At 35.7% G+C, this 121,896-nt stretch overlaps 7 protein-coding genes across 12 annotated transcripts; 2 read left to right on the forward strand and 5 right to left on the reverse strand.

Annotated features, from left to right (window-relative positions):
• Nucleotides 1-61,793: 61,793 nt before the first annotated feature.
• Nucleotides 61,794-67,976, reverse strand: mdu (mitotic spindle positioning protein meduse). Its single transcript, XM_076120522.1, has 2 exons — nucleotides 67,784-67,976; nucleotides 61,794-64,835 (listed from the first exon to the last, which is right to left on the reverse strand). The coding sequence occupies exons 1-2, from the start codon at nucleotides 67,790-67,792 to the stop codon at nucleotides 63,933-63,935; spliced, it is 912 nt and encodes a 303-aa protein (XP_075976637.1). The 5' UTR covers nucleotides 67,793-67,976; the 3' UTR covers nucleotides 61,794-63,932.
• Nucleotides 67,977-69,062: 1,086 nt separating this feature from the next.
• LOC142976868 (uncharacterized) lies at nucleotides 69,063-71,200 on the reverse strand. Its single transcript, XM_076120429.1, has one exon. It carries the CDS (start codon nucleotides 70,930-70,932, stop codon nucleotides 69,484-69,486), a length of 1,449 nt encoding a protein of 482 aa, XP_075976544.1. The 5' UTR covers nucleotides 70,933-71,200; the 3' UTR covers nucleotides 69,063-69,483.
• A 157-nt stretch (nucleotides 71,201-71,357) lies between these two features.
• LOC142976869 (uncharacterized) lies at nucleotides 71,358-73,140 on the forward strand. The gene has a single exon (XM_076120430.1). The coding sequence runs from the start codon at nucleotides 71,457-71,459 to the stop codon at nucleotides 72,879-72,881; it is 1,425 nt and encodes a 474-aa protein (XP_075976545.1). The 5' UTR covers nucleotides 71,358-71,456; the 3' UTR covers nucleotides 72,882-73,140.
• Nucleotides 73,141-73,258: 118 nt separating this feature from the next.
• On the reverse strand, nucleotides 73,259-80,150 carry smg (sterile alpha motif domain containing protein 4 smaug). The gene is made up of 6 exons (XM_076120428.1): nucleotides 79,654-80,150; nucleotides 77,814-78,021; nucleotides 76,950-77,593; nucleotides 75,836-76,042; nucleotides 74,897-75,140; nucleotides 73,259-74,754 (listed from the first exon to the last, which is right to left on the reverse strand). Exons 1-6 carry the CDS (start codon nucleotides 79,901-79,903, stop codon nucleotides 74,496-74,498), a joined length of 1,812 nt encoding a protein of 603 aa, XP_075976543.1. The 5' UTR covers nucleotides 79,904-80,150; the 3' UTR covers nucleotides 73,259-74,495.
• A 98-nt stretch (nucleotides 80,151-80,248) lies between these two features.
• On the forward strand, nucleotides 80,249-100,320 carry LOC142976870 (uncharacterized). Of its 4 annotated transcripts, none has more exons than XM_076120432.1 (3): nucleotides 80,249-80,831; nucleotides 81,610-81,739; nucleotides 90,144-90,999. In XM_076120432.1, the coding sequence occupies exon 3, from the start codon at nucleotides 90,186-90,188 to the stop codon at nucleotides 90,783-90,785; it is 600 nt and encodes a 199-aa protein (XP_075976547.1). In that variant the 5' UTR covers nucleotides 80,249-80,831; nucleotides 81,610-81,739; nucleotides 90,144-90,185; the 3' UTR covers nucleotides 90,786-90,999. The 4 variants fall into 4 exon arrangements, with proteins under 4 accessions (XP_075976547.1, XP_075976548.1, XP_075976550.1 ...); XM_076120433.1 differs by having other exon boundaries at nucleotides 80,249-80,736; XM_076120435.1 differs by lacking the exon at nucleotides 90,144-90,999 and adding an exon at nucleotides 99,501-100,320 and having other exon boundaries at nucleotides 80,254-80,831.
• Nucleotides 100,321-101,037: 717 nt separating this feature from the next.
• tko (30S ribosomal protein S12 technical knockout) lies at nucleotides 101,038-109,664 on the reverse strand. Of its 2 annotated transcripts, none has more exons than XM_076120680.1 (5): nucleotides 109,530-109,664; nucleotides 109,385-109,454; nucleotides 102,720-102,889; nucleotides 102,003-102,166; nucleotides 101,038-101,166 (listed from the first exon to the last, which is right to left on the reverse strand). In XM_076120680.1, the coding sequence occupies exons 2-5, from the start codon at nucleotides 109,452-109,454 to the stop codon at nucleotides 101,085-101,087; spliced, it is 486 nt and encodes a 161-aa protein (XP_075976795.1). In that variant the 5' UTR covers nucleotides 109,530-109,664; the 3' UTR covers nucleotides 101,038-101,084. The 2 variants fall into 2 exon arrangements, with proteins under 2 accessions (XP_075976795.1, XP_075976796.1); XM_076120681.1 differs by having other exon boundaries at nucleotides 109,632-109,658.
• Nucleotides 109,665-110,254: 590 nt separating this feature from the next.
• On the reverse strand, nucleotides 110,255-118,923 carry LOC142977296 (C-type lectin domain family 4 member M-like). 2 transcript variants are annotated; one of them, XM_076121109.1, is made up of 7 exons: nucleotides 118,811-118,923; nucleotides 114,815-114,890; nucleotides 114,544-114,608; nucleotides 113,498-113,619; nucleotides 112,424-112,556; nucleotides 111,459-111,519; nucleotides 110,255-111,229 (listed from the first exon to the last, which is right to left on the reverse strand). In XM_076121109.1, the coding sequence occupies exons 2-7, from the start codon at nucleotides 114,817-114,819 to the stop codon at nucleotides 111,118-111,120; spliced, it is 498 nt and encodes a 165-aa protein (XP_075977224.1). In that variant the 5' UTR covers nucleotides 114,820-114,890; nucleotides 118,811-118,923; the 3' UTR covers nucleotides 110,255-111,117. The 2 variants fall into 2 exon arrangements, with proteins under 2 accessions (XP_075977224.1, XP_075977225.1); XM_076121110.1 differs by having other exon boundaries at nucleotides 114,815-114,885; nucleotides 118,811-118,881.
• Nucleotides 118,924-121,896: the final 2,973 nt, after the last annotated feature.

A 121,896-nucleotide genomic window follows, 5' to 3' on the forward strand; every position in this document is an offset into this window, starting at 1 on the left:
ACAATCAAGGTCTCTCAAAGCTAATTTAGAAGAAAAACTAAAGAAGTGAGTTGCAGAACATCCTGAAACTAAAGCGAAGTGAAACTGAGTACAATTCATTATTTCGTATATAAGGATTTTGGCCAAAATTTACTGTCATTACCCTAACACTTAGCATAAGACCGCTAATAATATAGGTACGCTATAATTCTTAAGGCTTAGTTCTATAAGCAGAGATAACTAAAATCCTTTCCGAAACCTTGAATTGAAACCCAAAATTAGAACAAACAATTTTCACAACATACTTGAATATGGCTAAACATATGTAAATATCATTGTAACATCTACACAAGGTCCACGACACAGGTGTGTAAACAAACTCGCACGCACGCGTGACTCACCGACTGCCGACGACCGACCACCGACCACCGACCATAGCGCGACTTGCGACGTGGGACGAGCGCCTTGTCATATGCGCAGGCGCCGACCACCAACCACGTTGCACTACATCCGATTGAAGCACTTTCTCTTATTATAATTATTATCACTTCCTGATTTTGAAGGTTTAATTGATTTTATTTATTGACTTCCATATACGTTTACTACTACAATAATAACCGCATCCGCAGTGAAGTACCTACAAATTAAAGAGTTGTGTCGCGCCGCAACTGTTGCTTCAAGAAGTCTTCACATTCAATTTCCTCGCAGAACATAATATACATATTTTAAGTTCAAATCCCGCGAGATATTCATGCGGACATTATATTAATCTTAGCTTAGTCTTCTTGCTAATATGTTAGAGATGCAGCTGAGAAGTTTGCATGGAGCGACTGCGATAAAGAATAACCAAATGAAATGTGTAGAAGAAGTATTGAACACACAACTGAAATATAAAGCATTGATCCCAGTAATCCGTCTTAGAATTTACCTGGTCGGTCTTTGGGCCACAGTCTGCAAATGCCTTCGAACGGCTCAAAGTGCGGACGTAACAACAGTATGTCACATTACACATTAATCTAATTGAAACAATTAATAGGCTTACATATTTTATACTTAAACCAATTATGTAGTTAATTTCTTAAGTGGCAGTGCCGTTGCACGGAATTTTGCGCAATTACAGTTTTTGTTACAATTTCCAGCGGCGATGGTTAAATACGATGAATAATGTTGGTAAAATAAGTTCCGTGTAATAATTGCTTTACATATATTTTGAAGGATTAGCTACTACTAGCAGACCATATTGTAGTTTTATTGTTGTTTATAATAATAATTAAAAGTGTTCAAAACCTCGGACAGTACAATGCAAGACACATGTGCGCTGTGTATCAGACGGACGCGAGAGACTTAGAACGGCATGATTAGAAAACGAGAAAAGGTTAAAGGCTTACGCCCTGTAGTGGGTAGAAGCAGCTGAGATTCTGAAAGAGTTGCAAAATAATTACATCTACAAAAGACACAGATTTTATATTATTAGAAAATATATCTAGTGTATGAATAATTTGCAATCGCAATAATACCATGCTAATCTTTAATAAGATTTACAATTGCATTTGCATTTTAAATAGAAACCATTCCTTCACAAGCAATTACTTTCTAATCCTCGAGATGATCGGCAAGATTAGCTGTAACAGTTCAATCTCATTCACTCATTCATTCGAGATGCATTTAAGATAAGTGTATAGTAAATACCTTTGGCCTATTGAGTACTGCATCTTCATTCAGTGTCACGTGGGCGGAGGTCGATGCCTGTATAATTAGGCAAATAAACTGCTCATAAAAAGACTCGGTTTTTTTATGCAAAATAGCTAGACATGTTTTTGCAAGCGTTTCTTCTTCAATAGTTTGGTAAAAACGTTGGTTTCCTTGATCGTCGTTTAGATAACTTGAAAAATGCTGGTCATATTCTTATTGCCTTATTACTTAGCACGAGTTTGATTCAGGAGAGGAGGTAAAATATGTATTGTATTTATTAGATCTTTTCGTGTTTCTTTCTACTATACATTTTTAAACCTATACTTACTTAAAAAAATACTTTATACCGCGTTTCCAGGAATTTTATAGGATTTAAGGAAAGTACAAGAGGCACAAAAAACGTTTATTGCTAAAAATGAACAGTTTCCAGTCAGCCTTGATAGTAGAAGAGTTGCAAAAAAGAAAAGAATAGTTTATTTCAATTTAGTTTTTACAAACCAACACCACGATTTCTGCTCCATTCATGCAACAGCTGTACAGTCGGCACCAAAACTAAGAATCATTGTTAAAACCAACAGCGTTCTAAAGTTGTTTATATAAATAAATAGATAAGTTGTCTGAAATTAATTCCTGTTTTGTGAAATAAACACGATGAATTTACTATCAACTATCCATAGTTTGACATATAAAATTTACTGCAAAAATAATTCCTACGGAGCTACGGGCTGATCAGATTTTCTCACAAAATTCCTCCATAGCTAGCCGGTTATCGGTACTCATAGTGGTAGAGAATCGCGCTTCAGTATACGACTGTGTTAACACGTCTCTGTACTACGAAATTGCCGGGATACGAAATCCTTGCCGTTCGATTACATTTAGTGGCTTTTGTGATTGTCTGTATTAACAACAGTACAGTGAGTCGATGTTATCGGCGCATACGATTGCGCGTGCGACTCGTCACGCCTCGTTTTTGCATGTCTTCTGTTACACAGGGTTGCCGACTAATAGTCGTGATAATTAGACGTCGAGCTGTCTCCAACTCACCAGTGACAATTAAACAGGATATTGATTAATTAGTCATTGTATTATTCTCAATTTGACCGTGATTTATGATCGATAGACAATAGCGATAGTTAACTTTCGATATTATGATCAAGTAGAATGTTTTGATTTGCTTGAATATCCTTTTTTAACGATTTATTCGACTGTCTTTACCAGTTTATAGCGACTTAATACTCACCAGTGTTTTGTCACTCGTTAATCCGATTATTCTAGTCTACCTAAAACCGGCATCGTAAGGTGTATAAAAACACGTGCCTTTAATCCATCTTGATATGTTTGTTACTGATGCAACGTGTAATTAAATATTGTGGATTGCACAAATAATTGTCCCTTGTGGCAATCGAACCCATAACCTCCCGACGCAATGGTAGCAGCGAGGCGACCTAAACCACTGCGCCACGGAGGCAGACATCGATAATGAAATTGTTGAACAAGTGTTCTACAGTAGATGTATATCACTAATAGTATGTCTGTCTGTCGGTGCCGCTCGCTCCTCGCACGGAACTAACGCGATGCGCACGCGCCGCGGCGTCAATTACAGGCCCACGCCGACATATGCGCGGGCTATGCATGCACTCACCGGCCTGACATTCCGGACACCTATCTATTTAATGAACTATTTTATGTTGGAGATTTAATTAAGACTTTTGATTTCATCGATCACATATTTACTCGACTAATGGTAGGTATAGAGTTTGGGTTGTAAGCGTCAATTTATAAAGCTTTTATTATAAGTATCATTAACAAAGCGTAATCACGAGTTAAACGTATTTCATAAAGTTAACGAAGGAAAGCTTGGTGGTGTACCACAAGGATATATTTTGGTACCCACACAATTCTCACGGCAAGAAATCTCTTTATTATTTTGCCTCTAGGTACTTGATCTATTTTGAGCACAATATCTTGGATTTTAAACCAAAATAAACAAACCTTCTAAGTACGTAAGCTGTCTACGTCTATAGGATTAAGGGCACACGTGACGTCAGCACGGCGCCGATGCTACGGGATTTGCGCCAGACTTGCTACAGACAGTATAAAGCATTACTCTTTATAGTTGCACATTGGACAGTCTACGTGTAATACTTGTGTATCTTTGGCTTTGATAAGTTATATTGTAAAACAATAATAGTCAAGGGATCAATGCACGATGACTTGTTTAGACGGCGAAGAAAAAAATCGTGATGAAACCTTGCATGCCAAGATCTTTAGCTTTAAAACAATTAAAACTCCCTACCCAACAGTGGGACAGCAATCGGTATTTATTTATAGTATTTCAATCTTCTATCAGGCTTTATTTAATTGTTCTAACAATATTTTGCATATTTCGTTCTTATTTCTTGATTAGCATTTATTTCTGGTTAAGCATTTAATGTACATTAGTTATAGATTAATTTTAATCAGGGGTTTAATAGAGTTCCAATAATTGTGAGATTAACAGAAACATTAACTTTTAAGTACATGATATCACGGACATTATCAACAACTATCTTGTCGTTCTAAGAAATTAATCAACTATATCATAATTGGTTTATTCGATACCAAGAATAATCGTTTCATTTTTATTTCTGTTTGATATACTTAAACGTATATATTTACTGACTCTAGTTGCTTTAGCCAAGCTTATTTGCCCTTAACTTAAGATTACAGATTTAGATAAAAAAATTGAACCAAATAATTCGTACCTACTTAATAAATGTCCTGCTATATTATTTTTGTCCTTTTTAAATTTAATTATTTATTCAAAAAAACAAGACAAGCTTACAGTTGGACACCAAATTGCTCAATATTTATACTAAATTATACAATATCAATTATACTATGTCATAAAATACAGATAATTATCACTCTATTCAAATAAATTGATTAACAATTTGTTTAACACGATCCAGATCACACTTAACCATTTCTCAGATTTACAGATACATCATTACATAAATACCAAGAAAAAACTACATATAAAACCCATCAAGATTTCGACACAAAACTATGTTATAACTTTCCTTCGGTCTCCTTCCAGGCTATTTACTCTCAAGTATTGATAACTCTGTAACTATCGCAGGTAATCGTTTATAACAAACTGTAGACATCGTGTTATCTATACTAATATTATAAAGCTGAAGAGTTTGTTTGTTTGTTTGTTTGTTTGTTTGTTTGAACGCGCTAATCTCAGGAACTACTGATCCGATCTGAAAAATTCTTTCAGTGTTAGATAGCCCATTTATCGAGGAAGGTTATGGGCTATATAACATCACGCTACGACCAATAGGAGCGGAGTAGCAACGAGAAATGTTACAAAAACGGGAAAAATTATGACGCATTCTTTCTTATGTGACGCAAGCGAAGTTGCGCGGGTCAGCTAGTCTGAGATATAGATCAGCGGCAATCCGTCGAGATCGCCTCGTAATACTGCATTTAGGCAAATTGTACCGCGTAGGGTACCAATAACCGATTAGTAGATGTAATGGGATGTAGTGGATGTGAAATATGAATTATTGAGATTGAGATGTCAATAATAATTTAACTATAATGTCTAACAAGTTTGGTGCGTAGTAATTGACTGGTATTAACTTAGAAACGTACCTTTTAATAATCTGATGAATCGAATGAAAATGAGATGAATAAAGGTTCTTAAAACACGTATAAATAATGTAGACCTAAGAACAGTTGCGATACGAATACCTGCATATTACAGTACGAATTTCTATAACAAACTCATCATTTACAACAATGACGACAGTGGGTGATTTTTACCTACATTTAAGAGAATATAATTTCTACTTTCTTTCAGTGAGTCCAATACTACTACTATTATATACTACTTTACCTTGCCTAGTATAAATAAGAATATCGTACTGATGACAGTACTTACGTACAGTTGGAACTTGAAGTCCTGTTACAGTAATGCGCTCCTCGATGTCGCCATTATATAAAATATTATCATCTCATTCCAGTAAGTGGATCACAACTAGGTCTGTAACTCTCTCGACAATTGGTACCCAGTATCTGTAGTATTAGTATCCAATCGATGTTCAGATAACTTTATAATTTATACAATCTGCATTTACCCTATTTTGTGCCCAAAGTAACTTAAAAGATACAAAATTATTAAATTTTTCCATATTATATGATTGTCGACCAGAACTCGGCGAAGTCAATGCGTAAAATCAGTTGCCTAGCTAAGGTCCACTTTGGTTCAGGGTGTGAAACACATAGGATATTGGAGCAGGTGTACCATGGTTGTAAAGAGCACATCTCATCTCTCTATCCCATCCAGTTAATAGGCCAAAACCTATTTACACATAATATCCTGACAAAATCTGAAGCCGGTCTGAGCTCGCAATTACTTCTCCGTTGGCTATAAAGCTAACAGCCACCGTCGAGGCTGATTATAATCAGATTATTATCGTGCGGTTCTTTTTCCTCATAAATTGCTACTTATCTACCTGTTAACTGGCTGCTAAGTTGGCATAAACGTGCTGATTAAGACGTCAAGCTCGACCGCGTCCACGACCGATACAATTAGTGCGGCGCGACAAGACGCGGCGAGACGCGACGCGGGCCGACCGCTCGTTTACGACACGTGGGAACTAGGTGACGATACACAATAACAACTAGTTGACGAAGAAAACAAATACGAAGCTCTCACTGTAATCATTGCCTAAAGGGAGATGCACTGAATAGAGCAACCATAGCACGAATGGAAGAAATTAAAACAGGAAGAAAACAACATCAGTGGACACAGAGTGAATAACATACTTACTATATGCAGATATAGCTAAATATACAACAAACATAATTTGCAAAACAAACACAATACACAAAAATAATGTGCTTATTTCAAAATGAGTCTATCCAAAAGGCCGTAGCTCAGCATATGCCACAGTCCACTTTTCACCTCACCACGTGTTGCGTCTGACGGACTTACGGCCTAGGCCTACACTTCCTCAAAGACTCGAACAGAAGGATAGTATTAGGTTAAGTTTACTTCAGTTTCTTAATCAATAGTCTAATTACCTCTTAATTAAGCAACTTGAGATATATCTACAAGCTCAGATAGATTTTCAAACAATCTAATTCCGCAAAAACTCTCAACACACTTTTCCTCTAGATTCTTATCATTGTGTCATAATTACTAGGAAGCCACTAATTGTAGCAAGGAAGTGAAACAATAGCAAAGTTATTTATATTTAACGTGGTTACATAATAGAGGACGTCCGACGGTCACAGGTCTGACGTTCATCTCATTATTTGTGGGAAAGTGAAAACGAATGCTTGAAACCAAACACGCACTGGATACGCAACAGTACATCCATCATTATAATGCTGCTCTGTTTAGTATGTCATTTATTTTGTTGGTTAAAAATTGTGACTGTTTGTTTGTTGGTCTGTTGAAAGGTGAAATCTACAGATTTTCTATTAGGTATTATTTTTTAAAGACAACTCCCGCACTACGAATTGCCCTTGCGTAGGGGACTTTTACAAACATACAAACAAATTACAACCAGACCCGAAACAATTATTTGTGGATCGCTCAAATATTTTTTTCGTGTGGGAATCGAATCCACGAAATCCCGACGCAATGGCAGCGACGTGGCGACCTAAACAACTGCGCCACGGAGGCACTACACTGCGCTGGAGGCAGAACTGTTTATAATGTTATTTTTGTTGGTTGACAGTTTGGACCGTATAAGAAGTGGTACCTATATGTTTCGTAGACATCAGTTAATCTGTATTTAAGATAACGACATAAATAGATACACGATTGTCCTCTAATCTAAACTGATCTATCTAAATCGGAACCGACATGACTATAAATACGACATTAAATCTCTCCGTTTGTCTATCTAATACGCTGAATTGTCTAAAGTCTGAAACATTTCTCGATTCCTAGGTTGATCGTTGATATACCGGGGAAAGGCGTCTTGCAGATGTTTTATATTAAAAAGCCAATGCAAGCAATGCCAAACAAACAACTAGTGTAAAAAGGTAGTTCTTTTGAAATAAGTCGGATTCTCAAATGTGTACGTTTCACATATAATAGTTTGCGTGAACTTTACACTTTTTGCTTCAGTTTCGTCAAATCATGTGTTGTAATGTAAATAATGATGATAAAAGCGAATGTGCTCTATTACCTAACAGTTACAATCATTGTAGTTGAGGCAAATTGTTGACTATGATGAATGTGCTTCACTTGTTATCTAATGGTCGAGTAAGTCATTTTTTAAGTTTTAACAAAGACAAGTGGTAGTTTATGTATTCAATAGCGTTTTAACTCATATAAAAAACGCTATTGAAAAGATAAACTATCGCTAAATGTAACTCAGAAACCGGGCATAAGTGTTGCTCTTCTGTCGCTAGCTTTTTATAAACAACGAAAACAAAGTACGACGTAAAAGTACAATAATCATGTTTTTATTGTATTTAAGTGGATTATGTAAAGATACTTAAATGTTCTTAAGTTATTGGAAAGTGTTTTAGTAAGTGTTTTGTGTGTAGCATACTAGAGAATTTTATATATAAATATATGTTGGTACAGCTTTGCCCAAAACCCACTTAAGTCTTTGATGAGGTAAAAGAAGAGAATAGAATTGATTTTCTTTTGTGAAACGCCATAAGTATACCTACTTCAATTTTTGAGTAGGTATAATGAACTAAGATATGCTGAATCATTCAATTATTTCTACTTTTTCGTATAATATATTACTAGTCATCAAATTCCGCCAGCGAAATTTTATTTACTTAACTAAACATTTTAATAAAATAGAAAAAAGTAGCGGAACGTGGCTTATTAATAAGACACAATGTCCTGAATATGTTACTTATACTTACATTGTTTTCAAATGATCTGCTGTTTGTATATTACAAGATATACAAGTAATTAAGTAAATCTGACTTAAGATTCTAACTGTTGCGTTTAATTTTCAAGAGTATCATAATTTATTTCCATAAATTTGAGCTACTAGCTGACCCGCGCAACTTCGCTTGCGTCACATGAGAGAGAATGGGTAAAATTTTCCCTCGTTTTCGTAACATTTTTTACTGGTACTCTGCTCCTATTGGTCGTAGCGTAATGATATATAGCCTATAACCTTCCTCAATAAATAGGCTATCAGACACTCAAAGAATTTTTCAAATCGGACTTGTAGTTCCTGAGATTAGCGCGTTCAAACAAACAAACTCTTCAGCTCTATAATACTAGTATAGATTCCTAGCTAAAGATCGCGTGCTATCATAGCTTCCCGTGATTGAAGCCGCAGCAGTGAGTGAGTCGTCATAATGGAGCTGATCGCGGCTGTTCTCAGTACTTTCGCCTATTGTTACACACAGGGCCTTCTGCCTCCGTCACGCTACTGCGTTTTAAAGTGGTACTACTTAATATTAAAAATTGAAAGATTAGATAGTCAGTATAATATAAAATCCAAACTTTCTTACTGTTATGAAGTATAAGTTAATAGGCTGAATTAAGTAAAATAATTTTTTGTACAAAGCTTATTTTATCTTTTAAACGAGGTGTCTTTTATTTTAAGTAGCCGGTAGAAACTAAATATGCAATTCATGTAAAACATCATTGTTTCTCTGTCTTAATCTTATCGACTCCGATTCACTATTTGTACCGACTTTAATTTCAGATTTACTATAACTTGGCTATCGAAGGTATTCAAATATATTAAAATAACTAAGTTATACAAGAGCCGTAAACTAAGAGAAAATATACAAACGTCTTAGAGGCTCATAAAGCAATAAAACATAACTACATACATTTAGCGTAAGACAGTTTATGTTATATTTGCAACATTGTCCGAGTTGCATGTAGTATCGGAGAAAGTGCATAAAAGCTTCTAGCACACATATCAACACGTAAAATGGATCAACACTGGCGCGAGCAGTCTCGTACCCTTCGTAAAGAAAAATCCCTATTTCGATGTATGTTAATAATTACCCTAACTCCCCATCGACCGCTTGTTAATAAGTTTCCATCAATTAGTGGTCATTCTTATTACTTGGCAGCTGTGCGGTAAATTATTTCTATCAATTTAAACAATTATAAATGTCAATATTTGATTCAAATACATAAATGATTTGATTTTGTATTGCTTATGGGCCTGCGTTAAACAAATTGAAAACCAGTTGATGCAAGTTGGTGGTACGGATTTGCTTCCTCGTCGATACGTGTGCAACCAGGCTGTGCATGAAAGTTGTTTGTAATAAGCTTCCGAACGATTTGTTCGCCTCACTTGCATCTGATGTCGACGTTGCATTCCATTGCATGTGAAAGTAAACCATCGATATATTTTATACTGATTGGAAATTCACTCATTATTGAGAAATGCGGAAGCATTTTGCGAAAAATATATTAACTGGTTTTGTACCAAGTAGCTAGGTATTCCATGAACCATTACTTCATTTTGAGTCTGTGACCAATGCTATTATAACTAGACGTGTATTCGGAACTTATACTTAACTGGAAGATATTTTGTTCATTTTATTAAACTCATTTATGATACATACATAAAATCTCGCCTACTTCCCATAAGGACAGGCAGAGACCAGAGAACACCACTTGGTACGATCCTTACAAACTTCCTTTGCTTCATTCACATCCATATATTTTGACATAGAGGACCGCCAGTTGCGAGCACTACGCACCTGACCTTTTTGCAAAAAAACAGCGATATGATCTGTGTATGGGCTAGGGTCAACTAGGGTGTCCCCTCCCGTTGTTATATACATTCCTGATACATTTTATTATGAAAGGAAATCTTTCAGTGCCGACTGCGAACAAAGTCGCGTGCACTAGTAAATAAGAACATATAGTAATAAGCCCTTTCTCCGTCCATATAACGAATCACCAACATTACTGGGTGGCGAGTAATTATACAGTTAACGATGACTTACGCACAATTAGATGCGCATACGCACCGAGCACCGACTCCAAGCACTGAGCACTGCGCAATGAGTGCTACTTGCTAATATACACCCACTAATTACTTCACCGAGAAGTTAAGTTAAAGCTTTTCGTATTTGGAGAGGCTTAAGTACCACTTGTAAAATGTCGTAGATATGTGAATTTTCCACGACTCTCAACATTTTTACGGCAGTTTTTTTATTTGTTTTAAAAGATTACATAATATCACGTCTATTTCCCATAGGGGTGAGCAGAGACCAAATGTCACTTGGTACGATACTTGCAAACTTCCTTTGCTTCATATTTCATACAGGACCGCTGGTTACGAGTAAGTACTACGAACCTGACGTTTGAAAATAATGTTTTATGGTAAAAAAATGGTTAAATAAAAATTTTTAGATTATGCGGTAAAGAGATTACGTTTTTTTATTAGTTCACCCCTTTATATTTTCAGAAGGCAAGGGTTTCCCTTTTCCCTTGCCTAGCAGTAAGGCTGCAATGGGCAATTTTTTTATTGACACAAAAAAACGATACAAAGAAAACGAGGACCTTTTGAAAGAAGCACCACTAAGTATCAAAACTATAAATGGTTGAGACTCGAGTTAAAATGTAATAGCGACTGTACCTATACTATAAAGACATGAGCACCTACGTAAGTACAGTAGGTACGGCGTTACGTATATGCCATAATAAGCCTACGACCTTTCAACTTTCCCATGAGATCGACACAATGAGCCGTGCGTAAATCATGTTATTATTAAAGGTCACAAAATACTTATACCACTATAATATAAGTAGAATACTATCACAGAACACATGATTACTGTTCCGTGTAATGTGAGTAACAATGAGAGGCGACCTTTGTAATAATTGTAGTAAAATACTAGTTGTTACGTAACCGGTGGCTTGCCGCAAACTCGCCGGTAGCGCCCGGGTGTATTGATGTTGGAGTTAGTATGTGGACTGGCTTCATAATTCTGTCTTTTGCTAGCTTAGCTAGTTATAATTCTTGGAAAATAATTAATATTTATATTGTGAGATTCTACTAGGTCCCTAAAAAACGATGAATGATTAGCAGTTAAACAAAAAATAAACACTTTTAAGGTGTACCTAGCTCGATTCTCTACTTCTATCGACTACCGGCAAGCTATCGAGTAATTTTACACGAAAATCCATTAAGCGCCTCTACCGGGCTCTGTAAGAATTATTTTGGGACACACGAATTAAAGGTGGGTACTTAATACCCAAACAAAAAACTCTTTTATAGCATATGAAGTCATAATATTTTGTAAGTTTCAGGCATTACAAAAAAGATAAAACAAACTAAACCTCTATGTAATCTGACCGGCTAAACTTACATAACACTTGTAATAGATGTACCAGTTCACTGTCCACATGTAACATGTAATTGTCAAGATGATGTAAAAGTAATCATCTGTAGATGATACCTCGTGAGACGTTTCTATCGCTAATGATCAAACGATTGAGGTGAATTGACCGGCTTTGTGTCAATTGGTAGTTTATTGTTAAATGTACTTAAAATACATTTAACAATAAACTGACACAGTAGGTAACATGGATCATATAATCAATATGTAATAATGTATTTTCGTGCAATAGTTTTACTCGAACACGAGTTATAATTAATGGATCGAGCCATCACTTAGACTTAGAGTAAAATCACGAGTTACGGCTCGGTCGAGTGAAACAAGTTAGTATGGAGCATTAGGCCAGCTAAGCTAATACTTCAGTTATACCAAAAAGTCCTTAAGCTATCGCGGTATGTTATACACCTAATACAAAATTTCTAACTGCTTAAACTTGCACCGAAACCTAATCATTTTAAGGTAAAATGCGTGTTCGCCCAAATTCCCTTATTCCATTAATTATATTATAAACGCGAAAGTTTAAAAGGCTTAAATGAGATAAGAGTTTTAAGGTATACGATACTCTATGTGCTGCCCGATTATTATACAATACATTGTTTTTACATAATTTATAGTCTTCACGTACCTTTCAAATAGCATTTATGATAAAAAAATGTGGTTATACTTTGCGGAACGGCTCATTGCAGAAATAATTTCAGTTAATTTCAAGGTAATTGTTACACAAATATTATTTAGCCTGTCTGTAACAGATGTCAGTGAGAGCAGAGAAAGTGTATCAAAATGTATGTTTATTTGTTTGTAGTCTCAGTGGTTCCTAGACCATATATAATCGATGTCGGCGCGTGCGCAACGTCACAATTCATTTGTCAAGAAGCAAGAGATATCGATGTGAAAGTATAAAATGGCCGCGCAAGGATATATTGAAATATTTCAAATACAATTGTTAATTTTATGACCGATTCGCAAAATTATCCGTAACGAATGACGCTGTAAAGTGTTATAGAAACTGCGTTGTTACGATGTGTTCGTGTATTAAATTTAACTAGATTTGATCTGCGACTGTTACTAATCAAGTTACACTGAAAATACTGCTTTTTACACAAACATAATCCACGCACAATCTTTATGAATATCGTCATTTTTTAGCCCGAACAAAAAAAGTCCATTTACTCGAATAACAGGGGTGGTAACATATTATGTATGTTTGTATGTGCCTAAATCTTGTACCCTACAATATAATTTCACCAATATTGCTATAGTAGTTTAACCGTAAAAGCTCAACAAACAGGCACGTAGATATATTGACGGCTGTTGCGGTATTTATTCGCAAACAATATAACGTTTATCGCAGCTATAACATTTTATATATTGGACATATAAATGCACAGTTAGTGTGATTGTGCACAGTTCATCTGCAATCTGCAAGCGTATTGCGAATGTGTGTTGTTTCCTCAATTAAGACTGAGTGAAGGCTAATGAAAAAAGTGTTTTTTGATTAATTTGTCTAGACTAGAGTTATTAGTATTATGAGTTGTAAATGTGTTTGGAAGATATATTTTGAACTCAAAGATCTTAAAACATTACATTTTTATCCCATCAACGTGGCATTGCTGGGTAAGAGTCTCCTCTCAGAATGACGGAGGTGTTAGGCCTCGAGTCCACCACACTGGCCAAGCGCATGCCTTCAAGAGGTGTGTGTAGATGTAGTGTTTTATAACCTCTTCGAGGAAATTAAAAGATTTTTTGTTATATTTTCAGTATTATCTCATTGCAGCCAGAGTTTATGGGGAGAGTAGCAAAGTATGTCTTCCACTTGGCACTCGACAGAATATTTTATTAGAAGCTTTAACAAATCATGAGAAAATAGTATAATGAAGGTTTTTTTTCAGTGAGGCGATTTTCTGAAGAATCTGATCAGCGCTTCTCAGTCTCTTTTTGCAGTACATTTTAAAATGTACGAATTCAATACTCGATATTACCGTATGTAAAGAATGGCGCTACAGTAGAAGCTATTTAATAAACGAATGATTAAACTTAATACCACATCGTTACTCACTGGTACAGATACAATGAACTATGTGGGTACAAATAGTGTTGCTCTGGTATTTGGTGGCTGACACGCGGTTACCTGCGCATTAACATCACAATACTGTGACGTCACACCATCACTGCCTATTAACTATTACTATTGTAGTTGTATAGTAAGTAGCAACTAGTGTACTTATTATAATTGAGTACTACAATGTTGTCTTCGAATTTAATATTCATAATGTTTAATTTCGAAAAAAAGGCGAAGAATAGCTAAGAAAAAAATAATCATCAAAATTGCTCCACCCAGTAAAACGTTATGAGGTAACAAACAGAAAAAAGAAACGAATTGAGAACCTTTTCCTTTTTTTGGAGTCGGATAGAAATAGCACGGAGCTGAAGCAGTATTAGTACTTCTTAACAAGGCTCTCGGGTTTTAAGGATTTCTTCTCTTCTGACTTATTTTTTAACTAAAAATTAAGTAGATACAAGTAAAAATGTAGTTTAGCAAAACTCTTTTAAAACTATGGAGCCTTACTAAAGACCGATATCTAAAATTAAGTAGGTAATCGGTCACAATTATTCATGAAGTGTATATTGTTACAACAGCGCAGCAGTATGAACATAAGTAAACAAAATTGTCTACCCATAGACCTTTTACGTATTCCCTCACTTTGTTTATATTGTGTGTGAAGCTTTGACAAATTAAAGAATATTGTGTAGCAAGGTCCGACACACTGTGTCTGATCTTTTGTGTCGTATCGTGTCTACCGTGTGTCTGTGTGTGTCGGACACAATGAGCAGTGAATAATTCACACTTGTTTTAGAACATTTGAAAGGGTTTTATGTTTGTTGTGTTTTTTAGTTTTTGAGGTATGATGGTATGTTGTTAGACCAGGTGGTTTGGTATAGGGTTAATTTATTCGTAAATACCAACACGTTTATATCAGTTAGTTGGGTAGTGTGATGAGTGACACTCTAACATTCTCTTCTATATTATGAATGTCGATCGATGGATCTATAAAAATGATAAATCGATTCAACAATTCATTTATATTTATTATGTTTTTATTTATTTTTAGTTAAGTTAATAATTTCACGGTGTAACAGACAACGTTCCCATTATGGTTAGCTAAAATTTAATACCTAATGATGAAAATAGAAAATGTTTTACTCATTTAGTTTGTGGTGTTTGCAGTTATTCCTATACTTACTTACTAGCGGCAGTAAAGTAGGAAGAAATGTCTCAATAACATCACGGCACTAATTAAACAACTCCAAGTAGTTAGCATGCAGCGAGAGTCAAGTTGACGACATAAACTGTCCCACGTGACGACGGCGTGACGACGTGACGACGTCTCAGTACGTGTCGAGGGTATAAAGTATAACATTTACATAGCTGCACGATACTCTTAGAAAAGGATGACATAATGACTATGTTTGATAAATGACTGAGCTTTGGAAAGAAAAAGGGACAGTTGTAGCGCGATGTCAACTGGGTACTGTGGTGTTGGGTTTGTATCGGTTATCCGACGTTAGTTCCTTTTAAAATATGCTAGAGGAGCTGATCATTTTTTCTAAACAGTTTTTCTTGATAGCAGGTTCGATATTGGTAGGAAATCTTCCCGGAAGGAGTACTAGGACATTTGTGGCTGAGACAATAGACATCGTTTTCCATTAATACATTGAAGCAAATCTTCTTTGTTTATTTTTTAATTGACTCTTGAAGTCTTGTCTCTACTCTCTACTAGCTTTAAAGTAAGTTAACGCTTGAGTTCCAAAACATCACTATCCATGGTAGACAAGATTGACAGGCGCTCATAGATTTTTATTTGTGTCAAAATCTATGTGAGCCCAGTGTCATTAGTGCTTTTATCTGTAGCTTGTATATTGATAACCATATCATAGTTTAATCAAAACATTTCCTACTCTAATCTAATCAGGAAAAACATCCGTTTCCAAACTAATAACAAGTGACCACTTTACCCTTTGACAGTTAAAAGCAGATTATTCGCGACAAATCGTGTTGAATCCACAATGGGAATTCGATTAAGGGCGTATCACACTCGGTCGGTGCGTGTCGGATCGTTTCGGTACAGATTCGACACTGTTTGTTCTTCTCGGCCTCGTCGCCGAGAATTATCAACAGTTTTCTAATTGTGTAAAGTTCGCGACGTTTACTTGTTTTGTTGCGAAATAGTGTAAATGAACTGTTAATTTGTGGAGAGGTTGGTGCACTTGTTTATGGAGTTTAGAAGGTTGAGTAAATATAGACTGGTTTGTTTGTAGTAGTCTTATGAACAAGAGTAGCCATAATGAGTACATTATATTATTATATTCCAACAAATTCTCATACCAGTTAACGAAACTGTATGTTTTCAATATATTTTCTTAACATTATATTTTCATATCAGTCATTTAATCGATATCTGTATACTTAATGCATATTAAAAAGGATATGAATTAGAATGCCTTAAGACATAATACTGATAAAATATCAAAAAGAAAAGCTCAAAGCTCATGCTTTGTTTATCAGTTGTACCGACAGGAAATCTTATTTACTTCTCTTCCTTGAGCGAAAGAAAATCTTCTGAAATTGTGTCCCCCTTTATAAGTGGACAAATAGTTATCAGTTCCTATACCGGTGGATACGAGTAACAGTTGCAAAGTAAATAATAAATAATCAGTTAAATGAACACGAGGTGCATCGTGCTATTAATAATGCATTTATTTAATTAACATTTCAAGGTCAAGGCTTCATCGTGGACAGATTGTTAATTAAGTTTTACTTGTATTCATTATTTATTTACTTTAGTTACCATATAAAGAAAATAAACGTAGATTTTTTATTTAACTGTTTATATTATACAGGGATTAACGTGGTAATTAATTATTAACCTTACTTGAAGTTACTGTCAAGTTACATAAGCCTTTGTCGGTTAACGTGATGATTCAATATTTAAAATCAATTAAAAACAGGCAAAATTTCCTACGCCTCAGCAGATTTTGATAATAGCCAAAACATTGTGATTAAAAAACTGTAACAGAACAATAATTGATGAGTACGTAGTCGTAAATCTTGTCAAAATGCTCTTGTCAAATGTCATATTATAAGTAAATGAAATAAATAAATATCATTTGACAACTTATAAACGGGCATTTGATAAATAAAATTAAGCATAGCTTATATTAAGCGAAATGAAGAAAGGCTATGCCACTTGTGTAGAAATGAGCTGACAAAAATAATTGTGTATTCTTTTGTTATGGTTTAAAGTCAATTTAGTATTGGAGTCTTAAAACATGACCATGAGCTTCAAAACAATTGAAAATGACAACTTCGCTCTATAAAATAGGGTTGCCATCTCTAAAATTTGGAAAACCGGACAAGAACGTGAAAACCCCGGATTTTAGAGTCCGAAAGCCGGACATGTCATCAAGAAGAGCAACTTTTTTTATTTATTGATTTTTTAAAACCCGGTTTACAAATGAAACCTTCCCCGGACGCTCCCCGGATGCCCGCTAAACTCTAGGACAAATCCGGGGAAACCCGGACGGATGGCAACCCTATATAAAAGCATGAAAGCCCTCAAATCAAATATAGTCATCCTTGCCATTATGATATTAATAAAATAAACAAACACATATTGTGTCGGAATAACGTGCGGCCATCACGGACGATATTGTGCAGGTCATCAAATAACATCACACCGTAGACCCATCACTCTTTTATACCAGGGGAGCTCAACCTACCACAAAGACACTGAAAAATACTGACATTTTACGAGCAATGCGATCATTTCAAATGCTACTCATTCTAGGTCTCGCTCAAAAGTTTATGTAATAAGATTTGAAACTATACTCATGATTTAAGATGTTTCAGTTCTTTGCCGGTTTAATCGGAGAGTCTTAACACTAATTAGTTTTATTTATGGACTATTAAAATGTTTGGAATGTATGATAAAAATGAAAATAATGTTAAAAATATCATATTAGTCGTTTTGGTTTATTGGATATTAATTGATTAAGCAATTAATATGCTAATTAACATTGAAAATGCACGATAGCGCATTTTAATAAAAACATTAAATAAACATCACAGCATGTCTGCCTGTGTCTCCAAATGGAAAATTTGTGGACACAGACATAATGCTTTGATGTTTTTGTAACTTTATGAATGAATTACTTCCTTTTATATGATTACTAGCTGACCCGCGCAACTTCGCTTGCGTCACTTAAGAGAATGAGTCAAAATTTTCCCCGTTTTTGTAACATTTTTCGTTGCTACTCCACTCCTAATGACTGTAGCGTGATGTTAAATAGCCTATAGCCTTCCTCGATAACTGGGCTATCTAATCTAACACTGAAATAATTTTTCAAATCGGACCAGTAGTTCCTGAGATTAGCGCGTTCAAACAAACAAACAATCAAACAAACAAACAAACTTTTCAGCTTTATATTATTAGTATAGAAGTATAGATAATACAACGAAGTCGCGCTAAGGCATATCTGCCATCAAAACAGTTGCCATGACAACGGAATTTTGTTAATTCAATGTCATTATCCATACTAATATTATAAATGCGAAAGTAACTCTGTCTGTCTGTCTGTCTGTCTGTCTGTCTGTCTGTCTGTCTGCTACTCAATCACGCCTAAACTACTGAACCAATTTGCATGAAATTTGGTATGGAGATATTTTGATACCCGAGAAAGGACATAGGCTACTTTTTACCCCGGGAAAATGACGCATTTCCCGGGAAAATTCAAGTGGCGAACGAAGTAGCGAATAATCAATATTATAATGACATTAAAATAACAAAATTCCGTTGTCATAGCAACTGTTTTAATGGCGGATATGCCTTAGTGCGACTTCGTTATATTAAGAGGTAAACAGTTTTGAGAATATTTTTCGTGAAAAAAAAGCATATTCTATATCATCACGCTACGACCAATAGGAGCAGAGTAACAGTAAAAAGTGTTACAAAAACGTGGAAAATTCCCATCCCACACGGGACACAACTTTGTGTGATGAGCACGAGTATTTGTTCTGAGCTTGAATGTCAATTTATCTATATAAGTATGTATTTAGAAGTATATAAGTATGTTTATCACTTATTTGGTTACCATAGTACAAGCTCTGCTTAGTTTGGAATCAAATGACCGTGTGTGAGTTGTCCCACGATATTTATTTATTTATTTATTCTCTCTTATGTGACGCAAGCGAAGTTGCGCGGGTCAGCTAGTAATATTAATAATTCGCGACTCCGGTGGCGAAACCTGAATTTTCCCGGGAAATTCGTCATTTTCCCGGGGTAAAAAGTAGCCTATGTCCTTTCTCGGGTATCAAAATATCTCCATACCAAATTTCATGCAAATTGGTTCAGTAGTTTAGGCGTGATTGAGTAGCAGACAGACAGACAGACAGACAGACAGAGTTACTTTCGCATTTATAATATTAGTATGGATTTTTCAAAACTTAAGTCCGGTATACTTCAGTTCTCAATTCTAAAGCTTTTGTTACGACAAACTGTTGTGCCCCCCTGTGATATAGGCTATCTGGCCGGCAATATGGCAGCAGTAACGGTGGTCGTAATAGTGGTAATGTGTGCGAAGTGGGTCGTGGGCTCGGCGGGCTCGGCCTCGCGCTGACCTTATACCTGTCACGTCACTCTCGCGCCGAGGGTTCAGCCGAGGGGAGTTATGAGGGAAAAGGCTTTGCTTTATTTCGTGATTTAACCTGCTTATTTCATATATGCTTACATAGAAAAGAGACCTATCTCTGCCTATATCTTCTTAAAGGCAGAAGTGCATTCCAATAGGATAGGTTAGGTCTGTAGGATAGGTCGTCTGTCTAAACTACGATGTGTAAACTATGATTTGACATTGGCTCGAATCCAGACTGATTCGTAACCTTCAAATCCAAATTAGCGTTTTAAAAGTCTGCAACTTAAGAGCCACATAGTTTAGACATTTTATTTGAAAAAATACTGTGGCAGGCAACAATGTATTGTAATCTACAAGACTTTGTTGACTGCTACAGTTTTTTTTTCTCCTTTATTATAATGAAGCCAGGGCTGAGATTAACAGTATATCTGTAATCAAATATTTTACATGTGTACAACTAGCCTCAAGTGATAAGTACTTGACAAGTAGCAATCGTGTAAACACTTCAGAATTACAAGTAAACAAGTTCATACGTTTCAAAATTACTATAGGTACATTTCTCCTTTTAATATCAAAAGGCATTTTCTGTCAGAATTTTCCGTTTTTATTCACGTGATCAATAATATAAGCTTTCCGAGTATGGTTAGTCTATGTTTAACAGTTATATATGTATATTGAGATAAACAAACATCGTGACGTGCGTATATTCTGAGCCGAGCTGCGGGTGGATGAACTAATTCAATAATCTTCTACAGATGTAGATAAAGGTGTAAAGTAAATTGTAAACTGTAGCGTCAGGAAAAACATGCTAGATACAGGCAATTGATAAGTGTTTTTTGCTTTAATAACTTTCAAGGAGGTTCTATTGGCATAATTTTAACAAATATATCTATCTATTATTCGTTTTATAAATTATATTGTCAGCATGTGAAATTACTAGCTTCCGAGGTGCTGACGAAAATGGGCTAATAGAAAATCGTGGCAGCAGTTGTCAGATCCCGAAAAGAAAAGCAGGTCTTTGATTCTTCAACTTTAGCAATAAGAATAATTTCATGAGATACAATTCTTAAAATCTATTTATTTAGATAGATATAATAATGTTTTTTCTGTGGCCAGTACTTTGTGGTGTGAACCAAGTAATAGCTTATGTAAATACGCTTATCCGCAGATTGAATACGTTTGCATCCACGATCACTTTGAGATGACATTCAGTTTTAAATTGCTTCGGATTATGCTAAACTTTTGTATCTACTTGAAAATTTACTGTAACTGTTGCCTTCCCACGCAAAAGGTTAAGGGTTCAACTTGAAGCTAAATCAATTACTCTCTGACTTTTCGAATATCATGTGTGTTTTTAAAATCATTATTATATTGGAAGAAAATACATAATAATCTAATACAAAATCAAATGACATCTCTATAAATATCTTATTATGTACAATCTCCTACAAAACTAGACAGTCTACTTCTCTTCTAAACCCTAACCTAAACGGTGTACTGAATTCGTGCGGAATACCGCATACTTACTGTAAATCAATTGTGATGACGCATTGACAGGAAATGCAATTTTTCAGGATACACCTTATTAAAACACTTTAAGTAAAGTTACAGCGAGTAATTAGATTACACACTAAATGAACTTTTACTTCATTTCTTGTAATAACTAAACTACAATATTAATAAAGAGTATAGTTTAATTTTGGTGTTTTATGATGATTATACAAACACTGCCGCGACGAGTCAACGTTAATAAGGTAAATGTATAATTTCCTGCAGTTACAGTACTTGAGTGTACTTATGTTATAACTAGATGCGGTGCATCGTCTGCATTCAGATTTAGAGCAAATCCTTCTTACACTAATATGTAAATTGGACTAACTTCCACTTTCAGTCAAATTACGACTAATGCCGTGCTTCCAAACTTCATTCCAAAACCGTTTAGTGGTATGAATAAGTTAAATTTAAGATTCGTGTAGTATTTAGTAACGACTGGACTTAGCACGCTTCAGTAACGCGATTTTCGAGACTGCGTATATCGACTATTTACAACCAGTTAGGTATAGACTAATCTCGTACAAACTTAGTACCTCAAGCGGATGACGTTACAACGAATTTTCAAAAAAGTATCATACATTATTAATGTTTAACTCTCGGCATTCGAAAATACTGAACATAGAAATCGCTCTATTGCATTGATTTGGCTCGACTTTCTAAGAAAAGTCATGTTTAAAAAATGTACCTACCTACTACCTTACTACCTACGTAAATATTTCGTCAGGTAAGCAATCAACGCATATATTTTACAATGCGTGTTAACAAGTTTAAACGATGATTACACCTCCAACACAAACAGCTATCAGTCACAATTATACCCACAGTAACCGCCACTCATCGACCACGACTACCATTATTGACCACCACTGACCACTGATGACCACACAATCAGTGGCGATGATTCGCGATAATTACCACAACTCATCACTTTGTTTACACCGTTATTTACAGACGTGTGAAGTAAGAGTGATTATATACACGGTGGCTCAGTGGAAAATATGAGACACTATGGTACAAACTTGTCTATTTGCTCATTGCTAATTGCTTTTGTTGAACACTCATATGGTGCTTTCATTCGAAAATGGTTTTCGTTAGATTACTAAAAAAATGTCTTTATACTTTGAATAGTATTTATTCAGTTTTTACCTCATAATCTAAATAATATGAAAATTATACAGCTAGGTCAAACTGCTAGGTTAACAGCTAGGTTAACGTGTTTTCGAACTACATTACAAACCGAAAACTGGAGCATTTTTTAAAAATGTTGTTTAGATTTTTATAGTTAGTACTCTCACAGATATAAGTACTAATGAATATTATAATAAGGTTTACAACGTATTTTTCTCTGCACTATAAGCTAATATAAACATATTTTGAAAATTAGGTTATGATTAATCATTTATTTATTTATTATTCTGTATTTTGGTACATACATCATACATTTACACATATTCCTGCACAACGATTTTATGGTTATGGAAATGTTTATTTTAGATTAAGACTAATGAGACTATAAGTATACAGGGCCTCTTAGACACACCTCCGAAATTAAATCTCTGTTGGCAAATAAAACTAAGTGATGCTGCGAATTCTCAATAATAATAGTTGTTGAAATCAATGACTTGTTTGATTATAATGATTGATGATAGAGCCACAGCAGTCATTATAGGAGCGTCGATATTTGATCTAGTACTGTTATACTCGTAGAAGTGCATATGAGAAACTAATTACGGTCAGATAACTGCAATATGTCTGTATTAGGAGACGTGCCGGTATAATGAACGAATGGGAATCAATTTTGAATACGGTGTCTAGGTTTTATATTCTAAGTGTTATATTTTCATACAAAAGTTAAATTTACTTATTATACTTACTAAGTTAAGTTAGATAGGCAGTCGCTCCATGTAAAATACTGGCATTCAGCTGCATCCGATGAGACTGGAAGCCGACTCCAACATTATTTGGAAAAAAAGCTAAGCTGATACTAAGTTAATTGGAAGGAAAAACTTATCGTCAAGAAATAAAGGATCAAAGGTTTGTTTTTAGGCTTTTGCTTAACTTTACAACTTTCAAAATAAACCAATACATGCAACATTCCAAATTAAAGGTAGTCTAATCACCGATAGACACACGGACAGACAATCATATTGAAAAAAAGACTATAACAGTAACTTAGTTTTCACGAAAAAATTGTATCCCATTTAAAAAAAACCGTCTCCGATCTCCGTTACAATAACAGCGATTACTAAGCTACCGTGGATCGAAAGCAAGTATTTCTTAAAATAAGACCGACATAATGCATAATGTTCCTAAAATAGAACATCTTAGTAAGATCGTATCTCCAAAAATCCGAACAACAAGTAAAGTAAACGACGTGAACAATAGAGATTTACAAGTGAATAGAGTCGGCGGGTGATAACGTCGCGCCGCCGGTAACGCTAATTGATTACTATGTTCCGCTACACTTGATGATCGGTACAAGGTACAAGCGATAGCGGGAGAACAATATTGTATTGTTAAAGTTTTTAAGCTATCGCAGCTTGTACTCTTGTGTAAATACTAACACATATATTATTAACAACTACGGTATCGAAACCTTAAAATAGGCATCGCGTTTCAGAAATGAAATATGATCATTATTTATAAAGTATGTTTCCTTTTAGTTAAGTTCTTTGTTCAATTTGTGATATTTCAAAGGAAACTTTTCTCCCAAAGATTTGTTTTAAGTATTTTATTACAAAAACGAAGGCAAATGATGAGGAATCAGACCAATATCTTATAAACAAGTATGCTAATACTCAAGCAAAACTTATAATTGAAACTTATACCTGAGATATAACTTGGCATGCTAACCTAATAAGGCTATTGAGGCACCAATAGCCAGTTGCGCTCACCGGTCGGTATACGATATGTGGGTTAAGCAAACCTTGGCACGGTCATTCCATAGATGGGTGACCAATAGTGGTATTTGAACTGGGGGCCTCCGCGCTTCGGAGGGCAGGTAAAATGTCGTTTGTTGTCAATTAAGATAACAGTCGTTAAGCCACGTCAAGGGTCTTCGGGTGGCTTGAACAAATTTGACACTAGGTTGACCACACCATACGATAAGAAGAAGAACTCACTACCAGCTTATGCCTTGCGTCTAACAAGTCAATCAGCATCTCAGCTATGCGTGGAAAATGTTATGTATGTGAGACGCAGTTCCGAACTAAAATACAGTGCGTAGCACAAACTAACTCGCGGGAAAAACGTGCGTACACGCTCCTAAAGCTCTATTCGAGTCTACCAATTATTTGCGTGGTATACATTGCTTAGGATGTACGAATTTCGTACTGATGGGTAAAATATAAGTTAAGTAAGCTGGTTAATAGATGTTCAGCCTTAGTATTTGATCTGTTTTCATGTTTCAGACTCACGGAGAGATGTATGTTAATATCGAATGAGCTTAGCCTAAGTTGTTAACTACGATAGCTGGCTTTATGAAGATATAGTTTAGGGTTTGTATCACGAGAGTAGTGAACGCGTTACCGCAAAATGCATACCTATGCGACCAACTTTATCAAAACACACATAACGGTTTGTAACTAAATACTGTGGCAGGCAATTGGTTAGCCTTCAAAGGGCAAAACCCTGCCAATGTTGGTCCCTAACCTCTTAATAAAATGACCTGTGTGTGCGTAAATTCTCTCGTAAGAAGAATGTGTGTGTGTTTGTCTGTTTGTGTGTGTCAGTGCGTGGCACGGTGTATCAGCCGAGATCTCGTTACGGTACTACGCGTACGATATGGGAATAACCTCTGCTATGCTGTTACCCGCTCTTATGAGAATTCTCGACAACTACCACGCTTTTGTTAGGCGGGTCAACGGATAAGTTATGTTTGGGAGAATGATAACTAAATCATACTCATTGTTTAAGTCTGACTTTATTAATTTTTTATAGCAGTAACGCGATTCTCTACTGTCGGTACTTTCGACTATCGAGAATTTGACATTTAAAATGTACTTCAAAAACAGTTCCTTTGGCACCCGCTAGAGACGCTGATCATATTTCCATACAAAGATTTTCTATAGCTAGCCGGTTTTTGATAGTTGATAGTGAAAGGGAATTGCGTTACTGTTTTATTTTAGCCCAAACACGTAATCGTTCAATAAGATTATTTAAGTGCATGAAAGGTGATTGACATACATTAAGTACCTGATTAGCGATAATCATTCAAACTGATACTAATACTGAAAATACGACCATAAACTTTTCGAACTACGGTACCGACCCCACAACCTTACGACACAGGGTAGTGACGTGGCGACCACCTTAACCAAAGCACTACGGAGGCCGTTTTGGTCACTCTTGCAAAATTAAAAAGATTTAGCGTTATATGCTTGTGAGCGTGACATCCTTTAATCTACCGTTCATATATTCTTGCTTCCTACATTACTATACAAGTGCCTTTACAAAGCAAAACCCTTCAAAAACCACAAGTGTACTTCCATTGACATTGTTCATACATCGAGCCAGTATCACGGACTCCACATGACTCAGTGGAGGGCTCGATATCTATTGATAACGCTGATAACGCTGATAACACTGATAGCGCTATCAACGACTGAACTTGTGCCTTTAATTGGATTCTATATCGCAGTGCAAATATTTTACAATAATATTTGTTTTAGCTTTGTTGGCAGTTGGCAGGTGATAGATAAAACTAATGCTGAATACACATTGAAATGTGTGTAGCGAGTTGATATTGGAAGCAATTCTACCGACGATAGGATACAGGGTTTAAATAACTGAAAATTAAAAAAAAATTGGTTATTTGGCTACGCCATTGCCAATGAGAGCGCAGTCACCTTGTTTTCATAAGAAAAAACCAACAGGCCTACGTTTTTCGATAGGCATTATTTCGTTAGTCTGAAGTTTCGATAACTATCATGTTTCTTCTAGATAGATTTAATAATTTCCGACTGTCGCGGGCTACAGTAGTTTTAGAAGATTCAAATTTATTTCAAATGAAACGCAGAGATAAATGATTTCGTGGTAAGAGTTAACCGAGATGTTGGGCGAAGATTCGTTTTCATTGAATTATAGTAGACGCCCTGGCTTTACTTCTTTCTATCTCAACAATAAACATCACTTTCCACATCCTAAAAACCGACAGTACTACATTAAGCAACAACAGACTGTTTATTTCTTTGTAAATATCTATAAATAAACAACACATCACTTGTATCGTGAGCCTGCAGCACATTGCATCAGTCGCGCGCAACATCATCATCGTATCGGCTAATTGATCTAACACTACCATTACTAATCCGTTTATCGACAACTAAGAGATATTATTGAACAAGACATGCATAAAAACTTAATATGTAATGTCTAGAAGATATATAGAAGGTTTAAGGTTTGAATTTGAACTTAAAACTTTTTATGCAATTATAAGTAGCATAGATATCGCCAAAGTGTAGTTACTAAACTAATATTGTATAAGTAAGTTGTCAGTTTCATTGAAACCGGCCAATGATGCAGGAATTTGTTTATAGTGTTCAAGTGTGTGGATAATACACAGGTACACTCTCTATTCCTTCACTCTCATAACTCGGTGGGACGGAAAACCGACACGAACAGTGAGATGTCAGTCAGGACAGTTCTCTCTAAGGCACGGAGGTCTTCGACCTCAACTTCCTAACTCCGGGCGATTTCTAAGAATTTCTGAACAGAAAATCTCAGAAAAGACTTTTTGGCCCGACCCGAGATCTCTTGCACGGCAGTCGCATACACTACCGACCGCGCCACAAAGGCAGTCATTCGTCAAATCGTCTAGATATGTACCTACCTACTGAGTCAGGACTTATCGCCTAATCATAAAGAGGAAAACCAATGGCAAGATTGTTACAAAACTAGCTTCTAATCTCTCCATTCTATTTTCCTTAAGCGTATAAGCGGTCTTCTCTTGTCAAGTTTCCAAATTAAAAGAAAACAATTCATACCAAAAAATACGTTTACTCCTTTTGTAAGTTACAAAACACAATGTAATAAAACAGTCTGTTATAAATAGTAATATTACTTAACAATTTCGTGAGCGGTCGTGCAGTCTATCAGTCTAGCAATAGACCAGACCCAAGTCTCGCCTTAGATTCGCGCCGCTAATTACTGCCGTATCGTTTTGTTATTAATTAACCTCTTGCGTCAAAAGTCTTGCAACATTTACGTTTTTTAGCGCAGCATAGTAATTACAGTTTAAGACTGCTAACAGAAGATTTCGTTAATAGAGTGCTTTCAAATACAGTTTTTATAAGTTGATGGCAGCTGCAATGCAATGTGATCTTTTCTTTTGTTTAATTTGATTGGCTTTAACTTATTGACAGTCATTTATTGATACCTTGAGTAAAGCCTCCGGGCGGCTTAAGTAACTTTTGAGATTAAATTGACTACTGATAAAAAGAAAGAAAAAACAGAAATGTCAATATTTGACATAAATGAATATACCATTTGACGAAATAGCCCTTGAAGGTAAGCTTGATGGCAACCCAACTAGCACACAAGCGCTATAACAAGCTGCACAATGGCCGGTTAAAGGATTTTTATAACGCCTTAGGCTCCTTAGTAAGAAGTATAGTGGTTCTATAAGCGGCTACAGATCTCTTGTAGCGTCAAATAGGCCCATACTGTCCAGCTTATAGCTCGACATTGGATCTACAGTGGTCGTAAATAGTAATTATAATAGTACGTAGTATAGTAGTAATACAGGAGCGCTAAAATAAGATGAAGGTGGTATAATCGCGCTACAAGAGCTTTTTCGCAGCTTCGTGGCGCTTACCAGCTGTTGTACAGAGGTGGTTAGCGCCACGAGCGTTCGAAAAAGCTCTTGCAGCGCGATTATACCACCTTTACCTTATTTTAGCGCTACTGTGTAACAGTTATAAATGCTAACGCTCTAAATTAGTAATATAGTCGGTTTATTATGGTGTAAACTAAATATATTTTTTTAAAATGAATCATCAGTGACAAATGAGGAGACATTTTATTTTTACGGATTGGATTATTAAAATAACAAGTAGTCTATCGCTTTTATTTCTTTGTGTACGTGATATGAAAGTGCGAGTTCCAGTTTGCTGTCAATATATATGTATATTATCGTCAATATTTTCATGCGCCCTCAAAATATTCAGTTTTAAGTGCAAAAATTATATAGATATGTGGATTTGGAAATTGTATTTTGAACATAAATAAGACTTTGAGGGTTACAGATAATTTAATTAGGGTTATAGGTAATAAAAAATGATTTTAATTATGTTAACGTTACCAGGCTATAGATTTATATGATCTTCAAAAGATCGTAATAACCTCAAAAAATATGTTTACCAAATGCTATAATGGCGTCTCGATCAAGCAGCTCTCAGAGTTGGTTACATCTGCTCTAGCGCCTTAAGCTGTACAAAGGCTCTAGTGTTTGCTGTTGTAGACCTCAAGGTTTTGCAGTTGTGGCATAGGAGTGCTTCAATATAACTGTTTTGGTCGCACACCAGCATTTTACTCGTACTTTTAGGGGTCAGTCGTTGAATATTAAAATAGTTTGAAAATCTTTTTTATTTTATTTTATTTTATTTTATTTTATTTTATTTTATTTTATTTTATTTTATTTTATTTTATTTTATTTTATTTTATTTTATTTTATTTTATTTTATTTTATTTTATTTTATTTTATTTTATTTTATTTTATTTTATTTTATTTTATTTTATTTTATTTTATTTTATTTTATTTTATTTTATTTTATTTTATTTTATTTTATTTTATTTTATTTTATTTTATTTTATTTTATTTTATTTTATTTTATTTTATTTTATTTTATTTTATTTTATTTTATTTTATTTTATTTTATTTTATTTTATTTTATTTTATTTTATTTTATTTTATTTTATTACATAGATTATTATTTAGACAGACTGAACCACCACTGCACCTATGTAAATATATTATGATAATAATTTTAAGCTTTAGTATAAAGGTATATTACTCGGTTATAGCGCTTTAGGTGCTTAACATAATTCTGTAATCCCCATGGCTGTAAAAATGTTTCGAATGATACCTTATACATCTATTTGCCGTACAGAAGCCATATAAATATCTGATATAAAGCTCAAGGCGCTATTAAAGACCTACGCAACTCTTTTATAGATGAGTAATACACTAGCCCTAAAAAAATCTGTTATAGAACCTAAGGCATTACAAAAAGCTTATTTACGCTCTTGAGCGCTATAAGCGCAACGCATAACTCCGTTTAAACTCCTTTATCTCCTAAAGTCCCCTTATACAGTTAACGGTGTTATAGAAGATTCTATTAACTCAGTTATACTTCCCTAGGCTGTCTAGCGATGCAATTACATGCTCATATATCACTATAAGTCATTAGTTTCCTACTAAACGGCTACTGTCCCGCCTAGCTGTTAAAGGGTTTTTTAAATAGCTAGTATACAACTTATAGAGAATTGTACAGCATTTGAACGACTCTTATGCAACTATCAGGCTGTATAACGACTGTATAAGCAGCTTGTGTGCTAGTTGGGAATATATAAAGTATGACGAAAAAATCCGCTTAAAATACATTAATTTATAATCAATACTTACTGATAAGACATTTATGCTTCTATACTGCTAAAATTGCTTCATTCTTTTTCATCATAACAACCCAGCTTATTTGGTTGAAATTTGGCAAGATTATAGATTATATCCCAAAGAAGGACATCGGTTACAATTTACAACTACATATAATATTACGCAGGATCCCTAGAATCACAAGCTATGTCAAAGGCCTTCGGGTGGCTTGAACAATTTTGACACTAGGTTGACCACTAACTATACGATAAGAAGACGATAATAAAGCCGATTATTCAAATGAAATAGTAATTAAGGACAAATCCTATGATTTCTATGAACTATGTTTGTAATCGTTAGTAAGTAGTATTGAGTATCGATGCAGACCGTGACCTATTTGTGTGCGATGATCGTGACATTATCTATCTTTCTTTATCTATGCCTTATTTATTTGATAATGTTACATTTCAACATATTTTGGTTTTTGTTCATATTTAAGTGTTGATTTTAGAGTGTTTACTTCTTTTGTTCATATTTTTATCACAATATGATTACGATTTTTAGGACTTGGTATAATTGGGAAATCCAAATGTAAGTCGTCAATTTATCTTGCTATTGGATCGGAAATAAATAGCTAAGTTTCATATGATTACACGACTCTTCCATTAACTTCATCACACACACAATCATAAAGCTTTTAAGAATATTTTTATAATAGACTACAAACATCTCGAAAACTCTTTTTTATCATTTCTCATGAAATTCTAAAATTATAACAACTAATAGTTATACGACGACCTACATTCCCGAAAGAAAATTACCATTAATAAAAACAATAATTTTAAGGTTCGACCATGTGAAGACACAGCTGATATACTTTACAAACACTAAATATGGTTTCATTTCCAATGACACACATACATATACGCGAAGAATATATGTGTCAGTATTAGACGTGTGTTTGTGTGTGTGTGTGTGTGTGTGCGTGTGTGTGTGTGTGTGTGTGTGTGTGTGTGTGTGTGTGTTTGTTATTTTGTTTTATCGTTCAGGATTAATGCGGTATTATTGATACGTGGAATTAGAAACGTGTTTGTGTAGTGTGATTCAGTAAGTGTTTGTGAATGATATCTCTTTGGAAATAATATTACAGTAGAGTGTCCATCAAATAATGTACTCAAGATGTACACCACGCCCATATGCATCCACACAATATTGAACTCTTGGCAAAAAAGTCAGTTAAATGTCCGTCTAAATTATTGTCTCAATAGCACTCAGGGATAAAGTCTATAAAATTACTTTATTAACTGGAGAGAGACCACCACCAAAGTTGCTGACATACAAACGCTAAGTACACGCAAAGCCACGTTAAAGTTAAGAACGGATAACGAAGTGAAGTCTTCATGAAGTCCTTGTAATCCCCGCATGAGCTAAAATATAATCCCCAAAGCAAAAAAAAACGTAGGAATTGAGATACAGTGTGTTCGTATCTGCAATCTGCCTACCTTACGGTAGAGGGTGTGTACTCTGCCTCTTGCAAAAAACCATAGTATTTCTACCTAACAACCGGTACAAGTGTGAAAGTCCGGTATTAGCATAAGGAGCAGGAATGCGTTGTTATCAAACGACGTCAATGCGTTATCAGCACTCCGAGTTATCGACAATTAACGGCCAATCAACACTCGATACACAAGTATTTACACCACGGGTCTTAAACACGAAATACCCGCAGAAATATATAGAAAAAAGGTAACTACATGAATACAAGTTTTATGCTGTAAAGATTTTTACAAACAAATAAACAACGAACAAATAGCATAAGGACACTCAAAGTCTATATGTGCTTCATTTGGGAGTGAAACTAATATTCCCTCTGGATAATGGGCTACTAGAAGCTTCACTTATGTACCTAATGTACCTAAAGTATGAGATTTTAGATATCAAAAGATTGTTCTGATTTCAGTGTGCAAATCTTTAAAGTTATTTATATCCGAATTCCTTTATTATCTAGTTAAAAATGTATAATAAATGTATTTATTTAACAATAGCCAGTATATCTATAAAGGTGCATCTTATTTATCTGTATCTTAGTGCAAAAACCAATAGAATAAATAAGTATTATTCATGCTTGTGGTAGTGAACGAGATGACGTGAGACATGACTGCACTTTATACTGTGAATAAGAAAACTTAGCCCGTATAGTAAACAATATGACGCGCCTTACAAATCACTCTCGCGTCATTCAGAGGAAAATCCTTCTGGCGGACTGCGGTGATGAAGTAATAACATGTTTTATTGTTGAAGGTTATGTTTGATTCATATTATGAAATACTAGCGACTTTCGACTTCATCTGGGTATGGGCGGTTAAAAAACAAATTGGCAATTTAAAAATCTGATCAGGGCCTGTTAAGGGCGCAGTATGAATTATTTCTGCAGTAGGTACATTTTAAGTGTCAAGCTCTCGATACTCTATAGTATCTACTACTATAGATTATGAAGAATCTTGCTACTGAATAGCTTGTTAAAATTCTACCTCGTATCTATTTCATTCTAGGTTCGGACAATCAAAGCTTAAAAGTACATTAATTGTTACCAACAATCACCAAGGAAACAAAACCAAAAAATGTTTTTTCTGTCCCACATAATCAAGCACATAACTCTCTTATAAATACACACACATATGTAAACATGACCCTACATAATATAAAGGTAAATCACATCTAGTACAATAGCGGAAGGAATGCCCGCGTCCACCAGTCCGCCGGCGGCGGCGGCGACGCGGGGCTGCGTTTGCGCAGGTGTCCCGACTATTATCTATACATTCCTTCATTCACTTTCAACACAGCAGTAGCGGCTAGTTGCATACACCAGGCGGTATACAATCAGTTAAGTCAACGTAGATGGGTGGTCGCTTTGGTTCCTTATTAACCTCGACAAGTTGATATAATTGACAGCCTCCGTGGCGCAGTGGTTAAGGTGGTCACCACGCCACTACCAGTGCGTCGAGAGATCGTGGGTTTGATCCGCACACGGAGAAAATGTTTGTGCGATCCACGAATAGTTGCTGTGGGTCTGGCTGTACTTTGTGTCCATTGTTTGTAAACTGCTTTGTAATAAAAATTTGAAAAAACCTAGATTATCTTTGGTTCTGGCTCTTGATGTATCTTCATGAGAATTTGTTCAGCTTGCGGGATCAAAGCTACGCCACTAACATTTCGTAAAATCAACCCTTTATTACTCAAATAGTGCAGACGTGCGAGTGAAGCCACATCAGCTGACAACTAGTATCAAGAGATTTTTTTTAAAGCAACATCCGCACTAAAATTTGCCCTTGTGTTGCGGGAACACAGTTGTCCACTTTGTCTTAGCTTCTTTTATTTCCATTTTATGTTAACATAAAAAAACGAGTAGAATTGAAAACCTCCTCTTTTTTAAAAGTCGGTTAAAAATAAAGAACATATCTGCTACACGCTATGGCTTCATTACTTCGACCTGTTCTCGGGTCCATTTAAGGAGAGATAATAGTGCGTCGGATCGTATGAAGCGGTTAAATCCTTAAACAGTATAATAAGCGATACTTTTCTAGGTCGATTTTCACAATGTTATAGCAGGTTTGTGGTGTGATTTAAAAGAGAGGTAGGATTTTTGACCTTATGTAATAGTCACCTGAATACTAAGGGTCTTCGTTGTGCCCATTATGTCACATTCAAAAAGATCTTCCGAAAAGTATATAATTAATTAGCAAGTTATTTTGGGTGAAACAGTTAAGTATAAATGTTGATGAAGCTCTCAAAATTATGTCCCTGACTCGTAAGTCGTAAGTATTTTTTTTATTGTATGGTTAAAAAATCCATAAAATTATGCTTTTTCCCATCGGCGCTGCGGACAAGTGTTCTTTGGTAGTATACCTATATGTCCTATATCTACCAAGTAGATAGATATGGGCAGGTATATTGTACTACTAAAGAACACCTCACATCCCAAAATATTTTTTGTTTCATTCACAATTCTACATAACCGCCCGTTATGAATGCGACAGATAAGTTCTGTTTGTGCCTTTCTAGGGACATTCTCTCTAGGCATTTCTGTTTCAGTGACTCTATACTCTCCCTATTTATTTCAATATACTGTCCTTAGTGTTTTGCTATCCTTACCTTACTAAAACAACATACTCAGCCCCCATACAGTCCGCATTACTCCACAGAGGGATACATTCCGTAGAGAGTAAAGCCTTCGCCGACAAGCTTCCATACACGGAGCCCTGAGATGCCTCACTATGGAATAATACACGTATGGACAAGTATGTGATTCTATTAGTCTTGTCTCGTCTAAGGAGTAAAATTGAAAGTTTATTAAAGACTATTTGTTAGGCAACAATTTGTTCGAATCAAAGGGATGGACCTTAATTTTATAAATATGTAGAATACTGTTAATAAGGTGTTTGGATGGGAATAAAGCAATAGAAGTTTTTTTTATTTCTAAGTCCTTTTATTATTTATTTGTCCACCCTTTATCAACTCTTCTCTCTCTTTCCTCTTTTAAACACCTTCACAATAATCTCTACATCACCCCAAGGTAGACTGGCAGAAAATGCCCTGGCATTAAGTCCGCCTTTATACAGCTTTGTATAATAAGTTTTAAAATAATAACCTGTAAATAAGTTTGAAGTGATCGTAAAAACTGACGTTCTCTTGTTTCTTTTTTATTTTTTATTTTTCTAAGCTTTTAAACACCCAGTCGCCTATCGACTACTTGAAACAACTGTAGCCCAATAACTTAAGAGAAAACAAAATTCAATCTGTCAGTAAAATTATGATTTGAATTCAGTGGCAGAAAAAACAGTTGATAAACATTTTGGCGCCACGCAAGCATGTATCATTGGAGATGACCTAAACATACTCGTACATTCACAATGATGATGTTCGACATGTGATAACGATAGCAGAGAACTGATATAAAATCAACAATATTTATGCATCGCCAGATAATATTGCTTCGTAGAAAATACAATATCTCTTTTGTTTCTTATGATTTTCTTTCCCATGATTTTGCAAAATTTTCTCTATCTCTAATGACCTTCAAAACTATCTTGCTATGTTTTCCATGAGCCTGCAATTACAGGCTACTATCACAGTTAACGCGTACTTTATAATGTACTCTAAAACACGACAAAGGGTTGTTACTTTCTTATCAACATGAGAAAAAACACAAATGAAATTAACATTCGTAACAAAAGTAAAATAAACGAATTTACATATTATTATAAATAGTAACTTTTAATACATATAACGTCACAAGATTGCTTACAACAAATGAACAGGTTTGCGCGTAACTGATATAGCTCGTAAAGTTTTACAGCTGTGTCCGATTGATATTGACCAGAATGGCCACTAGGACCAGACATAGTGCTGGGTTATTTATTTTAATAATATTACGATCAGTGCTATATCTGTACTTCTACTAACACTATTAATATGTGGGCTTCTTGTTTTGAATAGCAAGACATTATGAAGTTTGCTTCACGTAAACACTTACTATGTCCAGAAATTTATATCAATCAATTTATTGTTGCTCATCGCGATTTGACCATGCATAGTTTTTCCACAAGTAAAATTTATGAAATCTCTTTGTTAACACTTACAACTGTCGCATTAAAAAATAATGTATTTAATTCATTGAATGTATATTTCGAGGCGCCCGTAGCCAGTTGCGCTCACTGGTCGGTAAACGATCTGCGGGTTAAGCAAACCTTGGCGCGGTCATTCCAGAGATGGGTGACCGCATAGTGGTATTTGAACTGGGCGTCTCCGTGCTTCGGAGGGCACGTAAAAAGTAGGTCCCGGTTGTTGTCAATTAAGATAACAGTCGTTAAGCCACGTCAAAGGCCTTTCGAGCGGCTTGAACAACTTTGACACTAGGTTGACCACTAACCGTACGATTAGTAGTAGTATTGAATGTATATTATTCTCTGTATTACAAGATATGTAACGGACATAATATAGAAAGCAGATCGCGACGCCACAGAAGCATATTATACAAACAAACAGCATGCAGCCTTGCGTCCGTCAAGGTCTTATAAACAGTATTCACGGGCACATAACTAAATATTCATAACATATCATAACGTATTATATTTGTAAACAAGACGTGTTGTTGCGATGTGTGCGGAACTTGGAAGTAAATGTACAGGATATCACGTATTACAGCACTTAGCTGATGACCTCACAAGTAATGTTTTATTGTTCGAATTATTTTGTTTAATTCGTTTAACAGTCGTATTTTCTAGAGATTGTTTCATTACGGGCTTTAAGTTAAATGGAAGTTCGCGTACCTACATAGGTTGTTTTCGCTTGCAGTGGGTTTTCAACAGTATATTATAATATATTCAATAACGGTATATTCAACATCACTGTCAATTTCTAATAACTGGAGGAACGCGGAAATCTTCCAATAGCCGTAGGCAGAGACTACTAATTACATAATCTATGAAAGAACAGACTTCAAGCAATCAATCCAAACAACTAAATTGTTAGTACACAAACAATCAAGATAACTATGAACTAACAAGTAACATCCAGGATAAGACAGCCCTTGCCTCTTGCGTCTCTTACCCAACTCACCGCAACAATGGCCAATTATGAGCTATCGACCATCTACTAACATTACAAGCATCAACTACATTGTTCAAACAGCCTTCTGTTTCTCCTGTGATTTAAATTGCTTAATTTAATATGATTTTCTATCAATAAATATTGTAAGGAAGACTACACAGCTCTGTACTCAATTCCCAACTAGCACACAAGCGCTATAACAAGCTGTACAATGGCCGGTTAAAGGATTTTTATAACGCCTTAGGCTCCTTAGTAAGAAGTATAGTGGTTCTATAAGCGGCTACAGAGCTCTTGTAGCGTCAAATAGGCCCATACTGTCCAGCTTATAGCTCGACATTGGATCTACAGTGGTCGTAAATAGTAATTATAATAGTACGTAGTATAGTAGTAATACAGGAGCGCTAAAATAAGATGAAGGTGGTATAATCGCGCTACAAGAGCTTTTTCGCAGCTTCGTGGCGCTTACCAGCTGTTGTACAAAGGTGGTTAGCGCCACGAGCGTTCGAAAAAGCTCTTGCAGCGCGATTATACCACCTTTACCTTATTTTAGCGCTACTGTGTAACGGTTATAAATGCTAACGCTCTAAATTAGTAATATAGTCGGTTTATTATGGTGTAAACTAAATATATTTTTTTAAAATGAATCATCAGTGACAAATGAGGAGACATTTTATTTTTACGGATTGGATTATTAAAATAACAAGTAGTCTATCGCTTTTATTTCTTTGTGTACGTGATATGAAAGTGCGAGTTCAAGTTTGCTGTCAATATATATGTATATTATCGTCAATATTTTCATGCGCCCTCAAAATATTCAGTTTTAAGTGCAAATATTATATAGATATGTGGATTTGGAAATTGTATTTTGAACATAAATAAGACTTTGAGGGTTACAGATAATTTAATTAGGGTTATAGGTAATAAAAATGATTTTAATTATGTTAACGTTACCAGGCTATAGATTTATATGATCTTCAAAAGATCGTAATAACCTCAAAAAATATGTTTACCAAATGCTATAATGGCGTCTCGATCAAGCAGCTCTCAGAGTTGGTTACATCTGCTCTAGCGCCTTAAGCTGTACAAAGGCTCTAAGTGTTTGCTGTTGTAGACCTCAAGGTTTTGCAGTTGTGGCATAGGAGTGCTTCAATATAACTGTTTTGGTCGCACACCAGCATTTTACTCGTACTTTTAGGGGTCAGTCGTTGAATATTAAAATAGTTTGAAAATCATTTTTATTTATTTTATTTTATTTTATTTTATTTTATTTTATTTTATTTTATTTTATTTTATTTTATTTTATTTTATTTTATTTTATTTTATTTTATTTTATTTTATTTTATTTTATTTTATTTTATTTTATTTTATTTTATTTTATTTTATTTTATTTTATTTTATTTTATTTTATTTTATTTTATTTTATTTTATTTTATTTTATTTTATTTTATTTTATTTTATTTTATTTTATTTTATTTTATTTTATTTTATTTTATTTTATTTTATTTTATTTTATTTTATTTTATTTTATTTTATTTTATTTTATTTTATTTTATTTTATTTTATTTTATTTTATTTTATTTTATTTTATTTTATTTTATTTTATTTTATTTTATTTTATTTTATTTTATTTTATTTTATTTTATTTTATTTTATTTTATTTTATTTTATTTTATTTTATTTTATTTTATTTTATTTTTTCTTTAAAAACAGTTGACAGACTGAACCACCACTGCACCTATGTAAATATATTATGATAATAATTTTAAGCTTTAGTATAAAGGTATATTACTCGGTTATAGCGCTTTAGGTGCTTAACATAATTCTGTAATCCCCATGGCTGTAAAAATGTTTCGAATGATACCTTATACATCTATTTGCCGTACAGAAGCCATATAAATATCTGATATAACGCTCAAGGCGCTATTAAAGACCTACGCAACTCTTTTATAGATGAGTAATACACTAGCCCTAAAAAAATCTGTTATAGAACCTAAGGCATTACAAAAAGCTTATTTACGCTCTTGAGCGCTATAAGCGCAACGCATAACTCCGTTTAAACTCCTTTATCTCCTAAAGTCCCCTTATACAGTTTACGGTGTTATAGAAGATTCCATTAACTCAGTTATACTTCCCTAGGCTGTCTAGCGATGCAATTACAAGCTCATATATCACTATAAGTCATTAGTTTCCTACTAAACGGCTACTGTCCCGCATAGCTGTTAAAGGGTTTTTTAAATAGCTAGTATACAACTTATAGAGAATTGTACAGCATTTGAACGACTCTTATGCAACTATCAGGCTGTATAACGACTGTATAAGCAGCTTGTGTGCTAGTTGGGTTGTTGCATATAATTTGTACTGACTTGTCCCTAAGTTCTGTATTTTCTATGTTTTTTAGTGTAACAAAAATATATGGTTTAAATGGTTTTAGACAAAACTGGCACAAAGTGGAAATTACTGGCAAGCCAACTAGGAGGCTCATACTCTGAGGGAACGGGAAGCTCTGAATAATAATCAATTTTGTTAACAATTTTGCCCCCATTTTGTCCAGATATGGGCTAAGGTACTTTGCTGATTTTAGAGGGTACGTAAAAATTTGGTAACCTTTGGCATCGAGTAAGATAAGTTATCTATAGGACAGCTTTAAAACATACAAAAGAAGGAAGAGATGATTTACAAGAGGCTGTAACTGAAGCTTTACTGAGGTTTGAACCTTCGAGCAACCCAACCCAAAGCTCGGCGACCTGAAGTCACTATCTATTAACATAAAAAATAACTCGTAAAGATAAGGATCATTCCCACGATTTCATAAATCCCAAAATTGGTCTGTTACGAGGTCACATACGTGAAATACAACCTACTACTAGTAGAACAATATTATCTAGAATTTGATATTTTGTAACTGCTATAGTCATGGATGTTCACGACAAAGATCATTTTATCTTTGGACAGCAGAGATGAGAGACTTTTGTAAATAATTACTTACTATACTTAACCAATTATCGAAGGACTGATCTAGAGCATTATACCTAACTAGCTGACCCGCGCAACTTCGTTTGCGTCACATAAGAGAGAATGGGTCAATTTTTTCCCCGTTTTTGTAACATTTTTTACTGGTACTCTGCTCCTACTGGTCGTAGCGTGATGATATATAGCCTATAACCTTTCCCGATAAATGGGCTATCTAACACTGAAAGAATTTTTCAATTCGGTCCAGCAGTTGCTGAGATTAGCGCGTTCAAACAAACAAACAAACTCTTCAGCTTTATAATATTAGTATTAGTATAGATTACTTTACATAAGACACGAAATCCGCCATCGACGGTCCTTTTTTTATCGTTTATGGAAATTTTCACAAAATAGGCATCCTAAGACCCGTTTGTATTGTCAATGGCATCTTAGCAGTCCAACATGTTATCAATGCCGATATCTGCACCCATAACTCACAAGTTCACCGGCAAACACAGTGAAACAGAGTTATTTACCGCACTGCTTTCTACCGCATTTGTTCAAAGGTCAGTCAGATCTAGGTGAACTTAGTGCGAGTGCTTTGTGCTAAGTTTCTGGGATTGTTCACGATACCTTTGTTTTGTTACCGAAGGCTGGAACAAGGTGAGGTATGAAGTCTGTTATTATAGTGTATTATAGAATTATGAGTTTGATACTGATCTGTTTGTTAGGAAAACGAAGGCTGCAGTAGGTAGTCAAATGCTGGTGCCGACCATGTAAATTTTTGGTCGACAAAATGTTGATGTAATGTGTTAGTTATCAAATGATATATTTCTATACTTAAGGTTATTTTGAAGCGAAGTTAAAAGTATGAAAAGAATAGTTAAATGGAGTTTTAAAAAAGGCCTTGCCTAATTATTTGACTCTTGCTTCAATCATTCGAGTAAAACTGAGATTTGGATGTATAGGTAGTTATAAAAATTATTAAGTTAAGTTATCTATTTAATAAACATCAAGAGAAGGCGTGACTTGAAATTAATCGTGTTGAATTCTAAAATAATGAAACAGCAATAGTATTACAATACAAACAATTTAAGCGCAGTCTTACAATAGGTATCAGTACAATATTACAACCAATGAAGTAACAACTTCATAACTTAATCCAGTATTGACTTAATAGATCGAATTATGACAAGCCGGAGTAATGGCTTTTGTTACCATTTAGTCGTTTACTATGAAATTCCACCGCGCGGGTGTTCGCCGTGGTTTTGACGCTATTGTGGAGTAACAAAGGGATTGGCTTATGGTGATACAGACCGCTGTGACATTCATTTAAATTAAACAGTGGTTAAATGAGGCGCCCATCGCCAGTTGTGCTCACCGGTCGGTAAACGATCCGTGGATTAAGCAACCGTTGGTGCGGTCATTCCATAGATGGGTGACCGCATAGTGGTATTTGAACTGGACGTCTCCGTGCTTCGGAGGGCACGTAAAAAGTCGGTCCCGGCTGTTATCTACTAAGGTAACAGTCGTCAAGCCATGTCAAAGGCCTTCGAGCGGTTTGAACAACTTTGACATTAGGTTGACCACTGACCATACGATAAGAAGAATAAGTGGTTAAATAACGAAATATAATCTTGTTTCGTTATACCACGTAGGTGTGTGCTTCTTGCATCATAATATATCATATATCAGCCTAGCCTCTCTTCCAACTATTTTGGAGCCGGCTTCCAGTCTCACTGCATGCAGCTGGATACTAGTATTTAACATGGAGCGACTGCCTATCTAACCCCCACAACCCATTTGCCTAGGCTATAACACGATACCATTCGGGAAGATTGGTTGTCAGACTTTCAAGCTTCTGACTGCTGTTAAATATCTTTGGAAATAACAGCTGGGACCCACAATTTAACATGCCTTCCAAAACACGGAGGAACTCAATGTATCTAAGATGGTCACCCATCTGCAGAACAAACTCGGCAAGCGTAGCTTAACCTCAGAGATCGATCCGCGCGGCTGTTTAGAAGAAAGCTAGGCCGATATTTTAATGTGTATCAACTGGTTGTTCTCTAGTCATAGTAAGTGTTTACATGGAGAAAGCTTCATAATGTCTTGCCAACCTTTTTTTTTTTCGTCAGGAAAATGCATAACTGCCTGTCCCGCTCCAGGGAGGTAGCGGGGGTCTGTCGGTCTCTCCCACCGACTAGGCATTCCGGCTTTTTAATTTGGGCATACCGACTAAAAACCTGACGGTGTTCCTTCAACAGTCACCATAAAGTGGACAGGACGCGGTACCTCCAATTGGATACTCCGCGTCCCTGTCTTCCCAACCTGACCATTTTGAAACAGTAAGTCTTGAGATAACCATATCTATGTAGATCGAAACAATAACTATTTTCCAACACTCAAGTAACTTTAAATTGTATTTTTAATATGGAGTCAATAAACTTTAAATGTGCAAAAACTATGTAAATCGTGAGTGTTGTAATTCATATGTCACGTTGTATTAGCGAGGTTAGTTTAGTTTTATGTGTTAACTACAGATAAACGTTGACTGTTAAATAAGTCATGCAAGCACTTTTTAAAAGTAAATCTTTATGATCTTTGAAGTGCGAAAAGGTATGAAGTATAGACAATGCAAAGAGCTCGCTATTAAATCTATGAATTCATTTTCGTTGAAAGCTTAGATTGGCTTCTTGTCCTTCACTTACCTATATGTTTATAAAATAAAACAATAATTACGCTAGCTATAAGTAGACAGTGAAGCTTAGGTATATCAAGTGTTACACAAATTTAATGTTAAACCGAACTAAAGTAATGACAAATGAAAACGATTAAAAGCTGCATTTTCATGATTTCAAATAGTTACACCCTTACTTACTTCAATGTATCTTCAGATGAAATACAATGTCAAATATTTTGTGAAACAAAGAATATTGTTGCAAGTGTAAATAGAACCAAGTAGGTATGTCCAGAGCGTGAAAGTATTATTGTCGCGATCAACATCCATCTTATTAATTTTTATTTAATCCTAATGTATTAAAATATATTCTGACCATTAAAATATCTGAATATTCAACTCTACTTAACTTTTACTGCTTAAAACCTATACTAATCTTAACAAGTCTAAAACTCTAAACCCGTTTCTTATTTACTAAATACCTTCTTAGAAGCTCACTGCCAAAATATACATCGATCTCGTTCTATCACCACGTGTTGGAAGGGGACAGAGAATGTACCGTAACGTAAAAGTGAGTCAAATTGTCCGATGACAGAACGTCCTTGATGTGGTGACCTACTAAGTAGCTGAGGGCTGCAAGAATATCACTGGCTATATTGACCATACTTTCTTTGAGATTGCTTCTCTACAATATTTGAAGAATTTTGGCCAACATTTTGTCATAATGTTATGGCCAAATTTAACACTTCTAAATGTATCAACACGTGTAAAGCACTTCTAAAATTTTTGCATATCAAGAGGATATTGATAGATTAAGCGGTCTAAAAGGAAAATAACAAACTTTGTTAGTGCAATGTGGCAATAATTTTCATTAACTCTGTCAATTTTGGAAAACGCCGATACATTTTTTTTGACTAAGTCTGTTTACTGACTTTCGGACTTTAAATTATTTAACTAGCCCTGATATAATTCTTCTTCAAATTCTATTTCAGTTCGGCTAGACTCATTAATCTATCAATGTCGGGAAAAAACTCGCACCCGACAGCAGGTAACCTGTAAAATCATGGCAATTCTGTTGTATCTAGATTAAAATATTATCTTAGTATTTTTAGCTTTTTAATGTATTTTGTTAGTCCCCAACCCACAATTGGCCAGTGTGGTGGACTAAAGGCCTAACCCCTTCCTCATTACGGGAGGAGACCCTTGCTCAGCAGTGGGACATAAATGTTAATTTTTAATTATAAGTTGTAAAATCTTAGTACTTACTTAAACGAGGTGACTAGACAGTACGTGTCTGTACTACACGAGTACACAGTGACCAGACCTTCATAGTGCTTGCATATTTGATGAGTGTACTGTAAACTGGAACATGTACAACACATGTTTGTGATTAGATAATCACTGGTTGTATCGAATAGTCAATTGTAAGGTATCATTTTATTATTGTGTGTTCTAGGAATTGTGAGGTTTACTTTATTTGTCCACTTTGGTGCCGTAGTCTTTATCAAACAAATAAGTGGCAAAATCGTCAAAATTATAAGCCTAAATTACAGGAACAAAACATGGCTAGACTGTAGCAATGCAGCATACTTAATATACTATTACAGTTATAAATTCTGTAGTTAAAGAGAATGTACTTATGTATGTATGTTTGTTATTTTTCTACGTAAAAACTGCTGAACGGATGTTAATGAAAGTTGGTAGGTACACATATGTATGTATAGTTCACTAGCTGACCCGCGCAACTTCGCTTGCGTCACATAAGAGAGAATGGGTCATAATTTTCCCCGTTTTTGTAATATTACTACACTGCTGCACTGTTACTCTGCTCCTATTGGTCGTAGCGTGATGATATATAGCCTATAGTCTTCCTCGATAAATGGGCTATCTAACAATGAAATATTTTTTCAAATTGGACCCGTAGTTCCTGAGATTAGCGCGTTCAAACAAACAAACAAACAAACTCTTCAGCTTTATAATATTACTATAGATGAACAAGGAATAACATCTGTCAAGAAACTTACATATTCATGCAAAATTGTCGTATGTAATGTAAGTCATGTCGAGTGTCGTCATGCGTCATGCTGGGCGTCCGTGCATCGAGCATGACATAATGCACTGGTAATTACTGCGCTTTACCTCGTAAGGGCTGGCTGTGAAAGGAATAATATGTGGAGAATGCGTAATGTGGCCATCTGGTATATGCTGCCTGGTATTGGTAACGTAACTTATCTTGTACAAGTTTTATGTAACTTTAAATATGTAGGTATCTCTCGAAAATTTAAAATATGGGTCTTTTATTCTTTACTCTAGCTGACTCATCTACATCTGCAAACCACTCGAATTAGATGATAAGGCTCAAAATCAAGAACATTTGCTTAAAATCGTCATAAAAACTTATCTTAATAGGACAAGCTGTTACGAGGATTAGCCGTATAAACTAGAGAGAAATCAATTTCAATATTATTGTCATAATTTCTTGTATTCTCTTACGTGAATATACACATGAATTTCAATTTTATTTCTTTGCATATATTGGTCATTAAATTTAACCCATTACTGTCCCACTGCTGGGCAAGGGTCTTCTCTCCTAATGAGGGAGGGTTTAGGCTTTGAGTCCACCACGCTGGCCTAGTGCGGGTTGGGGAATTTGCATGCCCCAATAAATGTATTAAACAAATTTTAGGCATGCAAGGTTTCCTAACGATGTTTTCCTTCACCGTTAAAGCATGTGATAATTATTTCTAATACACATATTGGTCATATTTGATTTAAATTTAAACAAGCTGTATCTAGGAATGTTGTACAGAAATAAGTGTAGAATCGGGTCAAGTATTGAGTAAATAAGATTGATGTAACACTTTGGCAGTGAATGGAACCTGCAAGCCTTCTTGTGCATAACAAGTGTGATTATATTCTTGACACGGACTTAAGTGTTATACAAGACCTTCTGCAGAGAACTTTAAGTTAAGATTGCTACGAGCTGCTACGAACAACTCTCAGAGGGAAAACATAATATTTAATGTGAATTGAAGATTAAATCAAACAAAAGAACTTTTCATTTTCTTTCATTCAACACCTCCACCACCTTGCCTCCGTGGCGATACAAAAGCAATTCTCTGTTAGGAAATTGTCTTATAAATTAAAAACAAATAAAAAAAACACAGATTTTTTTTTTTTTTTTTTTTTTTTTTTTTTTTTGTTTAAAAAAGACAACTCCCGCACTAAGAATTGCTCTTGTGTCGCGGGGACTTTTACAAACATACAAACAACGGACACAAAGCACAACCAGACCCGAAACAATTATTTATGGATCGCACAAATAATTGCTTCGTGTGGGAATCGAACCCACGACCTCCCGTTGCAGTGGTATCGGCGTGGCGACCTAAACCACTGCGCCACGGAGGCAGTCAAAAAGGCAATAAAATCAGGAATTGTCTGTCATGATTTATATATAACAGATAATAATATAGGTGTCAAACTGTATGTCTTACTTTCACCACGATATTATAGAAATGGATAACAGAAAAATACCAAAGATTTAGCATAGGGTTTAAACATAAGCTTCTTGCGAGAATAGCCACAATATGCAGCTGGCTAGCTTTTTCATAAAAGTGACAGACTGATTACAAATTGTTGATAAAATTTATCGCTCTTTTCGTTGCACACATATTAAGCACTAACACATAAACAATGACACTATAATATAACAATAAAATCTATTAATAACTTAGCTTCTAGGTCTAGACAGTGATTACCTCAGAGACAATCAGTTGTATTCATTTGTAGAACAATTGTTTGTTTGTTTGTATAATTGACAATGGCGGACGTGCGTCGCGTGTTAATACTGACAGCGAATATCAAATTATGTGCGATATGCTTTCTTTATTATGTTTGTGTTGTATTGTAACTTAAGTTCAATGGTCGTGAAGTTACTTAATGTTGATTTTCAATAAAGATACTAATACTTATTACTTTTTAGCCATTGATGTATGGATGAGAATTATGAAAGAAGTTTGTACTTTTGTAGGGATCCTAGCTAATGGCGTTCTCTAGTCTCTGCTAGCGTTAGCTGCCTTTCACCCTTTTCAAAGAAAAGGGCGTGATTTTGAAATTTTCTGACTTCGTAAATATAAGCTTTCCTAAGTAAAATACAAAAACATATGTTACTGTAATATTTTGTTTAATAAACTTTACAAATTTGCAAAGTAATGGCCATCATTCAATAACAACAATAAAAATTCTGTAACGCCCAAAACCACAAAACTAATTCCATAGAATAGTAGCACTTCTACCCATTAAACATCAAAAATTTCCACCACCATACATATTTAAAACGAAAACCCTCTAAAATGATTAAGTACGTTATACATTCGTTGATATGGCGTGCGCAAGCGCATCTCATAACAATTAACATCGTTACTGTTGGCACTCGCACTTTCCTTCCGCATTCTGTCCCGCCTAAATCTCTCCTTGACACTTTATATATTTCACACATTACTTATGACCGCTTTGTTTATACATATATGTATATTATACAATACGCTTTACCAAATGAATGGGTGGAAAGTACAAGTGAATGGGGAATTACTTTGACTGTCACTTTGGTACCCATTAAAATGATTCTTGTGAAATATAGCGTATTTTGTTGGTGTTACTATAATCGAAAATTAACTAATTTATTAATTTCAGTCATTCTAAATTATCTCAGCCACTTCGGATGATAGAGTCGGTGAGAAAAAGTCGCAAAGATGTAGATCATCACTCTTTTCTATTGCTAAATATTTACATAGGTCTGATATTTTTAATATACCATCAACAATTAAATCCAGTTTTCAGCTTTATTGCCTACCTGAATATACACTGAATGCTTAAATACCTTTCTACTTATCTTCCACAACTTCAACGCTTCACTTTCAAGAAACATTTCAACGTCACAAACATCCACCACAGCCACCACAAACAAAAGCAATGCCCGCACAAAATCAAAGGAAAAAGGATTTTCTTTTCATTCTAAAAATATACTGCCTTAAAGCAATCCTTCACAATTCTTACACAATGTTCGTTTATCTCCATTGGTTTGCAACTCACGCGCACTTGAATACATTAGCGCAGTACTATGTGATCATGGGATGCAGACCTCATACAGATTTAGTAATTGAGTGCAATAATGATGGGACATGCAAATATTGTTTGTAAGCAATTATGAGTGTAAGGTTCAAATTGTGTTAGGAATGAAAATGTTACGTCGTGTTGGGAGGTCGTTGATGTCTTTTCAAGGGAGTTAGAGCTTTGTATGTCTGTATCTGTATGATTCGCACTGTTTGGTTATACTTCTGAGTACGTAATTGTTAATTTCATCTTAAATGATAGTTAATCTTATATCCTTTCAGCAAGTTTCAGCGAATTGAACCGCGTTGTTTTAATTGTTGCGCGGGAGTTTTTAGTGTCCCATGCGCGCACAGAACACGCATACTATAAATTTATTTATAATTTATTTTGAAAGACTTAAACTGAATACAGGAAGACCTATCGCCTTAACTTCAATAGTGCGAACAATCGCTGAAAACTCTTTTAAAGAAAACTTATGAAAAAAAATTGGCTCTATTCGAGATTCTAACCCGAGACCTCTAAGTAGAAGAGACAATCATTAACCATGTACTCAACTCAAGTTAATTTGATTTGGGTTAAAATAGAATGATGTAAAATCAATTTAACTATTTCGTAAGATAATTATCATAAAATGCTAAATAACACAGTACATTAAGTAAATACCTATTACATTTGTGATTACTTATCAATTTGCTATCGCTTCAATAATGTGCGTGAGTCAGCGCTGATGACATTTTTTGTTTATTATTAGTGTTTATTGCACAATAAATAATGATTACGCTAATAAAAGTTTATATCTAGTACATTCCGTTATATTTATTGTTTAAAACATCAGAGTGATTGATAAATAGTTCTATTTTTAATAAATTTCACACCCAGGTTATTATAGCCAACTGGTATTTTTCTTTTGGGCTTTGCCTATCCCTGTAAGAACAAGTCGTAATTTTATGTATGTATGTATGTATGTACGTATCATATCTATTGCATTTAGAAGTTACAGTTGGTTTACGTATTTGACATTGCAGTTGCACCGAGTCGGTTTCCACTGATTTAGAAATTGAAGACAACAAATTTTGACTTGGAAAAACTATTCAAATCAAAACAACTTTAACTTTACGTTAGGAGCACAATTTTTATTACAAAAGGAATCAAAATAACGACTCCTATGCAATGGTAAAGGCGTGATGACCATTATAACTATTTTGATTGATTACCCCTATGTTAACATCGACCAATATTATCATAACAACGCATACCCTATTATTATGAACACATTTTTGCAAATCGTTACAACGGGACTTTGCCAAAAATCACTTTGAAATATCAATACAACTACTAAGAAGGCTACAATAAAATCGAGAAAGTACAAGTAATCTTAAACAAGCGATCTTAGTAATAGTCCGCCTGTAATAAAGATAGCACATCAAACAGTTAACCAATGACTGTAATCAGAGTACACATAGAATCTTAACTATTATCTACATCCTACACGGTGATAAATGTCTCAGTGGACCAGTGGTGTAGTGTGACTGTTGATCATGAGATCCCGGGTTTATAGCATGTTTTGGTTCTTCATTTTTTCATAGTAATTCAGAGTAAAAAAGTTTGAATTTTCAGGAAAACAACTTTTAAGCTTTATGTAAGTCGTTGTGGTGTAGTTGGCAAAGAGAGGCGAGAGATAATTGGTTCCGCTATTTCTGAACTATTAAAGCCTAATTTACGCATTAAACTTAAGAAGTACAGATGATTTATATAATATGATGATGATAATAGGAGTACTGTCCCTCTATAAACATTAGCCCCGAACGTCGAGGCGCCCAAAGCCAGTTGCGCTCACCGGTCGGTAAACAATCTTTGGGTTAAGCAACCGTTGGTACGGTCATTCCATAGATGGATGACCGCATAGTGGTATTTAAGTTGGGCGTCTCCATACTTTGAAGGGGACATAAAAAATCGGTCCCGGCTGTTGTCTACTAAGATAACAGTCGTTAAGCCATGTCAAAGGCCTTTGGGGCGGCTTGAACAACTTTGACACTAGGTTGACCACTAACCATACGACAAACAAACAACAAGCCTCTAACGTCTTATGAAATAAATCCGACATTCTAGCACGTTTCGACCGGTACAGCTGTGCCAATATCAATAAACTTCTTAGGATAGACCTATCTAGAGTTACTAGATTATTTTAGATCGATAGAAACAACCTGTATGATGATGCCTGTAAACCAAACTATCGTATCCCAACCCCTAACTAAAGATACATATTTATCATATTGAAACTCGCTTTTAATAAAGTTAACTATTAGTGCGTATCTCTCTAAGGAAAGTAGATATAGATATTTCAAGTGAGAACATAACTCATTGATTCTAATCTCTTTAATATTGATCTGATTATTCAGTTTCTGTCAAACTAAACACCGTTTGGAAATAATCGTAGCCTTTCTAATTGCAGATGTCATCTATCATTTAGTAGGCAAATGTTTACAAAAGATAATCTACCTTAACTGTTACAAAATAGAGTTCAATTTCAAATGTGACGTCTATCAATACAATTTGAACCACGAAAATATCATGACAATTTATTATAAACTTTAAACTATCAAATTAGAGTATTTTTTTGAATAATTAACATCGGAATCTACCAAATTATAACGCTATTGAAATATAGACCTTTTTGTGCAAGTAATAAGGTGTATTTTCGTATGTGTAATGTTTGGATTGCAGTGATTAATCGCATGATCGGCGCAGCAGTGGGAACTGTGGAAAGAGTGCGGTAATTACCGGTAATACTTGTGTATTACTGGTAAATCATGTGGTAGGAACGATTTGTAAACGTATTGTTTGTTCTGCTATGGAAAGTTGTGGCCGATTATGTTGTTAGGAGTTATTTTTTAATTGTGTCTCGTTATCTTAGATGAGATTAGAACTTTGTAACTGTGGTGGGTACTTTACAAGAGAGTGGTTTTGTTCTCTTTACATGTGTTTGAGCAGCTTGAACCACAATCATTGTGATCTTTGTATTAATACACCAGCTCTATAAGAGAAAAAGAATAAATATTAACTGCATTTCGGCAGTGAATTTAACTCGAATCAAAAACATGTACTTAAATATAATGATACTTGATAATCGTGCTGGTGTAGCAGTATGGAGGACCATAATCTATATTTTTTCGAAAATAAGGCTCTAGAAGATGACGTACCTACTACGGGTACATCAATTTCTACGGGTTTGTAGAATGATTTCCATTTTTTTTACTTCAACAGTCTTAATGCAGGAGCCATTTTTACATAGTAATACAGGTTTTTTTCAACAAAGATTTACTACAAAAGGCAGCACTAGCATTACTAGGTCACTTTATTTTTAACTTCACACCATACATAACGCAACGTTGACAGGTGTCGGCAGGTGACCGCTGATCTTTCATTACTCAAGCATCGAACGTGGGAACGTTCTCACGAGAGGCATCCTCGTTGCGCAATATTTCGACAACTTGGTACACTCCAGATGTTATCCTTCACATTAAAACTTATGTGTCATTTAATTAATACCTATTTTGGAAAACTGCTATATTTTTAAACGTGCCTCCCATTGTAAATTGCCTTCAAAGTGCAAAAAGGGATATATGGTTAAGTGTGTAACTGTCAATCATGAGACATCAAGATGGGTTGGACCTAGGTGACGAAGTTTTATTAGATCATTAGAAATATTTGCAGAATTAACGTGAATTCTACTACATATCAGTATGATCAATAAAATAAAATGTACAACCTAATATGTAAATCAAAATTAAATGATGTTTTACATAAATACTTGGATAATTATGATTCCATCATCAACAATTTAATGAATTTTTATAACAGTCCTTAAGAGGAAGATTCAGTAAGAAAATCAATTTAGTTAAGATACTCAAGAATAATAGGAGAACCTTTTAAAAAAATAAGTCATTACTAATACTAATGGAATGATTCATAATTGCACTTATTCAGTTAAACGATTTCAAATGTCACTACAATGAATCACTAACAAATCATTTTAATGTCCGTCTGTATTAGGCGTCTCATCTTACGAAACTACTGAGCCTTCAAAAATCCAATTTCAATCAAAATACGAATGTGGAACGACACTATTATTTCGTAATGTATATTAATGTACAAATAGTGGACGAATCATATTTCATTTGGACGCAAATCGGACCTGTCATAAACTAGGTCTGTAGGTACAGGTGCTACTGTTAGCGGAGCGGGAGCGGGAGCGATTTTACCCTTTTACTCTTATATGTTGGTATTTACGTGCTTGTGCCTAAAGTAGAACACATAATAACGTTGTGAATGTAAAAGTTTTTATCGATTTTTGGGGGTAAAACAAGAAGCAGCTTTAGCTAACTAACTTTGAAATTGTACAGGTTTCTCTGCTTTAATTTTAACCCCAAAATGTAGTAAAAGTTGTCATGAACTTAGGAAAAGATATGTGTAAGTATAAATGATTACTAGTACATCTATTAAATGCTATAATTCCCAAAAAAGAGGGTTAAATTCAAGTCATCTAAGGCTGTCACTTTAGTAAACGTTCTCGCTGTCCGCTGTCATTGAGACCTCGCATAAATAATGTTAGGTGAAAGCTGAAATAAAAACATCATCAATTATATGTCGATAAAGTCGCTGACGTGTTTGTAAACTCTACCTATTATGTAGAGTATTGTAGAGTTATTGCGCTCCCGAACGATAGTAACTCTACATACAAAACAATATTAATTATGCTATCTTTATATATATAATTCTTCTGTCAGTGTGTATGTCACTGAACTTCTCTTAAACGACTGGACCGATTTTGATGAATTTTTTGTGTGTGTTCAAGGGGATCTGAGAAAGGTTTAGATTACTTATTAAAAAAAAGTTTAAAATTTTCAAATTTAAGACGTGTAGACAGGACAACGTCTGTCGGGTCCGCTAGTATTTTATAAATTTGGTACCCAAAAGTTTTAGCACAACTTGCCTTTATCGTTGCGTTGGTGTAGCTAGTATGTTTGATTCTCGTCTTCCACGTAATTTGATTACGAGCAATTGTTAAAATAATCAGTTGCAAACCCTACTTGAATGAATCATGTGTCGGAAGAACTTTTTACAATATGAATTATGCAAAAATTTGTTCTGTGTAGGAATTGAACCTACTACCTTTACAATCAGTGTTTTCAGTATGCCACCTTAACCACTGCACATTGGACGTTGTAGTATACTACAAAATATAAAAATGACATGTATTATAGTAAATACTTACAAGTAAAATCTACCCGAGGCAAGTGACCAGTAAGAGGCTTAGCACTGCCTTACGCGAGCCTCAATCCTATTAGCACGACTTCCCTCTCTGTTCACCTACATTACGCTAATAGGGATGATGTTGTTACTACTTAAGTCATTTGCGGTAACGAACTTTACCTCAATGGTACCTTCTTACCTTTAATGGTAGTTGCCCTTTGGTCCTTCAGGTAATTGCTACTGTGGCGCAGTCGAAAGCGCATACGAGTGCTGTTCAGAGTGGCAGTTTGATTCCCAGACTTTTACATCTATACTAGTTTTATAAAGCTGAAGAGTTTGTTTGTTTGCTCGTTTGAACGCGCTAATCTCAGGAACTACTGGTCCGATTTGAAAAAATATTTCTTTGTTAGATAGCCCATTTATCAAGGAAGGCTATAGGTTATATATCATCACGCTACGACCAATAGGAGCAGAGTACCAATAAAACATGTTACAAAAACGGGGAAAATTATGACCCATTCTCTCTTATGTGACTCAAGCGAAGTTGCACGGGTCAGCTAGTTTATAATAATGATACGGACTTCGTAAATGCTGAAGATACAATCCGAGACGTGTCTTTAATTTTATTGTAGAATGGCACTCTGAATCTCTGTAAGTGTATCTCAAATATTTTTGAAATTTATTAGGGTCGTATTTAGTTACTAAATGGACGTCACTTAACGTTTTTCTGTGGTGGGAAACGGATTTATTACTATCGATCTTTAATAATATAAATTTTAAATACTATCTAAGGGTCTATAAAACACCTGCATGTTTTTCAAATTATATCTACCACAACTTATTACATTGTAACTTTGATAAAGGTTAGATTACGTTTATATATCAGTTTCATATCGATGACTAGACTGATAACTGATTGTGTGACGTCACAGATTATGATATGTCCTTTATGTGTATCTGTTTTATATTAATATTCGTATTATAGTATTAAGTGTACTTTCGTTTGTGCATTAATGCCTTTTAAATTCGGATAAACTAGTTCAGAAACTACGGAATACGGAAAGGTATAGATTGCTATAAAATTGATTAACATTGGTGTCTTTTAAGTCTGAATAAGTCCAGAAACTCCGGAATATTTCATGACACTTAACTGATTGCTATAAAATGTATCAACAGGGAGGTAGATTAATAACAGGTGAGGAAAGCTACGCGCATCAGCTAGTGACAAAATAAGGTAAATTCAAGGAATAAATTAGAAATTGCAGCCAACCAGGAATAAAAATCAAAAGCACGTTAATTGGAAAATACGATAATAGACATAAACAATAATTACCGCAGCGCGATTCTCTCCAATCGGTACTGTCGAGTATCGAAAGTTTGACATTTAAAATGTATTGCCAAAATAGTTACTACGACGCCCGTTAGAGGCGTCAGAATCAGATTTTCATACAAAATTTATTGCCTAGCCGGTTGTCGCTAGTAGATAGTAATAGAGAATGGCTACCTGGTTGCATTGACAACGCACAGCACTTCCCCCTTAAATATCGTCTAATCACTCATTCAAATTAAACTATAATACAATCGGCTTAAACATCAACACCTTTTCACATTTAGGGGTTCCCCTTATAATCACGAAAGCATGACGTACTCACAAAAAGGTAATAAAACTTCCCCTCCACGTGACTGCGAGGAAATTCGACCGTTACCTATACCAACGTTGTATTAGTAGTACCTACTTGCTAGTTAACTTAACGAACAGTCGGTTCGCAGAAGGCGAAAAGACAGACATGGAGAGCTGCTGTCAAAGAAGTTACAAGGATGGCATTCTCCTGATGTATGTACCTACGCTTCTCAGGTTTATTATGTAATAGATTATGGGAATTACCTCGAGCACACATTAAGCCAGCCTGCATCCATAGCCACTGTAACCTGCGCCGAAACGTAAATTTCGAAGGTTTTCGCTTGAATTCCCGTATGATTATAGAATAAACCGAATAATAAACACAAAAGAAGCAGTTCTTACGTCTACGTCATCAACGTCTAGCCAAAGTTTCTCGCCTCCTGTATCGCGGCAGTTACAGTAGCAGCTTGTTGCTATATTCACACACATAAAGTTAAGTCGCGTTATTAACACCGTTACTACGAGTTTCGGCGACAACCGGTAATGAAGTCGACTGGCGTCACGTTACAGGAAGTCTGCGGTCCTTTCCTTTACGTATGAAACCTTAGGACTTTAAAATATAAAGTTATAGAGATAGTATTATTTGATACCGTAGCATTTTTGAATGGCCAAACTATACTTTAGGCAAGTTAAACGTAAACAAGTGAGGTGAGCAATTCCGGCAAGCTCTCCCGACAAGTAAAGCAGCTAGGAGAAAAATCTCTTTAAGTTCTTATCGTCATCCTTGTTTTTAAGAAGGGTACAAGACACAGGCCTTTACATGATAGTGATTTCGCATACGATACCTAAAGTGTACAATACCATAAGTTTTTTTTAAGAATGAGCTCCTCCATATCCATACTTCTAAATCGTAACTTCAACAAAAAAACAATCTTTACATTAACATTTGATACTTTAATCCATCGTGAACGTACAGTTTTCGGTAATAGTCGTCAATAGTAGGTAATAGAGACATAAAGTTGACGGATATAACAGTAAATCAATGATTATAACAAACATCCTGTTATCAAAGGAAGTTAATTTCCACATGAATACACTCAGGCAGAGGGGTCCTAGTTTAAATTGTGATTAATTACTTTATTATAAATACATTTGGTAGAGTAATTAGAAAGTAAGCGGTTGAACGGATTAAACGGACTATGTTTTATTGCTTATATCTTATGCACGATTATTTTATAATCGTAATCGTGTTTAAATACATAAGAGTCATTATTATAGTGTAATTTTTATTTAATCTATTTTCATAGGACACACTAACAAAATTAATTTTGTCGTAGAGAAACTTATAATCTTGGAGCAACGAACACTTAACAAAAACTATATATTTGTGAATCATGCAGATATTTGTTTCAAGGAATAGAACCCATGACACCACGTCCCGTTCGCAGATGTACTCATACTCCACAGCAAGTCAATGACAACATAGGCTGTCAATACATGTAGGTAGGTACTCAAGTTCTGCGAATAGCGACCGGAGACTTAGGTTAATAGGTAATTCAAAATACTTTGTGTTGAACACTATGTAAACTAAGCTACGCGCTATAAAATAAATAACTCTATCAATGCTGTACTAGCCAAACTTACCTTTAGTATGTAGTTCCATAGCTTTCATAGCAAACAGCACATTCCGTATCGAAGATTACGCTTTAAAATTTGATGCAAAATACATTTCATACTTACTCTATTTAAAGTCCTGAAAACCAAACTCTGAATCAAGGCTCAGGACACCAGACGTTGACCAAGTAAGGCCATCCGCTGCAACTTGTCATGCAATATTAAATCTTAATGCTATAGTAATAAGACATTGAGTGTTGAGTCGTGAGGCGAGACCGTGGCCAAGGTGATCCAGTCGTGACTCCGAACTTGACATTATGAGTGTTATTGTCCAGTGATAGCTATCTATGTAATAAGTAGGTACCTATATGTTGACGAAAGAGTTACCTAAGCGGTTGCTTTGAAAATCTACGACTGTTTGATTTTATTAGGAAGTTAGAATATTTTCACAATTAATATTGACAATAAGGGGTGAAGTTGAGAGGATCTTGTAGAGATTCATAATACCCTAATATTGTAACTAAATGATGGCATATACTTGAAAAATAAATCTTAAAAAAATCTCTTTACCAATGACCCAAATATAATTTCATATTATTTATTGTTTCCAAAACGCAGGACATTCGTTTAAAGAACAAAAATATTTTAGTTCAATTATAATTTCAGCATTATTACGTTTGGCATGTATGTGTACACCTACTTAGAAATACACAGCTCCGTTCTTATATCATAGGGAGTAATCCTTAGCCACTTAGCACTACAACCACCAAGAACGTCTCCAGAAAAACCCAACACTTTTCTAGATAAAGTTAGCGGTAAGTGCAGGCTAAGTACCGAGCTGTAGAGGCCTTACAAAGTGTGCCGCGTGATGTACGATGACGTCAGCGGCGTGTCCACGCGGTAATTGTGACGATTTATAGAACAGCCACGCGACAACCGACCGCTGGACAAACTGATTGATTGATTCACTTCCGTGGAACAAGCTAAAGAGTTTACTTTTCTTCCTGAATTTTGTAGCAAAATCCAAGAAATTGTTTTGCTATTTTTGCAGGAGGCAGTGGTTTAACAGAGAGACACATTCCGCGTAAGCCATAAAAAGAAACCTTAATGTTATTCGTAGATCTGCAACGCGATTCTCTACAGTCGCGGGACTGTCGAGTATCGAAAGTATGACATTTAAAATGTACTGCCAAAATAGTTCCTACGACGGAGACTAGAGGCGCTGATCAGATTTTCATTCAAAATTTCTCGATAACAGGCCGGTTGTCGGTAGTCGATAGTAATTAAGAATCGAGCTATTAATAATCATTACATATTTATAAGCTAACTGATAAGTGATCAATTACTTTGGTTTGGAATCTAATATCCATGCATGCGACTTAAGAAAGTTCCTAGAAATAAACTTTAGAACTAGTATCAATAGATCGATCATCTGAATTATCTATCGACTTAAAAGTAACCTAAAATGGCTATAATAAGCTTAATTAGACACGTTTTAGGCACAAGATATTTTATAGACCCATACTTCTCTTCATCTACTTAAAATAAACTTGTTTGGAAATAAATAGTTTTAATGATATTTACTTTTGTCTACTCCAAGTAAACATTCACATAGCTAACATAATTATATAACCTAGTGCGACGAGTTCTTCAAAGATCTATTGGTTCATAATAGTGGAGTTTTGAAGGCAGGTAATGTTCTGGAGGAAAGCTTTGAACATGGGGCGAAATGGAGGGAGAAAAAAGAAAGACATCATCCAAAACAAATAGCCAGAAGAGACAGATGATTTTACAAAGACTACAATTACTTACAACCACAGTATTTTCTTCTCAAAACAAACATACAAAGTTCACCTACAAACAAATAATGACATTAAACCAATGATCATTAATACACCGTTTCTTAAAGCAGTTAGTTTTTATATCGAAACGTGTCGGTCATTCTCGTGCTGTTCGAGATCATTGCAGTACAGATTCTATATGAATGACTTTACATATATCTACATTAATTTTAACGGTAAATATTATCGGAAATCATTATGGTCGTTACTTTATTGACTTGTTCGCGCTCTCCAGTTCGAGTTGCTTTTGTAGATGTCTTATTCGATTTTTTACATTCTTTGAAATTATTGAGTACAAGTAGTGTCTTCAATTATCTTCTGTGCTGTTTCACTGGTAGGGCCATTATAAGAACATATTTGGAAATCTTAGTTCCGGTCTACATTATAGCATTAATTAAGTATAACCGTTCCTCGGTCAATCTTGTTTTATATTTCTCCTATTAACTAAAACTTTGATATTTAACAATTTTATATAACTATACTGTACTTACTTACCCAATCATTATTGCAGCTCGAGAGAGGACGTGTACCTAGCAGTGAAGGTTCATTAATTATGTTCTTTTAAGTAATTATATCGAATAACTTTGATTATTTTAATCTAAATGTTCTAATGAAGCAGATTCAAAATCATAAAATTACAAGAAGGTCATTGACATAATTTGATAATAACTGGTACCGGCTTTTAACATGTCTAACAATTTAACATTACAAACAAACCTAAAGCTTATAGTAGATACCTATCCTTATAGAAGCATATAAAACCAAATCAGATTAGGGTACAATCAGATAAGGGAGCAAACACATAGGTGGGAACACGTCCTAAACAAACGTTGACGTCAGTGACACCACTTAACGGGCAAGTTGGAAGGAACAAATATTGTGATAACCTACATCCTTCCTCTAATATATAGTGTAACCACGGAATAAAGTGTAAAGTTAGAAAGCTTTTAAACGCCAAAATTTGGAATTGTGGTGTTAAATTCAGACCATAAATGAGGTGGTTCTGATCTATCTCTGATTCGGTAGTCTAATGCCCGGTTTCTCAGTACATTTAGCGGTAGTTTACTCAATTGCGTATTTTTATAAGAATTTATACACTATTGAATAGATTAAACTACCGCTAGATGTAACTCAGAAACCCGTGGGTGAATAAGGTTTCTGTGGCCTTTTGAATCATTTACATTAATGTACGGTCTACTGCCTGCTAAGTTATATATCGTACAAAACAGTTTATTTGGTGAAAATAGTTATAGCAGTCGCCATGCGGCTAGAGTCACCACCAGATATTATAAGGCACTGTTACTGGGTGTGGTGGGTTTGATTCGCCCACGGCAGAAATATTGTCCTATAGTTGTAACCCACCAGGTTTAATTTTTACAAAATTTTAGTGCTGAACAAAGGTGAATCTTGAAGTGAACAGAAATCTTCAACAATTATATTATTAGCGTGATAAATCTTAGTAAAGACTTCTACGCCTGGTTTTTGTGTAAAAACCATTTTCATGAACTAACCAATAACAATGACGAAATTTTCACACAAATTTCACCTTTATTGACACGCAATACAGCTTACAATAGCGTGAACGTTCACTTTTTTAAATAGCGTGTCTTAAAAACTGTGTCGACAATTGTTCCCACCGAAGTTATTTATCACAATTATTATTATTGCTATTATTTCAACCATTGTCCATTATATTAAATGAATTCTTATGAAAGCAGTAAACGAGACAATAGTGTTGTGCTCAGAACTGGCTAGTGATGGGCCCGTAATGAAGGCCGTGATGTAATTGATGTTTGCTGTTTATTATTGATTCTATCCTTTTGTGTGTTACCTCATTTAATTGTTGATGTTGTTTGTAAACTATCGCATTGTTAGGAAGAAGGAAAATAAGATTGGTGTTTTCTAAAACCTAAGGTAGAGCCAGGGTCTTAAGGCGAACTGAGTTTTCTGTAATCACATAACTTTGATTGAAAGGGATAGAATAGCGGAGCGATTTTTCTTACATTATCTGTCAGATAAATAATTTTCAAATTCGGTCCAAAACGGACAGAAAATTCGGTGAATATACATAAAAGAAAAATATCGACGAATTAAGCACTTCCTCTTTGGAAATAAATTATTCTTAGAATTAAGCCATTTCACGATTGAAACTCTACCACAAAAGGCCGCGTTTTTTCAAAATTATCCAACAAAATTCACTTACGATATGTTTTACCAAAATGACTTCATGAAAATGTTATTTATTTGCAACTTTGTATTGTTATGTTATAGTCTTGAAGCATGTAACGTAAATGTAATAAGTAAAAATGAAATACCAACGAAACAACGTCATCTTGGCTAATTATTCAAGCAATTTTAATTAGTATGTCATTGCTTGGCTAATTTTCAAGTAAGTAAATAAATGTGCTAATGTTTACTTCATAATATTACATTTTCAGAACTTTGTGCTCGTAATCGTATGAAATATTTCTCTTCAAAGAGGGAGGAACGATACTCTGTTGTTATTTTAGATTAAGATTCCCTCAAATAGAAAATTTATTCTGAAGTTTTTTGTTTTTTTTTTTAAACAACTCCTGCACTTAAAATTGTAATAGCTCTTGTGTCGCGAGGACTTTTAGAAACATACAAACAACGGACACAAAGTACAAACAGATCCGAAACAACTACTATCACAAATAATTGTTCCTTGAGGAATCGATCCCACGATCCCGACGCAGACACTCGGGCAGACAAAGATCTGACTTTGTTGCAGTGGCGTAACTATAGACGAGGAAATTCAGAAGATGGGAGAAGCTAGATATGACAGGCAGGTCTGAGACTGCTACGAGGATGCTGACATACTGAAGTACTATTTTCTTAACTACACAGAAGCCCTGGAAATATTGTAGTTACGCAACTACCTTCCCCAGTTTGCTACACAAATGTAGCTAAATAGGAACCTTCATTATCCCTAGTCGTTATCTAATTATACCTGTGTTGACCTTCCTTAATTACGTGGTCCTCATCTAGATGCTAGTTTGATAGCTGATTAGTTAATTACCATTCATTAAAGACCTAATGACGCATAGCTTAGGACAATTTCAGTGTTATGTAACCTTCAACGTGAGTATTTTAGTAATGACTTGGATATTATACCAAAGACTGAGAGATAAAAGACCAAATAACATTTCGAGCAAGCTGTTTGAAGAAACTGGCTTTTGATATCACAGTGTTATTATAGTAAACTTTTTTCCAAAATAAATATCTGTTTGCACCGATCGAAAGATGCAATGATATCTAATGACAACTTAGTATAGTTCTGTGTCTTTCCAAACTAAAACAGCTGTACCAAACAGGCCATGGTAAGCTGAATACGATTGCGGCCCAATTTTTGTTTTAAATTCTAAATTTTCCTTACACACTTTGGGGGCCCCCGTGGCCCGGGGGAAAAAGAAATAATAATAATTGTTATATTTTTTATTATTATTTAATATGATTTTCTTTTGTGAAAAATCTTTACCCCCAAACAATATAAGGGCCCCCCAAACATTTTTTTACACGGGGTCCCAATGGGGGGGCCAATGCACGCTACGCCATTGAGTTGGTAGTACATAAATCACTGCTTACAAATGTCATAAATATTACAAAACTGCTAAACTTTACACCAGAAATTGCCAATTATATTCAGGTATTTATCGACATATGTACACAGGAAATTAATAAGCATTATATTCTAAGCTTCCACTAAGATTACTTCGAATTTCTACATTGTATTTTACATAGCTTGTCAGACTTTTTCCTGAGCTCTAACCTTTCGTAATGTCACCGTTCGAAAGGTGAAAATATGAATCTATACAGTTGCGGACATCGGCTATGAGGAATACGCAATGCGACAGTGCGTCACTACTCAGGGAACTAGTACATCTTGTCACAGGCGACAAGACAACGTAGACAGGTCTTATTTTGGAAAACACGTTGACTTGGAAACTACGTTGCAGTATCATCAGTAGCTCTAGCACAAAGACTTGCGAAAAAGTGTTCGCATCGAATTCGGATGAGAATTGAATAGGCGCCCTAATTTTGTTAGTATGAAATTATTTTTGTTTACCTTCGAATCGAACACTTTTGTCAGTTTGACAGAACTGATTCAAAATCGGCAGTATGAAGCTTTGATACTGTAACTGTAATTTAAAATTCTAAAGCTGTTGACGAAATGTTCTTGCTTAAGCTTCTGAACTGTTAAGTAAGGTAGGTATAGAATAAAACATTTAAATGTATCTTTTTACAGTATTTATTGCGAAAAAATCTTAAACAAACATAAATTAACATCTGATATCTAATATGGACAGTATAGGTACCTTTTGTAAAGTTCGCGGGTAGTTTCACATCAACGAATATAGTTTTATTTCACTTAATATATCATAAGGCAATGTTATATCACAATTGTTAGAAATATTATGAAAATGCTACACTTTGTATAAATAGGAATTTGTATTAAGGCCATCTTTTTTATAAATACTTTTTTATAACCCTCTGGCACTGATCATAAATAGAAACAAAAACTTATAAAATACCACTTATAAAATATTGCAACAATTACCTCTATCAATCTCAGTTATTATTATTTTGATCTATTCACTATAACTTTAAATTAAATTGACTAATTTATTATTATGCTAAAGGAAAAATTTCGTTAAGTACCTAATAAATAATTTATACATTTAGTACTAGTGACGTAGTGTTGCTAGTGCTAATATATATATACTAACAATGACGTTGCTATGTAATTTTATTATAGCAACACTTAACGAAGATGTTAGTAACACTTTTGTGTGATAACAGACAAAAAATATTACAATTGTTTACAAACAGTATCTTTGTATTTTTTTTATTTTTTCTTTAATGAAAGAGTAAAACAACAACTATCTTTTAACATTATTCAGAAAATACATTTAAAACTTACTAACACCTTTGTTAATTATCTAATAATAACTTTGTCTTAGTTGAAATACATAGGAAATGCACGTTTCTAGCTAAACTTTAGGTATTGTGCTAAATTCTAGTGTAAATGTAAGGCACAGGCTATTTGACACTTCTAACATTCAATAACTATATATCTTTGTACGGTACAACCAAAAGCATAACAGACATAAATTCATTGGCTGGGGCACAGTTTTACAATATACATATATAAATATTTGTATCATTTCGCAACATACAATTCGTATTAAATTCGTAAATTTAAGGCATTCGACATATTGTCGATTTCAGTTTTCATAGACAGATGACAGGTTTTCGATCAGACAAACGTTTTGACGAAATCGAATATGTGAAATCGGCCTAATGTAAGTAAAACATTTTCTATAAAATAGATATAAAATGTTTACAATAATTATAACGACGAAGTCCAGCTTCGACTAGTTCACATCCCGCATCGCACCACGCGCCACGCGCACCACGCGCCACCTCACCACACCGCTACACCGACAATACTTATGCGAAAGAATGTTATAATCTCGTAAACGCTGAATAAATCATGTAACCGCGAGCCATAGTGAATGCAATAAACGAAAGTACAACAGATAAGAGCTACCCATATCGCTTCGCGCTCCGACTTAACATAAGCATGAAGCGAAAGTAAAATCTAAACAAAAATATTTCTTCGGCGATCGCTCCCAACGTTTTGAGGTGTTATGAAAACTACAATATGCGACTACTCGATTGCTTACTAACTAAACCGGATACACGTTCTAATGGGTCATAAATCTACGCGAGTGCGATATCTCGACAATACTGGGAGCCGATTTCAAGGTGTTACTTAGTTTCTTACGCTTCATGTATTTTCTCACCGGTACAAAGAGCGGGCGGCGCGGCACACAGCTGAGTACCGCACCGAGCGCCGGGAAAGCGCCGCACCGAAAAACACGAATTGAGTTTTTCAGCGCACGGGAGTAACGCGGAACAATAGGAAGAAATCATTTTACTCACACTTCGGAGACGAGCGAGCGTAGTGTGTCGGCCGCTTTCCAACTGCGCGAGCGCGCAACGTAATTGCTGTTACGGATAACCATCATTTGCATTGTTCGCTATCTGGAGAAAATTTAATTGCTCGACAATCGATCGGCAAACGAAAGAAATCGATCAGTAAAACAGACTCCGATACGCACTCGAGGAATTTGAACATTTACGCAATACTCGCAACGTGGCCGGTGGCCGGGCGACGAGACGAACTCGCCAGGAACTGAACTGCACTCACACCTGACCGCGATGGTTCGCGGCTCGAACCGTTGACACTTTTGGCCTTGCATACAATTTCACTATGCACTTGGAAACGTGACGGTGTTTAGCTGCGTCACGCGCCCGTTATATAAACATATTTGAACCAGTTAGCCTTTCCAAACATTTATTACGATCCTAAGCGGCGCCGGCTTCTTGTTTCTGCTGTATCAGCGACTCCCACTTGGCTATGAGCCTCGTGGAGCTCGGCGCGAGGAACTCCTCACCGGGGGCCAGTACACACAGCTCCGCCAGTGACTTTGCCGGCTTCAGGCTGCCGATGGATTCGTGTCCCGAACTGTTTCTGGGTGACGGTGACCTGAGCTCCTCGTTGAGCGCTTCGTACAGCTCGCCTATCGACTTGGTCGCCTTTAGCTTGCCAGGCATGGGGATCTCCTCGTCCTCTGACTCGGAGGTGGTCTCATTATCACTGAGCTCAAGATCAAACGGTTTCTGTTTCTTCCTCATTTTCTTAAGCTCGTGTTCCCTGTCCTTCATCTCCTGTAATTCTTTCTGTATTTTCTCCTCGACGGGAACGTAGCCTTTTCTGACAGGCTTGCCTTCAGGCGTGCGGGAGATGACAGGCGGCGCAACCACAGGGGTGATCACGGGTGATGTGGGGAACACGAGTGGTGGCGCTATCGTCATGGGGGTGGTTGGCGTCTGAGGTATAGGTCCTCCTCCAGGGGAAGCGGGTAACTTGCCCTTGTTAGCGATAAACCGCTGCATGATGCCTTTTGTGCCCGTCTGCGGCGTGAAGCGGCGAGTGTAGCCATTAGTGTTGAGTAACGTCGGAGCTATCGGTGGAGAAGGTGCAATAGGACCCAGCAGGTGTGAGGTGGACACCGCTCTGTTGAGGGTCTTCTGTGGTTTTAGATCAGAGTCACCGTTGACGTGTCCATTCTGATGGTTCACGTCGATGGTGGACTCTGACAGCAGTCTGTTGATGCGGAAGTGTCCTTCTTTGAACTCCCGCTCCCTCTCCGTCACCTCGATGATCTCCCTTTGGATCCGGGAGAGGGGATCCTCTTTCAGCAACGACTGAAAAGATAGAAAATACTGTTAAAACTGGTAATGTTTAACAATGGATAAAAACAGATGTGTTTAAGTGTTCTATTTTTAGTAGCAGCATGTGTACTATAATAACGTAGCGGTCAGTGTTATCATACGCAAGTTTAATAGGTAATACAGGTTTTTCAACATCGTAGGTAAGGCACTTAAGTGTGTCTCGGTCGTATTGGCAATCGCTGGCGTACGTCGGCTCACATCGACCTTATAGATACGAGTTATTGATATCGGAGTTCTAGTTTATATCAACAATATTATGTAAGTAAATAAACGGCGTGCATTGAACATTATGAGAAATTTATGGCTAATTGGATTCCAATTGGAACTAATAGGACATGGATCGAACATTAGGTCTTTGATAAGTTGCTCTGAATGTATAAATTTATTAGAATATACTTAGCATCACATTAACATAGGACTCAAAATATGATATCAGCGATCGGTCTAACCTTACACTCAGAATAAACTGTGCTATTTCTGCCTCGGGTGACTACAACAAGATCATAAGTAAAAACTCGAAAAACAAGGAATCACTTGAACAAGAAATAAACAGAACACACCTGTTCAACTTGCAACTGATCAAAATAAAGAACTTTGGCTTTAATTCTTTTCATTCTGGAGCGCAATATCACTTTTAGAAACACACAATACACTAGTAACAAGGTCTTATTCTGTAATACCTAAATTAAATTTAACAAAAATATGCGCTAAGCTAATGAGATCGGCATCCATTGTCGTCGTTATTATCAAAAGATTGCATCGACAGATTAATTGATTTCCAGTAAATCTTATAATAAACGTTTATCATTTGATAAACTTATATTAAAATATGTGTAGAACGTGACTGTTTAGGTAATTTCGCGGTTTCACCGCTTTTGACTGTGATTATAACGAGATTGCTATCAAATGTTAAAAAACTTATTTCCTTACTTAACGTGAGATAGCGGCATCCTGTTTATGCTAATATTTATTATCTATAAAATAGAAATTTAAGGAATTCCGCCCGAGTTCTTTTGAATTACATCCTGTATAAGAATCAGTAGGTCAATGATTGATCCCGTAGATATTTTGCGATCCGACATGGCCATCTACCTATCAATCGACTCTACCTAGCAATTACGATAACTATGTACTGTGGTCAGTGACATTAATTTCACTATGAATACTAGGACACTGTCGAGAAATACACCATAAAACATAGTTATAAGATGGTGGTACCTTTTGTTATATGAAAGACTTTCGTAAGTAATACTCAGGATGCTTTTAGGCCACAGGAAATAGGGGAATGGTTGAACGATTCGCCACCACAAAACCACAACCCGGGGGTAAGTGAGTTCACCTAGTAACCTGTTTTCTTTCTGCCAAGTTCATTGATACTTATACATATTATATACTACTTAGATGAAATGTGATTGTGTTTAAGTACAATAGTTTTTAGGTGACACGTGTTTTCGAAAATCCGCGAGTCATCTTTTCAAACTAGTTTATGAAGTAATATTATGAGGTCATTGTTCTATCCCAAACCAAAGTATTGTTTACTCCAGAAGCCAAAGATGTGTCATTTTTGTTTTCCTTGCATGGTGGAATAATACACATAGCGGGAAAGTTCTCTGAGACTTATGTTTTTCCCTGATACCTATAGGTTTTTACAAAAACGGAAGGCCTTCCTACAAAGTAAGGACCTATTGGAAATACTTCACTGATGATTTCTTTGGATAAGATTTGTTTCACTATTTGCTATCCATTAAACATATAGGTACGTTATTATCTTGTCATCTATTCATATGCCACCAGCTGAGTACTTTTATAGCTGTATTGAGACAAGTTTCTAAACAGATGTTTTCATCTCCAAATTATAAAACAAAATAAACAACGCGCTACTTCTTTTTATGTGAATGTTCATTGAAATTAACGAGAATATCGTTTGTATACTTTGTATTCATAGTAGGTACGTGGGAAGTTCTTGTTTAATAATGTTTCTTTTTCTCTGACCTCCATGAGAAATATAAAGATGTGATTAGTGAATAAGTATGTCGACTTGCGATTCGACTGACTAATGTACTTTTCACTGACACGATTATAATCTTTCACAACGAAACTAGGGTATTTTGTAATAGTTGAAGGCACGTGAAACATCAGCATTTCAATGTATTTCGTAATTTTCATAATTATGTTTATTATTGGAAAAGAGGTCAGTAGCGATGCGGTGCAATATGTACGGTGACCTACCCACTGCCATATTCAGTTTCACCGGTCACTCCACCTCGCCTCACTGGCTATAGTGTAGGTACCTAGTTTAGGATAGGACTGTACTGTACACACTGACCGCATGATATTAACATTTCTAACAAACTGAAGGAGGTGGCCAATCGCACGCAAACAATGATTTCATATCTGTCCCAAGTACCAGTAATCGTGACTACTCACACGTAGTTGTTATAAAGTTCTTCATAGATTAAAACAATCGATATAAAACGTTAATTCCTTCAGATAAGACAATAGCCAGTCGTTATTGCACGAATGTTCGACGCGTATGTAAAACCGACCAGTATTGATAGTGTATCGGCGCGTTATCAGATGTATAACAGTACATCGTCAGAATACTTTTACCGATGCCGGGGCCGGAGCCGCGACATCTCAAAGCTTTCTACCGGCCTGGGCCTCTGTACAGTCGGCACTCGGCACACATCGCCAAACTCGCACACCATTATTGTGGAGAGTATGAAAGCGTTAATTAATCCGGCGGCGGTGGCGGTGACCCGCGACACGCAGCGCCGCACGCGCTGCACACTCACAACTGTACCTCATGCCGACGACCTACGAACCTACGATTACGATCTCAGGACTAGCCTCTCGGCCACTCCAGACTAGAGCACGCTCGCATTCCGTACACACTGGATTTTAGTAAAATAAATACTCACTTCACCCATTATTAAACACGAAGGTATCCGTAAATCCGCACAGATATAACAGAGTCTATCACACACCAACTGTAACACGGTTTAAACCATCACGGCACCGACACCTGCCACGGTAATACTGTAGTCGTGGAACGATACGTGCGTTACGGCGGACGGTCGCGGGCTAACGTCCTCTACGCGAGTCCACCGCGACGAGCGAAGCCTCCGTATCACTCACCTGGCTGCCTAATTGGCGGGGGAGGGAGACGCCGCTATCGTGGCGAACAAAAGAACGAGACAGCTATAGCAACTGACAACACCTGGCACTGTTTTACCGATCATGGGACTGTTTTATTGAAGGTGTGTGAGGGCGCGCGTTTGAAATTCGAGCGCGGATTTACGCGCCATTGCGTTAAGGGACTGTCGGTGGTCGCTCCCCTCAGCTCCCTCGTGCGGACAGGAAGACGGCATTCATTAAGGAACCTGTTCATAATTTCTGTAACGGTACGTTGATTAAAATATCTCTGTAGACGTGAGAACCACTTAGTTAATCCGCTTTTAAATAAGCAATCTAGTATCGCTAAGTACAGATTATACTGCAGTCAATGAATACATCTACAATTATTTAAGTTATCCTAGTCTGGTTTTCATAGATTAATTCCATCATTGTCGTCCCCTATATTTAGTGTATCCGATGTCTTATTTTCCACATTGCGACTTTTTGGTAAGTACCTATCTCACCTCAACAATATCCCGAGTTCGATTCCCGTTTTGCAAAATCCCTGTCTTAACTGATAGTGCGGGAAAAGTCCACAGCTATCTTGTAAGGTTCTACAGACCCGGTTTTAGTCTATATTCATACTTAATCTAATCGCGGGACTATTACAGACACAGACGCAAAGAATTACCAGACCATAAAGTATTTGTGCATGGATTACTACATCGTTATACGGGGTATTTTTTACCATAAGAATTATATCTATGGCGTAATAATCGCGGAGTCTTAGATCAATCTGCTTTTATCTGTTTTATACTTTTCAACCTTGCTTACTTTTAGATCGGCATGTCGATGGATCGATCAGCAGCTGGGGTTAGATAACTTCTTTCTGCAAATTGAAAATATAATAAAATAGTACCTGATCTTGGTGTGCTTATCTTTCCTTTTTATGGGGAGTCTATTGCCTTTTATCGTTTGGATTCAAAGATATCTGTAAAACAAGACTGAACAATACATAATATATATTCAGTGTTTTAGGAAATTTTAGATTATAAAAATACAACATAATAAAGTAGTAGAAAATATTTATTTTTTCTTAAATTTACGACTAGCACAATAATATACCAAAATTTTACTATTTCAATGAGAGAATTACACTATAAACTTATATAATTAGCTAGATACCAGATATGGCAATGGGCCCACAACACTATAAAAATGTTATAATTCAGTCAAGTAGGAAGGTAGAACAGTTCTTTCTTTTTTACAATTTTTAACTAACTGAGATGAAAATTAGGAGCTTTCAATTGGAATAAGTACAATATAAGTAAGAACACAAAATAGCTAGATACAGTCACCGAAGTTTGAACCATAAACTCTTTACAGAAAAAATTAAAAAATTGCCTAATAATGTATTAGTTTATTTGTGGCCAGCACATTATACATACACATCATACATAGTCCCTTTGTACCACATCTTTACAATTATTACATTACGTACATTTTATTTATCTACACTTTTCCCAAGAGTCTTATGAGAGGTGTCCATATGGCTGACTCTTAAATGCCTAGAAAGATCACTAGTCCTGAAATAACCTCTAGAACAATGATGACAAATATATGGAGTGTGGTTTGTATGATGCTTTAGTAAATGGAACTCTAACATCATAGCAGTAGGGAAGGTTTTAGTACATTCACCAATAGAGCATTTGAACTTTGAAGCATTATCATGTTTGAAACTTATATGATTGGCCAAACTTCTTTTGTTCATGAAGCTTTGGTTACACAGCTTACAAACAAAAGGCTTTTCTCCTGTATGCTTGGTCATGTGTTCAGCAAGATTTGAAAACATTTTATGGCAAATCGTACATTCTCCGGACCTTTCCGAATGTTTCCTTCTTATATGAACTTGTAGATTACCCTTCATAGAAAACGTCATGCCACAGTAATTACAAATATTATGTTTCTCATTGGAATGTATCTTCATGTGAGCTTTCAAAGCGTTTTTAGTTTTAACAGACTTGTTACACAAATGGCAAGAGAATTTTTTTTCATCACTATGAGCTACTTGATGCCTCTGCATGTGGCTCTTATCTAAAAATGTTTTAAAACATGTTGGACATGAGTAAGGCTTTTCACCGGTATGTAGCCGTTTATGTCTTATCATTGAAGCAACCTGTCTGAAAGCTTTAGGGCAGAACGGGCAGAGGTACGGTCTCTCATCAGTGTGTACTCTCATATGTGTCCTTATACTAGTCTTGGTAAGGAAACTATTGCCGCAAGTTTCACAAATGTATTTTCGTTCTCTTTCTGTGTAATGAGAATGTGAGGCTATGTGTCTTTTGAGAGACCCTTTTAGGTTGAACCGGGCATCACAGTAGTGACACTGAAATGGTTTTTCGCCAGTATGTGTTCTCATGTGGTTGGCAAGAGCTGACCGACTGGGAGCTACATAACCACAAACATTACATCTGACTGACCCTACTTTACTCCTCTGTTTCCTAGTTTCAATATGTTCTCTAAACTTTAGCGTCTTCGTGTACTTTCGTTTAGGTTTATTAATCACTACTTCACATTCGTCTCTACAGTCGTCTCGACAGTCGTCTAACGAGAAATCGGCGAAATGTACGTCGTCTTCCAAAGGTATCTCTTCCTTAATGTTCTCTTCTTTGATTGGTACTTCAGTTTTAGTGATAATATTATCGTACAAGTCTGTAATGTCCGTGCAACGTAGGGCTTTGTCGGAGGCCTCGCACTTGTTCACGAAGTCATACGACGTGCAAAGTTCTGCAGCACAGCCTGTACAGATGGAGTCAGGCAGCCCATCTCCTTGCTCCACCACCACGTTTACACACCGCATTATCTTCATACTGTATAAAACCTCTTCATGCTCCTCAAATATGGATATTGTAGCTGTTTTTTTGAGACAAACACGACAGAGTTTCGACTCCATGTCTGATGTTGTCGCGTTTTAATCAACACTATTAACTAATGGCGTGCTTAAACATTTACTGCAATTATAAGGTTCTTTCAAGATAGACACGCATTTAGCCAAACAAGATGATTTTTCAGCATTTTTACATTATTTTTCGAAATGTCTTATTGGTTTGACATTCTACAAAAAGCCACTTGACAGTTAGAGTGAGGCACGAACAATTTGTTACATTGTATACAGCCAAGTTAGGTATTTTAGAGATTAATATTTTTAGAATAAAAGATTGTGAAATTATTTCCACGTATCTATGTATAGATATTAATAGATATGCGATAAAACTATAGTGATTACGCTTTGTAACAATTATATATTTCGTTGAAAAATATTAAATATTCCCAATTTCCAACTTTCGTTCCGAAAGCTTGACGTTTGACAGCTGATCATCGTATTTCGCAGTTGTGTGCAATGTTGTTATTGTTTATTTTTATCGTCAAAATAAATAATACAAAGCCTAATAGTCGAGAATTATTTAAATATAAGTCATGGAAACGAAATTATGTAGACTATGTTGTAAAAATGAAGCTACTTCCTACATATTTCATAAAGAACCGGACGGCACAGAATTGAGCGCAAAAATAATGTATTGTTGTGCGAACATTGATATTAAAGACGGAGACGGTTTACCAGCGTTTGTATGTGATAGCTGCGAACAAGAACTTGATACCTGTTACCGATTTGTATTAAAATGTGAAGCGTCTGATAAACAATTACGCTCACAATCTCTCTCAATTATTTCACAAGTTATTGCGAACTTAGACGGTTCCACGTCCCCCGTGGAAGTTAAAGCAGAAATTAAATACCAAAGCGACGATGACAATCACTATGAAGACCCACACAGTGACGATATACCACTGGATCAATTGCGACATGACACTGCAAGTATTAAGTATGAAAATGTAATAGCTAGTAACACTAAACGAAAACCGCATAAAACACGAATTAAGTATAAGAACTCAGGACCAAAGAAATGTACAGTATGTGGGCGTCAGTGCACCAACCAGTCCACTTTAGTAATACATATGAGGTCCCATACCAATGAGTATTCATATCCTTGTTCTCTATGTGATAAAAAGTATAAAGACGGTGGCAACTTGAAGCGTCACATGGATAGACATCATTCTGAACATACAAGGATGCGTAACTTCATTTGCGAGAGCTGCGGTAAAGGGTTCTTTAGCAAAAGTGATGTGACTATTCATATGCGTACACATACCGGAGAAACTCCATATTCTTGCACTGAATGTGCTGCAAGATTCACTCAGTTAGGAGCTCTGATCAGACATAAGAAACGACACACCGGTGAGAAAGACCACATGTGTTCTATTTGCCCTAAAAGATTCTGTACTAAGGAAGAATTAAAAATGCATCATGTAGTACACTCTACTGAGAAAAAATACTCCTGCCCGCTTTGTGATACTTCATTCAAACATCAATCAAATTTAACCAAACACATTAGACTGCATACTGAATCTCGTAACTTTATATGCAACTACTGTGGACGCAATTTCAAGTTCAAAGGGAATCTGAAGTTACATATTGAAAGGCAGCATTCCGAAAAGTCTGGTTTTTGTGACCTATGTTCTAGACATGCGCCAAATCTTGAAACTCATATGTGGAGACATACAGGAGAACGGCCACTCAAATGTGAGATGTGTACAAGCAGTTTCTTTGAGTTAAAAGCTTTAGCCCGACACGTAAACTTTAAACATACAAAAACTGACCGCTACAAGTGTGATGTGGAAGGCTGTTCTATGATGTTTCCTTCAAGGCCAATGCTCGACTTCCATATTGCCAAGCTTCATGGTACTCATATACCATTTCCCTGTGACCGCTGTACTCGTGCATTCTATAGAAAAAATGATCTTGCTAGACATAAAATTGGCACTCATAAAGAGAGACTTGTTTAGAGGAGAACTACTAAAAAAAATTTAATTAATATCAGAATATTTATCAGTGAATTACGTAAGATATACGCGATTCTTTGTTATATTATAGTGTTTATGTGGTATTACAATAATGTGACTATCTTGCCTAGTTTAGTATAATGTAATAAGTATGTTTCCTAAATAGACCTAAGAAGTATTATATAAGTAAGTATTTTTGTGGCTGTAATCATTGTAACGAAACCAAATTTTGTACTCGTCATTGTATCTAGTCTAATAAATATTTGTACTTTGTAAAACAATTTTATTTTAAAACTACAAATATTTTAGTTGCATCCTATTGTTATTAAGTTAGAAACTCTGTAATTGTTGATAAAAGGTGGGGTGTAAAACAAAACGCGTTTGAATGTTATACAATATTTATTTTAGTGCTGATGAATATCATGATCCATGATCCAAAAACAAACCGTATCACAGTCCGCTACAGATTAGTAACTAAAGCTCGTGAACACAGAAGTGAGAATGTTAACAGAAACACTTGAGGTATGTAGGGAAACAATAAATATATATACTTCTGTACAATTGGCTAATAAACATCCGCGGGCACGTGCACGCACACGCACACAGCGTCACAGCGTGACACGGTGCACGTGCACCAACCAAACTATACACAACACAGTAAACCAATATTCATCTCATTATATTTAAAATAATTTCATTATATATTATTTATGTCATCAACACATGTTTGTACAAAACAATAACCCTTATAAATACAATGTGAACTAGTTCATTTATTTACATCATCAATTCTATAATTTTTATAATATAGATAAAATATTGCGTAAATAAAAAAATAATAAATTGCACACGTTACAATCAGATTTTTGATCCAGTCAAAACATTAATTGCTGAATATAAAATATCCATTACTAAAATAATCATCATAAAATAATAAAATAAACAGCTTGCGAACATTATAAATTATGCAAACATCAGTCAACGTTTATAACTAAGTTACGTTAACATTATATCGTAAGTTAACAGGGACGCGTCAGTGATTCGTAAATATAATATATGCGGCGCACGCTCACCGCCGATCTATCGCTCCGTCCGTATATCGTCTGTGTATTGTGAAGTGTAACGTGGACAGACCGGCAGTGGGAGTGCGCGCAGTCAACAAGTATGTACCCAGTAGTGGAGCACGAGTACGTAACACTGCACACACAACAGTTATATATCGACACAAAGTACGCGACAATAACGAGACCTAACTAACCCTAGCTACACTATACGGCTAACTAGAAATAAAACTCGCACAAATTAGCACCAGAGAAATTTAGGATACCATTAGATGTATACGATACCGAGTCGATGTCATCGATTACACTATATTATCATTAAAGTATCCAGCGGGGAATCTACGGCACTATCGTCGGGACAAAAATGCGGATGATTCGTTATAAAAAGCTATACTCTCGCTCTATCTAGTCACAATTCGTCAACGGCCGAGCGTCAATACGACGACGGAATTTCTCTAGCTACTCACGGTCGTCCGACGGAAACGGAACACACCAAATATACACAAATAAATAGAAGCGCGGGAGTCACGGGGCGGCCCGGGGGTCGGGGGGGACGTCAGTTGATGGCCTGCTCCGTCATCTGCAGGCACAGCGCGTCCAGCGACGAGTAGTCGTCGCCCCCGGGGGGCGGCCGGGGGGGCGCCCCCACCCCGGAGGGGGGAGGCGGGGGGCGAGGCCCGTGCGGCGGGTACGAGTGCGACTTGCCGCGCGGCAGCAGAGGACCTGTGCATGCGCCTCCTGTCCCACCTCCGCCGCTGCTCCACATGCGCTTTTGCATTGGTTTGTGATAGCCGTTGTGCGGGTTAATACGCCATCTGGTGACAAAAACATTATTTATATTGGGAAGCTAAGGAATGTATTATTTATGATAACAATAGGATAAAAAAATTGCCATCCACTTTACATAATTCTCAACATGAATCTGTAGTCTTAAAAAGTAAAATGTTCAATCCTCACCTAGGTTTAGGACACCGCCTGTTGAGCGGCATATCACTGACATGGTGGAAGAACTGCCTGGGCGGCAGGCGGTGGCGCAGCCCGCGCAGCGCCTCCAGCAGGTCGGGGCGGCTGAAGGCGTCGTGGTGCAGCGCCTTCTCCACGAGCCAGCAGTGCAGCGACAGCGGGTCCACGGGCGGCTCGTGCTCCTCGTCCGGCACCGACACGCGCCCGGAACATGACGCTGTGTTCAGACACTTTGATGCTGGAATATAAATAAACGAAAATTAACATTTTGTAGGTACACTTTCGGGGCTTCCTAGGTAACGTTATGCCTAAAAGTAATTACAAGTATAATTACATTTAAGTTAGTTATTTCCAGGCAACATATTGGCTTACTTAATATTCTATAGGAATGCTGTAACCAATAGCAAAACAAGAAGCAAGCCAAATAAAACTTCACATATTCCTTAATGAGCAGTGATAGCCGAGTGGTATAAGTTGACACTTCCCACTCAAGTGGTCGCAGGTTCGAACCCGAGGCAACACACCAATGACTTTTCGAAGTTATGTGTGTATTAGAAATAATTATCATATGCTCCAACGGTGAAGGAAAACATCGTGAGGAAACACCTTGCATGCCTAAAAATTTGTTGAAAAACATTTATTGAGGGCATGCAAAGTCCCCAACCCGCACTTGGCCAGCGTGGTGGACTCAAGGCCTAACCCCTCCCTCATTACGGGAGGAGACCCTTGCCCAGCAGTGGGACATACATGGGTTAAATTTATTTATTTTATTCCTTAAATGCATTCTGAGAGGTAGGTCAAAATAACTGTGTAAAACAGCTATCATTCCGAATAAATATCAAAAGTAGACAAGAGAACGGAAATAATGAAGTTTGGGAGAACCTGTTAAGTCTCACATTATACAGGAGGAAAACCATAAGCTAGTATGTTTACCAAGGTGCAAGGCTCTGACGATGGCGGCAGGCAGGTCGCTAGCAGGCGGCATGGGGCTCAGCAGCACTCCACGCAGACGCTCCAGGGCGCGGCCCGCACCGCCCGCGCCGCCCCGCAGCTCGGCCTCCACCGCCTCCAGCACGGCGCCGCGCTCGCTCAGCTTCTTGATCGACAGCAGCAACTTGTGCCGAGCGCCTTTTGTTACTCCTGCAAACAATAACATTGTTATAGCACATATGCTTTTGTTTTCCTGTGATATAATAATATAGCAATTTTGCAATGGGCCCTCGTATTGATGCTTATGTATTTGCGTTTTGTTCTTCTGTAATTCGAAAAAGCTTAAATCGATTTGAATGTTTAGCAGGTTGATAATTAATGAGCTGGGAAAAGTTACAGATAATTTGTTTTTACATAAATCGAGAGCTCAAATATGACATGAAATATTGAACGCAAAGTGGCGTGGGTCAGCCATAATACAAATCAAAAGAGGAACAAGGTCTTGTAAATAACCATTTTCAATCAAATATTTAAGTCTTTCACTGTAAATAAGACGTCAGCTATTTTAGCAAAAAGACTATTCACAAAATAATTAAATCTGTCATCATCCTGTTCCAATTCCCATAACTCAATGAACAGAGTTAGCATTGACCCGCTTGTCTCACAATAATCGCACATAATTCCTTGTAAAGAACAATTTCAATAATATTTCATAGTAAGAGGAAACAAGATGATTGTCCGGCGAGACGAACTGATTCAAAGTGGGCATTATTTCCTCCAGTTACCAACATGACTCATGTGGAACAATGTGGCTACGTTTTATATGCCATTATAACTAAGGATTACTGTATGTTAGGTTACATTACATAACTTATGTACACAATAGAATGTGTAAAGTGCAATAAATTGCAAAAAAGATGCAATGATCAAACCAAATTTAAATTGTGAGGGAGCAAAAAGGACAGATCCAGGTCTTTCTATGGTAAAGAATTGACTATGATGTGTGTAGCAAAATAAGCTAGTTAAGTTTTGACTCATATATCTAAATCAAATAGAATGTTTGTAACTACTAGATTACAACACAGTAAGAGGAAAAGAGAACAGCTCTGAAACTCACCTAATTTCTCGAGGTACTTCTCGTCCATGGTCATCATCTGCTCATAGCTCATGTTGGTGAACAGCCACACGTACTTGTGTAGCCTCAGTCCCTTCAGCCACTGCGCCACCGTCGACATGCCGGGGTGGTGCTCCCCGAAGTTGTGTGACCTCAGGTCGTCCAGTCGCGTCTCGCTCCCCGTCGTCCCATACATTATACTAATAGGCCTAATCTGACTTAAACTGTGCTCACTAGACAACGAAAAGCTCCTAGGTTTTTGTACAAATGGTTCATCACTCAAATTCTCTGCTGAAGAAGACATGTGCATGAAGTTGGTCGAAGGAGGGGTTAGACTGTTAGATCTTTGTGACTTGGGCTGTGATATCGCCGGCTCGAAGTTAGGCTTCTCGCCCTCTATACTAATGTCTACGTCACGTCCATTTTTCGAGAATGACTCTTGTAGTAAGTCTGGTGCATAGTCTATTGTGTCAAGGATCCCTCTAAACTCGACGTTCTTGCCGATGGTCCGTCTGAAGGTGTTGTTCGAGCTCCAAATATTGTTGTCTGGTACAAGACATGTCTCTATCCGCTGCTGCCACACACTCTCTGGGTTTCTGTTGCCCGAGATGTGATTCTCTAAATATCTTAACCATTCTGTTAATGTCCTGGAAGAAGAAAAATCAAGTAAGAATCTAGCAAGCATCTTACACAGAAGACAGTTTTATTTAATTGGCAACCTTGCTAGAGGAGAATATCATTGAAAAACTTGGCTGAATGGCAAAACTTTTGTTACTATTTAGGACCATAACTCTTGCCTTTCACATCTATAGGTTGTATTAATTTCCTTTTATTTTTACGTTTAGAATTTAAGGGGCTTCATCTCACCTTTGGTCATGGTGTGTCAACGCTGGGTGTACTAACAAGTACGACAGCAGCTGTCTGCACAGGTCGGGCGCCACGGAGGAGCGGCGCGGCGCGTCCACGCATCGCTGCACCAGTGCAGGAGCGGCCGTCACGTATATGTCTTTGCCGCGCTCGTTGTCCATCCGTAGCAGTGGCAGTAAGTTTAGCAAGCGCCTAAGACGCTCACCACCTGACGGACAAGGATGCTTTTATGAACAAATTTGTTTTTTACAAAGTTAGACACCAGTATCACGACTTATGGATAAGTATTGCTTAGCTGGGTGATGGGATAAGGGAGCAAGATCATACCGTAAGTAAAAATCAATGGATGTTCAAGCAGTCACTCCAGCTGAATAGTGCTAGTTTTCTGGACTTCTTGTACCAAAGGCAGAGAAATGGCTTTACTCCTCGAAGAGCAGACATACCAGACTTAACACCTGACTAAGCCAATTAAGCAGGTTTTTGTTAATTAAAGGTACTGCCTACATGCAGCTAATAAATTTTCCTTAAAGAGCACCAACCTTTGCTCTTTGTAAGGTGACACTTATGAATGAACCTTAAATCTATGTGAGAAGGTAAATCTGCAGGAATTTTTAAGGTAAAAGAACAAACTTCTTATGAATCATATCCTAGTATTTAAATTAGTTTGGACTTTGATGAAAATACCTCCTCTCCAAAAGCATTTTTTCAATCATTACTTTGAAATTAAATTAAATTACATAGAGGCAGCTCATTAGAAAACACATGGAATATTAGGAAGAAACAATGAACATAAATAAATAGTAGCAAAGGGGTAAGCACAGACCAGATAAACAATGCATTTGCTATTATGCAGTGGGATGAAAAGATAATAATTAATATGGGAGGTACTTAGATATTTTCACCACAAAAACGTTTTTGAATGTAGGGCAAAAGTGTCTAGTGCTCCTGATATCATTAAATTGCTATTCATAATGGTCAGGTGTTACTGGAGTAAAATAGCAATTTTGTAAAAGAAAGAATAAAAACTATGAAACTAATGGTTCCAACAGTTCCATCAATGCAAGTCTTTTGTTAAAAGAAGGTGTTTATTTTGGCTACCTAAGTTAAAAATGCACAGCTATATATTATCAGATCCAGTGCTAGGAGTCCAACCTAATTCTCAGGTGAAATCAACAAATGGGTTTTTTCCTCACAAGCCTGTATTGATACAGTATGTAATATTAGATAACAGTGCAGCAAGGTTGCAATTTTTTACACTTAAACAAATAAAATTAAACTACCTACAAAATAAAAATAACTAAAACTTTAAACTTGAATAACTGTTGAAGTTCTTCAACATTTATTAAATAACAATCTATAATACTTAGTAATACAATAAATTGCTTACTTCAACAATCCAGACAAGTGCTGAATAGTTATTAATCAAATAATTTGCTAAGACAGCTTAACTGTATTGTTTTAATTAGGTAGCATAAAAATATTGTTTGGTTTGCTAGATAACAAACTCATTAGTCAGTAAAATGATTTATTATCACAAACCATTATGCAATTACACTTGATAACTGATTATATTGTTTTTATATCGTTTTACTTTTGTATATAAATTGTTACGAAAATTTTGATGAGTAATACCAATGAAATGCAAAGTGGTTCAAATTTGTAGATAAAAAAACAGGTGTAAATTGCACTTGTATGTTTTCTGGTTAGGGTATTTATATCGCTGATTTACAGGGTAGTCCTAAAAAGAGGGTTATGATAAATTTAGGCTGTTATAAACGATACTGAGGTAAGATTCCGCATAAGGAAAATCAGTAAGAAAAACAAAGTTTCTTCGACATACCGTCCTCATCGTCATCGTCGCGCACGGCGAGCAGGCCGGCAAGCAGGGCCTCGTCGTTAGCTTCCCGCTCCAGCCTCTCGTCCTCGACGTGGCTGCGCAGCGCCGCCTCCACGGCCCGCTGCACCAACTTCAGCCCCGGCCACGGGACCCGTCGAGCCAGTGTGCACGCCACCACCGTCTGCTCGCACGCGCCCCATTGCTCGAACACCCCGGCGACACCCCCGAGCTGCTCGTAAAACGTGCCGTTCATCGTGAAAACAGCATAGCAGACCCAAAATATCAGATTTGTTTGTGTTCTACACGTCAGTAGTCCGTGACAGCTGATCGTTGAGCCACAATTTAACAGGATCGGAGGCGTGCGGCACACGAGGCGGCGATCGTGACGAAAGGGCGGTGATTATGTCGCGGAATGGGAACGTTAATTTATTATTAAAATTACAGGTAGATTGAAAAACATCAAAATTGTTTCGACGGTCAATCAGATAATCAAAATCCAAAATGGCCGTCCACAGATAACAAATGTCATAACTTTTTGAAATGACAGCCAGATTTTAAGGGATTCTCCTCTTATTACATTCTAAATAAATGATTGATATTCAATTTCGAAAGCATATTATTTTCCGGACACTTGCAAAATGTTATAAAGCAATAATAATTATTACTATAGAGATTCTACTCTTGTTGTGACATCTAGTGTCAAGTAGAAGTAGCACGAAACGCCCAAAATATTCGCTTTTCCTATCAGCCACGAGATGTCAGTAACGACCGCGGGATTTAGTATAATTTACAAAAAAATCGTATATTGGACTGCATGTACTTTTTAGTTTTTTTAAATTGGTTAAATACCTAATAATGTCTTCAGTATACATATTTTGTCGTATTTGGGGGAAAGAATAATACCTAGTAAGCTTCTGATCGTGTTTTGTACTTCAGACTACCCACATTAATAAGGTATTTCAAAATACTATGTAAGGGTATCTCACAAACAACATAATATTGAATTACAAGTTAATTAATGTGCGTTGATTAAATAAAAAGTTGTAAACTAACACACGAAAATATTGTATACCTACACTAATGTATGTAAGTACCTATACAAGTTAAAATTGGCATTTTGTGGTGAATGATAATTATCTGAGTATGAATGAGGGTTCAAGATTGAAAATATTGGTCTAAAGGTAAGAATCTACATAGCTGAAAATGCATTCCTAACACTTATATAAAAAAAGAGTTGTTGTTATCAGAAATTCTTATACCTACTCGTATACTGATTTTCATAGCTATTTTTACTTTCTTTAATTTTAGTATATTAGGTATATAATAGGGAATGCAATCCCGACTCGAGATCGTCAACTCGAGATCCCTCGCGATCAGAAATATCAATCCCGCGAGATCCCGAGATTTTCGGGATCCCGTCTAGTTAGTAAAAATAATACAATTCGAACGGCTTGTTTAATGTAATATGCGTGTGATAGTGTGGTGAATGCAATAAATTATTATTTGAAAGAAAATAAAAGCCTTTATTTTTTAATATTACTAACAACGTAACATAATTAACAGGTGTAATAACATGAACATAATCAAAAAAGTAGGTGTAGCAAAAGTAATCACATGGCATTTTGAAAGTAGCCTCTTAAAATACAAAGTGTATCAATAGTATGAGCTTCTAATCGGCATCTTAAGTCTATTGCAATGTAGCCAACTGCTGAAAATGCCCTCTCCGACAATCCCGAACGGGATCTCGTCATATTATGCTTCGGGATTGATCCCGAAAAAATACACGGGATCTCGCGAGATCGGGATCCCGCGAGATCGGGATTGCATTCACTAGTATATAATTTAGGCCGTACCTAAGTATCACAAATAGTACTAGATATAATAGGTATAATGCTGAAGTTCTATTTTAATAAATATTACAAAACAGAATCTAAAAAGCAAAAATATTTTTTGCTGCAGAAGGCAGAATGTTGGTGGTCTTTGCTTTGTGATTGTACAACTGAAGACTGTCGCCTTGTCTTTGAAGTGTTTGCCCGCCAACGCTGAACATAACACATTGAAATATCAACTTTAACGATACAATAATAAGGTACGTAATACTTTGTCCAAAATCCATGTGTTTTGGCTTGTCACTAATGTCTTTTAGCTAATAGACAATACTAGACGCAAGAGATAAAAGTTTCCACTTCACGTCGCGTGTAAAGTGATGGAAGCTGAAAAGATTAGCTTTGTGAGCTTTATGAATGTATTTTGTCACTAACTGAATTGCATAAGGTATCTAGGTAAGGATTAGTAGTTTTTTCTTCTGTGAATACGGACGGTGAAATGCGGTAGATCTTCAAAATTTAAGAGTTATTTAGAGTCGTGACTCAAATCAAAGTTAGGATACATTTATGTGACCATCTCACAGGCAACTGAAAGCCACTGAAAACTAGCTTAGAACATCTTTCAGCGTCTTTAGAGTGAAGAAATTTTGATGTGTTTCTTCATTTTCAGAATAATATTCATAATCAATGGATACTGAGTAGGGTAAGGTACCTACCGCTACGGTTACCAGTCTATCTACATACTTAAAGATAGGTATTATTACTAAGTGATAGGTAGGTAGTAGTGATGATGTTTGAAATGATTGAAGTTTTAACATACTACAATAATACTTAATGCTTATTTTCAAAAGAGATACCTACTTATCACAAACCTACAAGGCGGCAGGTCAACAACATGGTAGGTAGGACCATGATAACAAAAATAAAAAACCAAACGGGAGCAGTTTTGAGGCTTTCCTAAACCTTACTCTAAACTATAAAAATCTTACTTTATGTAAAGTAGATTGCCCAAGACCACCATGACATTGCCCAAGACATTCGCAAATATTCGACACAAAAGTTGCGACAAAAAATCGTATCATATCCACGACAGTTGCGACATTATTGTCGCATAGCTGGAGCAGATAAAAGTTCCCAGTGATTATATCTTTCATTAGGTACATTATTCATGGTTTCTGAACGATATGGATGTAGAGGATTACCGCCAAATGGCGTTTTAGAACGGAAGGAAGAAATGCTTGAGATGATTTTTCCTATTTGAGCAAAATTTAACAAAGGTACTTATCTTATTTTTTGTTATTAGAGTTAGTTAGAGTAAGTACGAAGTGAGTTTATAAGAAACCTCAATTTCGTATCTTAAAAAAATTGGGTAGGTAGGAATAGGAACTTACTTTCTAACTGAAAACGTAGCATTAGGTGCGCTAGTCTTTATCTTAATTCTTGTAATTATTCAACGTATTAAGAACTTAGATAGCTACATACATGTCCATTGCCTTCCTTAAAATAAACCCCACTCGATGATGAAAATCATAAAAATTCTAGTTCTGGACGTCAACCGGCGTTCCTACATAAGTTTAGGCTACGTTCAGATGACAGGCGTTGAACGCGCGCTGAACGCGCGTTTAGTTTTTGTGTAGTGTTCACATGACACGCGCTTGTCAGGCGTTGAACGCGCGTTGTCAAACAAATTTTCGTTGACAAACAGATTCCTAATCCCTAAAATTGCGTATATCCGCGTCGAAAGCGCGCGCTCAACTGAACGGAAACATAGAAAACCAATGATCTCAAAGCGCGCGTTGACGCGCGCTGACTACTATCAGGCGTTAGCGCAGCGTCAACGCGCGCTTTATTAAAACGCGCGTTAGCATGTGTACGGCCTGAATAAAAAGTATGTAGTTGTAAACGCGCGTTATGAAAACGCGCGTTCAACGCCTGTCATCTGAACGTAGCCTTATGCAAAGTAAACGGCTGTCATTTCAGATTTTACAGATTATGTAAAGGATCTGTAATGACAGCAATAAGTGATAAAATCGAAGATATTGTGAATTTATCGTTGGAAAAAGCATTTGAAATTATTTTCTCTAGCAGTTATATCTATGCGAATAACAATTCTAAAGTCAGACAAACGTAACTATATTCTCACGTGAATATCGCAATGAAAACATATTCGCGTGGCGTCGTTCGAGCGGCGCGGGCCTGAATCAACAATTATGTTTGTTCTGTGAAAGGATTCGTGTTGTCTTTGCGCACGCGCCTCTTTCACATCGCCATTACTACAATTATTATTTATACACTTGATAAAGCTATATTGAAGAAGCTATATGAGCATGGCCTCCCGTGTCCTCATACTTTTCTCTTGGACCTTTTAGCAGTTACGTACTAACTAACGGCCAGTTAATTTTTACATTATCTAATGAAAGCGCTAAAGCCATGACTTTTACTTGATATTTGTGTCGTAAGGTAAGGTAAATCTGTTTCTTCATAAATCTATCAGTAAATCGTGAAGAAACGGATTTGACTGTAATTTTTGCCAGTAACAGTTTATTAATTAAGTAGTAATGGAGAATGTTACTAGGTATGCCAAATCGCTTTAAATTTTGACACAGTATAGCCTGTATGTATACATATAAACTAGTTTTTGTTTCAGTCAAAAATACCGAATAGTTTTGATTTTATAAGCATTCAAAGTTTCGAAAAATATCGAGTCTCGCTAACAGCCGCGCGGGCCGCGTCCCGTTTAGTATTTTGGTAGTCTTAGTATAGCTTGCGTAGTATTTTGTTGTGTTTTCGTCCGCTTATGTATAAAATAACTTATAATAATAGTAAATACTATTCGACTGATAAAATGGATAAAGGATTTGAAAAAGGGCAATCGGATAAATTACCTAAAATAAATGGAATAATGGTTGCGAATTATTTTGTGAAACAAATAGAGGTTCCGTTGCCTTCAAAATCCTACTTAATATTATAAATGTGAAAGTTTGTGAGAATGTACATATGTATGTATGTATGTACGTATGTATGTATGTATGTAGGTATGTATGTATGTAAGTATGTACGGATGTTTGTTACTCTTTCACGCAAATTTGACTGAACCGATTACGATGAAATTTGATATATTGTATAGGTAGCTGAAGACCCAGAATAACACATAGACTACTTTTTATCCCGGAGTTCCGAAGGATCGGGATTTACGCGGGAAGGGTTTATATGCGGACGAAGTCGCAGGCCGCTTCTAGTATATTATACACATAAGTACCTAATATGTTAGATATTTACGATAACTGCATATTATAATGAAATAATTTCTAACCGGATTGATCGCGGGTTTATTGATTTTACTGTGGCAGGAAAAATGTAAAATCAATAAACCCGCGATCAATCCGGTTAGAAATTGTTTCATTGTAAGATGAAGTTATTTATTATTACTTATGTACTTACCTACATAAAATTAAATTACATTTAGGCACAACATATGATTTCCTAGTATTTGAATTGAACATTTTTAAAAGTATTTAGGAATAATTTCAACGCACCGAGCGCGTGACCGCAAGCGGACTGTGTGAGCCAGACTGAGCAAGTGTAGAGTGACGTCACACCGTCACCGAGAGCTAGCGTGGTGCGGTTGCAACTTGTTTTACTTATAAATCGAAAACTAATTGACGTATCGAAGTAATTCTTTCACCAGTATTTTTTATTTTTAAACGAGAATATGGAGTGCTAAAAATCAAAATTAGGTAACATTCTCCATTATTGCTGCCTTAAAAATTATCCTCCTTATTCGAGCTGTGCTGCGAGTTACGTCATTATCATTTTCAATAGTTCTTACTTAGCGAAGACCTATGTTATGACCTATTGGGTAGAATAGGAACAATAGTAAAAATATATTTAAAATTAGTATACCTAACTAACCAAGTCCAAAGCAGACACGTTTACTTTTAGTTCTCGACATTATCTTCCATATCTTTGCTAAACATACAACTCAAAAAAAATCTGCACAGAAACAAAAGTCCGACCGAAGATTAGAGTCCTTTCCAAGTTTCAACAAAAATGAGCAAAAATAACGGTTTTATTGTCACAGAGAAAGTCATTGCAACAATTTAGCAAACTGTCAGAATTCACCATTGTCTCTGACTAGTGACGAGAATAAAGGGTTGCTCTCAACGGGGATTATACAATTTGCGTGTTGCGTTGTTCGCGTTACTTCTGCGAATATTTTAAATGACTTGCACTAATTAAATGAGCGTGTCTGGCGAAATATTTTGATGGTTTCTGGGCCTTTTGTGTAAGATGTTATGTCTGGCGCCGGATGGTGCATATTGCTTCCTATTTTAGGCCATAATAGGTAAGTATATTACATTTGAAAATTATTCTTTAGCTAAGGAGTATTTATAGAAGAAGATTATTTATAGAGAATTATACAAGTTAAACAAACCGTAGAACCTATGAAATGGGTGCTAAATAATCAGTTATCGCTAGTGATTTTTTTTTTCATTTCCTAATTTCTCACTCTTAGGAATTTTAGTAGACTATACACTATACAGTGACACTATACAGACTATACACTATATAGTGTCTATAGTACATAGTTCAGATTGGTTGAAACTGGTAATGGATTTCTGGGGAGAGCCAACCAAAGTTTAAAGTAACTCTCGTTTTGAACCACTATATTGGATCAAAAACTCCGCTTCTAAATTATAGGAAGACAGATATTTAGGTACTACCATAATTTCGTCAGATTTGTCCCCAGTAAGTTCAAGTTTGTCTTACCTCCCGACTTCAAATACTAACTCTTGCGTTATCTGCAGGTTAAATCCCTTTACCTGGACTAAATAATTTCAAAGCAAATAATTTTATTGACCGTCTTCTTAATCTGTCTTGTAAAAACAAAAGAAGTTGTCTATAAAGTTAATCCTCTGCCCCGAGACTGTTGTCTATGGGCGTCATAAACACTGTATTTTTTTATTATGACTATGCGGGCAACTTGGTTCAGGCAAGTAGGCTTAAATCTTAGGATTACTAGAAAAATTGTACGTTTAGGATTAAAATAACGTTTGATGCCGACGGAAATAAGAGAAATCGGTGAGATTAGTTTGAAAGATTAAATTTTAAGTTGGTTGAGGAATTGAGAATGCAAGTTGGCTAAACAAAAACACGCACGTAGAATTAGGTACTCAGAACTAGACTGCTGTTTTAGTTATTTGAAATGATAATAATGTAATGCACGGAATGCTTTAATCGGCCTCATCATGTTATACAACTAAGTATAATATTAAACGTTTATCAGTTGCAAGGCTTTTAATACATAAGTCTGAAATTGCAATTAAGTTTCATGCGTAAAGTCGCCAACAAGTTAGGTACCGACTTATTTCAAAGATGGGTATTTATATACTTATATTAAGACGATTTCATCAAGCAAACGCTCTCTTTCATAATTTTCAGACAAAGTTTTCATAGCTGATGAGCCGTATTTTGAAAGGATGATGCAAATCTTTGTATGGAATCTGGTACCCGGTCCAATAGTGATGTGTGATATGTCGTTGGTAAGGTACTATCTTCTAGAACAATGATTGATATGGCGCTTGTCTTTATTTGTAGTCCGTTCTGAACACCAGACTAATATGTTATCAAGGCAATGTGGATTTTCCGTTAAAAAAATAAAAGGAAATCTTAAAAAATAATGAATGAAATGAAATACTATCATGTTTCCTTTGTTTATTTAATACCTCTAATCACAGGTTACAAAATGATACATTACAGGTTACACAAGTAGGTAAGTTTTACAAAAAAAATGTAACAATTAATAAAGAAAATAACATGTGGGGTTTAGAAAATCTGATGATGACAATATTATAATGAAACTCATTTACCTTATATAATCATTCATCGTCTACCAACAAATCGTTAAGGAACAAGGCAGGAGCTACGAATCCCTCATGCCTGGCATATCCTAAGTACCACACGATAGATATGATGTGAGCACAGGTACCTACAGTGCGCCGTCCGGTTAGACATGTACAATAAGATTGTGAAATATTATTATCATTATTATTTATCAAAATATAACAATAGTATCTTCTTGCTCGAATGTGTCGTGATTGGATACGGCCTCGCATGAGCCATGAGTCTTCGTTTAAACCAAAATCAGGCAAGTCTTCTAAAGCATTTTGCCTGTATACTTCAATGGTGTACACTCCATTTTGAAGGTGCTCACTGCAGTACGATCGTGCAAGCTTTACTTGGTAGGTACCTAAAGCCAACAAAATAACCTGCTCTTCGGTGTATTGTGGGAACTGTACATCATTTGCTTCTAGACGCACAAAGTCTGCTCTTCTATTGTTCAGTCGTTTCGTTTCTACGTAATTATATAGAATATTGGGTGTATCAATCTTCCTCCTTATTTCTTCTACAAACATATCAGCGTATTGGTTGTTATCGATGGGTGCATGGAAGTGGTTCATAATGGCGGCAGCGATTTTAAAATCGTTAAAGAAATGCAGCAACGCATTATTAAAATATTTTTGGCGGAACAGTTTGAAATCTCGCTTGAATCTACCGTTAACCACTTCCACCACCCACCGGCACATGGTCACCTTTCGGGATTCGTTTGCTTGTGCGGTAGTTAATTGAGATTCTTCTCTGTCCTTTGAAGGTGGAACGTGGTATTCATATCCACAAGCTTCAATATCGCCAAGGCTGTCTCGAAATCCACGATCCAGGATAAAAACATCGTTGGGTTCCAACAGAACGTGTATGGGATTTTCATAGTCGTTCATAATGCTGCTCATTATGTTGGCATCTGTCTTCGTGGCTGCGTACGGCCCTTTTACATCAATGATGTATCCGTCTGTGCTAACTATCAAAAAGGGCTTTAGCAGATTTTGGAACTTGTGCAAGCTGTATGATTGTCGCTGAAATAAAAAGTTTGCACTTTTATGTATATAAATATATGTTCCGTCGCATATTAATATTGCTTTGGAGTTTTGGTTGTCTCCATATATTGCTCTTGGTATAATGAGGTTTCTTTCTTTAATATTATTTCTTGTTATGTGATCAACTCCTAGATGAAGGACCACATAGTCTTCGGTAAGGCAATCACGCGCTTTATTCATAAGGCGTTCTAAGTTTTGCCTTGTCATATTAAATAGCGTTGCAAGCCTTTCGTTGGGGTCGCCGGTACGTAGTTTTATTAAAAATATACTCAATGCAGTTCTGGGATTTCTGCATCTTTGGACCAGAGAGGGTGTTTGCTCTAATATAGTATCGAACTGTTCATTATTACGACCAGTCCAAAAATGCATCTCTTCCCCGCCACCCGTTGCCGCCGCCGGCAATCTCCCCGCGTCTACCTGTCGCTTATTGTGTGTCCAAACCAAAATGAAAACAAAATATCATAAAAACAAGAAAAATAAGTGATATTTTTATTCTGATAGGTGTTACCATATAACTCTAAACGGACTAACGATAGGAACTTGACTCCATAGGAACTTTTACTCGGGCTACTAAGAGCTATTCAAGGACGTATCACATATTGCTATTGGAAGTGGGTACCAAACTGTTGCATGATTCTTTACTGTGTTATGTTTCGTAGTCCAGCCATATTTATTTCCGACCCGTATTATCAAAAATAATAATTTACCGTTATTACAGAACATTTGGGAACGCGGAAGGGTTCCTAAAATGACAGCCAAGTGGCGATTTAATCCCGACACAGCCCTTACAAATAATAAAGCTATCCCTTATTGCTGTAGCCATAAGGGTTATATTAAACTTTCCGTATTAAATCTTTTGCAGCTGTGTGATAAACATATTTGTTCCGTAATACGATCTGTCCATGTGACGGACAACCCTTATGTAACGACACATATAAACGACAATATACGTATCTACAGATTTGATTAAGATAGTTTATATAATGCAATCGTTAAGCCTACTTTGTTAAGAAATCTAGACGAAAACGAAGAAAACTTTAGTCCCTATAAAACCGTGTTTATTTGCAACAAATGCAGAGTAGATTAAACTTAATACCTAAGTTATTGCTAAACGCGTTATAAACCCGATTAGATTGTTAAGGTTACGACAACTAAGGTAGGTATATGTTGCTCGACGATAGATTAACCTTATTTTCTAAGTTCCTAAATAACATCACCAATATGTATATGCTAAGAAACTTAAAAAGATATTTATAATCCCAAAGATACTTATAATGTTTCGTATGTATGTATGTATCGTAGCGAGAATAATAAACTAATTTCCAGCCATGCAAACTAAACTGATTAATCAGATTTAGGTACGTCCAAAATACCTAATAAGTATTACAATAACATCAAATCGCTACTTTACCTAATTAACTAATTACGCAAAACTACAATTCAACTTCCTATCACCTACGTAATTAAGTAGGTACTACATAAACCTTACAAAGCATTGTTGACAAAAACCGAAAAAACAAATTAATTAGCTCCCTCATTAACGGGTTCTTTCAAACCATACATATACCTACTCCCGTTTTCTCAAACGCCAGTTTTCAGAAACTACGGTAGTGTCCACACGCCATTCAACTGCGACATAAATCAACAACCGTTACACTACCTGCGCAACCCTTCCACGGAGGGTGGACGCTCGCCCCGCCTATTTTCAACCTCATTCACCCTCGCCTGTCCACAGTCATTCGTGATCTACACGTCAAGTGGACAACAACTAAACAACATGGCTTTGTGGACTCCTTACGCTCAAGACGCTGCGTTAGACTTGAGTAAAAGTTCTATCAAGTCAGAAAGAACTTCTCCGATACCGGCTACAAGTGCTCCGCTATCACCACCTGGATTTTACCCGTCGTATCCTGAGAACCAGTACTATGGATACCAGTACCAACCGGCGATCTCCTACGCAGTGCCAGCGATGTCTCCAGACTCCATAGAAAGCTGGTCTCATATCAAAACCGCGCCTTCACCACCTGAATCAGAATCTCACGAGTTCTTCGACACTGAATCCTTGTCTGAGGATATGGAGTATCAAGCGTTTGAACGTGATGCTTTACAAGCTATGGCGGAGAAGAACGGAGGAACATTGTTGGGGAATAATCCGAGGATGCGCAGAGCTGTGCAGACCAGTCAGGCGGCTGACGACTCTTACAGAAAGCAACGAGAGAGGAACAACTTTGCGGCGAAACAGAGCAGAGATAGAAGGAAGCTGAGGGAAGTCAGGCTGGCTTTCCAAGTGACGTATTTGAAGAAGAAAATGGCGGACCTGAGAGCTAGACTGACGGCCGGCGTCTGTGGACGTTGTCGACAGATCTGCGAATGTTAGTGCTTTGCGTAAAGTGACTGGACTTGTAAATATCTCAATTGTAAATAGTTATTTTTGTAAATTAACTAGATTATTAAGTAAAAATTAGGTTGTCGTAATATTTAAACGCTTGTATGCCAAATAAACTGATTGTACTTAAAGAATTGATGAAATAAAATTGTATTTAGATTTAAGTAACGTATTTTTGTGCAATTTTGATAAGTACAAATTATAAATAAATAATATATAACTCGATGAATTTATTTAATTTATTTTTCCCTACTTTTATACAAAACCTCAACTCCAAATACATTAAGCAACTACCTACACATAACATTACTACACAATTAACGTCATACAACATAGAACTTTATTTTTACTCTTTACTCAAGATTTTGAAAAACATTCTTTTTTCTGTAAGTATTAGATACTTACAGAAAAACTAAAATTATTAGAAATTTAATTAAATTATAATGCAATAATAACTATCTTAATGCTCCCGGTAAAAGCTCCTCCTCTTTACCACGCTTTATTTTGATAACTCTCTTTAGGATTAATACTTACTTATCTACATTTTATTGGAAAACTAGCAAAATTCATATAATAAAAAAATGGTACCAATATATAATTTACCCACTTACCTATTTTTCAAACAATTTACCTATTTTCTATTTTAAAAAGTTACTAAGTAATTCCTAAAAAGCGGCAATTCCGAACTCCTAATCCTCAACCCTAAAATGCGTATGGTCAGTAAAATAATCCGCTTATAAAAATGTTTTACTAGAGGATTAAAATATTCGCTAATTTCTTGTATTCTTGCCGCAGCCTGCAGATGTTTTAAACGTGCCTAATAAAATAATAGAGTGGAACCTTTGTCGTCAATTATAATGACTTGCCGCCGATTCAATAACGGATTACGACAGGCACTGTTACCGGATTAATTTTATGAACCTTTTTAAATAAGGTTCCCGTAAAACAATAGGCCGGTTCTGAAATTTTATTGGGATTAAAGTGAGATGGGTTATTATTGGTATTTGCGTTGCTATTTTTAATCCTGCTCTATAAATGAATAAAAGGTTTCTGTGCGGTTGTTATTTTGTTTTAGGTTAAGTATTTTGGCGGCTAGAGTTTGTAAGATTAGGATTAGGTAGGTAATCGGAAATGACTAGATATGCATCTCTGTAAAACTAGAGTGTGGTTAAATAAAACTAGAATAATATCTAGAACACAAAAGGTATTTTTTCAAAGTAAGTTTTTTAGGGATTGTGGTAAGACGCATTCTTTTGTTTTTAGTACCTAGTTACCGAAGTTCCTATATAGTTAGTTTATACGTTGTTCGTACTTTTCCTGCAAGGACTCTTAAAATTATTTCACCAGATGTTACCGAACGTGCTAAAATCCAAGTTCCTCGAAGACCCCATATTGGTTGCTTCAACAATATTTATCTATGAATCCGGATTGTTGTGAAAACACTGGCACGCGGCAACCACGGACAATGTGCTGACATGTTCTTGATATGAGACGAGTGGAGAACACGCGACCATTTGCAATATATGAGATAGGATCTTTAAAGGATTAAGTTTCGATTATCGCAATACATGTTTTTGAAATTTCAGCTGTCGCTGTTTTATTCAGGAACTTATGTACATTTTAAGCGATTTATTGGATTGGCATTTTGTAAGCTTTTTCGTGTGATTGTGGTGATGATTTAGATTCTATCTAGATTTCAGGAATTATCAAATCAAAATATTTATAAAAGAATTGCAAAAAAAGTTAGCTGGAATACTTATTTAATAATTGAAAATTACAGAGCTACCGTCGTATCACTCATTTAAGTTTTCCGTTTTGCGAGTGATCTAATATACTTACATAGCTACGCTTATCAAGCACAGCTTTAACTGTTGAACGTGCACCAATTAAATAAGAAGTTACAGCGAATTCATACAATTTGAAATCAAGGAACCGAGCGAACAATGCTCTAGTCATTTTAACTTCGCGATGCCAAAAACGCACCCCGCTCGTCTGATTGCATTACCAATCCCAATCAACCCTTCCATCCATGGATCGATAAACACATAGCTAATACAGTTTACACCCACGCAAGGGTTTATGTATTGCGCTCCGGAGGGTTGCACCCTCGCAATTAGTATTGCACCCTCCGCGCAATGTGACTTTTATACTGAGGGGAGTTTATTGCTAGCTGTGGATATATTGCAATTTTAATATGACTACGATATTTCTGTTAATATTGCTGTGTTTTAAAACCTAGGTATATTTTTGTAGAAAAATCCACCTGGGGCAATAGTCTAATTACGATTTTAATATAATTTCACCCGAATAATTTGCAATAAGAGGATCACTTTTAATTTGTGTAATAAAATAATTTTGGTATGTAATGAGATATGAAAAAATCAAAAGTTTTTTAAGTACCTAAACCTACCTACAAATAAAGTTGATATTTAGATAATCACAACTTATTTTTTTGCGCTTGGTAGACATTCTTGTCTTACCTAATTAAGTATACTAAAAGTACTTACCTATCAAAAGAAATACTTAATCAGTGCTAACGTTTAGAAATCTGAGAAGCTTGACAGGGCGTTCCTCGGTGCGCATACGCATTGGTTGCACAATACTATAAACCCGCCTCCTGGCGCGGGGTGGTGAGTTGCACAATGTGTGTTTATATACCGTGTTACGATTGGCCCATCATTTATGTTAGTAGGTATTGTTATACCTGTTATATAAAAGGAGTACCTAAATATGTAAGTGTGTAGTAATAATACTCATTGGTTTTTTACATATTCTTACTTAGGTAGGTACCTACTTATTTCTATACTTTTGTTATATGCGCTTTTTACCTCTGTAGAGTTCATTCAAAAGCTAAAGTTATGTATAAAAGACCTAAGTTTTGGTTCACTTTGGAAAAGTGACAAAGCGTTTCATTAAGTAAATGTTACCTACTATTTTACTCTATGGGGGAATTGGGTACCAAAACCTAAACCAATGAAGTTGAACGTAAATGAAATCTAGAGTCAGTGTTATCAACGAAACCGAAATATTTTCTTAACATAGAAACAAACAAACAAAAAGAAAAACAAAACTACAGATTAGTGAAGTTAATCAGCCTTTTATTTCAACCTCTATGGTCACTATGGTACTGTTATATCCATGGTCTCCCGCCATTTTGTCCCGTTGTTCTGTCGCAACTAGCCTATTGTCTTTGGTTTTTGCGCAGGACTGTGTTAATCTCTTGCAAATGTTTCACAAAAACTAAGTTTGCATATTGTACTGTTTCTATAATATTATATTTTATGAGTCTGTTGAATTTTGGGTGGTTTAAAACTGCAGTTTTCACTCTCGGTAGAGTCGTTTGTGGTTTTGGTTCACTAGAAACGTATTTTTTTTACTAAATACAACGGTTGTCTTCTTTATAAATAGACAATTATGTCGCCCGTATGCTTTGGGATAAAATTACTATCACAATAAATGCTTTAATTAAGTAAGTAGATTCACATAGCGTAGCAGCCAAAGTCAGTTGGATTTTTAAATTGATCAACACATTAAATCTTTGGCAATTAAATATTGTTTATGTAATTACATTTAGGTACCTGCTTAGGTAACTTTTGAGAACTTCAGTTCTAAGTAGATATCTACCTATACCTATACCTACGTAGGTAAGTGTACTTAGGTATAATATTTCAGAAGTTTTTGGTACCATCTATGATCTAAATCCAATAGGTCTTCCATAAACTCAGTCTCTAAGCAACACAGAGTTTATGGATCTTCAAAATAAAAAAAAGTAAGTATACCTACCACGTGCCGTTTCACGATATTTAAAATATGTAGAGATGTGAAACGATGTGGCATAGAGAACAAATTCAATCAGTTATATTCTAGGAAGTTATCAATATCCTCGTCAAATAAATCCATAGACATGTTTCTATCACAAAACGGTACAAACACCTTGCCAATACCGCAATATCTATAACGGAGGCGTATTATAAAAATAAATCTATATTCAATATCAAAACGAATCAATAACATTGTGCATCTGCAGGCAAAACACTTCTTTTGGAAATTAAACCTTATTATTTTGCAATAAGGTATGTTTTTGTTTAGTATAGGTTTTGTTGCATGCTTGCGACTCCCTTATATTATGTAAGCAGGGGTTGTTTATGTACTTAGATATGTATATAAATGTGTGGGATTGATAGGGGTGCGGTAACGGAGCTTGGGAAGCTGTATTTAGGAAGTGCAATTGTTGAAAGATGTCTGTGTGGTTTGAGCAATGCTTAGATTTCAACAGTTTTGGGATTGACTAAAGTCTTACCTTTTCCAGTGATGTTTAGAGCATTATAATGCTCAAGATTCTGTATTTGAGATAAATTTATTCATCATTTACTATTATATTGGGACTTGATACTAAGTATCACACTACTACTACAACTACTTACTACTACCATTGTCTCGACATCGCAAGGAGATAATTTACAAAAATATTTATAATTTTGTTTTCTGTGGTCTTGTTTCGGTGTGGGACTGACATACATATGCGTTAAACAGTATCTAAAATTTAAGGAAAAAAAAGCTTAAGGCCTTAACCGAATGCCATCATTTTTATTAAGAATGGCATGGCGCTACATCTATATGTACTAATGTCCCTAATATGGGCAGACTTAATACAGGCTACTAGCACTACGAAGCGCAGAGAGTTAAAGATGGGTCTAAACAAATAGGAAACCCTGATAATACATTTTATAATGCCTGACTAAGGTACAATTATCTGTTAAATATTATAGTCGTACCATGTAAGTATCAATTAAAGTTTCGTTCTTCGACAATACAGGATCAATTAAGTGCAACTTCCGTTACGCGTGTGGTCAGCAGTAGGAAGCCAGTTCATCAATCTACCACACTGTCATGTGGTATGAATGTGTGAATGGGTTGCAATATTGAACAATGTGTGATCGATCGATCGCTGATTGTGTGAGAAAAAGTCATTATACGGAAGTTAAGTTCTATCTGCATGTGTTGGAACAGTGGTTAACGTGATCAAGCCGCAATACCGGCGCGGGTTCGAATCCTGGGATAAATTTGTGCGAAGAGTTAAGTAGTTTGGAATCAAATAACCGCGTGATGTCATAGGTGTCCAATGACATTTATTTATTCAAAGAGTTCATGAGTTTTGAATTATGTTTTTTAAACACATACTTACATATTTTCAGAGATTTTACTGCGTTTGCCTATATTATAAAAGGATCAATAAATAAAAGTAGACTATAAGACAATTAAATAGGCGTAATGTAACTTCCATATACTGAAAGAAATATCTAAACCGGACCGTAGTTCCCGAGATTAGCGCGTTTTCACAAACATCTCTGATTCTGTTTAGCTCTATATAATTACTTAACTACTTTTAAGGTGCAGGCATATGCTATTGGCAATAAACTATTACTGACAGCAGTTTAAATAAAATGTTACGTGAGAAAGCATTTCTATTAAAATATGACGTATCTTCAATAGCTTTAGACGCAAAGCGATTTCCCAGTGGCCAACAAAAACTAAATTCAACCGGACATCTTTGTATGACTGATCAAACTATTATAATTCATACAAACCATTTCCGTAATATCTCAGTGGTCCACTCATGCGCATGTCCACGACTAATCGTCCAGAAAGTCGGCCATGCGACAATAATGTCGCAACTGTCGTCCGTCTGCCGCATTGTGCGTGCGCGCAACTCTTTACTGCGATTATTATGTCATGGTGGTCCAGTCAAAAGGATTGGACATTCAGATGTCTGTCTATGATGTTTAATGGGACAGTTATATTATGTTGAAAAAAAGTTTCTAAGATTACGTTTGAGAAAAAAATCATTTAGATGAGTGCTACATCTTTCTTTTACGGTAGGTAATAGTGAATACAAGGAAATTTCAAAATATATTTTGGTTGCTGATTGAGAATTAGATCTGTGGTCTGGTGTAGTGGTGTGATCTGCTTTAGCTAAAACTACTAGGTTAGGAGTTAGGAATACTGAAAAGTTAGATTGGTAATATCACAACAATCCATGGTATTGGTTCTGTCATGGTCCTCAGGGTACTTACAGCCAATTTATATTTAATATATGTTTATCTACCATATAATCTGATGTCTTTAGTGGATATAAGACGTTGAAATGTTATTTGGCTTATATTATTAGACTTGGCTTAAAATACTAGAACTTAAAATGTATTGACCAACCATATAATTAGAAAACACTATCTCTCTACTGTCTCTCCATCTCTCTACCGGCCTGTCCACTACTGACCACCTCCATACACTTAACCAAATCATAGAAAGGCACCACGAATTCAATATCCCAATCTACATGGCCTTTGTAGATTACACAAAAGCTTTCGATAGTGTTACCCACAAATCCATTATCAATGCACTTAAAAAACAAAACATAGAGCAAACCTACATCAATCTAATACAAAACATTTATGCCAATAGTACAGCTGCAATAAAACTTGAAACCACCGGTCCATGTTTTAAAATAGAAAAAAGGAGTCAAGCAAGGAGACCCGCTATCTCCCAAATTATTTAACAGCATTCTTGAGGAAACCTTTATCAGCCTGGCAGACCAATAGTCGGGAAGAGGTATCGATGTCGGCGGAATTAAGCTAACAAACCTTCGTTTCGCCGACGACATCGTTCTTTTTTCGACCACAGCTACGGAACTGCAATCTATGTTGCAAGATCTAAGCTCGGCGGGCCTTGAAGTTGGACTAAAGATGAATATCGAAGACCAAGCTCATGACAAACAGCGTAAGACGTAGAGTTGAAGTTAACGGAGAACAGGTTGCATATGTCCATGAGTTTACATACCTAGGGCAAATAGTCTCCTTCCAGGCTCGACAAGAAAAAGAAGTCGAAAGGCGAATTGAAAACGCCTGGAGGAGCTATTGGGCTATGAAACATCTTATGAAAGGCAAACTTCCAATCAGCATGAAGCGTAAGCTCATGGATATGCGCATACTTCCTATACTCACCTACGGCGCACAGACTTGGTCTTTAACGGTGCAGTGCAGTAGCAGTGGGACGATACAGGCTGATAATAATAATAATAATCTCTCTACTCGCTCCTAAAGACGCTAATAATACGTTTCAGGCTACAACAATACCTTGTTGTAGCCTGAAACGTATAGCGTCTGTAGGAGAGCGAGTTTTGTTTACCTAAACCTAAGCATTTCTATTTAGAACAATCCAACAATACATTTAATCCCACTAACATCTAATATAACCGCAACATTAAAACAAAACATCATGCGGGCCAGCATTTAATCCTAATACCCAAACAATAGAAAGAATTAATTTGCCGACCGAACAAACGAACAAACAAAAATTTGAGCAAATGCAGTAGTAAGTAATAAAAGTATTAAGATAAAGGGTGCTTTTTAAATGCTACCTTTTTTAAAAGGCTGTATAATGTTCCCGTATAGATCTAGGTTGTTTATGGTGTCATGGCGGCGCTTGGGCAGGTACGCGGCGCGTGCTTTGTTATAAAGTGCTAGGTATTGTTTTTGATTGTTACCTAATGTTTGTAAATATTATTGTAGTGTGTAGTTGTGTAATGTGACAATTGTTTGCATGTAGGTAGTTGTACCTATTGTGTCTTGATTGGTAAAGTTGGTAGGGTAAAATTAATTGTTGCAAGTTGGATTGATATAATAATCTTTAGTGCTCATTTTATAAGACTTAAATTTCCGAATGTCTTTATACCTACCAACAGCACACAATTTAATTAATGCCGACAGTTTTCAGTGTATTTATGTAGTTAATATTATTTTAATAGAATGGCATAATTAGCATATCGAGGCGGATCGTCTTGTTAGTATTAAAAACCTTAGCATTAAAAATAAAACGTATCTCCGTTTTCGGATAACTAAGTACTTATTTAAAATAGATCTGATATGAATTCGCAGTCTCTGCACCTCCATTTATCGTAACATAAATAAATACAGTAGGTATGGAAGATCGTTGGTCACGTAGACCATAGTAAATTTAAGGATTATAAATCTAATTAGTTAAGTTGTTGACAAGTTCCTTAATACTAAAATATCTGTTTACAGTATCATTAGTGGGATAAGCAGAGTTTGCTTAATGAGTTGGTAGTCATTTGCGTGGATTATCAAACACGAGGTGAAAAACAAAGTCTTTACGTAATTGATTCGTAATGTTGATCAAATAATGCTGTTTACTAATTAATAGAAAAAAAAACAATTCGGTAGGTTAGGTTTTGAATACCTACATAAAAATATATAAAGAAATACATAGATACCTAAATAATTATTCTTGATTAAAGTAGATTTTTCCGAATAACCACCTAGGTACCTACGTAAGCATTTTCTCGTTTAATATTAAGAAAAAACTAAATAGGTATAGGTATATGAAAATTAATACAGGTAGGTATAAGTACATTTCACTATAGTCTAACTAAATAACCAAATTTGGCAGTTTCAAACACAACTAAAATCAATATCTAATCCAAATTTACGATTTCATCAATATGAAAACTTAAACTCAGAATCATAAACTAATCATCATTAATAGTTTCAAACTCAATTCCTAGTAATCAAACAACACAAAACATTGCATATAACGTAACATAGAAAAATTGCAGCACGCATTGTTTACCCCGTTACCCGCAGGTAGTCACCCTCCCCCACCACTAAGCTCCGCCCCTTTGCATTTAAGGGCGCGTCGCCACCCCAGGCCATCATTCATTGCGAACATTTCACTTGCAACACATCAAAATGGCTTTGTGGACACCTTACGCGGAGGACTCAGCTCTCGATCTATCGAAGAGTTCTTTAAACTACGTGCCTCAGTACACAGTGATTCAAGACCCATATGGATATTCGCCTGGACAATTATCCCCTGTGTCTTCGGGATACGAGCCAGTGATCTTCAGCCCGATGACGCCAAGGCCTTTGACGCTATCGCCACCTGCGTCACCTCAAAGTTTGAAGAGACCGTTCAGCATGGTGGATGCTGACTGTCTATCTGATGACCCTGACTTCCAAGCCTTCGAGCAGAACGCTTTAAGAGTCATGGCGGAGAAGAACGGAGGGGCTTTGTTGGGGAACAACCCAAGAATGCGTCGTAGCGTCCGTTCAACAAACTCGGACCAGGACGATGCGTACAGACGTCAGCGAGAAAGAAATAATTTCGCGGCAAAACAGAGCAGAGATAGAAGGAAGTTGAGAGAAATTCACTTGGCGTTAAAAGTGAGTTACTTGCGAAAAGAAGTCGCTTCGTTGAAGGCAGCTTTGAGTTCGAGAGTCTGTGGTAGATGTCATCAAAGTTGTTTGTGCTGAAAGACTTTTGTAGACTAAGTGACTGTGCAATCTAGAATAGACTTAGTTGTAAGATGTTTGTAAAACTTGTATTAAGTCTTGTGCAATTGTATTATATAAATATTGTAGGTAATTTATTAATAACTTATGTAGTTTAAGACGAAATGGAATACGTTCCTTCTGGAGCAAACGGGTAATAATATTAAGATAAATTAAAATAATTTTATAAACTAATGAATCTTTTCTTTCCTACACCTTTAATATAAGAAATACACACAATTTATTTAGTACACATACACATAAATTCATTTAACCCAAAGAGCTACATATTCAATATTTTTAATTACGTTTGTCAAACATTTCAAACAAACCAAATTACTTTTAACTTTTATGATACGTCATCAACGTATCCCCGCCATATTGTTTAGTGGGCGTGGCTTGCGCACGCGTTTGCTTCGTCATAAAATTCTTTCAACCAATAGCAATACGTTCCAATGAGGAATGCAATTTCAGCAAATTTTTAATGTAGTACTACTATTTCTAGCTAGCTAGCTAAGCAATAGGTACCTATATGTAATACCTTATAAAGCATAAGGTAAGTATATGTAATGTAAGCATTAGTATGTAATACCTAATGTTTGCATCACTTAGGTAGGTATTGTGTTCTTAATTATTTAGTTTAAGTCCTGGAATGGTTTAAATAAAGTCTATAAATGGTCTTAAAATAAGTCTTGAGTACGAAATCGTGAAAACATCATATTTATTTGACTGCCTATAGATATCATTAATTTTGCTCGCCGCGTCTGTCGGTCTGACTTCGATTTATTTTCTTTTTGTTATTTTTATTAGATTATTAATACTTTATGGCAACTTATGCCCTCAATACAAGTTACGACAACTAAGGGTATTGTGTGTAATAAATGAAAGGCTCTAAGTCTTAAACTAACAGTAATATATTGTACTAACAGTGTGAACTAGCAAGTTAAACTTTCTGCTTGATGACGTGAGGCAGGTCGTACTTGCCGCGAACGCATTTCAGCTTCACTCCCGGACAATCCTTCAATCTGGAAGTAGTAAAGGTTAAGTAAGTAAGCTGTTGGATGATAATATTGTTTCTGTGTCTTTGATATTATCATACTAGCTGACCCGCGCAACTTCGCTTGCATCACATAATAGAGAATGGGTCATAATTTTCCCCGTTTATGTAACATTTTTACTGTTACTCAGCTCCCATTGGTCGTAGCGTGATGAAATAGATGGGCTACCTAACACTGAAATAATTTTTCAAATCGGACCAGTAGTTACTGAGATTAGCGCATTCAAACAAACAAACAAACTCTTCAGCTTTATAATATTAGTATAGATGATATAGTTCATGGGGAGTTAGTAGAAAGTTGGTAGTAAATAATAAACAGTAAAAAACAGCTATTGAAGAAGCTAGTTTACATTAAAACTAATGTTTCTTGGTATCTATTATAATACGCACAAATTTATACGCATTTATGATCTTTGATTTTATAATAGCTTAAGAGATAGAGATAAGACTAGCGTTTCAATCAATAACTGTTTAAATATCTAAGAAAAATTAAAATAAGTATAAAGTCAGGGAAAAAGTCTTTTCGCATTATAGCATGCCTGAACTTGTAATAAAATCTTTTCTCTACACCATAAAGCTCGATATTTGGGTACGTCACGAGCTTACTGAAAGAAACCTAATGAACCGTGTACTCATTTGTGATTCTTGAAGCCAAAGAGATTTTTTTTTGAGATAGAGTTTAATTAGAGTAACAGTTAATTGCACTAGGCTTTGGACAAATTTACACCGCCATAACTAGTTGTTTTGACGAAAATACAAAAGTAAACCAACAAATTAACTGTATTAAGGTTCAGATAAACTCACCTCCCGACCCTAACGAGTACAATATTATGTTCCTGCAGATTGTGTCCGATGCCGGGCACGTACGCCACCATCTCCTTGCCGTTGGACAGACGCACTAACACGCACTTGCGGTTCGCTGAGTTCGGCTTCTTTGGCTTTTTGATCAACGTCTTAAGGACAACACCCTGGAATCAATATGAACGCTAAGTTTAAGAGGAGTTTACCCTTGAAATAAGGACGAGAGGTGATTTTTACAGGAGTTTTAGCGATCAAGTTCTTGAGGTTTCTAAAGGTATGATAAGAAAAATCTGCCGTAACGTCGTAACAAACGCTCGGTCCAAAGTTACCGTATATTTTACTTATTTTAGTTTTTGTTATGTATTCTGTAGGCGCTGTGTACTTAGTTTTTACGTATCATTAGTCTATTTACATCTGTTAAAACGTACGTTACGTCAAAAGTATACATATCGTAACTAACGCTAGTTACGATATGTATACTTTTGGGTCCAAAAGACTTATGAGGCAGGGGCAAGCCATACGTTTTTGCTTTATTTACTTTAAAGCTTTACTGCGCTTTACTGCAGATACACTGTCGGTATACTGACGATAAACTCAGGGTATCAAGCCTCGCCGACTGCAAAAGTAAGTACATCGCAAATATGAAAAGGCCTTTGCATTCTTATCTTTTAATTAATATTTTTTTTAATTTCTGACAGTTGAAAAGATATTTTCTCTTACCTTAGCAAAAGGGTTTCCATTTAGCGGGTTTCTGGACTTTCTCGTCTTGAAATGCGGTCCAGTTCTATGCATCTGGTTGAGTGAAGCCATGGCCCTGGATATAAGGCCTAGGGGCTGGAAGAACGGCACCACGGGAGCACTGGAAGCCACCGTGGTGGGGATGGCTGGTACTGAAAAGAAAAACAATACAATTGATAAATTTAAACAAAATCAGTTTCTTTCAAAGAAATCCCAGCAAGCCGAGTTACGACACCAATTTAGAGATAATTTAGTTATTCGTTATGTTCATGTTTTCTTCTTCATTATTTAGGATCAAGTCTGAAATATATTAACATGCTGTTCTTTCGATATTTATTTGTCTGTCTCTCTACTTTTGTAACTGTAGCTCGTATATGGAACATCTCTATACTTTGTGTTGTGTCTGGAACATTCTGAGTTCTAAATAGGTCACTTCTAAGATGCAAGTAGGTTAAAAAATGACATGAAATTATTTAATGCGTCAGAAATAAATTATGGAACCATCATAACCAGAACTATAAATTACAAACATGTTCAAACCTGATGTTCAAAATATTTTTCAGTGCTATAATCCTTACTGTCACCACTTTTGCATACCGTTACACAAAACAGCACGAATTTGCCATAGACAGGTGTTAAACACACATTGTAACAACGGATTAACTATTATTTAACCACAAAACAGTTCCTATATAAATATCAACCTTAGGACTTGGAAATAAGAGACGTTTTTGCACAGGTTCTGGAGCAAAAGGCTTGAAATAAAACAGTTATATCTGGGTTCAGTTAAAGGCGTTCCCGTAATTCGCATTGTATCAATTGTAGGCATTGGGCATTCGTCATTGTTGCTTGCGATTCGTTTCGCATAAGCCTGTGATTTGCGTGGGATGCGAATCCGTTTGATTGACATGTCAATGTTGCTGGCCAGTTTGTCTGCCTTTGTCAGGGTGAAAGAAAAAATATGGGAAATGTTAAACGGTAACAATGTATGTGAATGTATGAAATGTATCCCAGAAATTTTATATAGAAAATATAAGCTTATTTCTGGTGTATATTGCAATAAGTACTTTCTACTTAATGGAGAAGGCCTACAGAATTACGCTCATATGAAGTTATGTAAGGCTTATAAAGAGAATTGGTTATTTCACTCCTTTGCGAAATGAAAAAGAGAAAACATAATATAGTCGTTTTTTTAACTAAAATAGGTTTATAGTGTGTTTATGAATAAGAGGGTTACTCTCGGGTGAAATTTAAGACAGCTAAACTTTAAGACCATCACGGTAGTAAAGTGCGTGTTGGTGACATTGCATTACTTTTAATAACTGTAAATATTACTATATGCGTACTTTCATACATACAAGGTTCTCTATCAATGTTTATCTCAAACGAATTTAACGCTTTTTACTGATCATTTTTCTTAGGATATTTAAAAGTTATATCAGCAACGGAGTTTACAAATAGAAAGATAAATTGCGAAACTAAATACAAAATTCCAGAAAGTTAAAACACAAATACTGTTGTTGCCACCCCGCTTCACTTGCGTGGTGACTGTTATTCTTTAAATTCAAGGAAAAATCTAAGCCCTTAAAGACTTGCTGCTATGCCGGTGGAAATCCTAATCCGGTAAAATAGAAACAAAACAAATTTAATCCCTCTGAAAGATTAATTTTTGGGATTTAAATCAGTCGGACATTATAAAGGGTAATTTTAGTTTGTTTCAAAGGTTATGTAGAACAGTACTTCTGTAATCCGTTAATACTTTCAACATTTAAAAGTTGGCTGGTTGGAGTGGTATTTTGTGAACGAGGAGTTCAAAATTATATTTCCAAATAGGTGATAGGGCATCTACTTTTAAGTATGGCTTAAATAACAAACAATGCATAACTTCAACAAACAAACACAACCATTGCGTATGTGCGCAATAATAGCTAGAAAAAGTTTCGGAGGTAAACACTAACAGAGTGCAGCAGGGTATTAATCTTGGACCAATGTTTCTCTAAAGAACTCTGATATAACATACACGCGTTGCATGCCATCGTAATCAAAGCTCTCTCTAAATTATATACGTTTTCTTTAGGAACTACAAAATATCAAATTTTGGCTTATTTTTCCAACATATTGTTTGGAAATAAACTGAATTGTGGATATTTCTCTCTTTAGTAAAGGGAACATTTAGTTTGTTTAAACGATTATCCAGAACACAGCTTCTATAATACAATCCTTTGAAGAGATATTGTCAATTTGGACAAACAGAAGTAAAATAGCTACCATCTAACACTTCCGTATATCCAAATTGATTTTCTAGGAAGTAAAATCTGGTAGTGTTTATATTAGGTTGGAATAACAAATGCAAGTGCAACTGACTGCTAGTCACGTACGATGACCGCTGTGTGGGATGTATGAATTGTATGGGGTTCTGGACATCTCAGGGGATTCTGATGGGTATTGACAAGCTTGCATCTGCTAATGCAAGATGTGGTGCAGTACAAGGTAGGAGAGATAGCGGGGACGGAGATACAAGGCGATAAACTGCTGATATTGATTTAAGTGTATCAGAGATTCATGAATATGAAATGCAAGATAATTATTGAATAAAAAACGTCACGAAATATGCAAAAAAATTAAAGTACATGCACGAATAAGGTTAGATTTTTTTACAGCAAGTGAGGATACGATAGTATTCTGAGGTAAAATCTAAGAATACCATTTCACTTTAGCAAGCCTACCAAATTTACAAGCGAAGGTAACCTTACAAAATTGGTAATAAATCAGAAAATTTCATCATCTCATAACTTATACCGCAACACGCGACAGTACCTGCTCTTTTTGCGGATTATAATCCGCTAATAGTGGGCATTGTGACGGACACACGGACTTAGCTCACAACTGACTCTGGTTTCAAGCAAAAAAACTGTCCCAACACAATAGGCAAGAGTTGGCAATGTTCCCAGAACCGTAAATCATATTTGTGTAAGAAAAACATTAATAACTGGGCCTGATAACAATCTGCGAAATGTGCAAGCTCTGGACTTTATAGATAATGCTATTTTTTTGCTCGTGACAGATTGGAATGTTTAACTTGACGCTGCTTATTTCTCTTACTTGTGAAAGATAAGTTAGTTATTTTGTCTTGAGTACTTAACTGCGAAACACGACAGCCGAGAACATACTTATAGCGATATATTCAGACATAATCTGTTGACACTTTACTAGCATCCGAAAATTCCCAAAATTTTAATTACAAGTAATAATTTTCTAATACTCTAATTATGATCTCGTAAATATTTTGACTTATCTCTCCTAAATCAGCAGATTTTTTTAGTTGGTGTTTCAAATTTGTTCAACCTCCGTTTAGGTTCTGCTATTGAGCGTCTCAAGAATAAGACATGAGCAGAGCAACATTCCAAAATTGATTGACGACAAGCTTGAATATAGTGACAAAAGATCTTCCCAAAACGCGTCATAAATCGTGGATTACAATAATCCAATAGTATCTAAATCTGTTAGCCCAAAATGTGGCACATTCACATTCTTAACTTAATCTAAAATACAACACAATTCTATCAGAGCTGATAAATGCAAAGGCAAAGCATTGTAGCACTGCATACAAGACAGCCTTTCGCAATTGTCATTCATATACTCAACAAAGACGTAACAAATAACTGGAAAGTACCAAAAGGATGTTAATCCACGCACTGTTACGCAGTAGGACCACTCTTCATACAAAATTCATATTTTTCTAAGAAGGACCTGTTATGATTTTGCTTCAGTTATCTGCCTTTTTTTGATATTGTCAATTATAAAGGGTAGTTTTGAGGATAGTGGACACAATTTTGGACTTGTATTTTTTCTGTCAACTTTGCCCATAATTTGAATAGACAAATATGCATCTGGACATATTTCTGAAACACAATAACCAACAGAATCTTATACGTACACACGAAATAGCTAAAACTAAGTGTAACACAAGGTACAAATCTTGGACCAGTGCTTCAATTCTGCAAGGCTCTAAAAATAACTGTATCAAGGCGAGATTTCAAAAACGGTACTTTCGAAAAACTCTTTTATGCTTATAAAATACAAATGAGTGTAAACTTATAAAGACATCCAAGATCAATGATGGTGGTACTTCCGTTAGTTATAAAAGGCAAATATTTGCAAGAGCGGTTTCTCAACGGGTGATATTGATGGACATTTGTATGAGAAAGTTGCCGACGGGGAGGTCCCACGTTACGCCTACTAAACCACTAGTCATTATAAGTATTGTAAGGAATAGAGTAAGGCATTTGAAACGGTTGACTGAGTCAAGTGTTTACAGAAAATATGGTTTTAGATTGATTTGAAATGGATTCAATACCGATTGCTTTACTGGTCACTTATTTAGCAGCTTAAGTATATTAAACATCTCTAGGTGAATTAATCCCTAATTTTAATAGCTACTATTACCCTTATGAACTAGACATTCGTTTTTCTTTCGGGTACCTAGGTAACACAATGCGTTTAGCTTTTGACCTGCATGTTCAAATTGCCTACATGTACACAGTTATTCCAGTTTTCTCGTGACTTGAGCAATGATTTAAGAGTGCCATGTGATCTTTACACATTCAAAAAAGCTGCACTAAGAGTCATATTTCTTACAGAAATTTACTACAAAGCAGGTGACAGCCACATTAGCACTTACATTCCTGCACACATTGTGCCCAATAATTTGCAACATTTAACCACTATCAATGCAATCTTATAACATAATACAAAATTCATATTTCAAGCTTTCTTTGACCACAAGTATTTGTGATATCAAAGGAGAAGAGTAAATAGAAACATCAAGTCATGGCTGGACAACGGACAGGCGGACAGACGGACAATAGTGAAGTGTGAATGGGCGAGATTACGAGAACTACGCAGTTGTGGTCATTTGAACTGCTGAATCATTGCAACCCTTTGCAATGTCGCATGTGATAGGGATTGCAGAAAATGTTCACGAGAATTTCGTCAATTGAGATGAAAAAAGAAGTAGAATTGCTACTCGGCTATACCTGTTGTGATAAGCAAAAGGGCCCGCTTAAAATAATTCCTAATGATCAATAATTTACTCTCAACACATAAAAATAATAACACATTACAAACCGAGTACCATCTTGAAAAATTTTATATTGCCTTACGAGACGATTGTAAGTGCAGTTAAGTTTAAATTCTAAGGTTTTTTAAGTGAGTGCCGATCAGAGCGACAAAACCGTCACCTCGTCAAATAGGTACTTGCAAAAACAGCAAAGAGTTAAGTTCGCTTTACAAAGTACAGCTTTATTTCAGACCTTAGCTCGAATTTTTTTACAGTGAGAACCGATCACTGCGAAAAAAACCGTTATTCTCGTGAGACATCTCCAAAAGTGGTCAAGTACCTACTTAAACTTACACGAACATTTTTGTAACCTTACACCTCTATAACATTGTCCAAACGTGCCAAGATCTTTCCATAATCATTTCTTTAAACAAAAGTACAGTTAGCTTCATGTAACACTATATCTTTTTTGCCGACTGTCCCTATCTTTAGGGAATTAAGTCCACGCGGAAGGGTTCAAATGACAGACGCGCGACAATCTATGCCAAATATTATTGTTTAACATTTCAAAGGAATTTAGCACTTATTTATGCCTCAGTTAGGGGTTGGTTTTGTGTGGTGTTATGTGCAGCTGTAGTTACAGATGTCGATTGTTTGACAGTTATGTGCAATTTCCTATATATTTGTGATGTTATCAAATTGGGTTAGTTGTGCTATGTATGAAATGCTGTTGTTGCATCTTGTGAAGATAGAGTGAAACATTTTAGAGTAGCAGGCTAAAGATGGCAGTTTCTTATTTTTTTACTTTTGTTTTGCTCGGTACATGTTGGGTTGATACCCTGAAATGTATGCGATTGATCCTCATTTACTATATTGAAAATTCTGTACAATGTTGACATTGTTGTCCAGATCTGAGTAGATTTTCCACTTACTAAATAGTACCTACCTAGTTGCATCAGTAGTGTGATTACAGACATTGGTCTAAAGCCTACACATATTTAATTCCTACTCAGGCAGTTTCTAGATGCCCATAATTAGATATCATTGTTTATACACTATCAGTTATTTATAATTTCTGATCCAATTCGGAACTATGAAACAGTGTTAACTTAGTACACTACACTTTTATGTACATTTCCTGCTTCTCATGATTCCAAAAATTACAATTATTTTCGGTTGAGACAGATTTTGATTCTTCTAATTTCTAATTTAATAAATAAAATCAATAATTATTATAAGAATGTTTGCTAAGGATAGCTGTCCTTTGAAGATTTCATTCATTTATAAAAATAAATAAATTTAACCCATTAATGTCCCACTGCTGGGCAAGGGTCTCCTCCCGTAATGAGGGAGGGATTAGGCCTTGAGTCCACCACGCTGGCCAAGTGCGGGTTGAGGACTTTGCATACCCTCAAAAAATGTATTAAATCTATATAGAAGTGTCATAGGACCCAGTAGTAACGATGAGACCCAAAGCCATTCAAGCCTTTCCTAATAATTCTAACCTAATTTTGATTAATAAAAATAGTAACATATCAATATTTAGCAGTTCTTAATATAAAATAAGTATAGCGTATATTTATATTACCTCTATTTTGTAAACATTGCGTCTTCAAACTTGTAGAAATTAGAGAAATTCCTCTTCGCAAGAAGTTCATCTAAAACAAAGTTATCAATTAGATCTTATGACTTCTACACAACTTGATACTACAAAGTAAACACAATTTTTATACCTTAAAATTAAGTTGGTTTCAAATGTATATAGTTTAGCCTATAGTTCTAATATTCAACTATAATTTTTGAGTTTCATAACAAAATAAATATGATTTTCTAACCTTACTTTTTTGACATTCAAAATAAGAATGTTGCTAGCCGATTATTGTACCGGCCGGTCTAACCAGATAAGAATAATAGAGTGAAAATAAATATTAGTTTTATTTCAATAACTTAAGAGCTAGAGAATATAGTTAATTATTTTCCAAGTCATTTCTTTATAAAGCAAACAATGATTTTAGTTGTTCACTAAAAAGTATATTTTTTAGATTATAATGCACTCTAGCGGCGAGTAGCATAACTAAATACGATAACACCATAGTAATTAGTTTAACAAAAATGTAAATAGATGGCGTTGTTAATTAATTTTAACTTTAGTTACGAGATAGCGCTCTAGTAAAAAATAAATGTATCATTACGGCAGCATTAACTATGGGCGTTGTTTGCAGAGGAGTGTAACAATCGCTCTAATTACATGTGATTGTAGAGATTAGGAATATAATGAACTTTTGTTATGCCCACTTTACAATACACGTTTTATTGAAATATAACTAATTCTGTCAGTTTACATTATTAAAAAAATCGCGAAACAAAAAGGATTAGCAATAAAACTGTCATGTTGTTTTAAAAAACACGTTTTATTGGAAGATCTGTACGCGACAGGGGAATGAATAAAACAATAGGCGCTGCTACTAAGCTTTTATTTCTCATACATTTAGGATTAAATTAAAAACTTCTGTCGTAAGCCCGCCAAGTTTTATTGGGTCGCTTGGCGAATATTTGACTTTTAACATTTATATTGGAATTTTAACATAATCCCGACGAAAGTCGACCCTAAGTGATTCCTACTTGATACATATCTAAAAACTTAATACAGGTTTTATTTTATCTTACTTAGGAGTACCTAATTTGTTCTAATGGTATGAGTCTGAGCTTAGGTTGTTGTGTGCTTCTTTCTTTTATCGTCCTGATTTAACAGTAAGACGACTGAACCCTTTTGGATAAACTACAACAGAGTAATAAATAATGTCATGGGTATGAACAGAACCACAGAGATATAAAAATAACTTGAAAAATAAATACCTACTTAGAGAGTTTTTAGTTTTAGCTGGTCCTCGGGTCATTGACTTATAAATATCTACTTAGCTATAAGATGATATAATTATCTCAGGCTAATGTATCCCGCCCCTGTTCCTTGGCTCTTTGTCACAATTCCACGTGTTGACGGTCGTGATTTTTATGAATGAGTTCATTAATGTACGCGGAGGAGTAATCATTAATAATGATAATTAATTAACTGTCTATCTGTACAGTATAGTATAAGGTATGTTATATTATATCAAGTGAAATATAGGAATGTTTTCTTGCGATACTGTTTTATTACTTCATACCTAATAATGATTTTGTATTAATGACCACAGTGGTTTGATAATAGCATTGACACTTATATTAATAAATAACTTTAACACCTGTAATATGACATAGTGGCCTATTCGAATTATAATAATCTCTTAAGATTACTTTAAATCTAAACTCTAGTATTATTTTTTACGGTGCAGGTTTTTCGCACACGTAAGGTTGCGGTCGGTGGCACCACCAGTCACGGAGTCCAGGGTTTGCTGCGTCCATGCCCGCGCAGTGAGGCTCGGCGGGATTGTCACTACAGCAAAATAGTCTTATTTTAGTGCTAAGCATTAAATAAGGTACGGGAGTAGACTACAAGTGGGAATATATTGTAGATTTTTCGAAGAACCTTTTTGACAGATAACAAAGCATTTTAACGGCTTACATTAATTATGTTTTGTGGTATACAATCTACTACTTGCTATTTTTTAAGACTAGAAGAAGCCATGAACAATTTTTGGTATTTTAATTATTCATAACAATACCTGTATCCTTGTCCATTTTGTCCAGCCCATTGATGGAAGCCATTCTGCTCTATGTTCTCACCTGCGAAAATGGAAACAAATACTTATTAATCATAATAAAAATATGTTATATCACATTAAATTAGTCTTCAGGCCATGAGTCGTATGTAAGACTAGCTGACCCGCGCAACTTCGCTTGCGTCGCATAAGAGAGAATGGGTCATATTTTCCCCGTTTTTGTAACATTTTTTACTGGTACTCTGCTCCTGTTGGTCGTAGCGTGCTGTTATAAACCTTCCTCCGTAAATAGGCTATCCAACTGTAAAATGATTTTTCAATTCGCACCAGTAGTTCCTGAGATTAGCTCATTCAAACAAACAAACAAACTCTTCGGCTTTATAATATTAGTAAAGATAATAAGTACGTAAATAAGGTGATTATAAAGTTATATCATTAAGATGATGACAGTGGTGACGAGGCGTCTTGCGCGGTGCCTGTGAAGTAATTCATCTCAATTACAAATACGTGCTTCTATTACCGTGTGACAAGTTCAAAAATGGAGTATAATGATCTTATGGTTATTTCGTTTTTGTAGAATCATGAAGTATTTTGATTTTATATGATGGTTTATGCCATTGGAAATGACGTAGATAATTTTTGTAGTCGTCCTTAAAAGACTAAACTTTTTACCATTAGAAACTTGGGGAAGGGTTTATAATTAAGTATACAAATTACAAACAAAGTACTCGAAACACAATGTTTATATATAAAAAGGCATAACACCTATGACTGGAACTTAACATAATCAACGAGCACATTACACCCCGGTTCCTGAGGTATTAACGGTAGTGTATCCATTCAATAACGTTAAAACTGATAAAAAAAAGCGCTATTAAATAGATAAACTACCGCACAATGTACTCAGAACCCGGGGGTAAGAGATCTAGCAACCATCTTAACTACAGTAGTTGTATCCTAGGACGTACCTTCAATGTTCTTCCAAACGCGGTAATCGTCGAGGTTATTGATCCCGAGCCACACGAGGTGCTTGAACGAAGTGCCCACTATTTTGGGATAATACATGCCCCGGACTAGCCGCTGTAGAAACTGAAACTCCTCCTGAAAAACAAGACTCAACGTTAAATTGATTTTGTTAACTATCTTTAAGCTTTGGAAAGCACATAATGCCGTCGATCCTACGCAGCGCTGCGTTGGTTTGTTGTCAAGGTAATTTTTGGGGCGTTAATAAACGAAGGATGGAATCCAATTTTAATGATGAACAAAATTGATAAGTTAGTTTATAGCCTTTAGTAATTAAGAGGCTGGCGTTTCTTTCCCAATTAATATTAGAACGGGGTTCATTTGGATTTTCGTTCAGAAGACGCAAATCTATGTTCCTGTAAACTAAAATCGGGTATAAATAGAGGCCATTTAATCCGATAGTGCATAATTAATCGCTTATTCTTCGAGTACAAAGATCTATAACTAGTACAGTATCATTCAATGTGCTGGCAGCTATACAATGACAACTTTATTCTTTAAACTCTTGAGAACAAACTTGAATTGCTTTCAGTTTCGCTTGTCAGTTAACTTTTCCTTCGCCGGTGGAAGTTCTCAGCGATTTCGCTTCGGTTCGGCGCCGAACATCTAACTGTTTCAACTCAGGTGTTTTACTGTTCAACGCAGTTTTTAGTATTGGAAAGTGCTTGGTAGGTATTTAGTTAAAAAGTACTATTCTGTATTTAGGAATTCATTTTTCTTTGGATTCAGTTAGGGTTCTAGGAGAGGTTAAGATCCTAGGAAGAGTCCTGACATGCTTAATCGTGTAAAATTTACTTGCTTTGTCGATGAAGGCTGAATTCGTGAAACGTCGAGTATAATGGAAACAGTTCTTGTAATAGAAAAAAATCGATAAGAGTAGTTACTTTTTTCATAAATCGTGGAGGAATTAGGTCTGAAAATGTTGTATAACTGCCTTTACTTCGGTCTTAAATACTATTTTGCTAAAAGACCCACAGAAGGTGTATTTCTAAGTGATAAGTTGAATAGTTTTTTCTCACCTGTGTCTTGGGCACGGCAAGTGTTGCTCCTTCACGTTTGCAGGTCTCCACCGCTTTGCTCCATACTTTAGACTGATACATTAGTTTGTATGCCTTGCCTGCGTCTTTGTTCACTATGTACCCTGGAAGCATAACATACATAATATGAAATACTAGCTGACCCGCGCAACTTCGCTTGCGTCACATAAGAGAGAATGGGTCAAAATTTTTCCCGTTTTTGTAACATTTTTCACTGGTACTCTGTTCCTATTGGTAGTATTGTGATGATATATAGCCTATAACCTTCCTCGATAAATGGACCATCTAACACTGAAAGAATTTTTCAAATCGGACCAGTAGTTCCTGAGATTAGCGCGTTCAAACAAACAAACAAACAAACAAACAAACAAACAAACAAACAAACTTTTCAGCTTTATAATATTAGTATAGATTGTACTTATTGTATTAATACGATTAAGGCGAGTGTTGACTGCTATGGTTCCTCTTGAGTTCAAACTTTTATTCCCTTTTAAAGATTTCAATTCTTAAGGGTTGATATGTTATAAAAAGCTGCTCAGCCATGGAGGCTTCCGGCGACTGGGACCGCAATTAACTCGGACCGCGGTCCCAGTTGACGGATGAATGTTATTTTAATATTTTTCTTCCGGCGACTGGGACCATCCATATATGAATACTGAAATATATCGTTCAAGCCAAAAACGGTACAGTCAGACGAAAAATTGTTTGCATATGCAATGCATGAAATAAATTCAAGTTGTTGAATTTACTCCATGCGCTTGCAGGTGTTTCTATTTGAACCGAATAAGTTTTCCTATAATTATTACTTTAAACAATTTTTCGTCTGACTGTACCGTTTTTGGCTTGAACGATATATTTCAGTATTCATATATGGATGGTCCCAGTCGCCGGAAGAAAAATATTAAAATTAAATTCATCCGTCAAGGACCGCGGTTCGAGTTAATTGCGGTCCCAGTTGCCGGAAGCCTCAGCCATGAAAGTCTTTCACATATCATATTAATAAAGTATTAGTAGGTACATGGGTTTACCTCCATCGATAGTTTCACTCTGCACGTAGACAATCACACTCAAAAACGCAAAACAACTGACAAACCTGTAAAACAAATTTACACATTTTAATATTCTCGCAATTAATTTCTGTAAAACTTAAACCGCAATTTTGCTTCTGTATTAATTTTACACATGAAGAACGATAGTTAATACACTCTACCTAGTGTAATAACAATAGTTTTAAATTAATATTATTTTAAACACAGTTTTTGTCTACCTAAAGTTGCTAATAACGATATAATCACTTACCTCATGTTTGTTGAATCTTGTCCAGTCCTTTTACACTCGCAGCTACACACTTTTAGCTTAACTTTGTTGCACTGAGCTAGAAAAATATAAGTTTATTAAACTACTACAAAACTTAACTGAACTATTTATTAATAAAGCTATATTATTGCCAAAATTACAATTAATAAATTAACCAATGATTTATTTTTATTTCCTACAAACAGACATCACTTCCAGTGCACTATCCTTTATCAACTAAACCAGTTCAGAACGCGTGTCAAATAAAAGATAATTTAAATCAATAACATGTCATTGTAAGGGCGTTATAATTACAAATAGATAATTAATTGTAAATTGCGTATCGTCCTATTTATGAAATAAATAAATATAATTATAATTTAAGCAAGTCACTGTTTGGGTTATGATTATATTATTATTATATCATCGATTAAGAGTCAATAAATAATATCTGAAAACATGCAATTTTTAAACCATTCAATCTAGAATCAAGTAGTAGAATCAAGATCTGTATATACAGATCATAATTAAATGTGGTCTTGTAAAAAGGTAAGGTCGTAGCACTCGTAACCGGCGGACCTGTATGACAACAGATATTAATGTGAATGAAGCAAAGGAAGCAAACTTATTGCCATTTACTGGGCCCTTTACCAAATCTCGCGGTATTATTGAGAGCAATTTAATAGAAAACACATAAATCCAACAACAGTAAGTTTACTTGACACTGAATTCTACACTAGACATTTTGATTAAATAACTCACAACTAGCAGTCACAGATATTACCACTCGAGTCCAAAAAGCAGTAGAAAAATAAGGATTAAAAAAAAGACATTTCGATAAGCACTGCACATATTTCAAATGTATTCACCCCTTAAACCCCTGCCTGTTGCTTCCACCCCTCTAAGTAATTGGCAAGTGACAGATTGTGACACACTGACCCAATTTCAGTCGCAAGTCGCAGTCGCAATACTCGATCGCGCGTTTAGTCGCGCGGAAAAAATGGGCCAACTCTTTTACGGATAACCCGGATAACCGGCTGATAGATTTTGTGCTTTGTTTTTTAGTATAGGGGTGGGTTTATGTAGTATATGGGAAAAGGGGGTTTATATAAGTCCTATTCTTGTGGGTTATGTCTTTTCAATTGAGGAAAGGGGGAAATTTCATCTGGAGATGCATTTAATTAGATGTTATTTTTACGTATTTACTGCCCCGTACTCATTTAGGATTATCGTTTTAATAAAAGTTTTCTAGGGATCGATTTTTGCCACTAAGCAATCAACGGCGAAGTCTATCGACGTCTTTCAAAAACTGATTGAAGCGCCTTGTGTGTTCCGTAGGAACTTATTTTAATGGTAGATTTAAATACATATAAAACTGATCTGCATTCATCTGCAGGTGAATCTTCATGTCAAATGCTTGTCAATAGTACAGTAGCACGATTCTCTTCTATTGAGTTTCATCGAGTATTTCGTACATTTCTTATATTTTGTCGAAAATATTTGTAAAAAAAACCTAGTACCGTTAATAATCATTGTTGTTCATTCAACACGAGACACATTCGTATAATACTTACTACAGACGTGTAGAACATAATTATCAGCTAATTTTATTTACATTTGTTATCTTTATTTATTAGCTGTCAAAGGTCAAAGCGGTCATTGATATTATGAACGATTTGTTTATTTGTTTGTCAATGACTTTAATTAATTCATACTAATGAATAAATACGAAAGTATGTCAAATTGTCTACCTTTCTGACGCCTCTGTGGCGCGGTCAGTATCGGATCCGATTGCTGATAATGAGCTCTACGGATTCCCGGGTCGAGAAGCCGGGAAGAGAGAGAGAGCACTATTGGTCTATTCTAATATAAATTAGAATATTTAATATATTAAAGTCTAAGTCCAATATGTTTTATTTCATAAACTATCTAAATCTACAATAGTTTTTGGAAAAGCAGTAGCACTCACGGCTTGCTCTATTTTTTCATGTAAATTCATTATGAATAGTGATTAATATAAAAAACATGTCTTTATTCGAGGACATAGCACAGTTAACATACCTAAATCGTATCGAGAGGGATTAAAAAATGTACACACGGTGAATACATTTATAAAGTCGTCGAGAGTCGTAAAATTGTAATGAAGGCATACAGTAACTGTGTGATGGAATTTTGGGTAAAAGAACGCTTTTTCCCGCCACATGCTCATATCTGCTACATTATTCTGAGATCAATTTACTCGAATTATATTCTGGTAGGCAGGATAAAAATGCTACAATTTAAATTGTCTATATGTATGTATGTAAACATTATTATTATGGTAACATTGTCTGTGGAATCCAAGGAAATACATACTAACATTATAAAGGTGATACCTGTCTGTTTGTTACGCTTTCATGGCTAATCTTCTGAACCTATTATTATAAAGTTTTGTATAGAGATAGTTTAAGACCCGGCGTTGTATATGTAGGTAACCTATTAAAAAATCATTCCCTAAAAAGAGAAAAAGAGACGAATTTCTGTATGCGGACGTAGCCGCGCTTGTCAACGGTGCTTTATACATAATCCATTATCTAAATAAATATAACTCAAAGGTGACTGACTGACATCCATCAACGCACAGTCCAAACCACTGGAAGAATCGGGAAGAAATTTGGCATGCAGGTAGATGTTATGACGTAGGTATCCGCTGAGAAAGGATTTTGGGGATAATATAGTGGATGAAAGTTTGTATCAAAATTTTGTCCTAAGTCACAAACCATGCGGACAAAAGCTAGTACTTTCTAGTTTAAAATATTCTCATATACACGAACAGGCTGTAGAAGAGCCAGCTACGTTATTTTATGTGAACATAACACGAGTCTTCTGTGCACGTGACCCACGGCACTGCCAACTTCTACCCATTATACATTCTTATGCATTTTTATTCCTCTACGACATATATTATTTTTAATGTACTGAATATCGTGCTACATTATCATTTGGTGTAGTATATTTATAAAACTCTTCCGTTATTGACTGACTGATGGACAACGCAGAGCCGAAATTACTGAACAAATAAGGTATCCTAATCTTTAATTTAAATCACGTTTAAGACCCGTTGCATTATAATATTATGAGCCTAAAAAATTGATATTTGGTATGAAAACTCCTTAGGAACTATTAAGTAGAGTATTAGGACTATTAGGTAAGTCTAGAGGAGCACTAAGAGGAGATTTTTGAATATTTCCTCCCGCCGGGAGTGAAATTCCACGCGGGTAAAACCGCGGGTGTAAAGCTAGTACAATATGATACAATAAGTTTTTCTGTTTGTCTAACTATCTGTTCATTGAACTGGTTGACTTGGCTATGCAATGTTTTTTTTAAAATCGAGTAATTACTTCATACTAAAAGATGCTGTTATTGGTTCTTTTTTATTTTTGTAAGATTCTTTATCACTTTGTTTTAATATATTAAACAAATAAGAGGACTACATTTTTGTTAGTTTCTTAAGTAATTTAAATAACAATCTAACATTTTCCCAATGCATTTAAATTCCTTTAGTTAATTAGACAAATTAAAATGCGTATTAACTTGAATTGATAGAACACTGTCAAATATTTGCGGTTAAGAAAACAAATAAGTTGGTCACCACACACAACTAACGGAAAATTCTATTCTTACTAAACACACACACACATATTTATGACTACTAAATATCGAAGCCTTAAAAAAAACAATATTACGGTCACTAAAACGTATATAAAAATTTATGTTCACACTATAACCTATACGCAATACATCACACACAAAACTGACATTATCTTAAACACATTTGTGACAAATGACACACACAAATTTGCACAAAACAAAAAATAAATGCGAAAAACAAAAATGTATTACTAATTCTTTTTATCTGGACATTTGATTGAATTTAACCAAAAAAAATTACTAAAATAGATATATTTTTTTGCAAAAAATCGTGTAGTAATTTATTTTATATTTGAACTTGACACTGACCGCAACCTTGTTTGAATGGGGTTCGAACCTAGGACCAATATGTCACGTCGGAGTTGTATCGTTGACTGGCAGTGAAAGCGAGGTGAGTAGTGTGAGCTGTAGGTATATAATCCTATATACATATAGATGAGTTTCTGCGAATTGTTTACATATATTGACAGTTAGGTTTAAGATAAAGTTGAGTGCCCCTATGATTTTTTAGGGTCCCGTAGTTTGGCAACAAATGTGATAAGTTTCATTATTTTTCTTACCTTTTGATTACGGATAATAAATTTATCAATATAAGTGTAATAATCGTTTTGTTTAGTGTAGGTACTTAATATTATAATGCTGTTGTACGTTGGCTGAAATTTTATGGCTAAACTATTATACAGATTTTCTTGAAATTAAGTCAAACAAGGGCTACTTATTTTGAAAATTATATTTTTTCACTCAAATCACAGGCGAGCGCAGCCGCGCATGTTTCAGGTATTACAAAAATCCTACAAAATCACACTACATGCAAGAAGTAAACGTTTATAATAAGGTTACAAAGTAATAGTTAACTCGAATACTTTAAAAAAATACTTCGAATAAAGTTGCATGCTGCAGTTAGTTTAGAATAGTATAGGTATAAAGAATTTGTGTCGAGAGCAATGTGTTATCTGTTGTCGACTCTGTTATTTACATATTTACACATAATGTATTGGTATATCCAGTACAAGCTGCATGAAGTATTTATTTACTTAAATCAATGTCACAAATGGGCATGAAATAAAACACAGAATTTTTAAGATATTGACTTAATTATTTCCAAAATAAGTCCATTATTGTTTGATTCCTTTGATGATAAACTGTATGCAAACAAATAAATAATTTGGAAGCTAATGGTGATGGTAGAGCTAAACAATAATCTTCAAAAACAACTGTTATTCAAAGATTTAGATTATTCCCCCTTAACTTATTTATATTCTTTGAATTTCTTTGTCGCGTACAACAAAAGCCATAAGGCAAAAATACACATATTCCAGTGTGTAAAATCAGAAATATTCTGAGTGTTGACGCTGACCGTACGCGTACAGACGTACAATATACGAGAAATATCGCAAACGTAGGGTCACCATGTGGAAAATTAAAAATCCGGACCAAACCACTATTTCTGCGAAAGAGACTGGACTTTACGTTTGACCGTAATATTTTGTGATCTATTTTTTTCATTTATAATGAGATTTTCTGTCCTGTAATACCTAATTAGATTTTCTGTGATGTAATAAAAGTTAGAGTGATAGCCGAGAGGTATAAGTTGACACCGGTGACAAAGTTGACACCGCTGTGGTTTGACACAGGTGGCTGCAGGTTCGAACCCGAGGCAACACACCAATGACTTTTCGAAGTTATGTGTGTATTAGAAATAATTATCACATGCTCCAACCGTGAAGGAAAACATCGCCAAGAAACCTTGCATGCCTAAAATTGGTTTAAAACATTTATTGAGGGCATGCAAAGTCCCCAACCCGCACTTGGCCAGCGTGGTGGACTCAAGGCTTAACCCCTCCCTCATTACGGGAGGACACCCTTGCCCAGCAGTGGGACATTAATGGGTTCAATTTATTAATTTATTTAATAAAAATTAGTAGCATGACAATCAATAATGTAATCTTTACAAGATGAATTTTGAGTTTTCTAAAAAATAGTGATAGCCGAGTGGTTTAGGTTGGCACTCCCCGCTCAGGTGGTCGCAGATTCGAACTCAAGGCAACACACTAATGATTTTTTGAAGTTATGTGTGTATTAGAAATAATTATCACTTGCTCTAACGAAGAAAGAAACATCGTGATGAAAGCTGGCATGATTTTTTTTTTTTTTAATACATTTATTGAAGGCATGTAAAGTCCCCAACCCGCACATGGCCAGCGTGGTGGACTCAAAGTCTAACCCCTCCCTAGCATGGGAGGAGAGAGAAAAAAAAATACTGACATCTTATAGATCCAATTATAACTATCAGAAATAATAATTACACGAACCGTATATAATACTTAACCATTTTCTTTTACCATGAAAATAACAGTTCGTACAATAAGATGTAAAGCAACTATTTTCGGAGAGGTAATCAAACCTACATATACAGATTTTAACTTTCGCACTACGGGTACCACACATTCAATCTTTGTAAATAATAAGACTTCTACAAGAATTTCTCTATCTCTCGTCTCCAATATTCCGTTTTCTATATCCACCCTACTAGGACATACAGTTCGTTTAATGAGGATGTCCGTCTTGCATTTATTCTGTAGTCGTTTTAATAATTTCGATATCATTTCGCTCCGTATTCACGTCGTTTCGTTTTAATGGCAACATTTTGTAGGAAATGCAACAGCTTATACTTACTGTTCAATATTCACGGGTGACATTTTGTTAATGTTTATTTCTGATGTTCAGTGCCGGCCGGTTTCATGATGGTTTTAAATGTGATGGCCATGTTTGCCTTGCTTCTGTTCATGTGTTCGCTCTTGGGTTCACGTAAGTCTTTAACTTCTGGATGTTGTGCGTTTGTTTGTCTGCCGTTCACGTCAGACGGATGAACCGATTTGGATAAAACTAGGTGATTATTTTCAAAACAGATCACGGGTGGAACTTCCGATAATGACGATATCTAATGGCTCAAATGTTCGTATGATTTGGATAGTTGTCTAATCTCTAGTTATGGTTTGTGTTCTTAATATGTTTAATAAGCCACATCAAAGGCTTTCGGGCGGCTTGAACAACATTGAAACTAGGTTGACCACTAACAATGCGATAAGAAGTCGAAAAAGTCTGGTAGTTGCTATCAAAAGCATTAAAAAAATGCAAGTCCTGTCCAGAGAATTGCCTCAGTTTTTCGTCGCTAAAATAAGTAAATTTTGGTAAGAAATCTACCTAACAATGAAAACTGGCAGTACATTACATAATTAGGTTAGCAGTGTCTCCGGCAGTTGTCTCATGCAACGTGAAGGCTCTGCTCCGTGACGTCAAGCACGTCCGCTCCCACTGGCCTCGTGAACCGTACATTAGCAGAGAACATACACTGTGTGTGTCATTATTATGTAAGAAATAGAATTACGAAGACT

Source organism: Anticarsia gemmatalis, chromosome 12, assembly GCF_050436995.1.
Source record: "Anticarsia gemmatalis isolate Benzon Research Colony breed Stoneville strain chromosome 12, ilAntGemm2 primary, whole genome shotgun sequence".
Taxonomy (NCBI): Eukaryota; Metazoa; Arthropoda; class Insecta; order Lepidoptera; family Erebidae; genus Anticarsia; species Anticarsia gemmatalis.

Excerpts from the sequence above, each read along its gene's own strand:
- LOC142976868 (XM_076120429.1), bottom strand. The coding sequence starts at position 70,932 with ATGGAGTCGAAACTCTGTCGTGTTTGTCTCAAAAAAACAGCTACAATA.
- LOC142976869 (XM_076120430.1), top strand. The coding sequence starts at position 71,457 with ATGGAAACGAAATTATGTAGACTATGTTGTAAAAATGAAGCTACTTCC.
- smg (XM_076120428.1), bottom strand. The coding sequence starts at position 79,903 with ATGAACGGCACGTTTTACGAGCAGCTCGGGGGTGTCGCCGGGGTGTTC. Across the intron at positions 77,594-77,813 it reads TTGACACACCATGACCAAAG|GACATTAACAGAATGGTTAA; the intron begins GTGAGATGAAGC and ends TTCTTCTTCCAG. Across the intron at positions 75,141-75,835 it reads CGTCAGAGCCTTGCACCTTG|CATCAAAGTGTCTGAACACA; the intron begins GTAAACATACTA and ends TTTATATTCCAG.
- LOC142976870 (XM_076120432.1), top strand. The coding sequence starts at position 90,186 with ATGGCTTTGTGGACTCCTTACGCTCAAGACGCTGCGTTAGACTTGAGT.
- tko (XM_076120680.1), bottom strand. The coding sequence starts at position 109,454 with ATGAACTTCTTGCGAAGAGGAATTTCTCTAATTTCTACAAGTTTGAAG. Across the intron at positions 102,167-102,719 it reads ATGGAAACCCTTTTGCTAAG|GGTGTTGTCCTTAAGACGTT; the intron begins GTAAGAGAAAAT and ends TATTGATTCCAG. Across the intron at positions 101,167-102,002 it reads GTACTCGTTAGGGTCGGGAG|ATTGAAGGATTGTCCGGGAG; the intron begins GTGAGTTTATCT and ends TACTACTTCCAG.
- LOC142977296 (XM_076121109.1), bottom strand. Across the intron at positions 112,557-113,497 it reads TTGCCGTGCCCAAGACACAG|GAGGAGTTTCAGTTTCTACA; the intron begins GTGAGAAAAAAC and ends CTTGTTTTTCAG. Across the intron at positions 111,520-112,423 it reads CGTTTGGAAGAACATTGAAG|GTGAGAACATAGAGCAGAAT; the intron begins GTACGTCCTAGG and ends CCATTTTCGCAG.